This window comes from Falco peregrinus, chromosome 7 (genome assembly GCF_023634155.1).
Source record: "Falco peregrinus isolate bFalPer1 chromosome 7, bFalPer1.pri, whole genome shotgun sequence".
Classification (NCBI taxonomy): domain Eukaryota; kingdom Metazoa; phylum Chordata; class Aves; order Falconiformes; family Falconidae; genus Falco; species Falco peregrinus.
Genome location: NC_073727.1, coordinates 18,262,406 through 18,402,007, shown reverse-complemented (window position 1 = coordinate 18,402,007; position 139,602 = coordinate 18,262,406). Strand labels below are relative to the sequence as shown.

At 48.5% G+C, this 139,602-nt stretch overlaps 7 protein-coding genes, 1 long non-coding RNA gene and 5 other non-coding genes across 17 annotated transcripts; 6 read left to right on the top strand and 7 right to left on the bottom strand.

The window, feature by feature from the left end:
• Nucleotides 1-2,186: 2,186 nt before the first annotated feature.
• Nucleotides 2,187-37,121, bottom strand: SELENOI (selenoprotein I). 3 transcript variants are annotated; one of them, XM_055810437.1, is made up of 10 exons: nt 37,027-37,121; nt 18,365-18,433; nt 17,937-18,045; nt 16,024-16,098; nt 15,280-15,542; nt 13,659-13,767; nt 11,683-11,731; nt 11,052-11,232; nt 10,059-10,241; nt 2,187-7,926 (listed from the first exon to the last, which is right to left on the bottom strand). In XM_055810437.1, the coding sequence occupies exons 2-10, from the start codon at nt 18,392-18,394 to the stop codon at nt 7,810-7,812; spliced, it is 1,116 nt and encodes a 371-aa protein (XP_055666412.1). In that variant the 5' UTR covers nt 18,395-18,433; nt 37,027-37,121; the 3' UTR covers nt 2,187-7,809. The 3 variants fall into 3 exon arrangements, with proteins under 3 accessions (XP_055666412.1, XP_055666409.1, XP_055666410.1); XM_055810434.1 differs by lacking the exon at nt 37,027-37,121 and adding an exon at nt 31,725-31,787; XM_055810435.1 differs by lacking the exon at nt 37,027-37,121 and adding an exon at nt 31,725-31,787 and having other exon boundaries at nt 7,861-7,926.
• Nucleotides 37,122-40,223: 3,102 nt separating this feature from the next.
• Nucleotides 40,224-54,013, bottom strand: LOC101924167 (interferon-induced very large GTPase 1-like). Of its 2 annotated transcripts, XM_027785606.2 has the most exons (3): nt 53,812-54,013; nt 49,384-49,574; nt 40,224-48,244 (listed from the first exon to the last, which is right to left on the bottom strand). In XM_027785606.2, the coding sequence occupies exon 3, from the start codon at nt 48,240-48,242 to the stop codon at nt 40,923-40,925; it is 7,320 nt and encodes a 2,439-aa protein (XP_027641407.2). In that variant the 5' UTR covers nt 48,243-48,244; nt 49,384-49,574; nt 53,812-54,013; the 3' UTR covers nt 40,224-40,922. The 2 variants fall into 2 exon arrangements, with proteins under 2 accessions (XP_027641407.2, XP_055666391.1); XM_055810416.1 differs by lacking the exon at nt 49,384-49,574.
• A 12,974-nt stretch (nt 54,014-66,987) lies between these two features.
• LOC114011924 (gallinacin-8-like) lies at nt 66,988-73,265 on the top strand. Of its 2 annotated transcripts, none has more exons than XM_027785529.2 (5): nt 66,988-67,116; nt 68,222-68,329; nt 71,188-71,275; nt 71,608-71,741; nt 72,734-73,265. In XM_027785529.2, exons 1-5 carry the CDS (start codon nt 67,066-67,068, stop codon nt 72,740-72,742), a joined length of 390 nt encoding a protein of 129 aa, XP_027641330.1. In that variant the 5' UTR covers nt 66,988-67,065; the 3' UTR covers nt 72,743-73,265. The 2 variants fall into 2 exon arrangements, with proteins under 2 accessions (XP_027641330.1, XP_027641329.1); XM_027785528.1 differs by lacking the exon at nt 72,734-73,265 and adding an exon at nt 72,035-72,273.
• Nucleotides 73,266-74,203: 938 nt separating this feature from the next.
• On the bottom strand, nt 74,204-79,597 carry LOC129784940 (gallinacin-9). Its single transcript, XM_055811253.1, has 3 exons — nt 79,456-79,597; nt 75,781-75,910; nt 74,204-74,438 (listed from the first exon to the last, which is right to left on the bottom strand). The coding sequence occupies exons 1-3, from the start codon at nt 79,511-79,513 to the stop codon at nt 74,423-74,425; spliced, it is 204 nt and encodes a 67-aa protein (XP_055667228.1). The 5' UTR covers nt 79,514-79,597; the 3' UTR covers nt 74,204-74,422.
• A 1,058-nt stretch (nt 79,598-80,655) lies between these two features.
• LOC129784943 (uncharacterized) lies at nt 80,656-86,783 on the top strand. Its single transcript, XR_008748245.1, has 2 exons — nt 80,656-85,656; nt 85,984-86,783. It is a non-coding gene; the product is annotated as an uncharacterized LOC129784943 (long non-coding RNA).
• A 2,187-nt stretch (nt 86,784-88,970) lies between these two features.
• LOC114011926 (gallinacin-10-like) lies at nt 88,971-89,517 on the bottom strand. The gene is made up of 2 exons (XM_027785553.2): nt 89,376-89,517; nt 88,971-89,107 (listed from the first exon to the last, which is right to left on the bottom strand). Exons 1-2 carry the CDS (start codon nt 89,431-89,433, stop codon nt 88,971-88,973), a joined length of 195 nt encoding a protein of 64 aa, XP_027641354.1. The 5' UTR covers nt 89,434-89,517.
• Nucleotides 89,518-101,388: 11,871 nt separating this feature from the next.
• TRNAW-CCA (transfer RNA tryptophan (anticodon CCA)) lies at nt 101,389-101,460 on the bottom strand. Its single transcript has one exon. It is a non-coding gene; the product is annotated as a tRNA-Trp (tRNA).
• A 683-nt stretch (nt 101,461-102,143) lies between these two features.
• On the top strand, nt 102,144-102,215 carry TRNAW-CCA (transfer RNA tryptophan (anticodon CCA)). Its single transcript has one exon. It is a non-coding gene; the product is annotated as a tRNA-Trp (tRNA).
• Nucleotides 102,216-104,063: 1,848 nt separating this feature from the next.
• TRNAR-ACG (transfer RNA arginine (anticodon ACG)) lies at nt 104,064-104,136 on the top strand. Its single transcript has one exon. It is a non-coding gene; the product is annotated as a tRNA-Arg (tRNA).
• A 5,856-nt stretch (nt 104,137-109,992) lies between these two features.
• On the bottom strand, nt 109,993-110,065 carry TRNAR-ACG (transfer RNA arginine (anticodon ACG)). Its single transcript has one exon. It is a non-coding gene; the product is annotated as a tRNA-Arg (tRNA).
• An 880-nt stretch (nt 110,066-110,945) lies between these two features.
• On the bottom strand, nt 110,946-111,017 carry TRNAW-CCA (transfer RNA tryptophan (anticodon CCA)). Its single transcript has one exon. It is a non-coding gene; the product is annotated as a tRNA-Trp (tRNA).
• Nucleotides 111,018-121,417: 10,400 nt separating this feature from the next.
• On the top strand, nt 121,418-124,147 carry LOC101920420 (gallinacin-11-like). Its single transcript, XM_005236663.3, has 3 exons — nt 121,418-121,826; nt 122,773-122,901; nt 123,924-124,147. Exons 1-3 carry the CDS (start codon nt 121,772-121,774, stop codon nt 124,049-124,051), a joined length of 312 nt encoding a protein of 103 aa, XP_005236720.1. The 5' UTR covers nt 121,418-121,771; the 3' UTR covers nt 124,052-124,147.
• Nucleotides 124,148-131,886: 7,739 nt separating this feature from the next.
• Nucleotides 131,887-133,551, top strand: LOC129784939 (gallinacin-12-like). The gene is made up of 2 exons (XM_055811252.1): nt 131,887-132,481; nt 133,093-133,551. The coding sequence occupies exons 1-2, from the start codon at nt 132,349-132,351 to the stop codon at nt 133,239-133,241; spliced, it is 282 nt and encodes a 93-aa protein (XP_055667227.1). The 5' UTR covers nt 131,887-132,348; the 3' UTR covers nt 133,242-133,551.
• Nucleotides 133,552-139,602: the final 6,051 nt, after the last annotated feature.

Genomic DNA, 139,602 nt, shown 5'->3' with positions numbered 1-139,602 from the left:
GAAGGAGCAGCAGCGTAGGGACCCCCCTGCCACAGCACCCATGCCCCTGTGCACCAGTGGGGGAAGGCAGAGATTTCCCAACTGCAAAGAGGTCCTGGGTTTGATGGCATCAGTCCGAAGGGCACCGGGTGTGTGGTGCAAACGGCAGGAGGGTGGCACTGGGGCTGAAACTCCCGCTACTGCCAACCCTGTCCTCCTTTCTGCCAACAAAAGGGCACAGAGAGGGAACTTTGGGCATGGGATATGTATCCAGCACTTCTCAGCCAGTCTGCTGGGTCGCCCAGGAGCTTCTGGAGTAGAAGCATTACCTTCTGCCCTCAGATTGGCCCTGACTGAAGCTCCCACCAGTTCATGCCTCTCCATTTAGCCCTGTGCCGCCTGTGTGCCTTCCTGGGCATGCCTGGAGCTGCACACAGAGAGCAGCAACTCAGACCTCCAGGTCTGGCTGAATTTTGATGTGATTTGGTGGCCACAAACTAAGATGCCCTCCCTCCCAGCCCAAGGTGTGTGTTTGGAAGGAAGAAGGCAGTTCCTCTCCCTTCCCCTGCCGCAGCCTTCCCTGGCCACCCACCGGAGCAAGGACCATGTCCCTGGCCACTTCCACGTCCCAGCACAGTCCTCCTGATCTGACACTGGGTGACCCAGAAGGGCCATGACTCCACTCACCCCATAAGAAAGTCAGTCAGGGGCTCGAGAGGACATTCTTCCTAATTCCTGACCTCAGCTTCCTTGGCTTTATTGGGTATCTGTGGTCTCCTGTCCAGGGCACGCAGCCACCGACAGCAGCTTATTCCCCTGTGAGCAACCCCTGCCACGCTGACACAGGGATAAAGCAGGGATCACCCTGATTAGCACCGAAGACGACAGCATTAAGAGCTTGCTGTGATCACAGGTGGCTTTGCTGGGGCAGAGCTGAGTCCTGACTTGTTGGGGCAGCCACACTGATGCCAGGAAAACAGTGGTTTCCAGCAACACTCACCTCCTCCCTCTGCTGGGGCACCTTCCTGAGCCCATTTGGGGTGAGCACCACATCCATGAGCTGTGGTTGAAGCAAGCCATGACCCTGGCTTCAATGGGGCAGGAAAGGGTTGTCCGGCGAAACGCATCACCTCTGTCCATGTTTCGTGCCCTGCATTTTCGCAGCACCACAGGGTGGTGGGGATGGGCAGGGACCCCTGGGACCACCCAGCCCACCCCTGCTCAAGCAGCCGCACAGGGCCGCAGCCAGGCGGGCTCTGGACGTCCCCAGAGAAGGAGACTGCACAGCCTCTCTGGGCAGCCTGTCCCCGTGCTCCGGCACCCTCAAGGGAAAGAAGTTTTTCCTGCCCTCCCCACGGAGCTCCCTGTGCTGCAGTTTGTGCCCGTTGCCCCTTGTCCTGTCGCTGGGCACCGCTGACAAGAGCCCGGCCCCGGCCCCCTGACACTGGCCCTTAAGGTACCTGTGTGCATCGCTCAGGTCCCCTCTCAGCCTTCTCCTGCCCAGGCTGAACAGCCCCAGCTCCCACAGCCTTTCCTCCTAGGAGAGATGCTCCAGAGGCTTTGTCGCCTTCATGGCCCTTCCCTGAACTCTCTCCTGTCTGTCCATGTCTCTCTGGAACTGGGGAGCCCAGCACTGGACCCAGAGCTCCAGATGGGCCCCACCAGGGCAGAGCAGAGGGGGAGGACCACCTCCCTCGACCTGCTGGCCACATTCCTCCCAATGCACCCCAGGATCCCACTGGCCCTTTGACCATGAGGACACACTGCTGGCTCATGAAATAGCAGAGCAAAGGGAAGAAGCCTTTGGGATGTCAGAGTTTCAGCTAAAAGAGGATGCTGCACCTCTCCATGGACCCCCATATCCCTGTACCACAGCCCAAGGTCCCATTATCCCAGGAGAGTGCCATGGGGCAGGCACAGCCCAAGGCAATGCTGCCTTCTCCTTCCACATCTTCCCTGGTGCTGCAGCCAGCTCACTCCCTGCCCTGCAGCACCTTGCCAAGCACCACAGCTGCAGCCTGACACAGCAGGTGAATAAAACCCATCACTCCAAGCCGGAGTTTTTCCACCTCGGCTGCAACAAGCACAGCCACTCAAAGCAGGGCTGCAGCTCCAGCGTGGGCACTGCTGTGCCCAAACCTGCCCTGTGTGGTGGGCTGCCTGCTCAGCAGAAAGGAAGAAAGAAAGAAAAACAAAGGCAAACACCATTAAAAGGCTTGGAAAATTTTATTCTTTACTGAATAATAGTTTTTTGTTTGGTTTAAACACAATAAATATTTCAGTAATAGCATTTAACAGACTGGAATTCAAATCACTGCAGTACCTAAACTCCCAGAGACAGGACTCCGGGGATGTGATCAGGCTCCCTGGGAATGTGGCCAGGCTGCTTGATCTGATGTCTCTTTAGGGGTACCCCTGCGTCAAGGGACTGAGCTCGCTTGGCTCCGGTGAGGAGCCCGGCAGAGCACCCAGAGTCCCAGGGCAGCCAGGCTGCTGCTGTCAGTGTGACAGCGGCTCCTCTGAAAGGCTCAGGGGGGAATGGACAGAACCAAACCACCATAGCATCACAAGCACCAAACGCATCTTTCCCTGCATCATTTCACAGCCCCCCCAGTCCTGGGAACTGGGACAGCAGCCAGCAGCACTGCCTCTCCAGCCCCACTGCACAGAGGGTCGGTGGCAGAAGACGGAGCAGGAGGGCCCACTTTGTGCCTCCAACTTTGTTTCCAGAAGGACAAGGCAGCATCACTAACTCCTTTCCCACCCTGCCTAGGAAAAGTGAATAGCCACAGAAAGGTGCCTTTGAAGACGCTCTGAAGGGCTGCAGAGAAGGTCTCTGTCCTGCATTTATAGCAGAGGGCCGGAGAGCAGGGACTGTTTGCAAAACCACTCAAGAGGTAAGGGTTGAGTCTGAAATGCCCTGGGTCCACCCCGCTCCTGCAGGTTGGGTTTGACGCTGCTGCCTTGCTTTGCCTTTACGTGCAGGGTTACAGCTGTAGAAGAGAGCGATGCAGCACACTCTTAAAAGACCAGAGCCGAAACCAGCCTGGGACCCACCACCCTCCTTCCAGAGGGGCTGGTGCCAGCGCAACACGGACCACTGCTGAGATCAGCACCCGCTTCAACTAAGAGCTTGAGGGACAGAAGCAGGTCAGTCTCCCTGCTGGGAGGGAGGGAAGGCAGGGTAGACCACTGGAAGTGTTCAAGACCAGGCTGGATATGGCTTTGAGCAACCCAGTCTAGTGGAAAGCATTCATGGCCATGGCAGGGGGGTTGGATCTAGCTGATCTTTAAGGTCCCTTCCAACCCGAACTACTCTGTGGATGAGGTCTCCAGCCTGAAGCATAGCACCAGCTCCCACCAAATGGCCACCATGAATGCCACTGGCCAAGACGAACAGCACCTTACAAGGTGAGCAGCAAATTTCACCGAGAGCCTCTGCTCCAGGGCAGTGATGCCCTGACCGCCTCCTCAAGACCAGCCTAGCAGCCTCTCAAGCCTAGTCTGACCCCACTGCGTGGGCCAAAGGGTCTTCTACTAAGTAGCAGTGACCTCTTCTAAAAGCAAAGAGGTCAGCGTGGCACCCATTGTCACTATGTCCCACCAAGAACCGCCTCCACGTCACCTCAGCTGCTGCTTCAACACAGCATGGTGAGGTAGAACAGGTGGGCAAAAGCAGGAGGAGCCAAGGCAGCAGGCTGTGGATCTGCATTAGAAAAGCAAAAAAGTAAATAAGCTTTTAGCCGACCCAGCTTCATCCCCACCACTGGCCCATGGCACCACAGCAAGGCTGACACACTGCACTGGAAGATTTTGGGATGGGGGGTTGTAAGGGAACCCTGGTGCACTGAGGGACTCCTGCTTCTCAAGCAAGCCACGCATGCTAAGCAAAAAGGGACAACCGGAAACAAGACTGTTTCAGGGAAGCTCCTGCAGGTTTCAGGATACAGAAACCCCATGGACAGTTCAGCTATGGCCTAAGGCGACCAGAGCTCCACTCACGGCTGCACACAAATCAACTGTTCCCTTGGACCCGTGTATGAAAAAAAAAAATATCTGAGCCACTTTCTAAAAAAAACACTACTTCTCTAGAGACTTGCCAGGTCTATTGCAAGCAGCCACAGATGCTCTCAGAGGAGAATTGTTTAGAGGCCTTGCTAGAACTGACCCAACTGAGATCAAAGCCGCTCTCAGACCACACGCTGCAGGTACTCGACACACCCAGGAGGTAACATCAGACCAGCTCTATTTAAGGAGCTTAAATACATGTTTCCAGAGCCTCAGAAGCTCATGCTTACAACATGCTGCTCCCCTGGCTCTGGTAAAGCTGCCTGTTATCAGGTGATGGATGTTTACAAGTGGAGGGACTGCTGTCGAGCCCCTGCAGTGACCGGCTGCAAAAGAGACGTGTTAGCTGTGGCACAGACACACCGGAGGAAGGAACAAGCTGAAAACCACAGCACGTAGGTGCTTGTTTGTAGGCCCACAGCTCAGCTGCAGCATTTGTTCTTGTAAAATGTGGTCGTTGCACTAAAAACAACTTTTGGCCAAACCCCAGGAGATCCCAAAACCTGCACTTCACCCTCAGCCCCGGCTCTGCTTGTGAATTCCTGCTCTAGGTCCGTGGCGCGGTGCAGAGGCAGGAGCCCCAGCTCCTGAACCACAAGACCGAAACGAAAAAGGCCTGCAAGCAAAGCTGCCTCTGCCTTGGCTGTGCAAGTCCTGCGTCAACACATTGGTGTGTCCCAGGCTCCCACAAAAACCTGCCTCAGAGCAAAGGCTGACTGGACACAGCATGGCAAGGACCAGGAGGAGCTGGCAGTGCCACCACCTCTTCCCACAGCACAAAGTCCTGCCTGGATCCAGAGGCCAGGAGACAGACATCCCAGTGGGTCTCAAAAGACCACACACCTCCCTGAACAGTTTTTTTTTTCCTGGTAACACTCTGTATTGAGATAAAATGTGCAAAAGAGATTTAGGAAAGCTTAAGACAGTGCTGTTACCAACTCAGCAGGTCCATCAGTAATTAAGAAAATACGACTAACACTATCCCTGGAAGAAGAGGCAACATGGATCAGCCTTCAAATAGCAGGCAGGAGCTGAGGAGCAAGCACACATCCTACCCAGACCGTGCATGACCCTGTCCCACCCCAAAGAGCACATCCCAGCACAAGTGCAGAGTCTAGCCAACAAGGAAAGCAACCACCACCGTGACACAACCACCCTCAGATGCTGTTCACAAGGAATATATTTATTCTCAAGGCTTAAAACCGTTATTAATAATAAGTAGTTTCTCAGCATGCCGCATCCCACCACGGCACAATGGATTGGTCTTTCTGTGTGTTTCCATTCCCCTCCCAAAATGCGGGAGCAGAAATCACTTAATTTCTAACAGCCCAAGCAGAACCTCCTGCAGCTTTGCAGCAGCATGAGCTGGGAACAGAGCCATACGTGCACCGAGGTCAGACCCACTCTCCTCACTCCAGCACAAGCCTGGTAGTACTAGAGACAAGCAAGCCTGTTTACCAGCACTGATTCAAGGAGATATTTTTTCTAGTTTTAAGGTGCAATAAATTAAGGCACCAAAAATCCAGGACTCTCCAAAGATAAAGCCTGTCAGACATGAAGCGGTTCCAGTTTTTGAGACAGGTTTCTCCTACAGCATGACAAGCATTTGCAGGATTTTAGACAGGAAGTCCTGCTTCCATGTTTGTAACTTCACAAAGGGTTTTTTCAGGGTATATTACGTGCTGTAATACACACCAGCTCACAGCTAGGTGAGATGACAGACAAACAGCGTATTATGGAGACAAAGTGACATCCTAAGATTTAAGATCAGACAACTTCTCACAGCATTAGTACTGGTCCATCTGCTACTTGAACATGTCCCATAGATAAGTGTTGTGTCCCGTTTTAAGATTCCCTGTAGTTCTTGTGTGAGTGTGACTTAAATTTATCTCCCTTCATAACTGTATTTCATTAAATAGTAAGTAAAAAATTCAAGCACAGCCCAATTCATTTGTATGCTTAGGGTTTTTTTTTTTTTTCTGTACAATGTCAGTAAAATATATAGGAGTAAGCTACTTTATTTAATAAACTCTGAAAACCATTTGCCCCCTCTCCCAGATTAGGCACCCTTCCCAGACGCGCCATAGCCATACAGACACAGGAGCACGCAGACGTTCAGCCGAGCCCTCCCGCAATGTCAGCCCAGACGAACGCACCAGCGCGTTCCTCCCAGGGTGTACCGTGACTGAGCAACCCCAATGTCACACCCTGTGAATGCACGAGCTCGCCTCAGGATTTCAAGTCTCATACTCTGCATGACAATGACTCAAATTTACAAAAGAAAAAGCATTAAATACTAGTTACAGTTTGAAGGTTTCCTAAAGCAGGAGGAGTCTTCACCTGCAGAAGGAAAATGCTGTGACCAAGCTTCCATGAACCACGTTGCACAATAATCAATGTATAAGTGACTTTGTTCCCATGGTAAATTACATATGCACAACCTGCTGCGCTTGTTCGCTTCCGGATGCAGCCTTTCCAGAGCCTGGGTTTAAGCTACACTCTTCATTCAAGCACAGGTCTTCATTAAATAAAGTGAACAGAAAAGAAAATCAGCATTCAGTCTTCACCACCCCACTCTTAACTCAATTACAAAAACAAATTAAAAAAAAAAACAATCAATGCAAACGTCTTTTACAAATGGACAGTAAACAAATATATCTCTGGATGAGACATGCAGCCGCTGGGGACAACTGTTTTGAAAATGAAGTGATACTCGGAAAGGACTCCACCACACATACACCTGTGAGCTTTCTGAAACTGCACGCACAACCAACACAACACTTATTAACGTGCTTCTCTAAGTGGTGGATTTGCTGCTGTTGATGGTCTGGTGGGAAGGGCGATGTGCAAACCAAGACTGGCTGTGCTGCTACAAAGGAAGAGGCTCAGGCAGCATGCAATGACCCAGCACAGCCAACCTGAAACAGCAAGTTCATAGTGGTAGGAAGAGGGGGGGAGTCTGGCTCTGTGTTAGGCTGGTGTAAGCCTCTTCCTGCTGCTGACCAGAGCCCAGACCCCACACTCAGGCGGGGAACACACACAAACAGGAACACAGTCGAGATGTGGTCCCAGATATCCACAGCTCGAGCCAAGGAGGCAGAAGCTGCCTTCCTGCTTTTACAAGAAATTGAGCCCTGATGTTTTAAGGCCCCCAAGCAGAGTATTACTAGAAGTTTTGTGTGGTGTTTCTTTTTTTTTTTCCCCCTCTTGGGGGAAAAAAAAAAAGAAAAGAAAAGAAAAAAGGTGCAAGTATTTGCCCAAATAGCAAATAGGTGAATGCAGGAAGGCAGGACAGAATGTGGGAGAACTGTCACCATCTGCTCCCTAAGTCCCAGCCCAGGTCAAGGGCTGTCTAGCAGGAATAGGGGCAGACAAACTCCCCCAACCACCAGGATGTTCCCCTGACCTTTTAGAAATCAGCCATTATGTGGGTTTTGGTGACAGGCCAAGATGCTTTGCTCAGGTAAAACCACCTGCACTCTCAATCAGCTCCACCTGACCAAGAGACTCAGTCCGAGGTTTCACTGGGAACATTCAGCTGGTCTAATATACAGTAATAGTGACCTGAAAGGTTACCCTCCTCATCCAGTTTCACCCAAAACCGAAAGCTTACATTCATCAAACAGCAGCAGGGGCTGCCCCATGCCAGTCCTGCCCTGGCTGCACTAGATACCGTGCGTACTTTGCCCTGATGTCTTTCCAGAGGATAGGTTTAGATCTGTGGTGATGGTTGAAGTATTTACAGGTATTTCCAGCGGTTATTTACAGTACTTCTGCAGACCGCAAGCTGATTTTCTCTTCCTCCACTCCTAGTCAATCTGCTGTGGGCTTCTTTAGTGAGAAGGGCCGTATATTGAAGTGCCTGCTCAGCTGGCTCACCTGGGGACAAAGCAGACAACAGGACTAGGTTAGCAAGGCTCAGAGGGACAAGGAGGAATGTGGGCAGAGCACCAGACCCGTTCCCTGTAGCCAGCAAAGCCCCTGCCACTTTCCTGCACTCACTTTCCCTGCCATTGCCCACCCTACCTGCTCCCCATGGGCACAGCAGATCTGGACCACAGCCTCTCTTTTGTGCTATGGGGCCAACCAGGCTGCCCTGCTCAGGAGCCAAGCCCTGTCCCTGTCAGCTCGACACTGGGGCTGGCCAGGTGCGTGGCTCCACAGGCTGCAGTCTTGCTCCCTTCCCATACCTTCCCAAGTAACAGCCTGGGCTATCCAGGAGCGGACTCACCTCCATTTCCTGCCACCCTCAGGGGCAGGAGCCTGAAACACCTGCCCTGAGCCCAGGCACGCACCATTTTACCCTGCGGTTCTGCTCCCTCTCTGCCCCTCCCAGCGATATTTTTATTGTTTTGCTTAATCAATCTGATCACCGCAGCTATCTATATGAAAGATTGCTCCCTGAATCCACCTGCAAGTAAAACTGGGGGCTGGGTACTTCACATTAACCGTGCAGACACACACAGGAAGGTCACAAAAAGGAGAGGAACCCAACACCAGATTTTGTATCATTTTACACCAGCCTTTAGAAGAAGCTTTCACCACCTCTTTTGAGGACATGAGAAAACTACAGAGGGCCAAGAGCTGCACCAGGACACGAGCTTTCAGGCACGGTACGGAGAACTGCAGGCAGGAGGATAAAACGGATGGCGTGGCACTGGCACCTGCTGCCTGCAAAGTAACGGCCACTGCAGAACCAAGAGCAAGCAGAGCTGAGCAGCACCAGCGGCTGAGCTGGGCAGAGGGGTTTATTCCTCATCATTACTCCCAAACTCAGAGCAGTTTGGGATTACAGCCCACTCACAGAGCCTTAAAAGGCTCTTCAGCTCAAAGCTTCTTTTATCCTCACAGAGAAGACTGCACAGATGGGCCCTTGGAAAGCTGGTGGGGGGAAGGAGGGGAACACAAACTCAGGGGAGCAGAGCACTCAGAAGCTCACTGCAGGGGATGGACAAGCCTGGGAAGGATGGTTACACCATCCAGCCAGTCCCCCTCTCCAGCTATGATTCCAAGACCAAATTTATTTAAGCTTCTTAGCTATTCAAATCCTTCTTGCATAGAAGCCTCATTACACTAATTGGAAAGACAAGACAACCTGGCTATTACTTCTTTGCTGTAATTACAGTTCAAACTCGACTCCGGAGGCCCCACATTAGCGATGGGTTTCCCAAGGGACAGGGCTTCCCAAGGAGGGTGTATGCACGTGGCGGAGGCCAGCTCTGCGGGGGACATCAGGTCCCTCACCCTCCTTCCTCAGCAGCTTCTTGGGGCATTTCTAGTGAGACTCAGTCTCCCAGTTTTCTCTCTTAACCAAAACTCAGGGAGTCAGGCAGAGCTGGCACAGAGCAAGGGGAGCAAATTGGTCCCTGGATGTCTACACAGCCCTTGCAGCAGGGCCGAAGATGTTGCAGCTGCAGTGTCCCACTTCCCCTAGCAGGGACATCCCCCCTCCATCCTGGCTCTCCAAGAGACTCCAGCACAGGGCAGATCAGCAAGGTCGCAGATCAAACTCATCGACCAAAGTAACACCACCAGCAGTTTAACTTCTTATACAAAGACTCCCAAATTAAGCATTTCTGCCTGATGTGCAGACACAGCATCTGCTGCTCAGGGTATCTACTGGAGCCGCTGTTCCCACTCCCCAAGGGTGTGGGTCACCCACGCTGGCTTACACCCCACAAGCCGGTCACTAAGCTGCAACCACAGCCAGGATGAGTTAAACATGGCAGCAGAGGTGCAAGTATGCGTTTCAAACTAATCTCTGGTACAACAGCCCCTGTCACATTGCATGTTGCTTGCTTAAAACCCATGTGACAGCCTGCACAAGCCTCTTGCAAGAATGTCATCTCAGGTTTCATATGGTCACAGACAGCATGACACAGCACCATTCCCAATGACATTCCCATTTTTAAGCAGAGTATTCTCTGCCCCAAAGAGCAGTAGCTCCCAAGGAAAGCCCGCAGGCACAGCACAGCAGCCAAGCCCAAAGCCCATGTGCTGAGTCCACCTACCACGACCACTCCGTAGTGGATGTGCGCCAGGGTGAGGAAAGCAGTTAACATGTAGAGGAGAAGCGTTTCGCTGTTTGGTGCAAACCCGAACATCACCACGAACAGCACCACTGCTATGGGGAGCAGCATCCAGTTCAGAGGCTGGCAGCGCGTGCTGCTCATCTGACAGACGATCAGTTGGCACTGCAGGAAGAGAAAGCAGGAAGAGAGCTTACACCCAGTATCGACTCTGCAAGCTCAGAGCTGTCTGTCCACAGTGCAGAGAGGACTGTCACACATGTACCCATCGTCTACGCTTCGGACTGCCATCATGCAGTTTCCCCAAGTTTCTCACTCGGGATCTTTCTTTGCATTAGAATTCCTGTGGGACACAGAGCAAAACCTCATGGGACAGGAAGGTAATAGGGAAACAAGCATCAAGGGCATCTTTAAAAGAAAAAGGAGTTTCCTTGAGCTGACAGACTTACCGGCATTATCTGCACCATCAGCAGAAAACCCTGCCAAGCAGCAGCATGAGCTGCTGGACTCAGGGCATGGACACACAGCGCTGCTCACAGCTGAGGTGATGACCACAGGCGCCTTTGTTAAAAGTCTCAAGCAAGCACAGATGCAATAAGCAGCTAAATGAGATTTTGACAAAAGCTTCAGTCCCTCCCATTTTAAATGTATCCCAAAAAAGGAAGCAGGCACTCCTTTCATATTGGCAGTTTGCTATTCACAACACAGAGTGCATGAGTGTGTAAACACACTCACTTTAACTCATTCTCTAGTTTCTCAAGAGTGAAAACTGCAGCACAAAATTCACAGACCCCAAATCCTGTCTACTTTCCTGTTTGTTCTTTCAACCATAGCAAAACAGAAAAGCTGTTAAGTTAATCTTTACATCTGCCTTTTCACATTTGAGCTGGTCTTTTTCTTTCTGCCTCCCAAGTGTCCTGGCAGGCTTCATGCTCCCCAAGAGATAAACCAGAGCATAAAGCAAAAGCTGCTTACAGAAATGTTAGCAAAGGCTGTTCCAACCATGAAATAGAAGAGTCTCGGCTGGACCTCCAGGATGTCTGTCGGGGACACAAAGATCCATGTGGTGCAGAGCAGGAACAGCAACACTGGGGATACCAGCGGCAGCATGATTTCATACACAGAGTGGTGCTTCAAGGTGTTATTTTTATAGGCCCTGAAACACAAAGAAATGAAAATACATGGAACCACAGCTGAGAAATACCTGGTGCCTGCCTTCGGTAGAGGGCTGCAAAATCTCACTGGCCATCCCGCTACTCAAAACTGTTGGTACCAGTCACAACCAGTGTCAGACGAGGAAGATGCACATCTCCATTGTTAACCAAAAAACCTCCTGAATTACAGAAGCACCTGGTTGTCTGGCTCTCTGGATTACAGCCAACAGGACAAAAACTGGAAGCCCTCCTGCAAGTGCCTGCCAAGCAGGCTGCCAGCTCGCTCCTCCCAGTGCGCCCTGCAAACTCGGACCGTCTGGCGTGTCAGAGCCACTCTGCCACACTGAAGGCAGTCACCTGAAAACTACTAAGGAAACCAAGTTATAAAGGCTTTGGGGGCTCTTGCAAAGGTGCTAGTGTAGGGAGGGAGACTTGAGGATGGAGAAACTTACTTGTAGAAGTTATACAGGCTCATCGGCAGCGTCACAGTGAGTGCACAGGCTGGAAAAGAAAGAGCCATGTTACTGCCCCATGACAGAGGGAGACCATCACATGCACCTCATGAACGGGCAGGTGGTTGTGCTCTGGTTTAAGTTGCTTGCAACAAAAATAGCTCAGAGGTGCACCAAGAATAGCTCGGCATGTTTAAAAGTAGGTACTCCAAATTCTGGTCCAAGAGCTGTAATTACAAGTTACAGTCTGCTATAAATTAAAGACATTTCAGTTTTAAAAGGTTGCATAATACTGGGCTTATTAATGCTTTAAACAGTTACAAAGTTTAATCATAATACTGTCTTAAAAGGAGACACAAGGGGAGTTCAGACTCCACAAGTGACATGGCTGTGCACAACAGTTTTCAGTCTTCCTAATAAAACCTATTTGCTCTTTCTTCCACTGTGAGCAAGCATTTTCAGTTTCCACTGTGCAAAAAAGTTCTTGTCATTTAACCTGACAAATGACACAAAGAGTCTAAGTAACTTTGAAAAATCTAGACCTCAATAGGAAACATCATCCAACTACACACAAATCCTTGATAGTCTATCACAACTCCTTCCGTGTTCATCTAGCAGGAGGCATTTTAACAAAGCTGTAGATATTCCTGCTTTTAATAACCCAACTCCTATCCAAGTGCTCAAACCCAGCCAATGTAGGCATTGCGCTCTAGTTTTCATATAGAAAAAGTGCATTTATTATTCATGTTAAGTTACAGTTGCCAAAGGAAAGCTCAGAATATCCACCTGATTAAGTGCAAGCATTAGATTTAGCACAATTCAAGACATATTCATTTGAAATTAAGTAGTTACAATTAACAACTCCCTAAAGTTACAATTTAAAATTCCCTTAAGAAAGGGGCACAGACTAAGAAAAATTAAACTGAGCAAGGACTTTATGTCAAACTGCATTAAGCAAAGACAGCTCTCCCTCGCTAAGCTTCACCTGCATTACTCTCCCTTTTGCAGTGGCTTGTTCTGACTGACCACTGGAGAGAAAGGCTTTTATTCATTGTAGGGTTTTTTTCATTTAATTTTTAGATGGGTGGATGGAGGGCAGGATCCCCAAACAGCAGAGTGCTTTTCCACATGGCCGTGGCTGTAACCTGCCTCCTGCAGCAGCCCCAGGCTCCCAGACAGCATTTAGGCTCTGAGTCCTGCAGGGCGAGACAGAGCCCCAAGCCCACTCTGCAAAGAGCCCAAGCGCCAAGGGGTTCCCCCCTGGCTCCCAGCACCCACCTGCCCACCAGGCTCCAATTTATCCCCTAAAAACACCACAGCTCTCGCTGAAAACAAGCCGTGCTTCCCCTGGGCAACGTGAAGCACACAGCCCCAGCACTCGGGCAACACAGCTATGCAGAGGAGACATGTCTTCACACGCTCGCAGGTCCCAGGCACGAGGGAGGCTCCTGTTTAGCATCCAGGGGCCGGCGCTCAGCTCCAGCTGCCTCCCAGCACCCTGGCACACCCAGTTGTGAGCAACAGCTGCAACCCTCAGCCGCTCTCATCTGCCCTCTATACAGCTCCAGGCCAGGAACTGGCTTGTGCCTGTAGAAATCCCGAGCCCCAGGTAGGCAGCAGTGGGGCTGACCCCCCCCCCCCCCCCGCCCCGAGCAGCATCGTGCACCTGTACCCCCAAGACTGACACAAAATACATCTGAGGCATGAGCGCAGCGCTCAGCTTCCTTGCTCTTTGGGTCAACACAGGCCCAGGCAGGCCGGAGTTAACTTCTTGAAGGTAACCATGCAGAAGACAACACTGCTTTGAAATCCTGGGAAAAAGCAGGCTGCAAGAACACCCTCAATTAGTCATGTCAATAACAGCCTACAGGAGCTCTCGTTACAGCAAACAGAACAGCATTATCATATAATTCAGACACTGGGTTTCATTAAAAAGGTGGTGTTTAAAAGACAAGCTTCAACATGGAGCTTCTTACCAATAATCATTGCAGTGAATAGGTCTCTATATAAGAAATTAAACAGGAAAGGTGCATACCAGGCCTCAACTCCCACAATGGCTGTCACTATGTAGACAATTGAAATGGTCTGAAAGAAAACACAGGACAAGCAGGTGTGAGCAATTGCCTAGGCAAGTCTGGCAGCGCAACGCACATGCCAGGCAGCTTCAGGGAAAGGCAGCTCGAGAAGTACACTCAAAGCTAACATCGTTTGGTTCTCCCCACCAGCAGGAAGGAGAGAAACTTACAAAAACATATATATCCACAAACATCCCATGTTACCAGACCAGGTCTAGTAAGTATAGTAGCTGAGCTGCTGAGAATACAACTAGGAGCTGCTCCTCGCAGCAGGAGCAAAGATGCCCTCACACACTGTGAACTCGCAAGATGGATGCTTGAAGCACGAAAGAGAGGTCTTATACTACAAGCCGCCATGACCCTGGAGGGTTTGTGTGGGGACTCTTTTCTTATCCAGCAGCTGAAGCAATTACAGGGAAAGATATTTCAGTTTTAATAGTAACCCTGAAGCTGGGTGAAGCACACTGCAGGGTAGCTTAGCCCTCCACCCAGTGCCTTTATGCAATAGGCAGAGATCTGAAATCATTAGGGTTAAGCAATGCTTTTGGACAAAGGGGTCAGAGCATAGTCACAGGGGACCAGCTACAGTCTCCTTTTACTAGCAGAAATTATTATTGCAGTTAATGGAGCTGCATTAATTGAACTCTCTTCCAACTTGTTGCATTTCCCACCCAGTATCTGATAAACCAGGAGATAAAGGAGTACTGTGTGCTGCACGGTGCCATGGGACCGCACCCTGGCTAGCACCGCTGGCAGCAGTGAAGGTGAATTCTATCATCCAGAGCTTGCTCCCAGTTCCGATGGGCGCTTCAGAAAGAGCTTCCTGCAGAGAAGTCCTTAATGAGAGATGAACATGCCAACATACCAAAGGGTCCATCACTGTCAGTCTCTACACCAACTGGCCAGTTATTGTGGCACAGAGGGGCACCTCCCCAGGAGCCTCTGCTTCAGGCACAGTGATTAACACACCAGTTAGCTACTTCGCCACATTTTGGCACACATTCTGCTAGTGCCAAAAGACACCTCAAACTTCTAGACTTGAATTTACACATGCTACTATAATGTGGGACACTAATGACAGCAACAATTTAGGTGACCAGAACATGCATCTTAGGACAGCAGAAACTAGGTAGAGGAAACGCAAGGCAACATCCATTCTTCAAGCCTCGTATTTTTGTGGAGAGTTCATCTACAAAAGCTACTAGGAACAAAATAAAAATGACACCACACAAACCTCCTTGGATTTAATAGTTTTGAGCAGTCAAACTGTAGTGCCACATGACCCCAAGCTCTTAAAGCAATTATAGCTCGAAGTCATAAAAGCAGTCTCAGACAGCTCTCATCTGCCACAACACTTGGAGACAGGCTAAAGACACCCACCTCCAGAGAGCGTTGCAGTGACCAATTTACAAGGCTTTGGACACACAGCAGAGCTGCATGCATCCCTCGCACCCTCAGTAGGCATGCTAGCAGTTTATTGAGCTTCTGCTGAAGCGGAGCAGCGGTCACAGCATGTACTTACCACCTGGCTGATGTCATATCCCCAGGGCAGGAAGAGAATCCCTGTGTTATACTTCTCCCAGTGGGAGAGGATGAATGAAAACAAGACCACCCATAAGAGGAGGTAGAGAACAAAGACACTGACACCAGTGGAGCCCCGTCCAAAGGTGGAGTAAACTGTCACGACAAAGTACACGCAAGCCCAGCTGTCCAGGCCATGATCAAAGAGCTCTCCCAGGGGTGTGCTGGAGTTGGTCCGGCGAGCTTGTTTCCCATCAACGCCATCTGGGAAAAGAGGAAGGAGAAACGAGGAAACAAGGAGTTGTGCTGAATACCCCCACATAAAGCAACAGGCCGGTCTGCAGCTAACAAAGCACATGCAGCCAGCAAACAGCAGCTTTCACTACCTCCTGCTCGAAGGGGAAGTGTGCTGCCCACCCAGCTGCTCTATTTGAGACTGCAAAATGCAATAGTCTGACAAGACTGTATCTATTTAAAGTGGACCAAAGACAGAATTTCACAATTCACCTCCAAGTCAGTTCCAGCATCGGAACATCACATCAGCTGCTCTGGGACAACTTCTATCCACTTTGCAAAGCAGCAACCAGAAACTGCTCTAGCAGACCAAGTAGCAATTGGACTACTGCACGGCGGAAGGACAGAATCAAAAAATCTCTCATCCAGCTCAGAGATAAGACAACATGCAGCTGCAGCGCGAACAGAATGACAGACACAGCCCCCCACAATCAACTAGAAAAAGTCTTACCTAACGTATAAGCAATGAAGTTGAGGAGACCCACAACGACCCACACTCCATTTGGAACATGCTGGTGATCAGGAGCTGCAGAGATCAGAAGGATCCAAGTCAGTACAGCTCAGGGCATACTTTCAGTGGGTTTATTTTGGCACTAGAGGCACAGCAACAAGGACCGGCAGCTCACCAAGACAAAGCACCTATATAACTCAAACAGTGAAACTGAGATATTAGCTTTTCAGGACACGATGGCAGAGCTGTTCCACAACACCATGTGAAACTAGGTCACCAAGGACTTTGCTTTCCAGGACATATTTGTCCTCTGTCCCCAGCTCCCCAGAGTCACCAGATCTAAGAATTGGTGATGGCAGCTAGTAACTGTGGCCCAACTGCATGCCACAGAAGCGCATGCAGATTGGACTCTCCTCAACTACTTGTTCATAAAGCATTAAGTAGAGCCTCTTTGAGATGTGGTGACACTCTGCCTCTGTAGAAGCCTGTCAGCATCCCCCCCACCCAGTCTCCAGCTTGTGTCCTGCCAGTTGAAAAAGAGTTCCTTCTTAATCACATCTCCAGCACTGTTTCAGCAGGTAGCCAGCTTAGCTGTCTGCAAATCAGGGAGCCCAAAGGTGCATCTGAAAAACAGCAGGAAGAGGCACAGCTTCTTTGCAGCAGCCTCGAAGGAGGAGGGCCCATGGGGGTCTCCTAGGGGAAACAATGATTCCATGAAATGCCACCTCCTGTTTCCTTAAAGCAGCGTGGTGGTGCCTTTCCAGCAGTAAATGGAGAGCATCACTTCTACAAAACCACCCCCAAGGAGGCAAGGCACAAGCTTCTGGAGGTCTCACCAGCACAATGAAAAGTTCTCTTTACAAGCAGGACACATAAAACACGTGTGTAAAAGTGTCCCAAAGCATGACCTTCACCATCCTTTTGGCAGAGACCAAGTTTCTGGACATCTGCTGTCCTGGGGATTCTCACACTGAGCTTCCTTCCTTGAGCTACTGTCAGCTTTTCTTCCCATGGCTCACGAACAAAACCACAGTTCAAATTTTAGCTAACAGCACTGATGCCACCCAAGCTTTTGAAAGCCTGGCAGATCAAGAACAGTGCTTGTCTACCTACCAATAAAGGCAATCCCAAGAAACCAGCATTTTTCCTAATTAACTGTTTTGATAATTGGTCCAGTTTTAGAAGAACTGGATGAAACCTTCTGGACAACCTAAACCAAACCGGGCAAGGGCAAAGGGAGAGAAAAATAGAGAGGAAGCTATTGATAACTGAGAGCTATCATGCTGTATTGATCTTTCCCCTGGGAGACCCTCATGAGGAAGAGGACACAACTGAACCTTTGGATTCACGAACAGATGAACATAGGCACCGTCAAAAAGTTTAAAGCTGGGCATACCCTTGCCTTACACAGAACGGTGAAACCGAGAAAGAGGACTTTGCCTTTGTTAGTCTGAATGTGGTGCTGGCATGTTTTTGCAAGAAGGCAATTAACTGGGATGCAAAGAACAAGGTACTCTACAAGCTGACTTCAGGGAAGCAGTTTTCCCCTATTATCCCGTTAGATCTTAAAATAAAGAGTGTTGGCTGCTCTGTAGGCAGAGCCAATTCCTACTTGAGATGCTGGCTGTTTCCTCTTCCCTCGCCTGCACGCATGATGCCAGCCAGATGCACGTCTCTCCAGCAGCCAGAGGGAAGGTGCTGTATTCAGACAAGTCCTTGTCACTAAGGCCAGCGAGTTCAGCCTCTCAACTCTGTCCCTCCTCTGGCACAGTCACTTGCCTCTGGGAAGGCCCAGACTAAGAGGCCTTATCCACAAGCACCAGGAGTCACAGCAGAGGTGGTGAGAGTTTTCACCACTCTGATCAGTGCACCACTCCGATGCTTTGCATCCAGACAGGAACATGCAGCCTTACCAGAAGCATAAAAGTCAGGGTCGAAGTATGCCATGAGGAAGAAGTTGAAGACAAGCAGCAGGAAGCCAGAAAACGTTATCAAATTTGGGGCCAGCCAGGTAGGGAAGATCTATGGGAAAGCAGCAAAAGAACACATGAACTCATTAAAACGTGTAATAAGGACCACATGCTGCTCCGAGCCATGGCAGAGACCTGGTTACAATCATCTGGGCATCAGAGAGTAGTGTTTAGTCTCATCTGGCATACCACAGGGCGGCAGGAAGCTTTAGGCAGCAATGCAGTGAGCTCGGGGCAGGCTGCAAGGCAGCAACCTTTCGTAATTAGTTGCACCACAAATGAAGCAGGGCTTTTCAGTCGACAGTTTCACAGAGGAGACTTTGTGGTGACTGGAGCTTTGCTGTCCCACTCAGGGCAGGATGAAGTCTCACCTTCACTATCGTGTTCCAGAAGGGATGCATGACATACAGAGACAGGGGGTTACTGTCCACGGCACTATACTGTGAACGACAAGGGAAAAACAGAAAACAATAGTTAGGGCTCCACCAACATTTGCAAAAGGCCAGAATATTGAGCTTTCCATGAGGACACCTGCTACCTGAGTCTTGGCATTGCAAGAACACTTGGGTCAAGGATGGAGTCTCACCAGGGATGGCGCTAAACAGAACAACCTGAAAAGCACCCACCAGCTCCTGTGACACTGGCCATGGACCCAGAGAGGCAGCTCTCAGGTGCACATGTCATGCCTGCATCCAATGCCTCCCCTCTGGAGGGAAGGCCTCCATGGGAAGAGTGGGTAGCATGCTCACTGCAACCATTTTCAGAAGGCAGGAAGAGACTTAAAAGACGTGCAAACTCCTTCACAGCCAACACTCCCAGCAGAGCCCTGCACCCTTACGGCCACATGACCGTCCTGGCAGCACTCTTGACAAGTCAAAGAAGAAGTGACAGTCCCATGGCCCCAAGAACCCACTCCATGGGACTGACCTGCTGAGGACAGCTTGGCATGCTCTTACTTGAGCAACCCTGCAAAGTCCTGTCCCCTAAGGTGAGCAGGACCAGGGACCTTCTGGACTCGGCACCCATAGGTGCCACACAGAAGGGCAGAGGGAGACTTCCCCTCTAGCCATGAGAGCTGAGGCCACTCCTGCAGCCCTGCTGGTCTTCAGGCTCCTTAGCTTTCACACCCCAGCACCCCTTTTGCCACAGGCTACAGAAGGCCAGTGCCCCTGGTGGGGTCCCCAAAACAGGAGACTGTTCTCTGACAGGATACTAACAGAGAGCTCCAAGGGACACGTTCCTGTGCTGACAGCTCTGAGTGACCCAGAGACAACCAGTGACTGACCCCAGAGGTCCTGCACAAAAGCTGGTGTGCTTCAGTCAAGGACTAAGCCCATTGAGATAGCAGCTATCACTGTCTCACCCATCTCCAGTCACTTGGAAGAGACTTTCTCCTCCACAAAAGAGAGCAGGTATTTATGAGCAAGGTCTTCAACCCCTTCCTCCCTTGTCCTGCAGATACCAGAACACCCTGTACAACACCATGCATCCACAAGTATCTCTGGAGCCCGCACATCCCATCACAGTTTCAGGCATAAAGGGTCATTTGACACTGAAGAGAGGGGCAGAGGCACCCCAGCTTCCCAGTGCAGCCATGCAGGTGACCTCAGCGGGTTCATGGGCACCACAGCCCCACCACAGGAGGTGGGGACAGAGACTGGGGCCAGCAAGGGAGCAAAGTGATTGTAGTAGAACGGGTGACAGACTTCACTGTTTGGAGGCAAGACCCATGTCGGTTTTCCTTACTCAGGGCAGAGCTGTTTGAAGCAGTTGCCCACTGACCTGGTGAAGGATCAGCATCTTTGCTCCCTGTCTCCGTCCAGCTCAGTGAGCTGGAATTTGCATCTCCAGAGGGGTAAGACTCGTAGGTGAACAGGAGGAGGCCCGTGGGTAACCCCATGCAGGACAGGTCTCAGAAGGGCTCCTCCCTGTTAAGGAGCTGAGATTTCTGCAGAGGCAGCTGCAGCCCTTGGGAAATGGGGAGGAAGAGCTCTTACCCCCCATCCCACTGCCCTTAGATCATTTGAGGTGGCTGGGGTGTGTATGTAGGGGGGACAATAAGAACAGAAATAAAAGTCAAAGACCTAGACAAGCCACGAAACAGTTTCTAGAAAGTTAAAATTTGACATTGTTTGGCTCTCAAGAGCACCACAAGCTGTTATCTGCTCTCCAGGTCACAGCGCCCTCCTAGCAAAGATTACCCTGTCTAAAGTCCTCTTCCGCAAGTAACACTTTGATAAGAGCCCCAAGAAGAAATTAATAGCGTAGGGAACTCCTCGGCTCACGTGCTCAGTGCCAAGCAGGGCAGCTCCTGGCACCCACCCCACAGCTGTCCCCACGGTTGGGACAACACCCCTGCAGCTCCCCAGCATTGGCGCCTGCCACCACCCCACGTGAGTGTAACCTCAAGTTTATGAGCAGTGTTATGGGAAGCAACCAAAGCCTCTGCTGCCACGGATATAAGGGGAGTTTGGCTGGTAAAAGGAAACCCATGAGCAGAGAGCAGCTCCAGGTCCCCACCCACCCCATGGCCTTGAACTAGCACCACTTCTGCACCTATGGCTTCCTCCTCCCTCTGTGCTCCTCTCCTCAGCTGGAAACCCCATCTCCCCTGGAGGCAGGCTGTCTGTTCCAAAACTGGGCAATAAAGTGGTGGGAAAGGGCAAACCAACACCCCAGAAGACAGATGCCAGCTCGAGGAAGGGGCATCACTGGGCTCTAAGCGCACAGGCTACAAGCTTACAGCATTTGTTCCCAACTAGGTGAATCCCATCCTTGACAAGCATTTCTGTACCCCCGCCGAGCTCTTCCCCACCCTCCCCATGATCGATCAGTCCATCTCACTGGGGGTTAACCCCAGCGCTTGCATCCCCACGGCGGCAAGCCCGTAAGAGCCACAGAGCAAGCAGCAACAAAGCCCTGAAGTCCATGCCGTATGGACGCAAGGTTTAAGCCGCAAGGAATTTCCATCCTAGCTTAATGCAATTTCAGGAGACAGAATTCCAAATGCTTTACGAGGTAATAGGATTTGAACCACTGGTGAGGGGAGGAGGAGAGCTGGAGACCAATTAAATCTCATTATCCCCAAATCAGCCTGGAACAAGAAAACAGACAACGCTGGAAGCAAAGCAGGGGAAGCGCTCTGGAGTTTCTATGCTCGTGTTTGTAAGGTGCCTCAGGGAAGTCTCCCCAGGCCCACGTCCGAGGAAATTTTACCCTCTCCCCACAAAAGCTGGGGATAATAGTCAATAAGCAGCTTTTCCCCATGGTCCCACATGTTCCTACCTTGGTTGCAGAACTCAAAGACCTGGAATGACCTGTTTCTCAGGGGAGAGGGCAGGTGTTCTGGAGAGGTTTGCAGGTACAACCACCTCAGCTTCAACTGGTCTCCTGAAGGCATGCTTCTCTGCCTGCTGAGCAAGGCAGGTAGGGGCTCTGCCAGCTCAGAGGACACCAACAGACCGAAGGGACCGAGCTGGGGCTGGCTCTGGCGCCAGGCTGCCTGCCACCCTAAGGGACAGCGCTCCCAGCCAGCCAAGACAAGGCTGCCTGCCGAGAAGAGCTGCCTGCCAGAATACCAATGATCTGCCCAGGCATCTTCAGCAACAAAACTCAAAAACTGCCAGACCCAGCCTCTCAGCAACTGCTTTTCATCACCTGGCTTCTTTCCTACAAACATGACTACTTTTCTGCACTAGCATGAAGAGGGTCACAACCTGCACAGCACATGCTCCGCAGGGGACAGCAAGCTAGCAGTGCTGACAGGGATGCTGGTAGCAGGCAAAGGAGAAGGGACAGGCAAAGACAGGCAACATGGGCATGCTCATCACCTCCGCGGGCATGGGGCCTCTGTGTGGCCAGAGCTGAATGCAAAGCAAGCTGTGGAGACACTTCACTCGCAGCTCACTCCTCTGGCTGCTCACCTTCCAGCCCACACTGTGGGAAAACAACAGGTCACACCATCCCAGTGACAGAGGCAGCAGTCTGTCCTTGAAGGAAGCCCTCATCCAGGCTCCTCATTCCTGCGTCTGCCCCTCTGTGGCCAACATTTTTGGAGACCGACATTCCCTCTCTGGGAATGTGGGCTCAGGATACGTCTCCATCTGCCTGTTCATACATGTTCACGCCTCAGAACAAAGCTGAGGAAGGGGCCCGACAGCCCCCGAGCACACCAGGTTGAGGGAGGGGGCTTGTACTCCCCCAGAGCTCATCTCACACGCAGCTGCTGCAGCTGCTCTAAAGAAGCACTCTTGAGGCTACAGACACAGCAGTGTTTTAGCCCACCATGCACAGCACCCAGCTCTGTCATTCACCCACCTCATCCTCACTGCAGATTAGCATCATCTTTTCCATTATGGATCTCTACATATTGGTCTAGTGACTCACACATATCACCATTACCCTTCTCCAAGTCATTTTTCTATCACGACCAATGACTACCACCAGCTAGGACTCTGATTTCTCCCTCATTTTCAGGGAGAGGTCAAAGGAAAAGTGCAAGTGCACAGAAGGAATTTCATACACCCCAGAGCCTCCTTCTCAAAGCAGACAGGCATTTCTATCAGGCCCTGCTCTAAAATAGCACCATGTATGCAGGCACTGCTTCTCCTCACAATTGCAGGAAGGAGCCAATCCAGCCCAGACACTCTCCTCGGGATTTGGTTTTAAAACTCCTTAAGAAAAGACCAAAACCAGCTTCACAGCAATAATCTTATCACTCACGCCATGTGGCATCAGCCTCTCCTGCGCCCCATCCATGCCAGGACCACCACAGGGTCGCTCAGCCTCCCACTTCATCCAGGCACCGCAACAGCTGGCAGATGGTCCCGGCTGCCACAGTGCCATGAGCTGACTGGCATCGTTAAGGGATTCAGAGACACAAATGGCTCATACAGCTTAAAAACAGCATTAATCACGCAACCAGGATGTTTCTGAAAGATCCAATTACGTGTCCAAAAAGGGGAAAAAACACAGATTTGTAGTTCAGATTCTACTAATAGGCTTCCTGCCCACAAAAACAATTCCACTTTCAACTAATCTGGTTACCTGTAGCCAGCGGCAGACCAAACATTGTTGCATGGGTGCCCTGGGTGCACTAGTGTCAGGCATTCAAATGGATCCAGGGTGGGCAGGGGGAGGACAGCACTGGTGACACAGGCACCTGTGCTAGCAACAGCAAGCAAAGCTGGATTTGTACACCCCATTTTGCTCACAGGTGCTTCAGCAAGGTCCACAGCAGCCAGCACTGCCAGCCACAAGCCCGTGTTTCACTGCTTGCACTGATGGCAGGACCAGGGCAGAGGGAGCCTCAGAAGAGCAGCTCCAGCAAGTCCATAAGGCTGTTACCTACAAATCTCCTTAAGCGCAAAGAGGGCACAAGGCTTGAGATAAGCCAGAAGGCAGCAAACTCAACAAACCCCAGCAAATGTAACTGAGAAGAGCCATGCCAGCACGAACAAGTCACATTTGCGCCATGCTCACACTCCACTGATGCATGAGAAGTCACATCGTGCTTTAATGGTACTGATTAACTCGAGTCCTATTTATCATTTCTAAGGTCATTTCTCAGCTGGCATAAGAATGAAGAACATTGGCAGTGGTAAACCCACAATGACCACGTAAGCTGACAAGTTTGGCTCCCACCACGAGCAGCAGCAGCCCAGCAGGCAGAAAACAGCACGAAGGATTCCCGTCCGCCAGCTCTGAGGTAGAAGGGACTGCCCAAGCAGCCAGCAGACACTGCCCAGCAGCGCAAGCTTCAGTGCCAGCGTGGCTTCCCTCCTCCTGCCTGTTTTTCACCGTGCAGGTTTTAGACATCCAGCAATTCAAGATGCTCTGCACTGAGCAGAAGCCTCCTTCCTGCTCTCCAAGCCCTACAGGGTGTGCAAATTCATTGGGAAAACCAGATTTCCACCCTGCCAACACTCTCTCACCTTCAGAGCCTCAGCTCTCACCGGCAACAGCTGGGAGATTGTCCCCGACTTCTGCAAACACGGACATGGGACAACACCTCCAGCAAAGCTGATTGTGACTAGCATCAGGGAGAAACTTGTTCTTCCCCACAGCCCAGGGGGCAGAAAAGATGTTTATAATCACCAGCATGGTGGATGGGGAGCATGCAGCAATGGCCCCGCTCCAGCCAGAGGAACTAGCAACAGGAATAGCAATGCTCATGGGGGCAACAGCTCTGCCTCAGAGCAGAGGTACCGCAGAGGGACAGAACAAGCATGTCTGGATACAAAGCATCAGCAAGTGGCCCAGGCAGAGCTGACACACAGCACACTTCCACCCAGCCTAACCCAGGTCCCTCCACAGGCCAGACTCATAGAATGGCTTGGGTTGGAAGGGACCTTAAAGGTCATCTAATCCCAACCCCCACCACAGGCAAGGACCTCTTCCACCAGCCCAGGGTGCCCCCAGCCCCGTCCAGCCTGGCCTTGAGCACTGCCAGGGATGGGGCACCCACAGCTGCTCTGGGCAGCCTGGGCCAGCGCCTCGCCACCCTCATAGTGAAGACTCACTCTGCTCTCCATCACCGTGGCTCGCAAAAGGACCTGCCTGTGGTGTACCCCAGGAGCTCACCTTAAGACGACTCATCTGACTGGGAATCCACACTCAAATCAATCCTCGGCTACCTGAGCTCCAGCTAACTCGTACAGAGGGCTGGAGCTCTTGTGCTGGCACCATGGTCACCCTGCAGTGGGACTAAGCAGGCAGCCACCACCACCCTACCACAGAGTCCCGACCCCATCCCATCATCGTTCTGGTGAAGGGGGAAATCATTTCCCTGTGGATACGTAATGTGAAGCAAGACCTGATGTTGATGGCAGGCTTCAGTGAGCAGCCTGCCAATTTCGGCTGCATCCAGGAGCTCTCTCTGTTTGGAAGCATTAAATATCCATGAATATGGGTCATCACTTCTGCTACAGTTCGAGGTGATCAGCTGCAGAAAGGATGCACAGATGGTGAGCACTGGAGTGGGAAAGATGAACCTTCAGGGACCTAAGGCAAGGATGCAATTAGAGGAAGATCAGCCAGTGACAAACCTCTGGAGTGGGAATTGAAGGATCACAGCAGCCACTCTGGGAAGGAAAAACAGGGGGAAGGGAGAAAAGGCAGAAGCAAAAATGCACTAACAGGAAACCCATTACAATAACACTGACAGTGAAAAGACTTTGCTACTGATGCCATAGCTGTTTTGGACATGCATGAAGTACCTAAGTGTGTGTGTGTGTGTGTCAAACTAGTTTTGCAAGCCTGGTGCCCAAGGAGAACAGAAGGGACCAGTGCAACCTGGGCAAGGGGGTAGGGGAGAAGGCAGCAGCCACTTGCAATCCCCAGGCACACTTCAACATCCACCCTGTGCTCTCCTGAGGGCACTGGGTCCCAGCAGACTATCCCAAAACCCATTTCCTGCTGGGTCACTGAGATGAACTGGCCTCTCGAGGCTGGGCTGCCCCTCACAGAGGCCATGAGCCATCAGGGAGCCTCAGACACTTGCAAGACCGCAGCCCCAGTCTCCTTTCCAGAGGACAACAAGGCCAGGCAGACCTGGGCCAAATTCAGGAAAGAGCTGGGTTTGATGTCAGCCCACCAACCAGGAGAATACACAAGTCAGTGCAAGAAAAGAGAATTTGTTACAATCCCTAGAAAAAGAAACCAAGTTGAACTTTTAAGTATACCTATCAAAGCAAAACACAAGCCCACGCACATCAGGAGATGTTTACAGATGAAGCAAGGCACTTCAGGGAAGGAGGAGGAAGACTACCTTCGAGTTGCGACAGAGTATATGAAAGGCAGAAATTAAGTATTTTTTTTCCAAAGCACGCAACCCTCTATAGCAGATAACACCCTGCCTCTCTATATCCCTTGTCCCACCTCTCCAACAGGAGAAAATTCAGAATTATCAGAAAAATGATGTGTTACTTCCTAAGCCCCAACCATTCTGCTTTGTGCAAGACTTGAAGCACAGCAAGTGAGGCCAATTATACATGCCCTAATAACACAGGGCCATTTTCTGAGCCAGCTATGGGAAGTGATATTTTAACTTCCACAATGTGCTCCGGTTCTCTCCCAAACAGTCCTAACAGCCAAATACTTGCTGCTAATTAGCAGAGAGCGACTTTTGTGATGTTCATTGTAGCCAAGATTCAACACGCACCAATAAACATTGCAGTGAACTTCCAGTGCAATTAAAAAGACCCAAGATGGACTGACAAGCAGCCTACGCCATTTTTAAGTGACTGCTTTACACATCTTGCAACACTGGGCAAACACTCAAAGCAAGAGCTGCAACCCAGCTCTCCAGCACATGCTACCTGCCAGCCTGGCCCTGACAGAGCTGGGGAGGCTGCTCCAGCACATGGAAAAGGGTCAAACAGCCAAATACACCAGCAACACTTAGTGTCACCCACCTCAGCTACTCCTTCCTTTCCACATACCCGTGGTCACTCAGTTTGGGAACGGCTCTGTGCTGACACTGACAACAGGGACGGGGGAGCACAGCGGAGCTGGAGCACTCAGCCAGCTGCCTGCTCTGTGCAGAGACTGCAGGAGGTGCACACAACCAGCACAGAAGAGCCCAAGCTGGGCAGCAAAGGAGAAAGGTGCGTGTAAAAATCTATCAGGTATCCAAAGCAAAAATGCAGAGTAAATAACATTATTTTTTTCTTTTTGTTTTTAAAGGGAACCTGAGCAGCAAAAGGCTGCTGTGCGCTGCTTCCTACTCCTCCACTGCACTCACACCCACGAGAAAGGCACCTGGTTTTAGCAGAAGTCCCCCACCACAAGCTGGGGACAGCCATCTCCTGTTTCAGGTGGGGCAAAGCATGCAGAGGGATGCAGGCAGCAGTCAGCTGGGCAGAGCAGGAGTTCCATCCTTCACCTGCACAGCAAGAGAAGAGCCAGGAGGGCTCCTGCTGTGGGACAGGACAAGGACCCCACTACCTGCACCCGTCACACACAGGCTCCCCAACTCACACTTTTAAGGGTATGGACTGCAGTAAAAAAATCTACACAATCAGCAGCACGGAGCCAAAGACAGCTCCCCTCCCCAGAAGGAAGGGGTAGAGAGGCGGTTTGCAGCAACACAAGCCTCACCCCCTGAGCATCAACCAAAACAAGTTGTGACAGTTGTGCCAAGGCATGTGCTGTCTGGCAGCCAATACAGCCAAGCCACATGTCCCCAGGAGAGTCATCTTCTCATAAACCAACCCACAGAGGTTCAAAGTTCCTCCTACAGGACCCACTGTGGACTGAAGTAGCAGTAGGTCCCCGACCACAAAGGACTTCATCACTGCCACTGTGTGGCTAAAAACAGTCTGGGAATCCCTCACCAAAACATGATTCAGTATCATTAATAACCTGTAAAGGCACCACTTAGAAACCAGACCTGTGGCAGCAGCAAACAGCACCCCAAGCTGCCAGCAGCAATTTCAGGATTGTTCAAGATGAAGAGATGTAAACACATACAGACTAAGTCCCGGGAGCGGAACTAGCTCATCATTCATCAAAACCTTACAACGCATCAGAAGTGTCTCTAGAAAGCAAGAAAAATCCCTTACCCTCATCTCACTGCTTAGCTGAGCAAAAGCTCAGCCAAGGCTCATGAGCCAGATCATTTCCAGTTAACCTGTAAGTGCTGCTGCCGTCTCCTCCAACCATGGCAGCTGGGCAGTTTTCAGACCCCAAGAGCTGCAAGGGACACATCAAGCCAAGCAGAAGTTCAAAACCCTGAACTTTCCACAGAACAGGAGAAGAAAGAAGGAAAACACCTCTGACTTACAGCTACCTATCTTGGAAGTCATAGGGTCTAGGAGGACTTCCGGACTTCCTCACAGCATCCTCTGCAGCACAGCACAGCTGAGCAGCACCTTGGGAAGCTGCGTGCTGTTTAAAGACAGACACACACACGAACACAGAGTCTCAGAGCAATTAAAAGAGCCCTTGGGGAAGGAGTTAATTGATTCATGAGCAGAGCTCAAAGGCTTCCCCTCCTTCACACCCTTCCTGCTAAGGACAAGGCAAGCTGTTTGTGGGTGATGAAGACTGGCCTTTTAATCACCATGGGCTCAAGTCTCACATCCACATTGCTAGCATCAAAAAGCCTTCCCTTCTGCTGCTCTCACAACCAGTTTTGTTGTTGTTCCACTGGTCTGAACTGCCACTGGCATACGTTGGTGCCTCTGCTCAGCAGATGAAACCCTGCAGAGATCTCTTTAGGGCTTGTATTTCCAGAGCAGCCTATAAAAGCCTGCCAGGGACTGCTTCCAGCCATCTGGTTCCTACAGCGCAGCATCTGTAGCCCTGCTTTACACGGCACTTGGAAGTCTGAAGACAAGAGGATTTCTTGAGGCTGGTTGAGGGGAAAAGCGTCCTCTTCTTTAGAGAGGGCCCCACATGGGACCAGCAGTCCTGCTTCCTGCTGTTTGCTTAAGGGACCTATAGAAAGTGTTTAATCAAACAGCCAAAGTGTGATACACACACAACTCATGGATCTGCAGTGCCTGGCAGGTCTGCTGCTGGTGCTGGCTCAGGCTGGTGACAGCCCAGGAGATCAGAGGTTCCCACCTGGAAGAAGGGTGCGGAAAAGAGAGAAGAGCATCCAGGAGGAAAGTACTTTCCACAATAAAAAGAAATCCTTTATGCTAGATGCCTACAGCCCTTTGGTGCATTCAGTGCATGGGGTCTCCCAAGTCAAGGTCTCATCTGATACTGCAGGACAACCGTGCGTGACATACTGCAAACCCAACCCGTTGTAGTGACCCTGACCAGGAGACCTCTGTACACCCAAGAGTCAGTGACCCACATCGCAGTCAGCGTGAGTGTCCCCAGGCCTGCACTGTGCTGCACAGACCCCTCAGCGGCAGGATAAACTCAGCCATTTTGTGGCAGCAGAAGAGCCTGCGGGCACAGCATCAGTGACTGGGCCACCTGCATGTCCTTGCCTTTATCTAGGAGTGCAGCAAGAGGCTCTGTGAACACTCTCCATCTGGAAACTGAATCTGACTGATTCCACCTGACTCGGGAAATGAGGAATTGAGTTGTCTTCCTGTAAGAAAATTCTGTAGTAGCTCAAATGATTGAAATATGGGAAATATCTTCCATGGACAGGGTCTGCTCAGCACACTGCACATGGATTGGAGGCCCAATTGACACTACACCACCTGGGGGGTCCCGCCATCTAAAAGGAATGCAAAATTATCTATATTACTCTCTCCTTATAGTGTTAGCTCTAATAAACAGCATTTTAAATGGCACCTTACAGAGTTCAAATGACTTTCTTACTGGGATAACAGACCAGCACTACTGGTACAGTCTTTGCTAGGTATGAAACCACCACAGGGTTTCCATGCTCTCAGCCACACAGCTATGCTCAGTAACAGATGCCTTCAACACCAGGAACACGTGGCTGGAGAAGAGCCGTCCTTTCCCAAGACAAGAGATGTCACCCGCTGCTGCTGTAGCCATCCTGTAATGCCTGCTCTGGGCAGCTCTATGCTGGGTGCCTCAGTAAGAGTGCAAGGCTGGGACCTTCTGAGATAACTGCGCTCTGGGCTGGGAGAATGGAACCAGCTCACTGTATGTCACCAGCCAAACCCACAGCAAGGTGCAGGCTGCTACAAAGAGAAGCTGGGATGAGCAGCTAGTCGGGACACTTTTTCTAGCACGTGAGCACTGCTGGCTGCTCCCAAACCTCAGCCCAGCAAGCATGTGGCAGCAGACACCAAGAGGACTTCATTTTACTGCCCACACGGGTAACAGGACAAAGAACCTCTTCACAAGAGCCACCAGCAAGTGGGCTGCCACCAGCCTCCCCTGTGCCGCTGCCAGCTGTGTGTTACCCACAGGCTGCCGTTACCAGCTCCTCCTTGGCAGCAAGGGCACAGAAATGGAAGGATTTTAAGGTGCAGTAGTTTTGCTACAAAAAGACACTTCCCAAGCCCCAATTCACTTCCCTCTTACTGAACTCACACTTTCTCTCAAAGCTTCTGGGGTGAGGCACCCGTCTGTCCCACCTTTGGACCCAAACACGACACGTCATTGCTTTGCCTCTCATGTCCATGTGTAAGGAGCAGCACTTCCACATCCTCCTTTGCTGGTGTTTCCCCCAAACGATTAATCCTGAGGATAACATGCACCCTTAAGGAAAGCCCAAGGTCCAGACGGCATCACAACAGAGGCTCACACCTGCACTTCCACTCAGCTCACGTAGTGAGGAAAACACACTAGCAGAGATGACTTACACAGCCAGAGCCTCACACAGAGCACTCTTCACTCGAGTACTTTCCCTGCTCCTGTGTGAGCTGGATGAAATAGCTGCACAGCCACCACACATCAGACAGTAAGACATGCCCCAGGAATAGTCATCAGCAACTCCATCACACCAGAAGACACCAGTACAACGCAGGATCCCACAGGGTAGAGCTGAACACAACAGAATCACAAGCAGCTCAGACAACACTGGGCAAGGAAAGGCTACAGAAAATGCAGGGCACGTGACTGGAATACAGAAAGACAGCGACAAACCATCGAAGCCATCTGTAACTAACAGAATGCTGAAGTTGCAGTGCTTTCACTTTCCACAGCTGCTTTTAGCACTGTGGCAGCTGCCAATGCAGCCACCTGACCCGCTGAAATGAGCCATTAACAGTCACAACGCTACAGAAAGCAACATGAAGCTCATCAAGACACACAAGCAGAAGTACTACAAGTGCTGTACGCAAAGCATAAAGCCATCCTTCCCGTCTCCACTGCGCTGGCAATGCTGCAACTCACACGCTGCATCCAGCTCTGGGCTTCACATGCAGGAAAGGCAGAGACAACCTGCACAAGGGAGAGCTGTCTGGGTTTCTCTGTGAAAACAGGACTCAGAGGCAGTCTGGAGGGAAGAAAGGGCCAGGTCTTTCTCCTGGAGAAAGCAGAGTAGGAGCAGACACCTCTGTGAATGTTCCAGATGGTCTCATTTTCCCCCTCACTGTAAATTTATAGGAGGAGGTTTGCTCAGAAGCCTGCCAGAAAGCAATTTGCAGACAGGTTTTTAAGAAGCAGATCATGACCTCTGGCATCCAACTGCAAGGTTTACACACCAAAATAACAGTGCCCGGCTGCATCTTTCTTGGCAGAGGACATTCTATACTTAACAGTAACGGAGCATCTGGTTTTGGCAGAGGACACTCAACGCTAACAACAGCGGAGTGTCTGGTTTGTTTTTCTTCAGAAGACTGACACATGCATCCTGCTCTACAGCCTCAAAACAAACCTTTTATTTTTGATATCAAGACCTCCGCCCTGCTAGAAGCATCAATCATCTGCACTAGGCTGACAAGCCAGAGGAAGTGCTGGAGCAGGCACAGAATTTGTCCGGCTCTCCAACAGCCACGTAGAGCACCCCCTTGGGAAAAGCCTTGCACGCTGCTGCCAGGCAAGGCTGTAACACATTAAATACAAACGACGTTCTAGCAGAGAAACCTTTCCTTCCTATTTTAGGTTAACTTAACTTAAACTGTCTCCAAAGGTACACCCGCTACACCCAAATCACACAGTCTCCTATTGAAGAAGTGTTAGAGGTACAATTAAAAACTCTGAGAGCACTGCACTTTTCACTGCACAGCTTCCTCAGGTGGCGGAGCTCTTCGGTGCCCCTTCAAGAGCAGCTAAAGGATGGTTCCCCCTGCACCCCTACCACCCATGGCACCAAGCCAGGCTCTGACAGAAGGAGCATACACCTACCTCTCCCCCAGCCAGGAGAAATGTGCACGCTGCAAAAGCTAAAACCATCTGGACTCCTGACTCGCACTTCCATATGTGCTCCTGGCAGCAACGGGAGGAGCAAAACCAGCCAGGGCTACAGAAAGCTGTGGATCATCTTGCATGAAGCTCTTGCGCTCCTGCTGTATCAGCTCCAGGGACACCATCTCCTCTCCAAGGACATCTTCCTTCCCTTGGACACACATTGCCTCCTCCACACACACACACACCCCACCCCACATCTGTTTGCTCTTCTCCAAATCTATCATGCACAGGCTGCAGAGCTCTTCTGCCAGGCATAGCTTAAAGGCTGAAGCAAAGTCAAAGGCTGCAGAGCTGTTTGCAGTAGGAACTTGAAGAGTCTTCCTGCAGCAGGTTTGGTTCTGACCACACATCCCCCTTTATGGCTGGTCCTGCCTAAGAACAAATCGCTGGTCCTAGCTGCCTTCCAGCTATCCTGGCTTCAGGTACATATTCAAGTTACGTAACACAAGCCACCTTCTCAGATGACCTGCTGTGCTGCTGCGGCCACACACTGACCTCTTCACTAAGGTTAAAAACACAGGGCCCACTTTGGGGATGAGGCAGAGAAAACAGGTCAGCAACATCTAAATTACTCTCCCGTTATTTTTGCGTTGCCATACATACACATCCCACATGCTCCCTTCTTGCTCTGAATTTGGGATTGACAGTTTATGCTGCTATAGAAGTTTTCTGGGCAAAATCAGTTAGTCGAACCCAGAACAACCGGCTTTTCATCATCACAGAAGTGAGGGACCTAGAGTCGCACCCTCAAGGCAAGGAAAGGGGCAGAGCACAACAAGCCTCAATGCCTAAAGCAAGGCTGGAATATGTGACTCAGTATCAGAGATTTGTGCCTGGATCAGCCACTTTCTCAAGGCTAAAATAGCAAAGAAAAACAAGCTCCCCAAGCAAACAAGACATGTAGGGAAGGAGTGCTACAGGGAGACCTGACTCATTACCTCCTACAGAATTGTTTTTCCTCAAAACACCTTATTGCCATCCCCAGCAAAGCGCTTTCACCTGCAGGTGCTCACACTGCTAGTACCGCACAGCTCTGATGAGTACACAACGATGAGGCATCAGCAAAGGGGCAGAAATGATGCTCTTTGAGTGCCAGGTGAGAACCTGCCCACTCTTATCAAAGTCCATGTTGACGCAGTAAAACCACAATCTCTCAAGCAACGCTACTTCTGCCAGTAAGAACACACTCCTGACCTCGGGGCATATGCAGCTTTATTGGCCTCTGCCCTCTTGGTCAACTGTGCCAGGCTGGTACAGGGAGTGGGTACCTCTATCAGAGACCTGTTTACACAATTCAGCCCTATGCCATCTGAAACCAAGGCCAGTAAACACAACACCGAGTGTAACTGGTGACAGTAAGTGGCCAGTGCTGCTCACGCTGTGCTTTATGGGCTAGATGGGATCTACCTCTTCACCCTGCTCTGCATTCAGGATCCTGTTCGTAGATTTAACTGCAACATTTCCATCAGAAAGCACCTGCTACATAAACAAGAAGGTTGCTGCAGTCATCTGGACCCTTCAAAGTTCCAACTGCCAGCACCAACTGTAGAGGGTGGAGACCCCTTCTCACAGCACAGGTACTGAAAGGGGAAGGCAGCAATACCACAAACCCCTCCAGGCACTACTGGAAACAGGCTGAAGACACAAGCGTCTCCCTCTTTAGTCTCTTCCTCTTTTGCAGCAGAGGGTACAAAGGTGATTAGGGGACTGGAGCATCTCCCTGGTGAGGAAAGGCTGCGGGAGCTGGGGCTGTTCAGCCTGGGCAGGAGAAGGCTGAGAGGGGACCTGAGCGATGCACACAGGTACCTTAAGGGCCAGTGTCAGGGGGCCGGGGCCGGGCTCTTGTCAGCGGTGCCCCAGCGACAGGACAAGGGGCAACAGGCAGCAAACTGCAGGCACAGGTAGCTCCGTGGGGAGAGCAGGAAAAACTTCTTTCCCTTGACGGTGACGGGGCACGGGGACAGGCTGCCCAGTCTCCTTCTCTGGGGACATTCAAGAGCCCCACCTGGATGTGATCCTGTGCAGCTGCTGTAAGAGAGCCTGCTTGAGCAGGGGGTGGGCTCCAGGGGTCCCCTTCCAAACCCTGACCATTCTGTGATTCTTCAAGCAAATCATTGTCTTTGCACGAGTAAAATTATTCACTTTGGAAGGTTTGGCTCAAAGCTGAGTGCATTTCGCTTACCTTCTTCCAATACCCACACAAAACCGCTATCTTTCACTGCCTTTCTAAACACACTTAAAAGTTTACTGATGAATCCCCATATAATCAATCTTCCACAGGGAACCCCATACAACCGGTCACTTGGTCAAACTTGCTCTACCAAGTCCATTTAACTCCACCTCATAAGCTCTGAGAGTGTGCAAAAGGAAAGCATGAGCAAGCCCTGACCGCTCCTGCCCCCACAGACTGCTCCAGGAGAAGCTTTGCTCCCTCAATGCGTCAGACTTGTTGCAACTGTCCTGCATGCTTAAATGACACCCCATAAAATACCCTGGGTGGATGACTGCAACATGGCCCAATGCAATGGATCCTAGAACAAGAGCAAAGCAAAGAAGGCGGAAGTGAAACATTTTAGCTTCACGGTGTGGGAGAAGAAAAAATATGGCAAACACCCTCCCTTCCACATAAACATGCAATCCAGCGTTGCCCTGTGTTCAGGATGCCACATACTTTTGGCCCAAAATCAGTCCCTAGGGATTTAAAGCTGCCACAGCAGAGCCTGTTGGCATTTACAGCAGCTTCCTTCAAAGGCTTCCAGTGCTTTGAATGAGAGGCAGATTGGCACACTCACTACGAGGAGGACAGGGGATGAGGTCTGACACATTTCTGTGGGTCTGACACTGCAGAAAGCAGCCCACCCAGCAGGAGCAACATGGGTCCTGCCCTGGGGGAGCATGGGGGGTGGTCCTGTGCTCGCCCTGCTCCCACCGCAATGCTATCCACACACACACAGCGCTCCTTCCTGCACCCACACAGAGTGCCTGGCAATGCCCCTCACTTGCAGGAACAGACTGGGGGCACATGCACTGAATGTGGATCACACCGCACTCGGTAACATCGTACTGTGCTGTACTTACAACACAAAGGTGTGTCCCCATGCCAGGAGCGTGGCCTGAGGAGTACAGTCAGTGTGCGATGACACTGACACTGCCCCGTGCTCTGCTGTCCCCACGCTGGACCCCACTACACAGCACACAGCCTGCACACACACCCCCCGGGGGGCAAACAGCCTGGGGGTGCCCACCTGGCATGCTGACAGGCTCGCACTGCTGCTGGAACATCATACCCCGCAGCAATCGCACACGGCATCCTTGACCCCACTGGGGAAACAGGCCGCAGTGTCCAATTTGCGGGGCAAACACCCCTTGACTCACTGCAGGGTACACTACGGCCCCTCCTGTCCCCTCCTGTGAGAACAAGGTGCCACACCTTCACACAGTCACACTGTGATCGCAAGGGTCCCTCATGGCGTCCAAGCCTGCCCCCCCCCCCACCTCCGTGAAACAGCTTTGGGGGATGGAAGAGGGGAAAAGCATTTCATTACACCACACTGCACTGGCCCCCACCGCACAGCTCTCCGCACGGCCCACCTGGGGAACAGTGCGTGGGGCAGGCCCTGCACCCAGCACCCACCAGGCTGCCCCACATCTCACCGCAACCCCATGGTGGGGGACAGTGGTGGTGGGACACACACGCTTCATTAATAACCACCCTTCCATGCATAGGCACCCCCACCCCACGGAGCTCCGCGCTTGCGGGGCCAAGGGCCTGCTGCAGCCCCCCACCTCCCCACCCACGGCACACGGGCCTCCACTGGCAGCTTCCCCCCCCCCCCCCCAACCCCGTGTCTCACTGCAGCTCCCCTCCCCCCCCAACCCCCCAACCCCGGGTCTCACTGCAGCTGCCCCTCCCCCCCAAGCCCCCAACCCCGGGTCTCACTGCAGCTCCCCCTCCCCCCCCAACCCCCCAACCCCGGGTCTCACTGCAGCTCCCCTCCCCCCCCCCAACCCCCGCAACCCCGGGTCTCACTGCAAGCTCCCCTCCCCCCCCAACCCCCCAACCCCGGGTCTCACTGCAGCTCCCCTCCCCCCCCAACCCCCCAAACCCCGGGGTCTCACTGCAGCTCCCCTCCCCCCCCAACCCCCCAACCCCGGGTCTCACTGCAGCTCCCTCCCCCCCCAACCCCCCCAACCCCGGGTCTCACTGCAGCTCCCCTCCCCCCCCCAACACCCCCCAACCCCCGGGTCTCACTGCAGCTCCCCTCCCCCCCCCAACCCCCCAACCCCGGGTCTCACGTGCAGCTCCCCCTCCCACCCCCAACCCCCCAACCCCGGGTCTCACTGCAGCTCCCCTCCCCCCCCAACCCCCCAACCCCGGGTCTCACTGCAGCTCCCCTCCCCCCCCCAACCCCCCAACCCCGGGTCTCACTGCAGCTCCCCTCCCCCCCCCAACCCCCCAACCCCGGGTCTCACTGCAGCTCCCCTCCCCACCCCAACCCCCCAACCCCGGGTCTCACTGCAGCTCCCCTCCCCCCCCCAACCCCCCAACCCCGGGTCTCACTGCAGCTCCCCTCCCCCCCCAACCCCCCAACCCCCGGGTCTCACTGCAGCTCCCCTCCCCCCCCCCAACCCCCCAACCCCAGGGTCCTCACTGCAGCTCCCCCTCCCCCCCCAACCCCCCAACCCCGGGTCTCACTGCAGCTCCCCTCCCCCCCCAACCCCCCAACCCCGGGTCTCACTGCAGCTCCCCCTCCCCCCCCCCAACCCCCCAACCCCCGGGGTCTCACTGCAGCTCCCCTCCCCCCCAAACCCCCCAACCCCGGGTCTCACTGCAGCGCCCCTCCCCCCCAACCCCCCAACCCCGGGTCTCACTGCAGCTCCCTTCCCCAACCCCGGGTCTCACTGCAGCTCCCTTCCCCCTCCCCCCCCCAACCCCCGGGTCTCACTGCAGCTCCCCTCCCCCAGCCCAGGATCCCGCCGCCCCTTCCGCCCTCCAAACCCCGGGGTCCCGCAGCACCTCCCGCCCCCCCACGGCACCCGGGTCTCGCGGCACACCCACCCCCCGAGCACTGGGCCCCACCGCAGCCCCCCCACCCCCCCTCCCACCGGGCACCCCCGAGAGCCCCCGCCGGGCCCGGCGGCCCCCTCAGACAACCCCGGCCCGGAGCCAGGCCCCGCGGCGCGCTCCGAGCCCTTCGCCGCCGCCCCAACCCCCGCACCCCACTCGAGGCGCCGTTACCTTGTACTTGCCGAAACCCGCCAGCTGCTCGGCGGGTCACGTACTCCATGGCGGCCCCCGCTGCCCGGCTCTGCCGCCCGGTGGCCCGGTGCCGCCGCCCCGCCCAGGCCCCCGCCGGCCGCCGTAGCCCGCCTCCCGCCGCCGCAACGGGCCCACCCGGCGTGGTCGTGACGTCACGGCGCCCCGCCCACCAGCGCGTTGGGCGCGGGGCGGGCTGAGGGCGGGCGCTCCCTGCCGGGCGGGAGGGTGCCAGCTCTGAGCGGAGGCGGGCGGCCTGTGCTAAGGGGCCGGCTCTAAAAAGCGATTTGTTTTCTTTTGGCGGGGGGTATAAAGACCTGGGGGGGATCCCGTAGGGGTGGGCCCCGCCGCCAGCGCCGGAAGGGCGAGTCAGGCCTGTTTCGGGCGCCTTTGCGCGGCGGGAGGCCGTAGAGGAGGCCGGCCCTGCTCGGGGGAGGCGAGGGGGCTGTTCCCCCGCCCGGGTGAGGCCGGGGCCCGCGGCCGGCACGGCGGGCAGCCTGGCTGTGCCCGGGGGCTGCCCGCCTCTCCGTCCGACGGCTACGGGCCCGGACGAGGTGTCTGATTCAAAAGAAACCCCTCCTGGGGGGAAGGGGGCAGGGGCCTTGCCGAGGGGACGGGCGGCGGGCCCGTGGCAGTGCTGAGTTAACGGTGGGCCTCCGTGGTCTTAAAGGGTCTTTTCCAACCGAAATGATTCTATGGTTCATCTTCCCCCGTGCGCCTCGTCCCGCGTCGCAGTTCTATGGGAAATTCTGGGGTTTACGGGTTCCACCAAGTGGAGAGAAAAGCATTAACGTTTTCAGTTTCCCATCTCGCAGGAACATCTGCTCGGTCCCAGCCCTGCTTGTTCTGCTTGTGCGTTTTGCTGCACTTTTTTCGTTTTTCCTTTAAAGGAAAGTGAAAGAGAAAGGTGGACCCAGGGAACCAGAGCAGGGGTGCCTTCCCAATGCAGTTTGGATGGCAGGCATCCCAGGCCAGGACCAGCCAGAGAACCTCAGGAGCACGTAGGGCAGAGCTGGGGTGAGGGGAACCTATGGGCAGTGTGTATATTTGGGATCCCATGGGATGGGGGGGGGGGCACACACACAGGGAGGGGGATTGGGACGGATAAAGCAAGGAGGTGGAGAAGAATATAAAGCAAGGAAGGGGAGAAGAGAAAGTGAAAGCAAAGTTGGTGCACTCAGGCTTCCACATCTCCACTTTCAGCACTGTCCAGGCCTCTTCCCAGCCTGCCACCCCAGCCCCATCACCTGCCTTCTCCAGCCCCCATCTTTCCCACTGTATGCATCAGACAGACCCCCACTGGACAGCTCCTTGCCAGCTTTACGTTCACATCCCAACAGCATCAGGTCTTTTGCGTTCCCTAATGACTTCTTTTGAGCAAGTCAGTGTCACCAAGAACCTTAATTACAAACCTTGCATGCAGGGAGAGATCCTGCATCCCTGTGTCACTTTGAAGGCATGTTTGCATTCCTCCCCACAGCAATGTCTGCGAGGAAGGACAGCTCAGATGATCCTTCTGAGGGAGATGTGGGCCAGGATGGACTGGCAGAGACACTGGAAGGTGTGAGCCTCTGCATAGAGTACTGGCTCCCTGCACTGGCTGGAGGAGGAGCTGGGAGAAGATGAATCTTCATCTGAAAGGTGAAGATTACCTAAAGCTTGCAAGCAGTGCACAGCACACGTGGGAGAAAATGTGAATTCGCATGCACGCCCCCACACACATTTAGTGTGGGGGATACAGACACTCACTCCCTGCCCAGCAGCCAGGGAGCCAGCTGTGGGCTGCACCCCACAGACCTGCCTCAACTGCCAGTGCTCAGTCCTTCACTTACCTCATACCCACCAGTCCCCCCAGGTCATTTGCTTTCAGGACATACACACTATTCCCACCCCAGTGGCTGTAGGTTAAAGACTCCCACTTGTTCCAGTAGCTGGCATTGAGACCCTCACTCTCACTCCAGTAGCTGCACTGGGACCCCTCTCACTCCCATAGCTGACACCATGGGCCAGAGGTACCTATATCTCAGTCTGACCCCAGTAGCTGGCCCCAAATCCACTCACACAAACAGGTCTCACCAATAATGGGCACTGAGTCATTGCAGTGCATGCTCACACCAGTGAGGTTTGGTTCCTGTCATTATCTCCATGTCTGTTTTGTCAGGTCTGTGTCTTGGTATATTTTGGGTTTGATTCCCCTTTTTCCCTGTAATTTCCCAGCTGACCAACTCCCCGATCAGGTAACCTCACTGGCATAAACCTTCTTGTGCTCTCACTCATCAGTTAGTGTGACTGACCAGGCTTGGATCCTACCGCCGCCTCCTTTATCATTTGTCAGTCAGATTTGTTTAACTGGATGTTCTTGTTTATGGCTTCCTCCCCTTCTTATTATCCCTTGAGACACTGAAGAAGGTCCTTGACCAGACAGCCTGAAAGGAGCAGATGCTGGCCTTCCACACACCCTTCCACAGACCATCATGCAGTTGCCACCTGCCCACCTTCACAAGCACAAACACTGAAGTCACACACACCTGTGGCTCACCTGAAAATAAAGGACACAGAGACCAGTCCAACTTGACCAGTTTATTAGCAAAGACTACAAGGGATTAGACTGAATCACCACTTTAGCCAGCTGTCCAGGAGGGCCTTGTCCTTGGATGTCCAGAGGTGTATCAGGAACTGCTCAGCAAAAACCATGAACCCCCTCACTGGTGCAGACCCAGCTGGTTACATATTCTCCAGTCCACGGCCCCATTGCCACTGGCCTGTCTTGACAGCATGAACACTTAACATCACACACTGCCTATAGCTGCTGAGGGAGCTGCAAAGATACATAATTCTCGACATTGTTAATACAAAGGCTTTTGGATTAACAGCTAAGCAAATGGCAAGAGCATTTGTAATTGTGTCTAAGAGCTGGAGGAAAGTTCGCCAGGCCAGGCACCTGTGTAGGAATGGCTTAGCTAAATGTATGAGAATAAACCTCATAGACACAGAGTTAAACCACCACCTAAACCAGGGACCCTCAAACTTTTTAAACAGGGGGGCCGGCACGATGTGGGGTGAAGTGGCAGGCAGTCATCTGCGGCTGCTTGGTTTCCCCCCCCACCCCCCGTCGGGGGGGGGGGGGGGGGGGGAGGGGGCGGGGGAGTTCTGTAAAGGGGGGGGGGGGGGGGGGCGGGGGGGTTCTGTAAATACTGGGGGCCGGATTGAGGACCCTGGGGGCTGTATCCAGCCCGCGGGCTGTAGTTTGAGGACCCCTGACTGAAACCCACAGAGGCTGTTGTGTTCACTGCTTAAATAACATCAGAGACAGAACAGCAATGGGTCTGAGTGACGCACTCAGCTTATCAATAAGGAATCAATAAAGGAATGGTAATACTGAAAAGCAAAACAGCACAGCTTGCAGCCAATGTTGTGCTGCTTTCAGATCCTGCAGCCCTTTTTTTAAGTGTGACAAGTACTTTCTACATGAAAACTATTTTTTTTTTTGTCAGTCTCACTTATATTCTCATGGCAGCTGATAAAATTGGTGTTTTCTAATGCTGCCTTTGCCCTTGGCACTTGGTCTCTTGGTCTCAGTCTTGGCCATATGACTGCTCACTGCAGGAATATTTTTCTTTTTTGCTCTAAGACAAAGCACATGTAAATGTTTATGGCAAGAAGGGAAGAGGATTCTGACTTTATCGTGAAGCAGGGGAATTACTGAGCAGTGGCAGGAGTAGCACATCTTATTCCACCCAACTTTGTGAGCAATTAGATACCAATTCCTTCATGTGGCTTGAGTTCGTAGTCATTATAACAATATTTTGTGGATAGACTTGTACTACATTCTTATAAAATGCAAAGCAGCTGCCATTCTTCCTTCATATTGACTTGGCCTAAAACTTCTCCAGTTCAGCAAGTGCTTCCTGCTTTGTAATTTTCTGCCACGAATCAGGGATTTCTCCTTTGCCATGAAATTTCCCATTGTAATGCTTTTCTAGTTTTGTCTTGAAATGACACACAAACCATTTCCAGTATGCTTGCATGGATGGATCAGAAGAAATGTTCCAAGTGGAATAAGGAGGTCCAGCATCTCGGTATCTTTTGTAGGGCATCCAGGTCTCTTCACCAATCAAGAATGAACAGTCACTTGCAACACTAGTAGAACAAATATCAATGACCAGATTGTCTGTTTTATGCCACCTGTATCCCACCAAAACTTGTGGACGATGGAAGACAAGCTGATGGTCTCCATCATGATTCGGCATGGTGTTTGTGCAAACAGCCCCACAAAAGGGACACCTCACCCAGCACCCTTCAAACTGTTCAGCCAGGATTTTGTGAGGCTGCCTTTCAAATGTGCTCATATCAGCACTAGCAAACTCTTCCTTGAGACTATCCTTCAGGGGAGCCAGTGCTTCTGTCATGGCATTTTTCAGGAACTCTATGTCTGTTATCTCCTGATGTTCAATGTTCTTCAGTTCCCTTCTGGGCAAGCTTAGCACCTCTTCAAGTTCACTGCAAAATGCATCCAGCCAAAGAGAGATTTTGTCATTTCTGTCGTTTCTGTCTTTGACAAAGCTGGTTGATACAAAAACAGCTGACTGGATGCTTTCATAGAGGTGAGCAAGAGAGTCATCTAAAAACTTATCCAGCCTCCTGTTCTTATCTAAACAGTACTCCTTAACACGTGTCTCAATGTAACTCTCTAAAAATCTTTGTGGGCAACTAAGGTAATCCTTGAACTTCTCAAAATTTTCTTCTTCTGCCAGGTATCTCAGTATGCAGCCTTCCAGAGAGGATCTATTGCCATTGAAATCTCGGATTTTACCCTTCATGTCCCGAGCTATGGCAAGAGCTGTCCTCTCATAGACTGCCTGGTGAAGAGCTGGGGCAATCTTGTCACACAGGAAAACAGCAAATATTGTGATAGAAGTGGCTCCTTGGCAGGAAATCTGGAAACATTTAAAGAAATCTTCTCTCTTGCTCTCCAGGTAGATGGCTGGATCATTTGCTTTTCTGAACATTGCATGCATGGTTTTAAATCTTTCTGCTGCTGTTTTACACAGATACAGTGATAAATCTATCCTGTAATCCTTATTAAAACTATATTTTGCATTGCTAGGGACAGAATTCATACCTTTCTGTACTTCATTTAGTATTTCATGAATAAAACTTCGACTGTAATCCCTTTTCTCCTTTTCCTTCTTGTCAATGTTTTCCCTCACACGTGCTATGATGGTATCTGTAATGTGTTGTATGGTGCTCAGAGCAACATCATCAAAATTTGTACTCCAGATGTAATTCAGTAAATTTCTTTTCTTAGCAACATGTTTCTCCAAGTCAACAGAAAATACTCCATGTTTGGGAAATGTCTTGATTCGTGTGGGTAAGTTTGGCTCCTTAAAGTGTTCTAGAAGGACATCTTCTATTTCCACATCGATATCAACCTGTTCTGGAGGGGGACCAGCAGAGGAGACTTCAGCAACACAGCCTGCCCAGAGAGACATAAAGTTGTCTCTCAGTTCTCTTTCGGTTAGTTTCTTGCCTTTTAGACGCAGAGCCAACTGTCTACTCCTTTTCAGAAACTTGTCTTCATATTCTGACTTCTTTTCATCCAGTTTACACTGGTTCTTCTTTAGTTCAATAAGACGCTCACACTTCTTCCTAGTTTCAGAAAGAAGAGATTCTTTTAGTTCTTTCAGCTTCAGTTCTGTGCTGCTTTTCCACTGGACCAGTATCTCAGAATCTCTGTCTTCACTGAAATACTTTTCCATGTCTTTCATGATGGCATCGTTTGTCTCTTGCACTAGTTTTTCAAGGTATTCTGTGGTGACATTCTGCAAGTCCCCATTCCGAACTCTATTGTCCAGTTTCATTTGCAGGTCTAAGATGTGACTCCTCAGCTGCCAGGTCCACTGACTAAATGCGGTTTCCAGTTTCTTGTAGGCAGCAATCTCCACTGAATTCTTGAAGCTGAAAATGAAGTTTTCATTCAGCAAAGCATTCCAGAGGTCACTAATACGAATTTTCAAGCTTGAAAGCTTCAAAATGCTGCCCTGTGACTCCTTCTTGGCAGCTTGGAGAATTCTGCTCTTTAATTCCTGGACGTTTTGGCTGTAGGTGGGGTTGGGTGGTGCCATGGGGGGGTTTCCTTCCCACAGATGAGCAAAGTAATGAATGTGGGTGTTCACATCAAAGCGGATGACATCACTGAAGCAGGAGGCATCACAGAATTCCTGCTGGGCAGCTGTCACAGTCATTTCATCCAGCTTTTCCTGCAGACGTCTTTGTCCTTCCATGTTCTTTTCCTTGGCAGTTATTTCTCCCACATTTTGGTGTACAAACAGACAGCTTGGGGAAAGATTTACTTGCTTCATCCTCAGAAAAGCCTGCACAGCAATCTGAAGGACATCTTGCATTTCTGAAGGATTTTCTCCAAAGATATTGATCAGAGTCATGTTGCCAATGCCAATGACAAAGGTGGCCAGCTCGTTGTCATGATTAAGGGACTGTTTATTTGCCATCTCTATGGCACGAAGTCCCTCTGTGTCAACAACTAGCATGTAATCAAAGTCCAAATCTTGTTGCAGCTTCTTGTCCACTTTAATTAGCTGCATAAATGCTCCCCGAGTGCATCTCCCTGCACTGACACTAAACTGAAGACCAAACATGGCATTCAACAGGGTTGACTTCCCTGTGCTCTGGATGCCAAGCACTGAGAGAACAAATATTCGTTTGTCCCCTAGCTTCTCAATTAATCTGTCAAAGATTGCGCTGACCCATCGTAATGGTACGTAAGAAGCATCACCATCCATCAGCTCTACAGGATATCCTGAAACCATCAGATCAGCTGCAATTTCAGGTAGTTTGGCAAAACATATATCCTGTGAGTCCATTGATTCCAGAGCTTCATAAATCTGCCCTACCTCTCTCAAAATATGCTCAAGGCCAATGGACGAATCGTTGATTTCATTGGAGAGGTCATCTAACTGGCGCAGCAACACAGGTTTCAGATTGTTTTTCTCATTGCTTTTCTTTGTTGCCAGGATTTGAGACCATAATTGGTGATACTTTCCCTTCAGTTCATCAAGGTGACCAGAGGACAGGTCATCCATAAAGATCTTCATCCACTGCAGGAAGTATTTCTTGGTATCTGCTGGCTGTGACTGGAGAAAGCCAAGGACTGATTTCATCAGCTGATTGAGGGGGAAAGCTTTTGCTAGTTGCTTTCTTCTTATTGCTGACTTCTCTGTTTCAATTTGGCTCCGATGATGCTCTATGCTCTTGTTTCTCTTTTCCTGCAACCGAGTGAGTTCTTTGTCCTTTTTGCACCACATGTACCACAGCTTTCCTTGAAGAGGCAGAAGATGGGATTTGATCTCAGACAACTTCTCTTGCTTCAGAAGCTTCACCAGCTCCTTCGCCTTTTCTTTGGCTGTCACACACGCATCTGTATCTTGGTCGACTAAGAATCTGTACTTGCGAGCTTTGTCCAGGCAGGCATCAAGGCTGGAAAGCATGTTAGACCCTTCCAGGAGATCCCTGATTTTTTTTGTCAGCTCATCCATTAATTCTGCTTCGTTTCTGTTCTTGATACCTATTTTTATTTTTTGGCTAGATCGGCTAGCTGCAACGTTCTCTTTTTCAGTGAAAAGACAAACCAAAGGCGTTTGTGACTGCCACAGATCACGTAAAATCTTCACCCCTCTCTCATCGCTCTGATCAGACTCAGATACAAAAACCACATTCACAGCAGATATCTCCTGTAAAAACTGCAGCTGTTCTTTGTGATCCCTTGCATCTCCATGCAGGTTACAGAAAGCCACACAGCAGTCAAAGCTGTCATCACCACTGCCCCGGGGACAGTACCAGGAGATCTCCACAACACCTTTCATCAGCAAACAGTCTTTGGTGCTGCCTTTGCAATGTCGGTGGAAAAAGACGTCATGCTTCTGTTTGCTCAGCAGAGCATTCAGGATCTGAGACTTGGAAGAGGAGGGAGAGCTGCCAATCCGTATGAAGGACACAATGGGTGTTTCTGCCTGATACAACAGTTTGTTTTTGTAACTGTTCATTTTGGCCTCCTTTCCTGACTTCTCAGCCTCTTTCCAGCTTTTTTTTATTTGGCTGAGGGACCAGAGGGGGAACTCTATCTGTGAAGTGCATGGGTTGGGTACCAGGAGAGGTAGTGCAAACTGGCAGAAAGCAAGTTTTGTTGAAATGTACTGTCTCATGAAATCATCAGCACAATGAAATATTGCCATCTGGAGGTCCATAGGGTGCACACAATTTTCCTTGGTTGGAGATTTAGGGGCTTCTTCCTCCAAATCAGTGAAAAAGTCATCAAAGGAATCTGAGGGTTCATGCTCTTGCTCTGTGTTCTTTGGCACAGGTGTGAGTCCTGGGTTGCTCTCATCCTTGTAAGTCAGGTACCTCACCCGATAATCCACAGTTAACAGTTTTTGCAAGAAGTAAAATGGTAGTTCATTGTCCTTGCTAGGCTGGCTGTCATGTAAAGATGTGTTGTATATGATGTGGAAATCTTCCGTCCCCATTTTTCTTGGATAGTAACTTTCTAGTCCAAGGCGCTTAAGTAAGTGGAGGAACTCTTGATTTGCAATGACTTGATTTGCTTTGTATTTGCTGCCATCTGATTCGGATTTGGACTCACTGGAAGGCTGTATTCTTTGAAAAGTGTCTTCCATGTCTTTGATTATATTGTGTTTCTTCAGATCATCATGTGTGTCATCCAAGCGCCCATTGATGAAGGAAAGCAAGTCACTTTCCAGCATCTCCCAGTCTTTGAATGCACTGTGCTTTTCAAGAAGAGTTTTTATCTCTGTTGTCCATAGGTTTTTCATTTGATCTTCCATGAAAATGAAACGTTTATTCTTCTGCTCAGGGGGCACCTCTTTATGTTCAGAAGTTACAGTTAGACCCATCAGCAGCAGGAATGCCTGAGCTCTGTAAATGTCTTGCTCCTTCAGACCCAGATACTCCTTATGTCCCATTTCCATTTCATTTATCATGAAGTTAATTTCTGGATATCCAAGGAGGTACTGAAAAGTCCCCCTTTCCACCTGGTATCCTGTGCTGGTTGTAATTAAGATCACCAAGAGTTCTATGTCTTTCTGTGCCCTTTCCTGGAGAAACTGGAGTAAAGAATAAACAGCTAGGCTTGCAGTCAAGGTGGCTTTTATTTTTGCTTCATGAATGGCAGATGCAGAGGTTTCTGGTGCATAGGTGACTTCCTGGATGTACTCCTTCATTTGCAGGAGTGTCTTGGTGAGATCTTCAAGCTCAGCAACATGGGGAGTTTCGGGAACCATGTGCTCAGTATGGAAGATCCATTGCATAATGAAGGAAGACCTGGGGAAGTCCTTGACAGAATAGACATGAGGATCCAGGAGGCACTTCAACAGAGACTTGATATAGGTGGTATTTTCTGGAGGTGACTTCTTGCAAAACAGAACGGTATTCACCAGGAACTCCTGCAGTGCTTTGTCTGACAGGCATATGTTGATCCAGACACTATGGTTTTTGGTTTTTTCATTCAGATTCTGTTTGAAATCTATCAGTGTGAGCAGTTTCCTTTCATCACCTGTCACCGCCCAGGTCTTCACACAATCCACAAAAGCTTTGGCCTCTTCCACTGCACTGATCAATTCCTCTCCAAACATGGTGCCAACACAGCAATTCGTTAGTGCTTCATATGTTGCCCTGAGGCTGCTGCTTATTTGATAGACAGACTTAAAGTCACTGCTGTGATTAAACTGGATTATATCCCACACTGGGATCAGCTGAAAGCCTCGGTCAATAACACACCAGGTTGTGTTGTTAGTTACAAGCCCAAATTTCCACTGAGGAAGAGAACTTGTCTCTGATGGGCCCCCTGTGTTGGCCACGTAGACCTGAACTGCTGTGTAGGCACTTTTTCCATCTCTTCCCTGAGAAGAAGCCTGTAAGCTGGATTTTGAAATGTCCACGTTCACCCCTGCGCTGACACCAAAGTTGCTATAGCTGGCCCCGATGCAGCTGTTCAGTGCTTCAGATGCTTGTCGCTTCATCTCTTCCCGCTGTTCAGCTCTGAATCCTTCCGTAGATGCCTTCCACCAGAATATCCCCCCAAAGTGCAGGGGACCCTGGTTTACGTGGGACCCAAACCTGCTGAAGAAGCTCGCACACCTGCTCTTCAGCATGACAGGCCTGTCTGCTTCCTGGGTGATGTTCAAAAGATGCTCAATGTCTTGCAGCTCCCACAGGGCTGCATCTGAGAGGCGAAGCTGATGCTTTTGTAAGTAGCAGGAGGCCAAAGGGATGTACTGGTACTTGGTGGTGCAAATGTAGCTCTGTTCAGAGCGGGACTGGTGAACATCCTCCAGCTGCGAGGATCTGCTGTAATCTACATTAGCTTCAACATTAAACCCCCAGAAGCCGGCTTTGGCAGAAACGCTGATGCTGAACCCCAGCTGCTCCATGGACTTGGTGAAAGTGGCTTCTTCTGCAGAGGAGGAGAACTCCTTCCTCTCAAACAGCATCCCTTGCTCTGGACCGGTGAGCTTGAATCCATCGGGAATGCTGATGATCTGGTCTCGCTTTGCCAGCACATCTGCCAGGCTGCTGGTTCTGTAAATGCCCTGCAGGGCCAGTCCCCCCGACGCCCGCCTCAGGACCTCTGTGTCAGAGACGTTCTCACCCCTGCCCACTGATGACTCCTGCTGCTCCAGCTGCTTCTGGACGCTCTCCAGCACATCCAGCAGTGACTTCTCTGGTGGGATCCAGTACTCTTTGGGAATCTCCATGGCTTGCCACAGAGCTTCCTCTTTCTTTCTTATGGCATCCCTGCTATGGCTGTGAATGTTGTGCATGTCTTTCAGCTCCTGCAGGACTAGCTTGGCTGCTTCTTGTCTCTGCTTTATCTTCTCCAAGCGCTCTTTCTGCAGGTCCTCAGAAGTTGTTTTGTTGTCTGTTAGTTCCAGGAGTTTTTGGAGAGCCTTTGTTTCCCAGGGGTACCGTACTGCACACTCCAGCTTAAGGTAGTCTTCATATTGCATATGTTTCAGGGCTTCTTTGGACTTCACTCCCAGTAGCTCTGACAGTTTGGGGACCCAGTATTCATCATCCAGTCCTTCTTTCTCACATGCTTCTGCCAGCTGTATTTTAGCAGAATGTGCCTTTTGATCGGCCTCTAGTATGTCCTCCTGTGAACCCATGGCTATGGAAGAAGAAAACACTTTAAGGTATATTGTAAGAGGCCCCAGCCTCTTATAAGAGGGGTCTCCAGCAGCTCTGGCCCTGGGAATTCCTCCTACTCAGCTGCTGGAGCCCAGCCTGGGTGGCCTAAGGCCTGGGGGGTCTCCGTCTCGGGACAGTGGTTATGCCTGCTACTTTCCCATTTGCAGGTTCAACCCTGAAGCTGAGGGTTGAACCCTCACACACCCTGACTTGGCCACACAACTTGTCATGGACAAGGTGCTGCCTTCAACAACACCCATGTATAGCCAAAAGGATTCATAAATGCCTAAGTACAGACAGCTGTGGTCATTCCTGAATCCCTCGAGCACCAGCACAGCCCCTCTGTCCATCCAACACCCCTGCTGCATCGTGCACCCTCTTACCAGCCTTACTGCTCACTGGGTGGTCCAGCTTGGTGCTCACCAGCAGAGGCATGTGCTCACACACTCATCTTACAGGCACCACACACTCACCCTGAATACTCAGCACCACACCTACGGGCTGTGACCTGTGGTCCTGCTCCAGCTGCCAGCACGGAGCCCCACACTCATGCCCATTCCCCCTAGGAGCTGCTTCTCGGGACACACATCATTCCCACCCCAATGGATAGGAAAAAGCTATGTTATCCCTGCCCAGAGTTTTGCCTGGAGCATCCTGTTGGCCCATCATTAGTGACTGGAGACTTTGGGTCTTTGGCATTGTGTCCAGGAACACCTGTCTATCCAGTTTGTGTACCTGTGTGGTTTTGTTTATCGTTTACCCCTTCACTTATTCCATATGCACTGGAAAGGTCCTTGACTGCTAACCTTAACGGAGCTGGTGCTCTCACTGTCCACATGCTTTTACACCTTTTTTTACACTGTCATATAAACCTGATTATTGTCTGTGTCTCAATTCAGTAAGATACTGAAGAGATTTATGCAGTGCACAAAACCTTCCTGTGCTTTCAGCTCTCGTCCCACCAACAGCGCAAGACTCTTGCCAACACAGGCATTGATCTGAGATGCTTGTGACTGGACTTTGGAACCTTTTCAGAGCCTTTAAGTGTCAGCTTTTCCTTTAAAGTCAGTGAACCTTTAGGGAATATGCTCAGTGAATGTGGGGTCTGGTTCATCTCACCTCACGGTAGATGATCCTTTTGGTCAGATGCTTGATTTTCCAGAGGACACAGGCAGCCAAGGTCCCCAGCTCAGCCAAGAGAGCACACGGTCACATGGCAGGCCTGGTAGACAAGGCTGGGATGTAAGATGAAGATATGGACCACCTCAAGAATTCAAGAGGAAGAATACCAGGAAGGAAGGCCCAAAATCCTAAAAGAGAAGACCAGACAGGAGATGGCAACCCATCAACGTGAAGGATTCATTCCAGGGAGAAGTGGAGGCCATCCCTTCTCCACCAGTGATGATTGCCCAGCCAACAAAGGTTAATCAGGGCCTTTTTGGGGTGGTGACCAAACTAGGGTTTCACCTGGGACCTAAACCCACATACAAGAAAGACCTTGAGAGGCTTGAAAGGTGGGCCCATGCAAACCTCATGAGGTTCAACAAGGCCAAGTGCAATCTCCTGCACCTGGGTTGGGGCAATCCCAAGCACAAATACAGTCTGGGCAGAGAATGGACTGAGAGTAGCCCTGAGGAGAAAGGCTTGGGGGTGCTGGTGGATGAAAAACTGAACGTGACTCAGCATTGTGTGCTCACAGTACCTTGGGCTGCATCACCAGCATCATGGCCAGCAGGTCAAGAAAGGTGATTCTCCCCCTCTAGTCCATGCTCATGAGACCCCCCCTGCAGCACTGCGTCCGGCTCTGGGGTCCCCAGCACAGGAGAGACACGGAGCTGCTGGAGCGGGGCCAGAGGAGGCCAGGGAGATGCTCAGGGGCTGGAGCAGCTCTGCTGTGGGGACAGGCTGGGAGAGCTGGGGTGGCTCAGCCTGGGGAGGAGAAGGCTGCGGGGAGACCTTAGAGCACCTGCCGGTGCCTAAAGGGGCCGGCAAGAAAGCTGGGGAGGGGCTTTGGGCAAGGGCAGGTGGCGATGGCACACGGGGGAATGGCTTTACATGAGAGAGGGGAGATGGAGATGAGAGATGAGGAAGAAACTCTTCCCTGTGAGGGCGGCGAGGCGCTGGCCCAGGCTGCCCAGAGCAGCTGTGGGTGCCCCATCCCTGGCAGTGCTCAAGGCCGGGCTGGACGGGGCTGGGGGCAGCCTGGGCTGGGGGGAGGGGTCCTTGCCCATGGCAGGGGGGGTGGGAACTGGATGGTCTTTAAGGTCCCTTCCCACCCAAACCATTCTGTGATTCAATGATTCTACACCATTGTGGACATCAGCCTAGTGAAGTTTGCAAAGTATGTATCTCCTGCTTTAAGAGTCTCTTCTGCACACAACAAAAGGTGGCCAGAAGGTGCCTCAGGGGACAGGACTGTAATGCCTGTACACCATAACAACATCAAGCTTGAAAGAACAAGCCTGGCCATGCAGTCAAAGTTCAATCTGACTATAATTTAAAAAGGATCCCCCAGCACAGGGATCATTCCCCCAGTACCCAACTACCTGCTGACCTCTCAAATATTTGCCTTCCTGCCACCACCCAGAAGGCACCAGCAAGGGAGGGTGTGGGGCTCACACCAGATTTATTTGGGGGAGAAGATGTGGAACGATGGAGAGCACAGGCTGAATGATGGAGAATAGGCTGGTCCATGAGAGCAAAGAAAGAATCACTGCACCACAGGGCAGTGGGGCTGGGCAGGGACCCCTGGGACCACCCAGCCCACCCCCTGCTCAAGCAGGCTCTCCTACAGCAGCTGCACAGGATCGTGTCCAGGTGGGCTCTGGACATCCCCAGAGAAGGAGACTGCACAGCCTCTCTGGGCAGCCTGTCCCCGTGCTCCGGCACCCTCAAGGGAAAGAAGTTTTTCCTGCTCTCCCCACGGAGCTCCCTGTGCTGCAGTTTGTGCCCGTTGCCCCTTGTCCTGTCACTGGGCACCGCTGACAAGAGCCCGGCCCCGGCCCCCTGACACTGGCCCTTAAGGTACCTGTGTGCATCGCTCAGGTCCCCTCTCAGCCTTCTCCTGCCCAGGCTGAACAGCCCCAGCTCCCGCAGCCTTTCCTCCTAGGAGAGATGCTCCAGAGGCTTTGTCGCCTTCATGGCCCTTCCCTGAACTCTCTCCTATCTGTCCATGTCTCTCTGGAACTGGGGAGCCCAGCACTGGACCCAGAGCTCCAGATGGGCCCCACCAGGGCAGAGCAGAGGGGGAGGACCACCTCCCTCGACCTGCTGGCCACATTCCTCCCAATGCACCCCAGAATCCCACTGGCCCCTTAGCTATAAGAGCACACTGCTGGCCCATGGGCAACTTGCTGCCCACCAGCACTGCCAGCTTCACACCAGTGACTGCCCTCCAGCAGGTCAGCCCCAGCCTGTGCTGGTATGTGGGGTTGTTCCTCCCTCAGTGCAGGACCTTAAGCCTGGAGACCTGCAGAAAAGTCCCAGCTCTGGATACACGGGCAGTCCCGTCAACATCTGTGCTCTCCTGTCAGGCTCAGCCAGCCTCATGACAAAGTCTGGATGTGGCAGAGCCCAGCGGAACAGCAGTGACAATGCAGGAGCACATGCCCTATCCCACCATTGGCCAGACCATGCATCTGCTGCTGTGTGTGAAGCTCAAGCCCCCCAAAAGAGGAGGAAAAACATCGTGGGGGTCGGCTTCCGCCAGCAACTAAACCCCCACCAGCATCTCATGCCCACCTGCCAGCAGGATGGGGAGGAAAATGGAAGCAGAAAAGCAAAAGCAAGAAAATCTGCTGGGTCAAGACAGGAGTTTAGCAACTGAAGGAAAGCTGTGCATGCTCTAAAGCAAAGCAAGATGTTTATTCCCTAATTTGCATCAGCGGGCAGATGTCCAGCTGCTCCCTGGAAAGCAAAACCTCAGCTGTTTGGGAAGACAAATGCCCTGCCACCAGCATCTCCCCTTACTCCTTCTTCCCCCTAGCTGTGATTGCTGTGCAGCATGGTCCACTCCGGCCACCTGTCCCAGCTCTGTCCCCTCCCAACTACTAACCCGTTGGCCTGTTACCTGTGCTGTTCCAGTCTCAGATGCCCAAAAGAGCACTGCACGGCTGTGGTGGAGATTAACACCAGCCCTGCCGGACCCTGAACTATCTGTCACCCCTGTGCACTTTGAAGTCCCAGCATGGTTTCATATTTCTTCAAGAACAAGGAAAAAACTCACATGCAATTGTGTTAGTGCATGCGAAGGACCACTAAAGCGTATTTATGGAATAACATGGGATTGCTTTCTTCCTTGGAAGCAAATGAGGGAAGCAGCAAGGCTGGCAGTATGACCTGCCATGGGACTGCGTGCACCCCATTTCATGGGAACAGCCCCCTTGAGGGTGTTTTCCCCAGCCCTGCATCAGGAGAAGCAGGCTCTGGAAGCACTTGTGCCTTTGAGGGGCTGCACCAGGCACCACAGCACTTTGGGTGGTGAAGTATAGACTGTAGGAGAGGCTGGGACAGGTGAGTCCAACCATCACTCCATAGGGAGGAATAGGAAAAAATCTCCCCCTAGGCTTGGGGACAGAGCAGGGTGTCCCACAAATGCCACTTATCGCCCCAGTGCTGCTACGCTTTCTAACGAGTGTCACGGGAGGCAGGCACTGCCACCCAAGCTGCTGGCACCGCCAGCCCGAGGACTGTGCCCAGCACCCACTTGCTTCTGCACCCTCTTAATGCTGACAGAGAGCATACCACGGAAAAAGTCATTATCAGTGACCATAAAATCATGGTATCATTTAGATTGGAAAAGACTTTTAAGATCATCAAGTCCAACCTTTAACCCAGCACTGCCAAGCCCACCACTAACCTATGGCCCTGAGCACCACATCTGCGCATCTTTTAAACACCCCCAGGGACGGTGCAACCCCCCCCCTCCCTGGGCAGCCTGTCCCAGTGCTGGACACCCTTTTGGTGAAGAAATGTTTCCCAGTCTCCAACCTAAACCTGCCCTGGTGCAGCCTGAGGCCGTTCCCCCTTGCCCTGTCGCTTGTGACCTGGGAGCAGAGACCGACCCCCCTGGCTGCAGCCCCCTCCCAGGCAGCTGTAGGGAGCGATCGGGTCCCCCCTGAGCCCCCTCCTCTCCAGGCTGACCCCCCAGCCCCCCCCATCAGACTGGTGCCCCAGCCCCTGCCCCAGCCCCCTGCCCGGCTCTGGACACGCTCCGGACCCCCAAGCTCTGTCTGGGAGTGAGGGGCCAGAACGGACCCCAGGGCTCGAGGGGCGGCCGCACCGGTGCCCAGCGCAGGGGGACGGTCACTATAGACGCCTGCACAGCTCTGCAGCCGCCATGTCACCCAGCCCACTGCCTGGCACGGCTGTCGAGGGCACGCAGCCTGACCCTCCCGGGGCTGGGTCATGCCTGGAACAGGCAGGGTTAACCCTGGAAGCACACACAGGTCCTCAGAGCTCCCTCAGACAGACGAGCAAAGCCTGTTTGCTCCATCCCACACTCAGAGCAGAGACCATTCGCCCACTGCCTTAAAACCCCTTTCTTACCTTCCCTGGTATCTCTCAACTGATGGGAAAACACAAGAAATAAGAAGATGACAAGACCCCTGCTCTCTGCTGATCCCCAGCTCCCAGCCACACAGATCCTCAGCAGAGTCCTACTGTCTCAGTCTGGTCCTCAGCAGCTCCTGAGCTGGTGTCAGCCCAGCCCAGCTCTTCATACAGACCTGCCTCAGAGGCTGGCTTCCGCTTGTTTTATGTGTAGAGGCAAGGAGGAAATGTTCTGCTTTCCTGTAAATCAAACCATTCCCAGAAACAGAATGTGAAAGTAATGTGGCAGCTGGAGCTGAGCCAAGCAGCTCAGAAAGCTGCAGCAGCCCCAGACACCCACACCAGGTCCCCCAAACCATGTCCTGGACCCTGCACAGGGTGCTGGGTGTGCCCATCCGGCCATGGCAAAGCTGGGGCCTGCAGCTGGGGTGAAAGGCAGCAGGGGCTGGGCAGTGCTTGGGGCTCTCAGCTGGAAACCTCCCCGACCTGCTCCTCTTGCCCCAAATCATCAAATCATAGACTGGTTTGGATTGGAAGGGACCTTAAAGACCATCTAGTCCCACCCCACACACCCCCCGCCACGGGCAGGGACCCCTTCCACCAACCCAGGCTGCCCCCAGCCCCATCCAGCCTGGCCTTCAGCACTGCCAGGGATGGGGCACCCACAGCTGCTCTGGGCAATCAGTTTTTCATCCATCAGCACCCCCAAGTCAATCTTGGCAGGGCTGCTCTCCATCCTCTCATCCCCCAGCCCACATTGATACCAGGGGTTACCCTGATCCAGGTGCAGGAGATTGCACTTGGCCTTGTTGAACCTCACGAGGTTCACCCAGACCTGCTTCTCAAGCCTGCCCAGGTCCCTCTGGATGGTATCCCACCCCTCAGATGTGTCAGCCACACCACTAAGCTTGGTGTCATCTGCAAGTCTTCTGAGGGTGCACTCAATCCCATTGTCTGTGTCATTGATGAAGATATTAAACAGTCCTTCCTTCAGTACGGACCCTCGAGAGACACCACTCATCAGTGTTCTCTGTCCAGACATTGAGCTGTTGACCACTGCTCTCTAGATGCAACCATCCAGCCAGTTCTTCATCCACTAAATAGTCCATCCATCCAATCCACCTTGAATCCTCCTTTCCCCAGCCCTGCATCAGTTGTTGAAAGGGCAAACTGTACCCTGAAGGATTATCTTCAGAGACAGAAAGTATCACAGGACATAGATGTAACTAAACAGTTGACTAAGGTGTTGTTTACCTTAAACTCTCTCTCCCTTACAGAGGATAGAGAGGGACCACCTGTTATACATCACCAAACAGCGCGAGGGAACCAAACAACTACAGTTCCTGGTTTGAATGTTTTGTATAAAAATATGGCTTCAGGTGTATAGGAAGAGCCTAATCCAGTGTTATTTATTGGCAGAGGTTATTTTTGTATCTCCACAGATAAAGGACCTATATGGGTCCCTAGCAAGTTTGTGCGACCTGTATGTCAAGATCAGAAGATGGAAGAGAAGACTCAGAGCGAGCAGACAGAATAAACTGTCTATGTTGTAAGAGATGTAACCCACGGGTATTGTGCCAATGTATGCTATGTGGGGTAAAACAGTTCTGTAAGCCAAAGTTTAAATGTAAATTGTGTAAAGAGTTATGTGTTTTATTAGTAACCAGGCATGAAGCCAGAGAAAGCATACGACTAGTGTAATACCATGCTGATTGGAGACAATATACATCATCAGAATCTGTGAAACCACAGATTTGTGGGGTGAAATGTAAAAAAAAAAAAAAAAAAAAAAAAGTGTAAATTGCAGGAGTACACGTTTGAGTGGTGGACTTGGTTTACGGTCTTGATGAATTTTTTACCCATTGGCCTAAGTATTTTTGACATCTTGCCTAGGACAAACATATGGGTGACATGGGCCAATATCACGGGAGTAATAGACTTTTGTTTAAGTCTGCAACAAGCAGACAACCCCTTTAGAACTTCTTTAACTGGTATTCCCCTGCAAGAGAATGAAACAAATTTTGATGGTTTTTGGAATGTTAAAACAGTGGATCTGACTTCCAATCAGAATGGTACATGTATGAGTCCGAATGGGCAATTTGTTTGGCCTTCTATGCATAATGCAGCATGGCAGAAGACAGTATTTGAGAATTTAAATCAGCCACATCATTTACCTTTGCAGGAGTTAGACCTATTGGCTAGCGTTGTACCTGTTGAATATGTTAATGTTACTGCAACTGATATGGCAGACTGTACCCACATGTTATCACCGCTTCAACCCATGAATGGCACTGGAGTAATTTGGTTTGGTGACCCGTGGCAGTTATGGCTAACACGTCAACGGGGTTTTATACAGTGTTTCAAGATCTAACCAGTTCACCTATTTGGGGTGAATTGAAAACTGGGGGTTTCCATATAGATGTATCAGGGGGTTATCAGTTGCCACCAGGAGTCTTTTTGATATGTGGGGACAGAGCATGGCCAGGGATTCCTGTGTATCCTCTCGGTGGACCATGTTATTTAGGGCGCTTGACTTTGCTCCAAATATGAAAGACTTATTAAAAATAACTCAATAATATTATAGATCACGGAGGACACTGCGCACCTTTGATGAAACATGTAATGACCGAGTCGATCTGCATTCTGTAACAGCAAATATCCTAGCCTCCATATTTATGCCGGGGGCAATGGCAGCATTAAATGCTAAGAATATACGAAGGTTAGCATGCTGGGGAGAAAAACAATTTAATCTTACATCGCAGATTTTAAGTTTGTTATTGCTTGATGTAGATAATGTTAGGCAGGCTATGTTACAAAATAGAGCTGCAATAGATTTTTTGTTATTAGCACATGGACACAGTTGTGAGGATTTTGAAGGGATGTGTTGTATGAACCTTTCCGATCATTCCATATCGATGCACAAGAAGTTGTTACAACTGCAGGGAAACATGAAGCATATTCTTGCTGATGATAATCTCTTCGATGAATGGTTGAGAGGATTGGGGATAACAGGTTGTTTAAAGATGTTGTTGATGGAAGGAATATGCTTTGTTATAATCATTGTTGTAATGTTTTTAGGTTTTAACTGTTTATTTTCTTGTGTGAAGAAAGGTTTAACATCTATTGTGAAACAGACATGGGTTGTCCAAAAAGAAAAAGGGGATATGTAGAGGGATTTTTAAAGGACCGATGACATATGTTACCATTGTCCGGGTTGGACAACCCAGGCCTGTTAGTTGAAGCTGCAGAGCAACTTTAAATCGTCCTTGAAACAAGGAGTGTGAGAAAGAAGACAAGCTATGCACAAACAAGAAGCCAGGTGCAGAGCAAGTCCTGGGAACTGCGAAATCAACACACTCTCAGCGGCACACTCTGATCAGGCACCTGCAGCATGCTCACCGATCAGCGACACGGACGCCCAAGTGACCAGCAACCTTTATCCAATCACCTGTGTGTAAAGTCGTGTGAGCGGTTGGTTTAAGTTACAAATATGACCTGTTTGTTTAATAAAGTGAGCACGGCATGTAGCCATATTGGTGTGGTTGTCGTGACTTGGCCGACTCTCCACGGGGGACTCTTTTCTAGTGGGAACGCATGAAGGCCAGCAGAACCCCATGAAAGCTGGCAGTGGGATGAGTTGTGCCACCTGGGGCCTGGTAGCCACCTCTACCTGCTGGCACCAGCCAGGTTTGAGCTTCTCTGGAGGGGGACATGGTGACATCTCCTCATGACTCCAGCACCTCTCCTGCATTGGGTGCTCAGTTCCAGCTGCTGCTTTGTTCTCCCATGGCATCATCTCTCCTCCCACAGGCCCCAGGGCATCCACAGGGACATCATCTTCACTCTGGAGAGAAAGGTGATGGTGACCACCACCCACCTGGCGGGACCAGCCCACGCACCCCATGGCATTATCACAGCCCCAGCATGGGCAATGCTGACCCCCAGTGATGCTCAGCAGCTCCTTGAGCTCCTGCTGCAGTTTCAGCTGCAGCAGCTCCCACATCAGCTCCCGGCGCTGGCTCCATGGGGCCACCCCCATGTGCCGCAGGGTCCCCTCTGTCAGCCGCAGCAGGACCCGTCCTGAGATGGCATGCTTGTGTGCCAGCTTGGCCAGCTCCCTGGCCCTGCTCCGTGCAGCCAGCTACACACCCACCTCTGCCACTGTCCACTGCCCCAATGGGCGCTGCTCCCACCAGGCCCCCTCTGACACCTGTGAAAATATTCCACACGGCATTAGCTTACGGAATCACAGCACCACAGGGCGGTGGGGTTGGAGGGACCCCTGGGACCACCCAGCCCACCCCCTGCTCAAGCAGGCTCTCCTACAGCAGCTGCACAGGATCACATCCAGGCGGGCTCTGGACGTCCCCAGAGAAGGAGACTGCACAGCCTCTCTGGGCAGCCTGTCCCCGTGCTCCGGCACCCTCAAGGGAAAGAAGTTTTTCCTGCTCTCCCCACGGAGCTCCCTGTGCTGCAGTTTGTGCCCGTTGCCCCTTGTCCTGTCGCTGGGCACCGCTGACAAGAGCCTGGCCCCGGCCCCCTGACACTGGCCCTTAAGGTACCTGTGTGCATCGCTCAGGTCCCCTCTCAGCCTTCTCCTGCCCAGGCTGAACAGCCCCAGCTCCTGCAGCCTTTCCTCCTAGAAGAGATGCTCCAGAGGCTTTGTCACCTTCATGGCCCTTCCCTGAACTCTCTCCTGTCTGTCCATGTCTCTCTGGAACTGGGGAGCCCAGCACTGGACCCAGAGCTCCAGGTGTGACCTCACCAGGACAGAGCAGAAGGGAAGGCTCCCCTCCTGCGACCTGTTGGGCTTGTTCCTCCCAAAGTGCAGGACTTGGCGCTTGGCCCTGTTGGGTTTCATGCAGTTCCTGTCAGCCCATTTCTGCCACCTGCCAGAGTCTCTCGGGACTGGCGTACCAGCCAGTACTCAGTGGTAGCCAAACCATTGCGCTCTCAGCAGCGCTCCAGCTACAACTCCAGGGCACGGCACTATATGGGCTGCCAGGAGGAAAGCTGACTTCATCCCAGCCAGAGGCAGCACGGAATTTGATCGCCAAGGCGGGTTCGGGACCGGGATTAGGTCTGGGGTGGGCAACTGGAATGAGACCCCATCCTGAGCTGGCTCAACAGCTTCACAGGTCCGAGGTCCAGACCTGCTGGAGCCCAGTCACACAGAACCAAAGTGAAGCAAGGGGGGAAGATCAGGAGATGACAGGCTGCTGCAGCCAGCAGCCCAGACCGGGAGGAAAGAGCAAGCCCACGTTTTTCGGTAGCCCACCCTGACCCCAGGTGGCCTGCCCAGGGGGTGGGAAGGAGGGATCATGCCAAGTGGAGCTTCCTCGTTCTCCAAAGCTGCAGGTGCACGGCCAAAGCACAAGTGACTTCTCAGCAGAAGACAGCCCTGCATCCATGCCATCAGCAGGACGACGTCAGCAAGTTGCAGAGTCTCTCCTCAGCCGTTCCTCCCGCTGTGAACCCCATGCCCAGCAGCCTTACTGTGCCAGGCACGTCTCCACTCTGCCAGGATCCCCACAGGCCCTGGGTGCCAGTCCCCAGAAAAGCCCAGGAGGGCCCCATTGCTGGTGGGGAGCACTTGGACTGGGGAAAGGGGGGTGCCCTGTGCGCCCTGCCTTTCTTCTCCTTGCAGCTCTTTGGCAGCCTCAAGGGACTTGGCAGACTCAAGCCTCGCTGCTGCTGCTGCTGCTGCTGCTGCTGCTGCTCTTTTGCATGCCTCATCTGTGGGTCTCCGTTGCAGCTTTAGTCCCGGAGAAATGGGCTGGAGGATGGTGTCGATGCCGAGGCTGTGCATCCCTCACCGGGGCCGGCAGAGGTGCCCAGCCGGCTACTGCGGGACTGCCCAGGCTGGCAGTCTGAGAGCCCTGTGCCCACTGGGGCCATGGGCAGTGCCCTGGTGGGGAGCTCAGCCCCTGGCCCCAGGGGAAGGGGAAGGACAACTGGGGCTGCATGGCTGGAGCTACAGGAGTGCTCCCAAAAGGCTCCTTGGAGGGACAGTCTGAAACGAGGATGAAGCAAGGACCTGGTATGAAGCTGGTGGGGACAGCTGGGGACATGCCAGCCTCCCCCATGGTGGGGACGAGGCACAGAGCTGCCTCAATGCCTGTTCCTACTGCCAGCACTGTCGCTGTCACCCTCGTAGCCCTGGAGGTCACTGCCCCCCCCCTCCCATTCATTCAAGACATGAAGAGCTCTCGCGGACGTTTTAAGGACGCTGCTGCTTTATTCAAATAAAAGCTTAGTTTCACAGCCGACCTCTCTGCCAAGGTGTCGCGTTCCTGGGGAAAGTGCTCACGGCTGCTCTTTGGGCTTCTCTGCTGCTGGAGGCCTCCAGAGATGACAGGATGATCTTTGCTCCATCCCAGCAGAGCACAAGGCGCTTGAGGGCCTCTCTTATCCTTGGTCCCCCGATGGCTGCTTTACCTTCCCCTCTGGGCAGGACAGCAGCAGGCAGGCAGGCAGCAATGACCTGGGGACAGCATGGAATGTGAGGAGCAGCTGCTGGGCAGGGAAGCCCCAGGTACTTCTCTCCATCATCTGCCACCTGCACTGGGTGGGTGCCCAGCGGGCCGTCTCCTCTTGCCCACACCAAGCATCGGTGAAAGGCCATCGCAGCTCTCACCGCCATCCCAACGCTCCCAGACCACAGTATCTTGTCCTACAGAAACACCTCCCGAACGACACAGCTGTGAGAGCTGCACAAGGCAGCCCAGACCATCCCCATCCTCCCGTGCAGCGCTTGCTCTGCCAACGCTTCTCCCATCCCACCTTTTCTTGCCGGTGCTCCTCAATCCTCCAAATCCGCAGCGTGGAAGAGTGTGTCGACCTTAGACAAGAGGTTGAATGTCAGCCTCTGCTTGCCTTCCGTGGTGCTGCTGGGTTCCGGGCTCTCTGGCTCCAACAGCTCATCCACCTTATCCCCGATGTTCCTCTGCATGCTGGCCTTCAGCATTTGCCAGGACTGCACGACGCGCTGCACAGCAGACCTCTGCCGCAGGTCCCTCTGATCCGTGTGGGGCAGGGCCTGCTTCTCAACACTCTGCGTCCCCTCCAGGACTGCAGAGGACAGGGATGGAGGCGATGTAGATGTGGGGACCGGCTCCAGGACCGCAAAAGACACAGACGGGGCAGACGTGGGGACTGGCTCCAGGTCTGCTGAGGACAGGAACAGGGCATTCGTGGGGACCGGCTCCAGGACTGCAGAGGACAGGGATGGGGCAGACGTGGGGACCACGGTGGGGAGAGGGTCCTCCTGGCCATCCGGATGCAGGTCCGTGCTGCTGGTGTCACTGCGTTCTGCCCGCTCAGGAGCCCTTGCGTCCTGCCTGTCCCGTCTCCTCTGTCCCTTCTGTGTTCTCCGGGGCCTGAGGACGGGGTCTGATGCCTGCGAGCTCCGTCTGTCCCCAGGGCTCCTGGGCAGAGGCGCGTTGCAGTTCTTGCAGCACCTCTCAGGGGCTATTTCGGGGAGCCGCTGGGTGGTGTCCCACACGTAGGGCGGCTCCCCATCGACGGCCAGCTCAAAGCGCAGCCGCAGGTCCAGCTGCAGGTCCTCCTCGTGCACCAGGATGTCCGTGTTGTGGAGGGTGATGACCAGCATGGGCAGGTCCTGTCCTGCCGCGGGCTTGCTGTGGTGCGGGCAGGTGCTGATGAGGCATCGACAGCACTGCAGGCAGACGCGATATTCTTCCTGAAAGGTTTGAGGTGGGATTGAAGTGCTGCTGTGCCGCATTTTCTTCAGCTCTTCCAGCAGGTTGCGGCAGATTTTGGTGATGTCCAGGGATGCCATCAGGGATCTGGCGAGCTCCTGCATGTTGCCGATGGAGGGCCAGTTCCTGAGGTGCTCTGAGCTGGTGTCAACACTGAGAGGCCCGCCTTGAGCCATGCCTCCCGCCTCCTCGGGGAGCTCCCTTGCAGAGGCTCCTTCCTCGCTGCTGCTGCTTTCTCCCCGCTTTTCCTCCAAGGACCATCATCCGCCTGTGGGGGAAGGTACCAGCTGGACCTTGGGCCCTGCCAGTGAGAGGGCTGGAGGGGCAGGGGAAATCAGGAGGGGACACAGCCAGGACAGGTGACCCAAGCTAGTCAAAGAGGTATTCCATACCATATGACATCATGCTGGGTATATAAACTGGGGGAAGAAGAAGGAAGGGCGGGACATTTGGCATTATGGTGTTTGTCTTTGCGAGTAACCGTTACGCGTGATGGAGCCCTGCTTCCCCGGGGATGGCCGAGCACCTGCCTGCCCGTGGGAAGTGGTGAATGAATTCCCTGCTTTGCGGTGCTTGCGTGCACAGCTTTTGCTTTACCCTTTTTCCCCACCTTTGCATTTTCTTCTTATTATTATTATTATATATTATTGTTCTTCTTACCTCTTTATTCTGTTTAAATTATTAAATTGATCTTATCTCACCCCTTGACTTTTACATTCCTTTCCAGTTCTCCTGCCCATCCCTCTGAGTGAGGGGCAGTGAGTGAGCGGCTGCGTGGTGCTTGGTTGCTGGCCAGGGTTAAACCACGACAGCTTCGCACCAGCCAGGGACACCAGGGTGTCTCTCTTGCACCAGGGATCCCAGCCTGGCCCCGGGACAGCACGGCCTATTGAAGTGCCCCTGCCTCCACAAAGAAGACAAACAGGAGATGGTAAAGGAACCTCATGACCACAGGTGGGATGTGAATTCCTTACCTGCAATTAGCAGAGGCAAGACTGAAAGACACTGAACGAGGAATTGCTTAAAACATGCCCTCACCAACCAAAGACAAATTTTACAAAATCTACAGAGTCAAACAAAGAACAAAGCATAAACTGCATCCTTGGAGATATGAAAACTTTCAGTGAATATACCTCAAAGCAACCTGACCTAAATAGCCTAGCTTTGAGCATGGATTCAGACTAGAAACTCCTAGACTACCTTCAACCTAATTTATTCTGGGATCCTATGGTGTTTTGGTGTTGTGTTTTGGTGTTTTTTTAATATTGGTCTTATTGCATTGAAAATGTTATTCCAGATCTGTTCAACACCAGGCAGCTACTCTTGTACCAGTACACCCCCATGAATTATTCACCTTCAACCTACTGTAGTTCACAAAGTGTTTAGAGACCAAGTCAACCATCGTCCATAGGAAAGTGTAAAAAAGACACCTGTATCTCTTGAACATCAATTAAGGTGACCACTTGTGCAAAGTGTTACTGGAATTCAGGCAAGATATGTAGTTCAAAATGCAACTCTGAACGGCGGTGATGGCTGGGTGCCTGTTTCCATAGGAAGCGAGACACTTCTTAACCAACCAGCCCTCTGTCTCTGATGCCTTGAGTGAAGGTTTCTGGGTCTCTGATCACTCCTCTTGGAGGTCAACAAAACACAATTTCCTCCTGCAAGCCCTGCAAGCCACCAACCCATGGTTCTGTAGAACACATACAAACTGGATGCACTCATTGGGGTAAAGCAAGAAGGAAGGCATTAATGAAAGCAGAATACTCATTAGACTTGAGATTAAGAAAAGGAAAAGAAATGTTAGGGTGCCTGTCCAGAACCAGGCAGAGTGTTACCAGCAAAGGAGGTGGAAGATCACCACTGCTGTCTGCCTCTTCTCTGGTGAATGCACCAGACACAAACATACCTCTTTATATATTTTGGGATGCTGACAGTGCAGTCATGGGCCAATGAAAAAAGCCTTTTCCACCCAAATTTGTCATGTACTATGGTTTCTTCCATTGAGAAAGGAGGGTCTGCTTTGAGACTTCTTTCACCAGAAAGCCCCTGATCTGTGTGCAACCCATCCTAGACCATCCAAGTTTGTGTAAGATATGTTAGGCCACAGGGTTATGTAAAATACCTAGGAACATAAAATGACTGCTCCTTTTGATCCTGCAGGATCCTTATTCTGCTTTTAGCACGCAGTTTCATGGTCTAATTTGCAGCTGTAGCATGGTTATTTATTCCCTTCATAACATTTTGTCCTTTACATTTAACCTTCCGGTTGTCTTTTCTCCATGTGAGCCAAAGAATAAGCATTGCCTGCTTTGCTTTTCAGCTTATTAATTACAAAGGCGACAGTTTAGTGCATAATGAAATTATAAGGTATGAAATTAAAATACAACCTTTCACATAAAATGTTCTAGCAGATCACATTTTCATTTCTACTACTCCCTCTCTGGATTACTTTGGGTTTTTTTTCCTGTTGGTTCAGTGTTCTTCCTGATACCAGCTTTTACTCAATCTTTCTCAGGCTGCCTGGCCTCTGGCAGGATAACCAGCACAACTGCCAACCTCATACATATTTCTCAAATTATCTATAAAAGATAGACAGAGAAGAAATTTCATTTCAGCTCCAGCTGAATCGCAGTCAGAAGTCACACATTGTCTCTAAATACATGTATATGTGTGTCTGTATACACACACATTATACATGGATTATGTATATACCTGTATTGAAGCACCAAATATTTAATTCAAAGATTGTGAAGATTTTACAGTTTCTGACCCATAAGCATGTTTGCTGTTACTATCCCTAAGTCCTTTCTGGGACACAAGCAGCATTCCTGTTTCTGAAGTGCTTCTGCTCTAAGTCTAAACTGCCTGAAGAGCCCCAGCCTCTGTCAGGACATCTTACTCTATTCTGTATAATCCCGGTGACTTCATCAAATACTCCTGGGTAGGGAATGTGGAGCCTGGTTATAAAGCACTGCTGAGGCTCTGTCTCTTCCAGAACAGCGACTGATGTAGCTGCCCATGTGGCTTTAAACCTGCGACAGTCCACCGAGTCAGCCATGGCATGAAGGAGGAATTTGCTGCATTGTTTTTCACAGGGAACGGATTAAAAAAAGTCTTAGAAGCTCCAATGTTGATTTTAATGGAGAACAAACTCAAGTGATATTTTTGGCATGCAGATCTCCCTGTTGCCTGTGTCTACCAGTGAGCAAATCTTTCCTCCAGTCTTACTGTGAGTCTGGGAGATTAATGTGGTTTTCTGGTTATTATAAACTCTCATTCTGCAACAGCAAGAAATTTTCTTTCCACCTTTCCTTATACCCATCCTGATAAGATGCCTGGTCCCTCTTCCTCTGGGATCTGCCCACTCTCCTGTGCTACCCTATCTCTGCATGTGTCTTTACCTGTTCCCACTCTCTGCTCCAGAAGTCTTACACACACCCCCAACCCAAATATCAACAAATAATTGTCCATAAGCCAACAATTTAAAGTCAAGCCATGCTCTGCAGTAGTGGATTTGTTAACCCATGACATGGGGAGTTGGAGGATGGCAAGAAGGCCCAGATGCACACAGCTGCTGTCAGCTTGGCCATCAGACACTTCTCTGTGCCGTGTCCCACCAGACAGGAGGTCTGGATCTGTGGTGCCCTCATCTGGAGGTTGCTGCCTGGCAGCTGAGCTGTGCGATGCTTGTGCACCTGGTGCTATAGAGGGGAGAAGTGCGTGGGAGCTGTGGATGCACAGTGGTCCCCAGAGGTTTGACAGCACGTGAAATGAGTCATCAGTGCCACCCTGGCTGTGTGGTGCCTTGTGTTTAGGTAAATGCCACATCTTCAAGTGTGCAAAGGGAGGATTAACACAGAGGTTAATTTATTATGGCTTTTAAAACCACCTTGCTCTGTTCCTCAGCATCCTGGGCATCACTGTGTGGCTGGGCTGGAGCAGAGCTGAACGCTGGGGTCGTTGAGACCTGAAACCTGGGCTGTGGCAGGAGATTACAGAGGGATTTATGGAGAGGCAGAAGTAAAAGCTGTAGGAAAATAACACTGGCTTATTTCCTTCTTTCTTCCCTGTACCACAGTGCTTAGTTTTACACCAGATATATAGCTATTTTTTTTCAAGCAACAAGCTGCAGCCTTCAAAAGATGGTCCCTGCTTAGTTTCACAGCATGACCTGAAGCAGAAACTCCCATCTCCCTCCTGGCACCTTTATTCCTTTTCATTCCAGTTGCTTTCCCTATTGACAGGTGCACAGCTGTGTCTACCCTGTTCCCTTTGGGAAAGCATGCCGCTTGAAAAAGCAAAATGGACTTGCAGGGGAAATACACAGCGCAGAAGGGTAATTTTCTGGGTAGGGCTGGTGCCTACCCAAGGAGGTAGATGGGATCTGAGTGGTACCAGGTTTCATGGACATTAATTGCACTGGTGATGTTGAACCGGAGCAAGAGTGCCCAGGGACTGCCTGGTTATGGCTTCTTTATGTGAAAAACCTCAGTTTTCCTTAAAAGATTTTGGGGCTATTCCTGATTCAGGCAACCCAATACTGCAGTAGCCCAAAACTTGCATGAGTCATTACTCTTCTTAAATTGGGCCACATGTGCAAAAATGCTTAAAACCACCTTGGACTAAAGGAACAGAAAGAACCTAAAAGTTCTATGAAGTTCTGGAGGCCTGAATTTGCCCTTTGAACAACAGTGTCCATCACATGATGTCCCACGGTAGTAAAAATAATATGTGTTGCTGGCAGTGTCGCCAACTTCCCCTGGTGACTGCTGCAGCGCTTTGTAGATCTCCTGGACCATGTATCCAGAAGGACCAGAAACCTCGCTGCCCAGGAGAGATGCCACACTTTGGTGAGGAAGGGGACTGGAATAGGCTGTTTCTCTCGGCAGGACTCTATGTGGATGATTTTAAGAAATCTCAGTGCTGGGAATATCTTCCTCAAGACCAGCTATCAGCTTTGGAGTTGCTTGAGTGCCCTGAATGGAAAGGCAGCTCAGATGCCCACCCTCAGGTTACCTAAATCTGTGTTTTGGCCCCAGCTGGGTAAACTCCCCATATGGCATAAAGCCTGGCTTTGCAATACAGTCGGTGAAGCACAGATAAAAATTACTGTTGCTCTGTAGACATAATGCTGGATTTCTGCTCTCTGGTTCCCCAAGCAGCACATTTGTGCTCATGTTTCCAGGTCTTTGGAAGCAGCTGACAAGCCCTCTGTTTGCTTGTGTCTTCTCTGAGCTCAGGGGTCTCTGTGGCTGGCAGCTCACTCTACCCCAGCTGCACAAAACACTGGGCAGCAGCTGGGATTTCCAGGCAGGTTTGGGCCAAGTCAGGTCTGGGCAGGTTTCCACGAGGCTGGCCAAGGCCACTGAAGGGACAGCAGGGATGTTCCCTGGCTGGATTTCATGCCGTTTTTTGCAAACTGTGGACGTGCTGCAAGGACAAGTGTTGGGCAATTTTACCAAAGGTCTGTCATCCCTTCCTGTCTTTTGCACAGTGGACACTAGAGGAAGAGAATGGCAAAGAGAAGATGAAGGATCCCTATGGCTTCAAGTTGGCTGAGGACATCCCATCATTAGAGGTAAGCTGCAGCATGATAGAGGCATTTATAGACAGACAGGGTTTAACCCAGCTGCCTTCACACCAGCAATGTGTGGTGCTCTGGACTATCTGAGGTCTCCCACCACCTGGGACTGGTGGACAAGGGACAGGAGAGAGGAGACCAAGCAAGCCTTGCTGGAGCAGCTGGGGAGCCCTGGTGGGACACAGGGGCATCTCAGGCAGCATTTGCCTAAGTGTGAACAAAGGAATCAAGACCTGGATATTCACAGAGGGCAGGATCCTGTGCCATGCTGAGTGATAAAAAGCCAGCTGGGATTTAGAAGAGTCATAGAATAGAATCATAGAATCATTTAAGTTAGAAAAGACCTTTAAGATGATAAAGTTCATCTTAACAACATTTTATACATATATATATATACATATATATATGTTAGTGTGGATTTGCTAGGACTGTAGAGAAATGGGAGAGTAAGAAATGCCACCATTATAGAATATGTGTAACTTTAAGCAAACAATCACCTAAATTAATGTCCTGACTATTCCTGAGTAAATTGCAGATCAAAATATCTGGATTATTCTTTTCTATTTGTATGTTCTCCAGCTAAGATAAAATATAAAGCAATTCTGAAAATTCAGCCTTTATTTCTCTCATAATATTTATAGATTACAAGTATATACATACATATACATAGACATACATATATACACGCATACATACATATGTGTTTGCATATATTCTCTGTATAAAAGGACATGATTCTTAGGGCTCCACACAATAGCCTTTGCAGTACTGCAGAGAAAGGAAATTGAATAAGACGTTTAGCTGTTAAAATGCTTTCAGTATTAATTGATAAGCAATTATTATTCTTTTATTAGACATGTTTAATTGCCAAGAAACACGTTAGGGAAATGTATTATTTTTGTAAGCCTGAATAGCAAAACCAATGTTTAGAGTCAATAATAGCATTTTATTGTTAAAACAGCATAGTTTAATTATGATATTTAAGAAATTTAAAGTACATTTACCACCAAGTGTAACAACAGATATAATTAATTGGTTGAAGACCTTACCCCAGTCTTGATTCATATTTGAGCTTTGTTCTGTTTTGTATCATTTTGGGCAGGTGGCACAGGCACAAAGCGGGAAACAGGAGGAAAGAGCCATTTTATCCTATTTTGAAGTCGTTTTCTGGAGGTCACTGACTGTCAGATCACAAAAGCTCAGTTCAGAGGTCTGTGGAACACATTTATGGATTTAATATTGACAGTATTTATTTCTGCCTCTTTAAATTTCATCATTTGATTAAGTACTATTTTTTAAAAAAGAAAAAAAACCAAACAAAAAACCCCAAACAACTGAAACAAATGCTCCTGCCTACTGTAAAGCACATACATACGTTCCATTGATTAAATTATACAGAAATGGGATTTAAAATAGCTGTCTCTTTCTGGGTGGTCAAAGCACCTGTTTTGAGTTTTCCTATCATATCACTAGGGCCTAAATAAACAGGATTTTGGGCACCTGTGACACAGAGACTGATGATTCCTAAAGGAAGCAAATGTGTCCGAGCTCCCCCAGGTGCTGGCTTCAGCTGCCAAGGCAAAAAACATCCCACATTCCTTTTCCCTGGACCTCCTTCTGTTACCTGTTAGGTTCAATATGATTTTCAGAGCAAGGACTGGCTTCTTGTCCACTGCAGGAGTCCACGGCAGATAGCAAACACTGATGGCTTTGAGGCTGGACTCTCAGAGAACGTAATTCGCTAATATAGCAACACTGGGATTCAGAAGGCATCAGTATAATGAAGAAGAAAACCCATAAAACCCTGCTGTCAGCATATTTTACGTACTCTTGACTGAAGAAGGATGTTGGAGAGAAATTTCAGTATTAGCTCTCCACTGCCTTCTCTTGGGAGGCAGGTGACCTGGCTAGGTGGGTGCTGTTTGGATGGCTGTTCCAGTACAAGGATGTTGAGATTTTTTTCTAGACTCTTAGTGGTATGACAATCGAAACACAGCATCTTTGTTCTGGGCTTACCTAGGTGCCTTCAGGGCCCAGGAGATACCAGTGCTGCCATGAGCATCTCTGGTCCAAGTCCTCTGAGGGGACATGGTTGACCGAAACATGTTTTGTGGAAGTTGTTTCCTTTGGCCACTTAGCAAGGGGGTGTATGGAAGTAGAGGCCTCCCCAAAAATTTTATTGTTCAAACAATAGTTATTTCCTCTGCGAAGAGTGGAATATAAACATGGTAAATGCATGAAAATGAAAATATTCTGGGTGCACAGATAAGTGTGCTCTTCTGTGTGATTGCACTACTGCAAAACGATTGCTCCCAACTGGGCTGGGTGCTCAAGTCAACTCCTCTCTGCTCTCAAGATATTGTCTACAGCCCACAAGACCTATCAGGAGTTTTTTGGGGGTTTTTTTGCAAGTCTTACGTAAAAACCAAGCTTCCCTAATGTAGCTGTTTGGATGCTTGGGTAGGTACCTCCAGGCTTCAGAGAGGACCCTTCTGCAGTCAGCACTAGGCACTGTGGCCATGGGACAAGCCTGTAGAATGAGGGTGCTGCTGGATCCAAATCAACAGCTTTCAGTATATGTCCCAGGATGTTTTTTTCACAGCCTACGATGGATCAATGTGTTGTACACAAACCAGGTTGGTGTAAGGGGCTTTTCCAAAGAGCCAGCTCATGTGCCAGAGAAAGGGGAGGGAGTTCACAAGCAGTCACCGTTTCTCATCAGCTGCTGGGAAGTGGCATTTGAGCTGCTGGGAATTGCTGTGAAAAGCCCATGTCCTTGGCCAGCTGGTCTGTGGCAGCTCGGTCATCAACAGGAACGTATAAAGACAGTTGTGTTGGGGCAAGATAGCACTCTGTGAAGGTGCCCCTGGAGAGGAAACAGCTGGGACAGGCTGGCCACCGTGACTCCTCTCCTGAAGTCCTCTAGGGTGAGCTGAAGGTGCAGTTTCTACACCACTTTCAACAGATAAGGAGAAAAATACGTATCTTTTTGATGATATTTTTTGCTTCTCTAAAAAGAAATTCATTGTTCTGAGACGTATAATTTTGCAGCTTAATTAAATTCTCATAAACAACTGAAACGTACAATGCTTGGTATTTCAGTAATGCATTTGGCTGATAATTATAGTCAATCATAGCAATTCTGAATGATTATAGTAGTTTGCATTATTTTCAAAAGTTAATTGCAATCTGCAGCAACAAATGATGGTGTGGAGATACACAGGCTTTGAGCTGGCACACGTTATGGAGGTGCTGTGGAGAGGAGGGATAGGTGGTTACTAGGCTTTTTCTTAAAGGCAGTTTCAAGGACTACTGGTTTGTAAGCTACAAAAATGGCTATTTGAATAATTAAAGTTGCTGAGTGTTAATTATCCAGAGAAATTGGAATGGCTTAAGGCTTAAGTCATTATCTACACATATCTGAATTAAAATATGCGATCGTCAAATAAAATGAACATTTCAGTCATTAAGCAACTTGGTACAAACATGAAGCACTGCACCATATGGGCTGCCATGAAGAAAGTTAACTCCATCCCAGCCAGACTCAGTATGATTGTTCAAAAAAAAAAAAAAAAAAGGAAAAAACTCTAAATGGAAGTACTGTTGAGTTTGTGCATGTAGCAGCATGACCTATAAGTTATAAAAGGGATCTCTAAGAAAAGCTGGCTTATATTATGACTTCGATAAAATTTAGAGGAAACTAATTACATTTCTTACTTTTTAAAAAAAGTTATAACATCCAGGATGTATGGGACTTAAATACAGGGGTCTTCACTGGAGCTGGTGTAGGTTACCTTTGCAGATGATGGAAAGAAAACCACAGTATTAATCAAATTCTTTTAAATTTCATAGGCATAAATACATTTTCTTGATCTTATGCAATGTTCTTTCAAATATCTTTCCTCAAAAAGTGTTATTTCAATAGATTTATTCTACAACATTTACTCTACTGCATAAACGACAATTTTTATCAACAAATTGCAGCTTATATGTCATAAATAGTGTTTGTACTGAGTAATGACAAATGCAGGTTAAATGTATGACCTCTTTCTGTTATTTTCTTAGTAGCTGTTGTATTTGGTGGCACTGAATTTGGACATGAAGATCTTTTCCCTTTTCCTTGCTGTTCTTCTCTTAATGCTCCAAGGCTCTTCAGGTAAGAGTTACATAAAATCAAAGGAAATGCACAGGGAAAATTGTGAGTAGGGAGTGCATAAAATAGAAATAGAAATTAAATGAGTTTTAGTCCCTTTTGTCCAAGGCAAACTAGTGCTGCCAGCATGCTGGGCACACTTTGGCAGTGAACCCACACCAGCTGGGTCCAATGGATACACCGAACCCTCCTGCTTTGGAAAATAAGGGAATTTAATGGTATGGATGGGGCTGGTCTACATGCAGCCTAGAATACTGCTGTCATGCTATAACCCTAACTTCTTCTTCATCTTGTTTGGGAAGGAAAATCAAGACTCTGGTATTTTTTTGGTGCAGGTTTCATGCGTGCACCTAATAACCATGTGCAATGCAAACAGGCTGGGGGTACCTGTTCTGCTGACCACTGTCCTCTACCCAATACGAGATTCTTTGGACGTTGCCAGCAAGGAGTCCCTTGCTGTCGGACTGTGGTGAGTGATGGATTTGATGAAGATCAGGTGTTTCTTGGGAGAGTGGCTTTATTATTCACTTCCACACATCCACTCTGCTTCTTAGATGAGAAACTCCTCCAATGTGAGCTGGCAAGGGAGTAGGGACTTTGTATATTCATATATAGGATTTCCCAAGGATTTCCTAACGAGTTCTCTCTGTAGTGTTCATGATGTAGCTCAGGTGCCTCATGGGAAATATCACTGTCAAATCTCTTTGGCAGAGATAAGTAACTAGCTAGAAATGAACTCTTTTTTTCTGATGTTCCCATTAGCTGGTTCAAACTGGTCATGATGAGTAATACTGGCTTCAAAGGGCACACTGTCAAGAAACCCAGGACGTTCAGGTCAGGTTCATCAGAAACCTGTGTGCTCCAGAATGCAAAGCCTAGCAGGTCTCACAGTCAGAAAAGCAACCTGAAAGTCACGTTGTTCTGTTAGATGTTTACTCCAGTTCTGTAATTTTCCCTTTTTACACAAAACCAAAACATGAAATCACATTTTTTTTCTTGAATTCCTTACTGGAATCCTAAAGTTCAGCCTGTATCTTTAGTCCAGTATGAGACCTTAGAAACACATACCCATGCAAATTTACACTTTGCCTCCACTGATTCTAATACTTCATTTTCTGTTTCTTTTTGCTGTAAGATGCTGGATCTAGTCTTAATTTTGGAGGCTGTGACTTAAACTTTGTTCAATATTACTAGCAGAGATTTTAAAAACAAAGCCTGAGCAGCAGAAATTCCTCTCTGTGACAGAGATTTCAGGATGAGTAGGAAGCTTCAGGTGTGGAGACCAGGCAATTCATTATTAAGTAAAACAGAAAGGCAATTCATGATTAAACTCCAGCAGCAACTGATGAGTTATCCAGGAATATCAGCTCTTGGTGCTCATTCCACCCCTTCTCTGCTTTTTATTCAAGTACTTTCCTAGTTATAAGTACAACATCTGAAAGTTTCTTTCCTTTTTTGCAGTATGATTAGTTGGTATCTCAGTTGGGCTAAGGAGAGCTTTTGGCAGCTTAAGAGATGCATCATACCATCAGAAAATCTGGAATTTTGAGCTGAAAATACCCATTTAACACACACGTGCACACACAAAAACATGAACAACAACAGAAAGAAAACTAACTCCTCCACAAACAAAATTAATGACCTGAAGAAATTCCAAAGCAATTCTTGAACCAACCAGGAAAGACCAACATTTCTCATTTTTCTAAAATGTTTTTTTCTGTTAAAACTGTGGCCACCAACATCTGTCCCAGAGAGAGGATTACCAACATGCAGAAGTCTGTTGCCATGAGAGGAAGCAAAACAGGTTCTTCCTTTGCCCCTCAGAACAGATACTCATTATTTTCTTTCCTTTTTTTGATTTAGTAGTAATGTGAATAATGCTAGCAGACAAAGTCTCCAGGGAACATCAAATGTTCAGCTGGAGTGTTCATATTTCATAACCTACATATCTCAATAAATGTTAATAAACTTGCTCCAGAAGGATTGCATTTGATTTTTCTACCTGTGAGGTGTGCGTTTTTGCTGGAGGATCTGGCTCTCATCTTACCTGGGGTCAACGTGAGATGTGCCCTGTGATAAACTTATCCCAGAGAAAAAGACACCAAACCCACTTACGTCAGAAATGCCACCTGGTCCTATTCATCATGAAGCTGAGCAGTAACAGTCAAGGGCAACTTCTCCAAGACCGCTGTGATTAGGCTACTAGAAAGCTTGGCACAAACTGGTTGTGTTCCGCACCCATGGCAGTCCTGAAACCATCTATGGCAGCTCATGGCATGAAGAGCATGGACACTTTTAGTCCTCCCTTATCTTGGATCCTTTTGCCCTTTCATTAGCACTCTGGGCTGTTAGGTGTGGGGAAAGGAAGCAGGGGATGCATCTATACCTTGTAACAGCAGGTGCTGAAACTCCAGGCTGATGGGGACACCACTCACTGCCTCCAGACAGCATAGTGCAGTGATAAATAGTTTGACTAGTTTGGGATCCAAAGAAGGAAAATTCCATTAACATGATGCTGGTCTAGACTAAATAAAGGCAGCAGGAGCAGAATGACATGAATGTGGTGAGGCAGTTTCAAGATCTAAAGAAGCTGGTCTTCTGCCACCCTGGGGTTTCTCTGCATCACCATTCCCAGCACCTCAGATGCAGCCCTGCAGAGGTGCAGAGGACTGAGCCTGCCTCCTGAACCCCAGCCTGTTGCTCTGCACTGGGATGGCAGAGGGAATGGACCCTACTGCTTTTTGATTTATTAATATATACTTTGCCACACAAATCACTGCAACACACCCTGCAGGACGATTTAACAGGACTTAATGACACATGAACTTATATTAACTTGATTTAGTTAAATAAAATTCATATACAGATTGATTATTATAGACAATAAGAACAGCAAACCCCATCCTGACATACATGAGCAAATATCAGTAATGCGGTTTCACAGTGACTTGCTTTTATTAGAACTGAAGCTGCAAATCTCTTTATTGGGGTACAAGAACTCCTCCTCAGATCTTGTGCCCCTGAGTGTCTTCATCCCCATGGGAAGGGCTCTCCAGGCTTGCACAAAGGTTGCAATCCATTGATGTCAAAAGATGAGAGATGTCTCCGATGCCCAGAGCTCTTGTCTCTGTGGTCAGTGGGGTGTCAGTTCTAGGAACTGGGTGTCCTGCAAGGAAAAGTCAGGTGCTTAGATAGGCCACCAAAGAAGTAGATTATACCTTGCCATCTCAGACTACTGTAGATGTAAGGTAACACATAAGCTTAAAGACTCCTGGAGATCCTTGCAATCTGGACTGCTGACTCGTGCTTCTGGCCATGAGATAACCCAGATAAAGTGGAGGATGTGGATGGCACCACTTCGCACACACCACAGCTATCCAGCTGCAGCTGCTGATGACCCAGAATACCTGCCAGGGTAGAGTCTAAGCATAAAACTAGTTTAGGAAGAGCTACACTGGAGAAAGTGGCTCATCTCACTTTCCTCCATGCTTTCCATGTCCTTTTTCTATGAGAAAGGCTGACAAGTCTTCTCCCTTTTTTTTGCATTCTTTAGCATGATGTTTCACAGAAACCCAACTAGATTAAATAGAAATGCAAATAAGAATAATTTTTAAAGTATGAGATGTATGCAGAGCTAGACCATGGTATATTACAGCATCACTCTGCAGGGCATACCTCCTATAAATGCGGATGCTTTCTTGCTAGTACTGATGAAATATGCTAGAGGGTGTTCACCTACAGGGTGAAAATGTCCTGTGGCACTTTGGTTTAACATCTGGCACTTTGCACCAGATCAGATAGCCCAGATGGAGAACTGCATCCCTGCTATGAGTCCTGACTTGCTTAATGGTTATTCTGTGCTGATAAGCTGGGGGTTTTTTGTTTGTTTTTTGGGTGGTGGTGGTTTTGGATCGGGGGGGGGGGGGGGGGGGGGGGGGGGGGGGGGGGGGGGCGGTTGGTGTTGCAAAGCTCCATGCTGCTGCCTGTGTGGATTGAGAAGGAGTCCTCAGAGATGTCTCAGGTCAGTTGTGTTCACCCTGCTTAGTAAAGGCAGAATCTGAGAATGAGCTGGTTCTGCCCTGGTACGAGACCCATGCTGGAAGAAGTTATTGGTGCTATGTAACTTGTTATTAGCTATATTACTTGTTACTAGTGATGTAAAGATTCAAAGAGTGTGAGCTCAAACCTACATTAGTGTCACAGCTGAGGTACAGTCTTAGCAAGCTTATGGAGAAGACATCTCCCTTGCAAAGACAGGCAGCCCTGGCTCCTTCATCTGCAAATGCCATCTCCCTCCATGTGTTTTTTCAGAGAAAGCAGCCTGGCATTTCTGGCACCACAAGGCTCTGCCTTTTTGATACCAGGCACAAACCCCAGCAATTCAAGAGTTTTTTTGGAGGGTGTAGGGGGCTGAAGAAGGTGGCCTCTTTCATGCCAAAAGAGGGAAAAGCCCAGTATGTTTATTTGGCTTTGGTGCGGCAGCATTTCTCTGGAGGAATTCATCTTACCATTTGCAGCATTTCAGCTTCCCAGCACGGCAGGTCCCAATGTCAACCAGAGGAGCAGAGCATGCAACAAACGAACAGGAGCCCCGGTTTTGCCGGCATGCTAAGGTGTCAGCAGCTTCTTGGCTGTAAGCTAAAATAAAAATTGAAATATAAAAAAATTCATCTTAATTTGCCAAGGCAGAGGATTGGAGAGTTGTGGCATCAGATTTACCTGGTGTGGTGTGTGGTTTCTTACCACAGTGCCTGGTTTGTGATTGGGGTAACCTGATCACACCTTCTCAAGGTCTCTGCATCGATATGACATGCTAACTAACCAGACAGCAGGCTGTAATGCTGGCGTCCCTCCATTACAGCCTGGAGAGGCACTCTGCCTGATTAATAGTGACCTGAAGATGACTATCTGCTTCCTTAGCATCTCTCCTGGAGACTAAGCTTGTCGAGTAACTGCTTGTCATTCCAGTTACACACAGAAATACTATGTTGTATGAAAAAGCCATAGGAAACACAGGAATTTATTTTTAACATTAATCTCACATTACTCTCAGAAACGAAAGTGATGATATTCAAATAAAAATGTCCTAAGTGAGTTTCTTCAAGCTTTCAGTTCAAGTTACAGTGAACATGAAGCATATTTATGACTCATAATCTTTGCCTGCTACTTCGAGTATCTTCCTTGCAGGAAGCATTGAACACTGTGAGTATCAGTGGCAAGTTCACAGGAAACCTGTGCACAGTGTTTCCATGTAAAATGTGGTATGATTAACACAGATGGCATAAAACTTCAGAAAAGATGAATTTTAATCACAGCCAAACCAATGGGACTAATATTTGCCCAACCAAAATGTTTTATACACTAAAATATATACCACAAAACAAAGTCATCAGCTGTTGTCACTTTATATGGTACTGTATATGGTTTAGCTGGATGCTATGCTGGTTTTACCATGCTGGTATGTTCAGAACTGAAGGGCTAAGTGTTTGGGTTGGTGGCAAAGGCTTCAGCTCCATCATCATTAGGGGATCTGCCCAGGCTTATCTCAGCTGAAAAGCCAGCCCCAAGTTTGGGTTCAGACTATTTCCAGGCTAAACGTTGCTTGCTCCCACTGGGATGTTCAGCTTGAGATTCAAATTTTGTAATTTTTGTATGATTTAAATGGATCTCATACCAACTGGAGCCTTGCATATCTGTGCATTTAGAAGGCAGAAGAGGCCCTTAACAGCTGTCCCAAATTCTTGCTAAGCACAAACCAAATCATCTCACCTAGTACTTTCTGTGCCTAGATCAATACACACCTGTCATCAAATTGGACTCTATCCTTAATTTGAAAGGCACGTAAGCTTTATTATAAATTATATCTACCATACTTCAGTCAATTTGTCCTAGTGGTTCTCAAATTTTTTCTCTTAATCACATATTATTCAAGGATAGTGCATTGTTAATCCCACTCAGCTGATTTTTAAGACATCATTAGACTTTGGCTTCTCTTGTATCCTAAATTAAAAAACCCTATAGTGTTAGGGGTCTTTTCTGTGTGTAAATCTTTATGAAGAGATATAAAATAACTTGATGCCCTTTCCCAGAGGCTCTACTGGAATTGCAGCAGTCCTGCAGCCATCTCAGGGGTCACAGTTTGTTTTGAAATAGAGAATACTTTTTGTGATGCATAAAGAAGTCCAAGAAAGCAATCCAGAGGCATGTAGTACAGGCTTTGTCTAAAGCTCCTACAAGTGCCTGCTTGTGGCCTAAGTGGTTCTAAATTTCTTCTTTGAGTAGACAGACATTGGCTGGTCTAGGAACGTAGGTACAGATTGAGTGTACTGCAAACCAAAACAAGGGTGGAGATAGCTTAAACTTATCCAAAGAACTCCAAACATCCTGGAATGGTGTATGTGCTCTAAATCCACCTGATGCACATGGACAGTATAGAGTTCAGGTGAAGACCCACAGTCACAACTACATTTTTTCCAGAACTATAGGAGGTCTACTAATCTAGAATATGCAGTCAGAAATGGGGGGTGTGAATGTGAGAAGAGGAAGTTCCCACTTCCTCTTAAGAGCTGCGTCTTAAGTACCAACCTAAGACTTGCCTCAGTAGAATCATCAAAAAATCATAGAAACATTTAGGCTGGAGGAGACCTTTTAGATCATTGAGTCTGACCATTAACCCAGCACTTCCAAGTCCACTGCTAAACCATGTCCCTAAGTCTTCACGTCTTAAATAACTCCATGTGACTCAACCACCTCCCTGGGCAGCCTGTTCCAATGCTTGACAACCCTTTCAGTGAAGACATTTGTCCTAATACCCAATCTAAACCTCTCCTGGTGCAACTTGAGGCTGTTCCCTCTTGTCCTGTCACTTGTTATCTGGGAGAAAAGACCAACCTCAACCTTGCTACAACCTCCTGTCAGGCAGTTGTAGAGAACAAGAAGGTCTCCCTGAGCCTCCTTCTCTTCAGGCTAAACAACCCCAGTTCCCTCAGTCGTTTCTCATCAGACTGGTGCTCCAGACCCTTCCCCAGCCCTGTTGCCCATCTCTGGACACGCTCCAGCACCTCAGTGTCTTTCCTGCAGTGAGGGGCCCAACACTGAACACAAGGTTCCAGGTGCGGCCTCACCAGTGCCAAGTACAGGGGGACGGTCACTGCCCTGGTCCTGCTGGCCATTTCTGATACAGGCCAGGATGCTCTTGGCTTTCTTGGCCGCCTGGACATACTGCCAGCTCATATTCACCTGGCTGTTGACCAGCACCCCCAGGCCCTTTCCCACCAGGCAGCTTTCCAGAGACTCTGCCCCAGCCTGTAGCGCTGCCTGGAGTTGGTGTGACCCAGGTGCAGGACTTGGCACTGAGCCTTGTTGAACTTCATGCAATCAGCCTCGGCCCATTGATCCAGTCTGCCCAGATCCCTCTGCAGAGCCTGCCTGCCCTACAGCGGGTCAACACTCCCCCACAACTTGGTGTCATCTGCAAACTGACTGAGGGTGCACTCAATTCCCTCGTCCAGATCATTCATGAAGATATTAATCAGAACTGTCCCCAGTGCTGAGCCCTGGTGAACACCGCTTGTAATCAGCTGCCAGATGGATATAACTTCATTCACCACACTGGGCTCAGCCAACCACCCAATTTTTTACCCAGTAAATAGCACACCTGTCCAAGCCATGAGTAGCCAGTTTCTCCAGGAGAGTGCTGTGGGAGAGGGTGTCAAAGGGTTTACTAAAGTCTAGGTAGACAACATTAACAGCCTTTTCCTCCTCCACACAGCAGGTCACTTTTTCATAGAAGGAGATCAGGTTTGTCAAGCAGGGTCTGCCTTTCATAAACCCATGCTGGCTGGGCCTGATCCCCTGGTTGTCCTGTATGTGCCACATGGTGGCACTCAGGATGATCTGCTCCATAACCTTCCCTGGCACTGAGGTCAATACACAGTGGCATCTTTTTTTTTCCTTCATTTCATCATGTGACTGGAATGCAAGATGCTAGAAAGCGACCATCAGGAAGACTATCAAGGACCTTGACTCAACAGCTTAAAGGTTAAGACTATGACTAGAGAAGGGGACTTCTAATATGGAAGTCATGGAATCCAAGAGCACAGAGGTAATCTGAACCTCATCACTGGTTTCTAATGGGTTCTCCACACCCTTTTAGCTTCCATCTTATCTATTTTCAGTCTTACCTGGAGCAGTCTGGAAGAGGAAGACGAGAACAGCAATGAGGAAGAAAAGGATTCTCATGATTGCCGGCTGGTAGTAGGATTGCCTTTGCTGATATGAAGATACTCAAAGATGGACAGAGCTAATGTTCTAGGCAGAAGATGGTTAGCCCCTCTACTTATAAAGGCTCTGGGAGGTAGCAGTGCAGAGAGCTAGGGGGGTGGAGGAGCGGTTGTCTGAAGAACAGCGAGTTCATTGCCCTATTACTGTAGAGACTGGTGATGTATGAAGATGTTGCAACATAACACATTCAAAGATGCCTGACCTGAGCAATGATCAAATCAAGCTAGCTGACCCGAGCGCCCAAATCACTCTGTGCTTGCATGCCCTGTGCCAGCTGGTGGGCTGCACCTGGGGAGGACACAGGATTGGAGGAGGAGAGAGGTGGGTTCCTGTCATCCGCAATACTGTAAACCACACAGATCTGCTGATGCTCCATGGCTCCTGGCCATGGTCTTGTGACAGCCTGTCCTCCGCCCAGCCACCAGGCACAGTGAGCGCAGCAAAGGCAGGGCAGCTGGCCTGCAAGGTTGTGTGAAATGAGAAGGCAACAGACTCTCCTCCTTGAATGCAGGAAAGGATCAGAGCTTCAGTCCTTGCTTGGATCAGAGTTGTAGGGTGTCATGGTTTAACGCCAGCCAGCAGCTCAGCCCCACACAGCCACTCCCTCACTCCCTCCTGGTGGGATAGGGGAGAGGATTGGAAGAGTAAAAGTGAGAAAACTTGTGGGTTGAGATAAAGACAGTTTAATAGGTAAAGCAAAAGCCATGCACGCAAGCAAAGCAAAACTAGGCATTTGTTCACTATTTCCCATTGGCAGGCAGGCATTCAGCCATCCCCAGGAAAGCCAGGCTCCATCATGCATAATAGTTACTTGGGAAGGCAAAGGCAAACACCATCACGCCGAACATCCTGCCCTTCCTTCTTCCCACAGCTTATATACTCAGCATGATGCTCTACGGTACGGACTATCCCTTTGGCCAGCTGGGGTCAGCTGTCCTGGCTGTGTGCCCTCCCAATTCCTTGTACTCCTCCAAGTCTTCTTGCTGGCAAAGCCTAAGAAAAGTCCTTGACTTAGTGTGAATATTACTTAGCAACAACTAAAAACATCAGTATTTTATCAACATTACTCTCACACCAAATCCAAAACACAGCACTGCACCTGCTACTAAGAAGAAAATGAACCCTATCTCAGCTGACACCAGAATATAGGGCTGAAGCTGAAGAAGGCAGGGTAGGGGTGAAAGAGCTGTTGATATTCCCCCTCCTGTTGATGAAATCAGCAGACACAGTAGCATCTCCAGTCTCCCAGATGTTCTTCTAACGTGGTTCAGAGCTCAGTTACTCTCTGCATTTTGTATTTATGACTATAGCCATAATTTGTACCAAACATAGAAGAAGAAGTAGTCATTAGACAGAAAGGACTTGAAGGGACACCACTGCCTATTGCACCATGCTAGCATGTAGAGGAATTATAGAGGAATGAAGGCAGGTTAATTAACATTGATAATATACAGCTGTGGGCTGGCTTCAGGGGCAGTGGGTTGGCTTATGTGGATAATGTGTAGCTGTGGCTTGTTCCTGCTAAGTAGTTAAATAGCTCTAAGGGGTATGGAGGAGGAGTACTGTGTGAAGAGGAGGACTGAAAGAAGAGAAAGATCTAGATGAAGAGAGACCTGGAGAAAACAGAAGGAGGAGAGAGAGTGCACCCCAGATGTAGGAGAGACAAGGAGAGGCCCTGGGAGAAGGGGGCCTAGATGAGAAGAGGCTGGCTGGACAAAGAGCCTGGAGAAGGAAGACTCTGGATGCAGAAGTAAGAAGCAGGGTGGACTGGCCTGTAAAGGATGAAGAAACAGCATTGACAATAGATGAACTTTTGAAATCTTGTGGGGGATTGGTGGCTGTGCTGGGACAAGGTGCGGAAACTACTTATTGAAGCCTTGTTGTAGCTGGCTAGTTTGGATAGTGCTGTGACACTATCATAGAAGGCTTCATCCCAATTCCCTTTCAGCTATCACCTAAGTTTTCTCCTGAAAATGATGAGATTGTGTTGCTCGCTGCTGCTTCAGGCACTGGATTTCCATACCCTGCTCTGACAACTGGAACATTTTTCCAAAGTCTAGCCTTTGTGGAGAGTCTAAACTTATGCATTCTTGGCCCAAAATGTCTGGTTTAATAACATTTCCCCTTGCTGGTAGTCACCTTCTTGATGTGGTTATGAAGAGACTCATGTCCCTCTTTCTGATTCCGTAGATTCAACATACCAAGTCTACCTGTGTGTGATGCCTCCTTTTTCTGTATCTGAAAATTTTTTTCATGTGTGTGAAGGACAAGCCATATATAGGATGGACAAGAGGAAGTGTCACCAGAGATTTGTACAGCACTCTTAATGTTTGTGCTTGTCTCCAAGAAATACCACTCTTGAGACATATGAGAACTGTAGGTGTGGTGGTTTTGGTTTCAGACAAACAGTACAGGCCAAGAATCATTAATAAAATCAAGTCATGAGGGTGCTTAATTTTTTACTCCTTTAATGAGAACAGCAGACTGAAGCAATGGAGAGTGATGGCAGGAGGTGAGCTATGTCTGCACACTGTGAGCAGAGCATTCTGTGTCTGGTAAACTAGCTGCTACAGATGGGGTGGAGGGCATGAAGCGGGTGCTTCAGTTTGTGGAAAAAAACCCCCACATTATCTTGCTATGTGGGGACTAGGATTTCAGAAACAAGCAAAAAATCTTCTTTACAGTAGAGTGCAGATGAGGAGTTTGAGGTGGGGCAGGAGGACACAGGTGGCAAAGTGGACAAATTCCCCTCTATGCTTCATGAACATTTGTCCCTGCTCAGCAAGTTGGGCAACTATGTGATGCTGGCAGGATGGGTAGGACCCGTGAGGTCCAAGAGAAGGAGGGGAAGCCTCATATCTGTCTATCTCATGTGATGGGCACAACACTGAGAAGACACTTAGAGGTATCAAGCCCACACCTCTCTCTCTGCACCTCCCAGATTACCCATGGCAGGCTGCTGTGATGAGGTTCTTGAGGAACATGATGGGAAAATGGATCTTCAGACCTCTGCCAGGGAGCTGTGAGAAGTGTGGTGGGAAGTGGTGGTCTAGGGAAAGGCTATGTATTTTCATACACATTGTTGAGGTGGAGGCACAGGTTCTTAAATGGGCTGTTGCCTTTACAGTTGGTGCCTTCACCAACCCCGTCCGTGGGGATGAGGGATACAGAATGTGAAATCATTTGTACCTTGTTGTGTTCTGTACTGTGTTGCCTCCTTCTTTTGCTTCAGGTAGGGGATGAAGAAGAAATTGTTTGAGATGAGGAAGTCCTCTTGGAACTCCTCTCTCTTCTGCTTTCCTCTTGAACACGGGAGAAGAATTTTTGAGGAGACAGTCTTTTATACTAAAACATGCCGTCTGTGTGTGTGCTGGAAAATTATTTTAAGCAAGCCATAGGGAACATGGAGCAGATATCTGATTTCTGATCTGTGAGCTAGGACATAGAGGCAACCCCACAATCCAAACCATGCTGTGTACCTGCTCAGGGTTTCAGATGGGAACCCCATCCACATGCATCCTTGGCTTCATTTCTTAAAACAGAGCATGGCCAAAAAGAAGGAAAGAAAGAGGCAGGCCGTGATCACAAAACATGGCCAACCAGAAGTAAACCATCAAGGTGAAGTTTGTTTGCAAAAATAATAGGATTTAATGGAGAAGGAAAATGTGCTTTTCTACGCCTTGCATAATTCTCATTCTGCCTCTCCCAGGCAGCATGAAGGGCAGGAGTGTTTGTTTTGGGGAGTGAGGCTGCTGAGCAAACCCTGCTGGGGTCAGCTCACACTGTCACATGTTGTTCAATGCTCTTTGGAACCAAACAACGTCAGAGAGAGGGAAGGAAAGGGGGAACAGCTCCATCCTCCTCGCCTCCCTCCCCCAGCTCCAGCTAGACAGCCACAGAAATGCTTGTCCCAGGTCCAGGCTTCCCCCATGGAAAGGTAAATACAACCCGGGGTGTTAACAGCCCCCTTGCAGACTGGTTGGCACTGAGGAAAGTGATCCTGGGCAAGTTGCCCCACTTCTTCCTTCTCCATGAGCACCAGGAGAAGACACTGGCAAACAGTCACCAGTGTGCAGAGGAAGCAGTAAGGCTGTTACTGATGGGAAGCTGTTATCTTGGGATGTCTGTCTGAGTTAATTTTTGACCTGGTAGCAAAGGAGTGGGTTGGGGATTTTGTATGGGACCTGTCCTTGTGAAGAAATGGCACTTCATCACCCAGAAAGTGTAACTTCATCTCTTTGGCTCACTGTTCCTTCAGGGGGCTTGTTGGTTTGTTCTTTGCCTTTTAGAACATTGCCACTTGAGGTCTGTTTTTTGGGATGTGAGGCGCAGAATGCAAATGTCTTTGGACCTGAAGGAGAGTTCCTGCTTTTAATTACTACTGATGGGCAATTAATCTGCCAGAACAGAAGTGGAGAATTAATGTAGTGAAAATCTCCTCTGGTCTACTAGTAAATCAACAAGTGGTAGCAAGCAGTGGTGTTGAGTTCCTCTGACCCAAAGTTAGGTGCAAGGAAAAAATAAGAGAGAAGCACTGATGTTTACAGACACAGTGAAGATGACAATGAGCAGAAGGTACATGATGTTTGTTCATTCCCCTTGGTGGAGCACTTAATAGAGGTTGCTCATGCTAGTCACTGAAGTGCCTGTCCAAAATTAGTCATGGGACCATCTCCAACCTGGGTCCCTGCCATGGAAGAGAGCTGTGACGGGAAGAAGTTGCTGATCAGCAAATTTTTGGAAAGTCCGTATCCTGATCACCTTTTTCCAAACTGATCCGTTTTTCAGGTGGTCAAGGAGGAGGTTTTCCGAGGTCCTGCGTTAGCCTTGGAAAGTGTACAAGAATCAAGAGATCTCTTTTCTCCCATAGCTTGAGCTGTGTGATCAAAAAGTTTCATTCCAGCTGCCTTCATGCCAATCCTCCAAGGGAAAAAACAGTGGTGTGCTAGGAGGGAAGTTCTCAATAGACATGGGATGAGGAACTTCTTGGGAAGAACTCTCAGTGGTCAGTGCATGAGAGAGGCCAGGAAACTGGTATGGGAGGAGCAGGTCCCTGTAGGGCCATTGACACAGCAGAGCTCTGTGAGCCATCCCATGTGATGCTGACCCCAGGCTCCACTCAGTGGATGTGGGGAGTGCAGAGGTGAGATAGAGACTCAAGGGACTCCATAGAAGTTAGGCTCATTGTAGCATTTTAGCCCAAAGCTACCTGCCCACGTATGGCAGTGAGGGTGGCTGCTGGGGTGAAACAAAAGACCTTGATGGACACGAGGTGCAGCATCTAGAGACAGAAGTGGAGACAACCCTATTTGGAGTAACACTTCTATGACTTACACACTAGAGATGCGCTTTGTTGGAACAAGAGGGAAATCTGAGGCTCAGCCTGTTCTGAATTTATCCAAACTTAATACCAGAGACTTTGTTTCAGGAGAAACTTGAGGGGTGGAGAACAGATCATTCACGTCTGTAGTAGTAAGTTGAACAGGACCAGGTTATGAGCAGTGAGATGGGCTTGCTAAATGGTTAGCGTGTTGTTTTGATGTTATCAGGGTCTTTGGTGTAGCTTAGGCTACCGGGTGGGTCAGGTAGCCATCTCCTGAACAAACCTTGGGCATAGTTCAGGGGTTAGCATAGACCAGGAACAGTTCTTGGTACACATCATGAGCGCAACAGTCTTATTTTGGAGACCAAGAAATCTGGTGAGTGGCCTTCTATTTCATCAGAAAACTGTTCCAGGACTCACTGGTTCCTGACATAAATGTAAGACTATTAAAGGTGGCTTCAGACATGGGTTACTGCTATATCCTCAGGCCTTTTCTGTCTAAGAAGCCACAGAAGTAGGTGGAACATGTGGCCCTTTTGTATCATTTAACACTTACAGTGTATAGTCCTGTTGTAGATGTTGATTCAGAAAAAAACTGATCTAGCCTCATTTAACAAATCCAAATCTCCAGAATTTTTTTCCTTGCACAAAAAAAGCTTATAAGAACCTTGTGGGGGATATTTCCAAAAGAACAGGGAAGATCTAGACAGGATCATTTTCACGCTTTTAATGGGGAAATTGAGATAGGAAGAAGGAAATAAAATGCTGCAGAGTCTCTGTGTTAATTTGACCTTTTTGATTTCTGCATTTTCTTCATGGTTTTGATTTGGGTTCTTTTATACTCTCTCTCTATATATAGCTACAGTTGTGGAGAAGGAGCATCTCTTTCTTTGGCTTGATACAGCTTTAAATTCAGATACATGGGCATCAATTAAATTGCTTAAAAATAGGCTCCAGTGCCATGGGGAAACTCCTTGGGTTTTTTTCTAATGCACTTGGATGAAATCAGCCCTGCATTGCCCTAACAACTTTTCAAGATAATGTGGAAAATGGGCTCCAAAGAAAGGACTTTTTGCCTCCATGACTAGTTGTGATGGAAGGAAAGAAATTAATTGTGCATCTGTAACTGTTGGAGGAAACAATAAAAATAGCCTTGGTTTTGAACTTTTAGCGCTATGGAGCTCATGACTGCATCTGTACTACAGGACATTTAATTTACTTTTATGGCTGCTACTGAACACAGATCTGATGTTTTCAAAAACAGTCTATATATCACCCCACATCTTGTTTCTAGGTAGAGATAGTTCATACATATATATATGTGTGTATAAAGTTTATTGATCACCATTTTGTCATCCAATCACTTGCTATCAAGAGCTGCTTGTACCGTTCTTCACACTCAGTTTTCAGTCTTGATTACTTCAGTACCATCAGCAACACTGGTTGCTGTTTTAGTTATTCTGTTTTCTAAATCACTTGGGAATATGTGAGACTGCACAGACTTACTTGTTTAAAAAGATTGTATGACTCAATGAGCCTTGAGTCAAAACCACAGAGAAAATTACTGTTAGTAACAATAAAAGATCACAATTACTGGTTTAAGACATTTATTTCTCTATGTGAATAAAATAATAATACATATATTGCTTCACATCCTCCAAGAGCTGTATGAACCTGAACGGATTGAAGATCCAAACATCTCCGTGAGGTAGGCTGGAATAGGTGGCTGAGGTGCCAAAGTGGCTTGTGTATTTGAAGTGAAAAAGGGAGTGACTTCAGCGAGGAAAAACCTGGGTCTCCAGAAGCAGTGTGCTAAAGGGACATGCCCTCTGGAAGCTTCTTGTAATGCTTATTTGTAGGAGGGTTTAGACAGAGGAGAAATCCATCAAAATCACCTACTCAAGGCAGTGGAAATGTTGCTGGTACAAGGGCACTGACCCAGGAAAGCCTTATATTCTTACTCTGCCAAGATCCTGTAAGGATACAAAGGGTCTTGTTATTTTGCTGAAGTGTAATCTCAACTCAATCTCTAAAAAACTTAGTGACTGCTAATTACCTTTCAGAATAAATGCACGTCATGGGTGCAGCCTGCAGGTTTATAAACCTACATTTAGATGCCTCCACAGATGGGGTCTCGGTGTGTGCTGGGTGTCTAGGTCTGCAGGCATCCAGCCCGCAAGAACTATGGTCACTGGCAAACTATTTATATTACCACTAGTAATAAAATTTTGATTCACCTCACCTCAAAGTGAAGATTGGGGATTTGGTTTAATTGCACAAGCCTAGTGCCTTTTGAAGGGCTCTGAGGTATCTGCTTGGCCTCTAGCCATCTCTTCTGAAAAGCAATGTTTTCCTGTATGTCATTAGCCATCTCAGCCAGACAGGTATATATGGTTTAAATACTCCAAGACACCTCAGGTACCACTAAACATTTCAGTGTAGCTTACTGAATCAAACTTTTTGTGTCCAATTTCATAGATTTCTTTTCAAGCAACTCAGTAGGTTGAATCCTGAGCTGGAAAAAAAATTGATATTGTACCTCAAAATACCCTGTTGGTTTCAACTTCTAGTGCTGTATCCATCAACGCAGCTAAAAATCTAAGACCCCATTAGGAAGAGTTTTCATCCTGAGCATTAGCATCCATCAATATTACATATAGGTACATTCTTCCAAGAAAGAGTATTTCTGTAGAAAAACTACACTTGGAACCAAACTCAAGAGCTCTCATGCTTTTCCCAGCCCAAATTCTCCTTTGATCAGGCCTAACAGATGTATCTTACAGAAATTTGATGTTGGAGATGTGTCATCTGCTCCTAACCAGTCTATTTGCTATCAGCAGAAATTGCTTCCTAAAGAGAATGATTGTTCACAGAGACTGAGGGATCACATAATTTGTTTGTAAAATCAGCTAACTGTAGGTTGCTTCTGCACTATTTACTTTCCTGAGTTCCTAAGTGGGTGCTTTTGTAGCATCTTAATCTCCTGACAATAAACATGTCCTATTTTTGGTATGACTTGGGTTTCCTGAAACCACTGTCTGACTGAGGATACCCCTATGCTGGACAAATGCTACAAGATCTCTTCCCTAGAGCCATCTCATCATACTTTCTTCAGTTTCTGGAAACTTTCAAACCTGGAAATTCTACAAATAACAGAATAAGGACTTCTAGAAAATTCAGAAAACAAGGATCTGAGCTCTCCTTTTATTTTGAACCAGGCTCTGTCCAGTCACATCAATGGCTGAGGCTCTGCCTGAACATCTCTTGCTGGGATGAGTTGTAAAATCAGACCTCTCAGTTTCACCAAAAGATACAGGAATGTCTCCTAATCTACCACCGAATGCAATGTCTGTGATAGTCACTGCAGCTGGCAGTGATCATCATGTGGCCATTGGTGGAACAAAAGAAGTGTAGGAAGTAAATGCCCAAAGAATATGCTTTGTCCTAAGCTAAAGTGCATTCCCCAAAAGCACATTTGAAACCTTAAGGAAAGAAAAAAAGCTTGCTGTCAGGGAACGTCCAGACATTATTAAAAATTGGACTTCAAAGTCAAAAGTGGAATGCACAACCAGTTGCCTCCAGTCACTAACAAATTCACCCTCCTTCACCTGCCTAAGAGCTGCACAGTGGTGGGAAGAAGGAGAGATGGGAAGAGAACAAGAAGCAGAGTTCTGTGAACATATTTTGCCCTTTAAAATTCAATTTTCTAGGTCATTTTGAAAATAAAAAGAACAGAGGGAAGATACATTGGTTCCCTTGATGGTTGAAAATACTGTGAAATATTTTCCTAATAATTTTTTGAAAAATCTACTTCTCCCCCACCCCCACCAAAATCTAAAATAAAGTGAAAAATACTGAATTTTGCCCCCACCCCACCCCCGCCCCAAACTTTTACTCTCATACATAACTTCCATCAAAATGAATTGTCTCCTTAAACACACATCAGAGAATTGCACGTGTACATCCTTTATCTGTACTTTCTCACAAACGGCTGCCCTGCAAGCCCTATGGAGTTGTGCATATAATTCAAAGAAGTAGTTGATAAACCAGCAGGACAAAAAGGTCCTCTGATGCCCTTCAGTCCTGCAGTACTTACTTTGAACAACATTTCAGCAGCCCCCCGTGGCACGACCCGGAGGCAGTGAAGGTGGGTGGGCATGCCCCAGCACGGCAGAAATTTCCCTGGCTCCTGCATTCTGCGGTGTCAGCAAAAATAGGATCTGCAGAACCTGCGGGAAGTGAAAAATGTCAGAATCTCCGTTTTCAGTCTGAAATGATGAAGGAGATATATATACATATATATGCAATAAATAATGTGTTGGGTTTTTAGGAAGAGTGCCATCATGAGTACTGATGTTCTTGATCCCATCCACTGCATAGGCCCATCCTGACAGCATCAGATTCTGCCTGTCAGTTGATGGCTGCTTTTTTCCTCATATGCACACACTTCTGCTTACAAGCCCTTTCGTTCTTTGTAGGATTCACTTTGCTTCTCACCTGAAACAGCCTGGAGGAGGAGGAAGAGAACAGCAAACAGCACATAGAGGATCCTCATGGCTGCCAGTAGTTTGTGAGCTGTGTGCTCCTGCAAAAAGCCTGACAGACTGATGGAGGATGAGGTTAGTTTGAGGAAGGGACTAGGAAAGCCACCTGGTATTTATAGGGCCTGTGGGATTGTGCAAGTTTGACGGCTGAGTGCTTTGTCAATAAGTAACTGCAACGAACCTTCTGGAAAGCAGACTAGTTATCCCCCTTATCGCAGGTTGCAATGAAACGTGCAGCGAAGATGTTGCAATCCCCAAGGGTGAATTTCCACTGACCGTGTCCATTGTATAATGTGACCATCAGCCAAGCCCCACTGAGCTGCACTGATTTGCATGGCTTTTGCAGACCTGCTTCCAACATGGGCATGGGGATGGAGCAGGCAGAGGGCTTGGGAGTCAGCCACTGTCACAGTCTGGTCCCAGTGTTGACCCTGGATCCATCACTTACTGACACATGACATTTTGCCTTCATCTCCCCATCCCTGTCACCAGGCAGATGATGTCAAAGGCAGAGGAAAGCATTGGGAAAGATTTGCGACACTGCAACTTTGCTTTGTCACTTTTTAAACAGGTTTCAGAACATCCTCACCCACTGCAAAGGGCTGACACAAAGCTGTCTCCCTCATTTAATTCTCACTTATGTGCCACTCTGAGTGCTTTGCATTTTTACCAACTTTTGACATCCCCTTTTGTTTCCCCTCACAGTGCCCCAAGGGGTGAGGAGAATGGGCTGGTTCCACTAAGAGTCTTGGCAGGCATAAAGCCTTGAGGTGCAACATTTTCTGAGCTTCACTTCAGAGCACGATCCCCATGGCTGTAAATTTTCTGAGAAGCATTGGTTAGGGGATCAAAGCACTGAAGGGTCTTCCTCATAAAATCTTGGGCTTGTAGATGTCAAATGACTGCAACAGCTTTGCCCCCATGGGAATCCTGCCTTTGCCCAAGTACCATCACACGTCATGAACAGGTTAATCTCTGTCAAAGCCCAGGCATTTCTGCAGTTCCTAGCTCTGACATTCTGGTTCAGTGGTTTGTTTCCTTATTACCTCGTTTATTATATTTAACTCGGAGTTAATGGTATTTTTGTTCTAAGAATTATTCATAGGATGAAAACGTTACTGATGTTTATGTTTAAGCTACATACTTAAGCTTAAGCAGCTGAGAAAGTAGCAACAAGGTGAGTTACTTGTTTATGCAGTCAATAACAGTAAGATGAACACTGGTTTTTGTCTTCCACCCATAAAATCTAATTAACCAGCAAATGCCAAGTGCTCCAGAATGTCCTTTTTTGTACCCTTGCCTTAGAAATTATCTCTTTTTTTGCCAGGAACTCTCCATTTCTAAAGGAGAGGAGAGCTGATTTGTCACTCCTCTCTTTTCTCTTTCAACAAGCTGTCAGTGGGGCACCTCGAGAAAGAGACCTGACCTGCAACATGAATGTGAAAAAAACAGGAAACAAACCCCTTTCAATTTTATGAAAACCCATTGAAATGTGAATTTCCCCCGCCTATCTTTTACATAGGCAGGATGACAGTGTTGTGCTATTTTGCAAAAGGAAGAGTGCTTTTTGAGCACTCATTGCTCCCTAAGGAAATTCATGGTCAGGAGGAGCATTGTTTTCCCCAAATAACATCAGAATGTAGCATTGGGGAAGGTGGTGATGACTCTTTGCTGTCACACACGGTATGTGAACAAGCCCCGCTCGCTTTCAGGGCTGTACTGTTCCCACCTGTGGAACAGAATAAATCTATTATCAGAGTCAAATTGTTTAAGTTTCAGTGATGCAAATGGCTGTAGCGATTATAGATTTTGCTGAACAACCTTATTTCTTGCAGAAGGAAAACAGCCTTCTAGGAAAGTGAGCAACATATTAAGCCCTGCTAGGACAGGCAGCCTAAAAATGTCATTCAGAGCAATAGGAAAATTCCATTACTTTGGTGCCTAGTAAAACCAGACAAGTCCAAGCTGGTTGCTTAAAACCAGGCCAAACTTGTCTAAAACACCTCAAGAGCAGAACAATTTGTGCAGCGCAGCAGTGGCCTGGGGCTGGAACATGACAGTGTGTGCATGGAGCTGTGTCCCACGGCAGTCAGGGCCAGGCAGAAGTCCTGGAGATCTCTGTTGAATATTAACTTCCAGACATGAGCTGGGGACTGAAGGAGTTGTAGGTACCTACCCCAGAGAAATCAAGCTCTCTAAGCAGACAGGTGGTGGAGGGACTTCACTTAATAAAACCTTATACAAGAATATTGCAATGCAAGTAAGACATAAAAGATTCCATGAGGATATTGGTAGCAAAAGAGAGAAAGGGAAGACACACGTGACACTCAGCAGACCTTTAATTTTGCCTTTGAGATCAGGAAGGGATGTGCAGCCTATAATAGTCAAAGCTCCCTTACCTGTGCTCCAGCATCTGAGTGCTGGACTTGGTACAACAGGACTTGGTACAACAGCAAATCTGTGGATGGTCATGAAGGATGCAATATCTCAGAATGGTGTCCACTTTATTTCTTCCCATTTACTAACAGGAAATTTCGTAAACCTGTAAGGTATGAATAGGTATTTATGCTTTTATGTTTGCAATCCTATTTTGCTGAATTTCGCCCTAGCAGCACACCTTCCCAAAGGTGATATTGCAAGCAAAATCTGAAATGTTGAGTGGGACCAGCCCTGGCAAACATCACTTCATGTTGCTAAAGAAGCGTGCAATGACTGAGTAGATTTCTCTGTCTTCTTCAAGGCAGGTGTTTTTCTTCTCTTCTTCCCTTCTTGGTTGACAAACCACCTCCCATAATAGTTCACAACGAGCACCATACAGCTTAACAATTGCTTTTTGCCTCAACACTTTCTCAAAGGTGTTGTCTTAAGCACAACTTAACAGCTAATGGCTAATAAAATATTTTTTAGAGTCTAAGAACTATTATACTTTTGAGAATGGTTATTTATAATGGGGTACATGTATTTGGACACTGGTAGGGCTTGATTTTGCCATTTTAATTATAAGTATACCTTTAAAACCACAATGCATGTTTTTTTAGGAAAGCATATGCTTACATCCCATTAAAACCAAGCTCATGTTAGCATATACCTCAGTATTCTCCTGGCTTTCATAATTATGCCAGAAATCCTTATAATACGTGCAGAGTGACTTCTGTTTGCAGTGCTTCATTTTCCATTAGTCACCAGTAAGTTAATTAATTATGTTAATAGTATGTTCTTCAATTGTGCCCTTTGTCCAATGCTTCCAAGACTTATCAAACAAGATAAAAGAACAAAGACTGAAATTCCACATTCATTTTATCATTATCACCATGTACACACAGGGCAATTTCAACTAACACTTTTGGGTTTTCCCACTTTTGGAGACGGCTAGTCTTCTTGTACGGTTTTCTGTGTGGGAAATCAATGACAATTAAATTTACAGCCCTTTCCTTTGCAATGTAAGTGCTGGCTTGTTTCTCTTCCACAGCTGACTGCAGATACATGGTGATAAGAGTTGTGTACTCTTTGCACCTCTGCCTGGATAGCCACAGGTGAAGGTGGCATGCAACCTGCTTCTCTATTGCACCTTACATCTCTTGAGACCTAGGCATAACTTTCATAGTTCAGGGAAGGAGCAGCTCAGACCTGCTGTCAGTCTGCAAATCCATGTGTTTTCTTGACCACTGCCATGTCCATTCAGTAACTTGTCATCCCATGGGATAGCCTTTGGCATCGTCTCACGAAGGGCACAATGAGAATGGGAACATGAGAGCTGATGTTGCTTCAACCATGGAAATTTTCACTTAGTGGAAATCCTATAATTGCTCTTGTGCAAAATATTCCCACATATAACTTTGTCAGTAGGGTGGTTTATGCTATTTCACATGAGCTAACTGGGTGCACAAAGCTCCAAGCAAAGACCACCAGGCACATTTGACATCTTCCATCAGTCCTCACTGTGCTTGTGATAGCTACAATGGTCCTCTATTAGAGAAACTTCTTAAACTTCTTAGAGGAAGAGAAGTCCAGCAGAGCAGTTAATCAATCCTGATGTGTGAGAGACTTCCTAGTATCACTGGGAAGGCACAAGAGGAGGCTGGAGAGCCCCTGTGTACATGATGTTCAGGGATGCTGCAATGCTGAGGTCTGGGAACCTGGTCAATTATTACCTGCCTTTGGTTGCTTTGATCCCAATTGCATGCGTCCTCATGTTGCAATCCATACAGAGAGTCAACATTAAACAGACCTTTACATGACAATGCTGAAAATCAGCATTGAGAATGTAGTGTCCTCTGTGCCTCTAAAGCCCATTCAAAAGGAAGATTCCTCTGTAGAGATGAGGGCAAAAGGGAATACTAATCAGTGTTTGAGAGGAAGGCTGGGAGGCAGAATCTCCTGTATGTTATGGAGAGAAGTACTTCTCTGGTCCTGTGTCCTGGTTTCGGCTGGGATAGAGTTACTTTTCTTCTTAGTAGCTGGTACAATGCTGTGTTTTGGATTTAGTGTGAGAATAATATTGATAATACACCAATGCTTTAGTTCTTGCTAGGTAGTGCTTACTCTAGATCAAGGACTTTCAGTTCTCCCTGCTCTGGCAGTGCTCTGCTGTTGTTGCTGTATTTTACTGTATTTCAATTATTAAGTAGTTATTATATCAACCCATGAGTTATACTTTTTTCCAGTTCTCCTCCCCACCCCACCTGGGGGGGTATGGGGGAATGAGCAAGTGGCTGTGTGCTGCTCAGTTGCTGGCTGGGGTTAAACCACAACATCCTTCATGATGAATTTCCTGATCTGCCACACAGCACTAATGCTGCTGCAGTGATGCTTTTCCTGGAAGGGGCTGAGGCTTTTATGTGGCTGGTATATGAAATAGCACAGAAGCTTTACTTTTTAGGGAATTATTGTGCCATTCATGAAAAACTAAAACACCAGAAGTGTTTTCATTAGACAGTGGACAGTGTCTAAATGCTTTTTTCTGTGCAGCACCAAAATGTCAACTCCTATGACAAGACAGAGAGGGACTTTTTACAAAGGCATATAGCGATAGGAAAAGGGCTAATGCTTTCAAACTAAAAAAGGGTAGATTTAGTCTAGATATTAGGAAGAAATTCTTCCCTGTGAGGGCGGCAAGGCGCTGGCCCAGGCTGCCCAGAGCAGCTGTGGGTGCCCCATCCCTGGCAGTGCTCAAGGCCAGGCTGGACGGGGCTGGGAGCAGCCTGGGCTGGGGGGAGGGGTCCCTGCCCGTGGCAGGGGGTGGAACTGGGTGGTCTTTAAGGTCCCTTCCAACCCAAACCGTTCTGTGATTCTGTGATGTATCAGGTAGATTTCTGTTGACTTTGGCACTATTATCAACAAAAAATAAAACCACTGAAGCTCCGTTGGCTTTTGTCAGGTAGGAAGCTGCTAATGCTGCAGCCACAAGAATTATAATAAATACCTAGTTAATTCAATTTACTTAGTTACTTCATTTCTAGCCCTCTGGAACACAGCTCACATCTTCTGAAGTCAGTATCACAGGCAAACCCCAGTTACATAAACCATGACATCATCATGTACGTGATCAGTTTCCAATGAACTGGTCAGTGCATTGTGTAATGCACGTAGGGGCCGGAGCTGTATGCAGGATTTGCTTCCTACCACCCGATGACCTATGTCTGCTGGGGATGGGAAGAGAAGGGCCAGTGCCTGGCTGGGCCCTAAGAGCTCTTTCCTTGTACCTTCATTCCAAAAATGTTTGCTTGCCAATTTTTAATTTTTTTATTTTTTTCAAGACAAGTTTCAATTAATTTTCTTGCTGGAGCTGCACCCTTTGTGGGTTGAAAACACCTCAGTATATGACTATACCATTTCCTAGTGGTTAAAGACAGGAGTTTAAGGGTCTCCTTGATGTCTGCTATTTCTGTCCCTTAAATATTTCCTTAAGATAAACATCTATCAGTGAGCCTCTGGGAGCACCATGAAAATCTGCTGTCTCTCCTACTTTCATCTCCCCATCCACAGATGGTGTTTCCCCACCACTCTGGTCCCCATGCTGGGGGATGAGGCTTGGCCCAGTCTTAGCTGGGGGCAGGACTGATACTGCAGCACCTGCACAGGCCAGCCTGAAAGAGTCCCTCAGAAGGAAAGGGAAGCCACTGAACTGTTAATTTTTGAACTCCCTTGTTCACAGACACACCAATAGGGTGTAAACCAATCTGATTTTCACCTGCTGAAGTTGACAAAACCTTCAAGGCCATTTGCAGGGACCCAACCCCACAGCAGCTAAGAGGGTCACTTCCAGCATAAAGGTCTTCACAGAGCCACCCACAGCTAATAGCTCCTGCTCCCTGGTGCATGACTTTGCTAGGAAACCATGCCTTTCATAGCAGTACCTCAACCCCGCCTCCAAAGATGGGATTCCTCCAGGGTAATGAGCCAGACACTGCCAAGAAAATGACCTTTGGAAAGGCCAAGACTGGCTAGCAGCATTAAGAGCTGTGTTTTTCAAGAGTCCTCTGCACACTTTTCATGGCCACGTGTTTGCTGGGGGTGTAAAGTGTAAAAGATGGTTTTGCTCACCCTTCATCCTCATCGCCAGCCCTTCAGAGGGGCACCATGTATGGTTTTGTGGGTGTTGGTGCAGAGACCATGTGTAAAGGTTTTGTCTTGGTAAGGAATTATAAAAATACAGCAAAAAGCCTAACTCCTTTTCAATGTAAAAATGTATCACCTCTTCACAGCAAGCCCCATGGATCACAGCTCTTCAGGCAGGACCTGCAAGGCAGAACCTCTGGGCTGCCTAGTCATGTCATCTGAAGCTAATTTGGAAGAGGTACATATTGTAAGGCTAATTTATTTTTTTTTTTTGGGGGGGGGGGCGTGTGTTTCTGTTTAACTCCTTCCATTTGGTTGGCCCAGAAGGATAGATGATGAACAGGAAAATTATGATATGCCAGAAGTTATTTTGGCATACCTTCCTGTGCACTGATGGAGTCTGGTTATGGATGACAGTGGGGCCAGTCCAACAGTGGGTGGAAGGAGGTTGCCAGAGGAAGGATGGGAAGGCGAGTTGTGTCAACGATGCAACTAAACAGGATGGGGACCATTCCTAAGGCAACTAAGATGACTGGTCGCATCTATGCTGTTAAATCCTTTCACCCTCCAGAACAAGGTGGCTGAATTAAAAGTACCTATTGGGAATGGTTCCTGGCCCATGCCAATCCCCATCTGTGCCCAGGGATAATTTGGGTCAGTGCTCAATGGCCTGGGCCCAAACTGTGCCCAGATTAGCTGGTATTACACAGCCATGATCCTGTACCTCTGCCCCTAGGCTAGTTTACTTGCTTTTTACTAGTTTACTAGTTTACATGATGCTGCTTGAGGGAATTTTGTTATAGATGTTCTCACAGGAGCGAGTAGATAGAGCCTTTCTCTCTCCTTTCCCTGCACTCAACTCCTGCCCCAAAACACTCATCAGGTGTGCTGGTATCCTATTTGGACCAAAGCTGTTGCAATCACACCACAAATAAATAAAATCTCTGGCTTTTCCCCTACAAATTGATTGGCCCTTTTGATTACAACAGTTCTTTATTTGATCAGCCATTTCACTAGTATAAAGAACACACATCTTATGTAGTGATTTAGTCGTAAGAACAGTTTTGAGCACAGGAATATGATTTAAAATCTCAGAAACATAAAGGAAGGAAGGAAGCAAGCAAGCAGTGGGACCAAATCCCATTTGGCAGACAGCTCCTGTTCTTACGTAAGTGACAAAATCTCAGGGAAAAGTTCATAGAAAGGAAAGAAAATTTCGTTGATTTTCCATACACAAAAGACTAAGAAGCAGTTGTTCATGTTCCACTGGCATGAACCTTGTGAAAAGGCTGTGCTGAGAGAACAGCATGGTCATGACATCAGACACCCATGACAAGTGTATTGATAATAGCAAGGTGAGAAGGTCTGCCAGGTCTCCCAGCTCTTTCAGATGGGGGAATTCATGTTACACAGATACACTGCAACTGCATGGCTTTCCCCCTGCCTTTCTTCAGCTGTATAATGTAGGGACATCACCCTGCTGGGGAAATGGATAAACAGTGGATTTTCCCCTTTTTCCCAATGTAAACATGTAAATAAATGGACTGAGACTGCAACAGCGAAATTTTATAGACAGCTCTCCATGCCCTGTTAATCATGCTTTCCCTTGCGCTAGAATTTGGTAGTCCCTGTTGTACCCCACCTCATACCCAGGAAAGCCCTTCTCTAGTGGGAAGTCACCAATGGGACAGGGAAATAGAGGCACAGAAAGAAGCAAGCAGAGGAGGGGACAGCAGCCAAGAATCTGCTGAATCTTAGGGTATTGCATGTGACCCAGCGGCAGCTGAATTTGCCTTGCTGGGTAATTGTGCAACTAATTGATACTTAGAGCAAATTTAAATTATTTGGGAAAGCAATAGAAGTGGTAGCTGAGCTACTCTGGCACCAGCATCTGTGTGTCTTTTTGTTTCCCGATCAATGAGGAAAATTTGCTCACAATCCTTTTTCTGGCAGTTTGCATATTTGAAAATGATCTGGCAAATTCCCAGGAATACACCCTGAAAAGGTGGTAAACACACAAACCCATCTCATTTCTGCACTAAGGCAGGGGTGAGCCTTAAATCAAAATAGGGGTAGGGATGAGAGCCACCAGAGACAGGCTTGATCAGAGAAGATGATAGACACAAACCTTGCAGTTCAGATTTTAATAGACTCCTCCATCACTTCTCCAGCAGCCACTTCATCAGTGATTCAGATACTGAGGGGAAAAGAGGCTGAAGACCTTGCTATTGACACCAGTGCCTAGGAGTTAGCCTCTCTCCACAAACAGGAGGATCTTTATCCTTAAAAAGGTCCAGCAGAACAAAAATGACCACACCTTGATCACTAACAGGGAGATGTGACTTTGCCCTCAACTTAGACACTAAGCCCTGAGTCAACAGTGTGGAGAGAAATGAAAACAAAACTTCAGCTTCTAGGGCAGTCATGGGATTGTGCTAGAAGTGAGCATGGCCCAGGGACACAAGAGTGGCACAGACACTTATACAGCCAGAAGAACATCCTCATTGCCTGATTAAATACATTTCAAGTTTCTGTAATCATTTTCACCAGAGACAGAAAATCCAGAGTGGGACCCTACCTGGTGCTGTGAGCAGGAGTCCCAATTCAGGAGGGTTGGGCTGGTGCTCACAACCTTCATGTCCTCTTCTGGCCTAGCTAGGTGTATGTCAATATTTAGAGTAAACTGCTTTGTAAAACGGATCTCAATAGAGTGATTGCAATTTTCCAAGAACTGAATTTTCATTGGAAAACAGTTATATATGAGACAGCATTTTTTACAAGGATTTACAATCTTATGGAACATTTTTAAACCTTTCTCCCTGATACTTGCCAGTCTGATATGGCCTCAAAGATTTCTTTGTTTGTGTAGGATAGAGTGTTTTAACTAGAAAAACTCAGAGACACTCAAGATTGAGAAATAATTTGTTTATTAAATAGCCTACGACAATTTCCCTTGCATGGGAAACTTCAAGTTGTACTGCCTGGTAAACTGTCCCTTTGATTAAACCTCATCCCCAACCAGCTTTTGCTTATATTGCGACTCAAGTCACGCTTCTTTTTTTTTTTAAAAAAAACACTTTAAAAAGTCTTAAAAGTTCAGCCCATTGAAGAGTGAGAATCATTTTAGCATTTTTTATGAAATGTAAAACCTGTTCTCATTGGCTGCAGTGAAAATAATACTTCTAACCAGGAGTATACCAGGATGATACTTCTTACCAGTTAGCATTCTTTCGACAGTGTGCTAGCACTCCCAGCAAAAGCATCTGGCAACCTGTACTATACTGTTTGGGGTTGGTTTTTTTAGCTGTGGAAGATCTGCAAAAGGAAATAGGTGGGTTTCTTTCCATTCAGAGAAGTCAAAGGGGCAGAAAATCACATTACAGAGACAAAGAGGTGGTATAAATCTTGCCCCTGGTTCAGCAGTGGTCGCAGCTGAGTGGATGCACTCAGCACATACAGGGGTTGGCATGTTTTTCCCATCTTACAGCTCTGTGCATGTGGTTCACGGTCAAGAGACATCTCCCCTCTGCCTTCGGGTGCTCTCCTTATTTGTTTTTAGAAGAGCCAAGAACATCAAACAACGGTGAGGTAGCGACATCTGGAGGGCAGCCACCGATTAAATCTGCTCATTCAACCTACCGGTGACATACCAGGGGTTTTGGGACATGGGACAGGGGCCCCCAGGTCTATGTTCATCAGATAAGTGAGAACGGGAATCACAGAAGGAGCCACGTTTAGTTTTTTGGCACAGGGTTGGGAACAGTGGAAGCACCCTGAGGACCTTGCCCTCCTTGGTTTGTCAGATTCTTCGGCCTTCTGTCTGTAGCTGTGATTCCCAGGCAATGTCAGGATTAGGCCATCCCCAGGGCTCCCTAGAGCTATGATGCCCAGCTGTGGGTTGGTCTGAGCCTAGAGGTTGTATGTTTTTCCCTCTGTTTCCATCACCCAAGACACCTGTGGATGGTGTCAGGCAAGCTATGGGCAGAAAGGGGGTCTTCCAGGGCTGGGCAGTTGGACAGGACAGCCTGTCTCCAGGCAGAATAAGCTCTCGGCCCTCTCAAGCCAGCAGTATTGCCAAAGCCCACATGCAATCCCACCACCCACGAATCCATGGAAATTATACTCCATCTACCAGATACCCTTAGCTGATCTTCCTCACTGGCTAAACTGCTACATGAGCTTCCGAAGATGTCGGTCCAGTACTGTGTTCAGATGTCACCATTCAGGTGTTGTCCAAAATATCAGGAATGCTTGAATTCGAGGTGTGAGCTCAAGGCTGCCTTGTTAGAAGAGTCCCTGGATTTCTGGGTCAATGCCCTCCTCTGTGTGTAGGATGCAGAACCGTGGGACTTTACTTCCTCCTAAATCCCTGATCCTGGCACAGGCATAGCAGCCTGGACCTGCTGCGGGAGGGTGCACCCCTGATGTGGGTACAGCTGGAGAAATTACTTTCTTTCCCTCGGCTCTTTTCTTGCCTTTCTCATTGTTTCATTGCCTCTTTTCATTATGCCCACTGTTTACGTCTTTTAAAATTCACCTTTAAAGAGCTCTTAAAAGAGTTCAACTAGTTTTAAAGAAGTACAACTCATATAAGGTCTTTCCCACAGTTTCTTTTTCCTTTTTCCCCAGCCCTCTATACCCTCTGTCCATCTCTTCAGAAGATGCATAGGGAACCAGGAAAAGAATAAGTAGAGAGTTAAAGATCCTGACGGCTAGTCCTGACAGCTTGGTTCTGGTTCCCCACAGCTAAGTGTTTCAACAGACTCAACAAAAAACACTGACATAGTGAAGCAAGTCCACTGAGAGCCACCAAGGTGGTGGGAGATGTGGGTTCTTGAGATGTGAGGGGAGTTGGAAAGAATTGTGTTTATTCACCCTGAGGAAGAACATGCAAAGGGATTTTACCCCAACCTTCAACCACCTAACAGCAGGGCATAGAGCAGATGGACCTGGACTTTTCTCAGAGTGCACAGAGATAAGATGGAAGGCAAAAAACCCACAAATAGCAGCAAGAGAATATGTTGCCACGGGCTTGCAAGGGTCACCACTGCAACGGATAATGTTCCCTGCTATGGATCAGGAGGCTACAGGCTGGGCTTTTTGTGGAAGTCCTTAGCTGTAGTCAGCTGTCTTTGCCTTTCTGGAGAGGAACTGGGACCAAAAGTGGTACCCAGATGTGGAGCCACAGCTGGAATGTCCACTAATCCTGTCATCATTACAGACATAGGATGAGGGAAGTCTGAAGCTATCCAGATACTTCTCAAGACTGGTCCAGCAACGAAAGACCACTCTGCCATGGTTCCTTTACTGCCCTTCTTCAGTGCTATGGGGTACAGAGTGGGAGGGCAAAAACAAGTGCCTGTGAGACAGGCCACCTCACAGTGCTACCCAACGGACATAGGACATCCTGACCCCGGTGTGACTTGAACACACAGCCTTCTGATCTGGAGTCAGATGCGCTACCATTGCGCCACAAGGTCAGGGCTAGGAAGTATCTTTCCCACATGTCATCCTGGATTTTAAGGCCATGGGCTGTTCTTTGAGAGAAGGGAATTTTTGATTTGTCTGACAAAGGAGGGGGAACACCTCTGTCAGTTGCCTTGTAAGCCTGAAAGGAGGGCTCTAAATGAGGTACTTCAGAGGAGGGAGGCCAAAACATGACCAATGCCCAGAGCAGCCCTGCAGGGCCTCTCCTAGGAGAAACAGGTTTTTGAGCGTGGTGTCTCTGGAGGGGCAGGAGGGATGGTGTCCCGCTACCTCCCCTGGGGAGAGAGGCCTGGTTCACCTGGGAGATGCACGGCACCCACCTCAAGTCCTGTGGCAGGAGGGATCCTTATGCCTTTTGCACAGCCTGGGCAAGGCCACCTCCCCCCCAACAGGAGGATGGAGTGTGCTTTGAGTTCAACTGCCCCACATATCCCGGACCCATGCTGTTATCTCTGCACCTCTGTTCCACCCATCCCTGGACTTTCACCCTCCAGCCAGGTCACTGCACTACCGGCACAACTTGGCTGGCCTCTCCTCAGTGGGTGATCCTGTCTTCTCTGCCTCCCATAGTCCTTCTCTTGGGGTTGCTCAGACACACCTGGGGTGGTCCCCATGGAGAAGACTTCCCCACCACCCAGGCTGGTGTTCCCGGTGGGGAGCTGCATCCTTCCACCCTGACCTCGTGGCGCAAGGGCAGCGCGTCTGACTCCAGATCAGAAGGTTGTGTGTTCAAATCACACCGGGGTCAGCCCTGGGGCACCACTGGCCGCCCTCTGTATTGCCCCTACTTTTCTGGGGGGCTGCCCTGCCTGAGCAAGGTATTGGCCTACTATAGGGGGCACCTTGGGAATGGACTGTGGGGGAAACATGACACCCAGAGCCTTCCTTTCAGCCAGTTGGAGTGGGTCCAGTTGAGTGATTATGGGTCATGACCAGAGTAGAGACCAGTGCAGGGGCATGTTGACCAGAGTGGAGACCAGTGCAGGGGCATGTTGTGGTAAATATCTGCCACACTTTCATAGAATCATTTGGGTTGGGAAAGGCCTTCAAGATCAAGTGCAACTGTTAACCCAGCACTGCAAAGGTGACCGCTAAACCATGGCCCTAAGAACTGCATCTATGTGTTTTTTAAGCACTTCTGGGGATGGTGATTCCACCACCTCCCTGGGCAGCCTGATCCAATGCTTGACAACCCTTTCAGTGAAGACATTTGTCCTAATACCCAATCTAAACCTCCCCTGGTGCAACTTGAGGTTGCTTCCTCTTGTCCTGTCGCTTGTTATCTGGGAGAAGAGACTGACACCCCCCCACCCCGCTGCAGTCTCCTTTTAGGCAGTTGTAGAGAGCAAGGTCCCCCCGAGCCTCCTTTTCTCCAAGCTAAACAACCCCAGTTCCCTCAGTTGTTCCTCAACACACTGGTGCTCCAGATCCTTCCCCAGCTCCGTTGCCTGTCTCTGGACACGCTCCAGCACCTCAAGGTCTTTCTTGCAGTGAGGGGCCCAAAACTAAACCCAGGATTTGAGATGCAGCCTCACCAGTGCCGAGTGCAGGGAGATGGTCGCTGCCCTGGTCCTGCTGGCCATGCTATTTCTGATACAGGCCTTCTGGGCCACCTAGGCATACTGCCAGCTCATATTCAGCTGGCTGTTAACCAGCACCCCCATGTCCTTTCCCGTCAGGCAGCTTTCCAGCTGCCCTTCCCCAGCCTGCAGCACTGCGTGGAGCTGGTGTGACCCAAGTGCAGGACCCGACACTGAGCCTGGTTGAACCTCATACAATTGGCCTTGGCCCATCGGTCCAGCCTGCCCAGATCCCTCTGTAGAAACCTTGCTACCCTTGAGCAGATCAAGACTCCTGCCAAGTTTGGTGTCATCTGCAAACTTACTGAGGGCGCCACATCAAGAAGCAGAAAGAAGAGTTCCCTAGGAAACTGCAAGAAGCTTCATAACTGCATGCTTAGTCATTCCTGGGGGTCTTGGACTTGTCCTCAGGCAACACTTGCCCAGGAGGCTAACATGAGGTGGTACAGTCAGTCCAGGGGATTTCTGGAGGGGGTCAGGGGCAATTACTCAATGAAAGACCATGGCAACAGGGAGACTTTCTGAAGAATAACATGAGAGGTTTTTTCAAGAAGATTAAGAAGGAGTGTCTAGGGACCTCTAATCTGGTCAGCATCAGTTCAGAGCCCACATGAAGGCAGTGGAAGAAATATTCCTGAAAGCCATGCCCAAATGGAGGAGGGACATGAAAATGACTGGAAACAGGGATCATGGATTTACCAACACCAGACCACTTTTTGCCAGCACGATAGGTTTCTTTGAAGAGATCATTTCCTCAGTGGTCAAGAGGAGACCAAGGAACACCATCTATCTTGAGTACGATTTGATCTCTGACAGGGCCTCCCAGACCTATCACTGTAGCAGGTCACAAAGAGCCTAAGCTGAATCGCAGGGCGGCTGGATTGTCCAGCTGATGTTCGTCACTGCTTGATGTTGCTTCGGATGTTCTTTGGTGTCCTTGTGATGGGTTCAGGGGAAGTTCTCCAGAATGAAGGACACAGGAAGCCTGCCAGGACCACAGGGGTGGTGAGGGGCCAGGGCCAGTGGCGCAATGGACAACGCGCCTGACTACGGATCAGGAGATTGCAGGTTCGACTCCTGCCTGGCTCGACACTTTTAGCTTGGGGAGGTTCCTCCTGCTCTCCCACCTCAAGGGCCTTCCTCCTCCTGGCTATTGTCCCATCTCGGTGCCTTCTGCTGATCCCACGGCAGAGTGAAGATGCCTCCTGAACTGCTGCCCTGTAGCCTGGACAGACCCAGCACTCTCAGGCTGTCCTGGCATGTTATGTACTCTGAGGCTCACATTGGTCTTGCTGCTGACTGTCAGTGTCTCACAAAGTTCTGTGTGCACCATCAGTGAGCCCCATGGAAAGCACAGAGGCCACCTGCCTGCAGGGCTGATCCAAGCCTGGCCTCTGTGTGATTCAGACACCCAGCCTTGTGATCCGGGTGCAGACACGCTGCCCGTGGGTCAGGGTGGAGGGATGCAGCAGCCAGGCATCTCAGACCCCTCACTGCTACGACTTGGCAGCCTTCTTTTAGAAATAAGGATTGCTGTTGCAGTTAAATCCCAGATAGTAATAAAGCGCCACACAGCCGCTTGCTTGCTTCCTCTCACCCAGAGGGATGGGGAGGAGAATCGTAAAAGAATGCAAAACTCAGGGCTGAGATAAAACAAATTAATAGTTGAAATAAAAGAACAGTAAGAACAAGAAGGGTTATAATGAAAAGGAGACAGAGGGGGAGGGGAATGAAATCCAAAGGGAAGGGAGGAAAGAAAATAGGTGATGCACAACGCAACTGCTTGCCAGCTGCTGACCAATGCCCAGCCAGTCCCTGAGCAACCATCCCCAGGCCCTGGCCAACCCCTGCCAGTTTATATACCGAGTATGACATCCCATGGTATGGAATACCTCTTTGGCCAGTTGGGGTCAGATGTCCTGGCTGTGTCTCCTCCCAATTTCTTGTGCTCCTCCAGCCTTCTTGCTGGCAGGGCCCAAGAAACCAAAAAGCCCTTGACTTAGTATAAACATCACCCAGCAACAACTAAAAACATCAGTGCGTTATCAACATTGTTCTAATATCAGAGCCAAAACATAGCATTGCACCAGCTAATAAGAAGAAAATTAACTCTATCCCAGCTGAAACCAGTCGCTCAGGAGAATACATGGTATGTCAGACAGAATGAGGCAAAAGCACGCCTGCCAGCAGGCTTTAAAAAACACTAAGTACGGGAAAAGCTCAAAGAGGTGTGGAAAAGTATAGAAAAGGACATAGCTGGAGTTGCTGCATGTTGTCAGTGTCTTGTTTGTACTGAGGAGCTCAGTCTTAGACACAGTCCCCCAATCATGGTCTCAGAAGCGCTGGATGCTGGGCAATAATCCCTCCTTTTGAGCTGGTGACTTCACGAAGGCAGCCCAGCATGCACTTGGCCTTCATGGGTGCAAGGGCACACAGCTGACTCTTGTTCAAGTTGTTATTCTCCAGGACCCTCTGTGCCTTTTTCTGCACTGCTGTTTTCTTGACCGTCACCCCCAGTCTGTAGTGCTGCATGGGGTTATCCCATCCCAGATGCAGGATGTTCTGTTTGCCTTTGCTGAACTTCCTTCACCCTGTCCAGGTCACTCTGAATTAGTCATCCCTGCTAGTGTCACCTGCTCCCCTCCACACTGGTGTCATCCACGAACTCACGTAGGATTAATCCTACCCCATTACTGAGTCTGTCAGTGAAGGTGTCCAATAGTATCAGTGTCCGCATTGACCCCTGAGGAGCTCTGGGAGCAATTAACCACCATTAGCACTTCCAGCCTCTGACCACAACCCTTCAAGCCCAATGTCCCAGACCATTTTCCACCCACTCCTTACCCACAGTTAATGGTGAGGCTTCAGGTAGCTTTCACTCAGTGATGCTAAGGAAGACAGAGAGGAGTTCTGCACAGGGCTTATGAAGAAAACATACTTGGAGACCTCAGGAGCAATCTTGCTGCCCAGCAGTCTAGCAAGTCACTAGGCTGGGCTGAGAAAGGACTTAAGGCATCATAGCCTTTGAAGCAGGTGGCATGCTTGCAGCTTTGATGATCCTGTGATGCTGATGCCAGAGACATGGACAAAAATCCTGGAAGGACCTCATGAGGGCAGCTGTCCCTCGTCACCTCCACAAGAGTCAGGCAGGAGTCAAACCTGCAGTCTCCTGATCCATCGTCAAGCACATTGTCTATTGCACCACTGGCCCAAGCCCCTGGTCCCACTTGGTGCCCGCCCCCCATGGTTTATGTATCACCTGGATGTGTTGCTGGTCAAAGGGAAGTAGCAAGACCACACCTAGCTTCCTCCTGCCCCATCCATGACAGCCCCCATCTATGTCAGCCTTGCCTTCTCTCTACGGGGGAGAGGTCAGTATTGCTCCTACTGGTCCCAGCACCCAGGAGAAGTGGTTCCTGTGCTGAGTCCCCCCACAAGGAGGCCAGGCAGCAAAGGCAGATGGTGGTCTACAGCCCTCAGCTGCTCTGATGGGTTGGAGGAGAAGTCTTGCCTGCCCCATGAGAAGTGTGGCTACAGTTCCCAGCTAATGCAGGGCTTGGAGCAGCTCATGACTCTCTGGAGCAGCTCATGACTCTCTGGAGCTGTTGTGCCCACCTGAGGGGTGAGTTCAGCTGAAGACCACCTGTTTTGTCCTCCACTTACTCTTGCCTGCTGACAGAGGGCCGAGTGGGTGAGCTGTGGGTAGTGAGATCTTGCTTGATGTCCAATTGGTCTGGGATAATCTGTCCATGGGCATCTTTCTCTCCATAGCTACAGCCTTGCTGGGGGGGTTGCCCAGACACCCCTGGGGTGGTTCCTATGGAGAGGACTTCCCACCACCCAGGCTGGTGTCCCTGGTGGGGAGCAAAAGAGTATGGGAACAGGAACTTCATATTGAATAATAGAGTGATTCAGGTTGGAAATGACATGTGGAGGTCTCTAGTCCAAATTTCTGCTTGACTTAAGGCATTCATATCAGTGCCTTGACTGCTTGAACCCTGAAGAGCTCCAAGGATGTAGAGTCCACAGCCTCTCTGGGCCCCTCTCTCAGTGATTTACCATCCTGATGGTGAAATTTTTTTGCCAGTATATCCAGTCAGAGCCTCCCCTGATGGCAAGGGAGGGTTTTGCTGTGCAGTAGGCCCAGCAAGAAGGGAGAAACACCAGACAAAGGCAGGCCACCATGGAGAAAGAGGTCCCCTGTCACCATCAGTATTAAGGCCAGGAAAATGGTGAGCCAGGCAGGAGTCAAACCTACAATCTCCTGATCCGTAGTCAGACACATTGTCCATTGCACTACTGGCCCTGGCCCTCCTGGAGCTCTGGGGGCTTCCCATCGCTGGATGGGCTTTGTGAAAGGAGCAGGGGGTTGTGCAAGAGGTTTTAGTTAAATGTAGAAAAAATTAGACTTTTACAAGATCCCTGGAAAGGAGGTGATCTTATCCCCTGCACAGAGCACAGAAGTCTTTGACATTCGGTCATTTTGTTAGTCGAGCTTTGAATGTCTCCAAGGACGGGAACTCCAAAAGCTTTCTGGGACCCTGTCCTAATGTATGACCTCTGATGTATGACATTTTTTTTCCTATCTCCTAACAGACACTTTTTTTGATGTAATCTGTTTTTGTTGAGTTCCTCGATACCCACAAGAAAAGCTTGGCTCCACTTTCTCTGTAGGTACACATAGTATGAAACAAGATTATAATCCTTGACCTCTTCTTCTCTGTATTATAGAAACCTAGGCCACTCCTTATCAGGGACTCCACAACCTTCTAATCTGGATGACCATCTCCCGGACTTACTGCAGTCTGTAAATGTCCTGGAGATCCCAAAATGGTATGAAGACTCCAGATGTGGTCCCACAAGCATCAAACAGGGTGATAACCATTCCCCCAATCTGATGGTTAGACTTCGGTGCTGACACAGGAAAACCAAAGCTCATCTGGAGCTGAGATTGGTAGGGATGTGGAAGGTCAACTACATGGCTTTTAGAATCACATTAGCAGCAAATGAAAAATTAAGGAAAATATGGGACCCCTTCTGAGTGAGGGAAGGAGGGAAATAGCAACAGATGTGGAGCAGGCTTGAGGTACCGAATGCCTTCTCTTCTTGTCTTTACAGATGAAGTCTGCTCTCAATTTTATGTCCCTTTCCCTTCTGACAGAGCTTATGGCAGTGGATTATTCATGGCAGAGGATGACCAAATCAGGAATCACTTGAGCAAAATGGACACATGAAGGACACAAGAGTAGTTGCAAACTTCCAGCATAGATTTACTATGGTCCTACCTGATCTACCCAACTGCCTGCCTTGATGGAACCTGGGAAGGAAACACTTCTTTATCTTGACTTAAGTGAGGCTTTAAATAAAATCTCCAAGAGTCTCCTTGTAGCCAGATTGAGAATATATGGTCTGAAGGAGAGGTTAAGAAGGTGGGTGAAAAGCCATCTGGACTACAAGACCTGAAGTGTTGGGATCACCAGTTGGAAATGTATCAAGCGTCTTGTTAATTATAGTGTTTGCAGGTGTTGATACTGATACCAACACGCTTAAACACCTTCATTAACAACCTGCATGATAGGATGGGCCTTTTAATACTGAAATGAGGCTTATAAGAACGATGGGGGCAGACTTTTTAGTAGGGCCTGTAGCAATAGGACAAGGGTTAATGGTTTTAAACTAAAAGAGGGTAGATTCAGACTAGATATAAGGAAGAAATTCCTTATTAGGGTGGTGAAACACTGGACCAGGTTGCCCAGGGAGGTGGTAGATGCCCCTAGAAACATTCAAGGTCAGGTTGGACAGGGGTCTGAGCAACCTGATTCAGTTAAAGACGTTCCTGCTCATTGCAGGAGGGGTTAGACTAGACATCCTTTAAAAGTCCCTTCCAACACAAACCATTCTGTGATTCTATGATTCTGTGATCAGAGAGGACAAAAGCAAAGTTCCGCCACGTGGGGAGGAAGCACCCCAGCAGTACCCTGCAGAAATAGGGAATCTTTACCCTGGCGTGATTCAACCACACAACCGCCTGATCTGGAGTAAGATGTGCTGCCCTTTTGCTACAAGATGGACATGGAGGGATGCAGCCCCCAGGCATGGACCCAACCTGGGTGGTGGGGATGTGCTCCTCATGGGGACTACCCCAAAGCTGGCCACTACAGCTCCCAGGAGATCCAGGCCTGACCCCGACCCTTATAAGCCAGGCATTGCTGCTGAGTCTTTTGCTAGGCAGGTGAGATGTCTCCCCTACCTCAGTCACTGTCCCTGGCACCCACCAGGCCCCTTTTGAACCAGCTGAAAACTTACCTGCTTACCCCCTCTCCTCATGCCTTGGTTGCAGCCCCCTCCCTTCCTCACTCCCTCCTTTTATCCCTCTCTCTTTCCCAACTTCATCAATGACACAAAATTTGGGAAAACACCCTTCCCTCATATTTGGCCAGAACCTCCCATTTATACCTATTGCCTTTCATCCTCTCATCATAAAACACTGTGAGGCACCTGGCTTGAGGACCTCCTCATAGATACAGGAGAGTTGCTACCAGGTCCTCATTGAAAACTCTTCTTCCCCAGGACAAATAAACCCAGTTCCCATGGCTTCTCCTCATATAGCAAGTGCTCCCACACCATACCATTTTGATCGCTCTCAACTGGCCTTGTTCCAGTTGATCACTGTCCTTATACTGGGAGGCCCAAAGCTGCATGCAGTATTCTAGTACAGAACAAGAGTCAGCAGCAGAAATAGAAGGGTGTCAGTAAGGAAAGCAGGAGAGTGATGAGACAAGGTGCCCAGCTCCACCATAAGGTCTGGAGGAACTCTTTCCTTCCTGCAGGGCAAGAGGACACCTCAGCAGTTTTGCCTAGCAGAAGGCCCCAAGGATGGATGATGGCCAGCAAGAAGGCAACCTTCGTGGAGAGAGAGAAGGAACCTCCCCAGGCTAAAAGTGTCGAGCCAGGCAGGAGTCGAACCTGCAATCTCCTGATCCGTAGTCAGGCGCGTTGTCCATTGCGCCACTGGCCCTGGCCCCTCACCACCCCTGTGGTCCTGGCAGGCTTCCTGTGTCCTTCATTCTGGAGAACTTCCCCTGAACCCATCACAAGGACACCAAAGAACATCCGAAGCAACATCAAGCAGTGACGAACATCAGCTGGACAATCCAGCCGCCCTGCGATTCAGCTTAGGCTCTTTGTGACCTGCTACAGTGATAGGTCTGGGAGGCCCTGTCAGAGATCAAATCGTACTCAAGATAGATGGTGTTCCTTGGTCTCCTCTTGACCACTGAGGAAATGATCTCTTCAAAAAAACCTATCGTGCTGGCAAAAAGTGGTCTGGTGTTGGTAAATCCATGATCCCTGTTTCCAGTCATTTTCATGTCCCTCCTCCATTTGGGCATGGCTTTCAGGAATATTTCTTCCACCGCCTTCATGTGGGCTCTGAACTGATGCTGACCAGATTAGAGGTCCCTAGACACTCCTTCTTAATCTTCTTGAAAAAACCTCTCATGTTATTCTTCAGAAAGTCTCCCTGTTGCCATGGTCTTTCATTGAGTAATTGCCCCTGACCCCCTCCAGAAATCCCCTGGACTGACTGTACCACCTCATGTTAGCCTCCTGGGCAAGTGTTGCCTGAGGACAAGTCCAGGTTCTCCAGGAGCACTTCAGAGAGGAAGACTTCTCTTCTTTCTGCTTGTTGATGAGGTCACCTGCTGTGGATACCCACCACGACAAGCCCCTGAACTGGAGCTGAAAGGAAAACTCTGGGCATCACATTTCCCCCTCCCCTCAGCCACCCCTGAGGTGCCCCCTTATAGCTGGGCTGGCCGATGTCTTGCAGATACAGGCAGGGCAGCCCCCCAGAAAAGTAGGGGCAATACAGAGGGCAGCCAGTGGTGCCCCAGGGCTGACCCCGGTGTGATTTGAACACACAACCTTCTGATCTGGAGTCAGACGCGCTGCCCTTGCGCCACGAGGTCAGGGTGGAAGGATGCAGCTCCCCACCGGGAACACCAGCCTGGGTGGTGGGGAAGTCTTCTCCTTGGGGACCACCCCAGGTGTGTCTGAGCAACCCCCTCAGCAAGGCTGTAGCTATGGAGAGAAAGGGGCAACCTGAGGAGAGGGTGGCCAAGGCCTGGCTGCAGAGAGGAGTCCAGGCTGCAGGATGAATATGCAGGGTGGGGTGGGGTGAGCCGCAGCGTCAGTGTGAGCGGGAGCCAGGCTCAGGGATGCTGTGAGGGAGAATGGCAGCCCACGGCAGAACACAGGGAAGGGACCAGGTCCCCTCCTGCAGCACAGCCAGAGATGGGGTTTGGGTATGTACCCAGAAATGGTGGTGGACAGTGTCAAGAGCAGGCAGCCCATGGGCTCAGTTCAGTCACAGCTGGCACTACAGCTCCTGAAGTCCTTCCCCAGCCACAAGCCTGTATTGGCTGATAATGGCAGCTAGACCTTCTGCAAGGAAGGCACGACATCCCTCCAGTGCAGGCAAGGTCCACCACCAGCTCTGGGTGCCCAGTCCTTTCCTCACTGGTAGTTAGCACAAGGTTGTCATGGACAAGGGTGTCAGAGAGGAGGTGAAACCTTCCTTCTTCCTCTTCAACTCCATGCCCACCCCAGCCAGCATGCTGGAGGAAGACTGAGGCAGGGAAATGGTGTGGGCACAATAAGAGCAGGGGGCTGGGGCTAGCAGGGCAATGGACAAACCACCAGGAGACTCCTGTCTGGCTCAACCTACTCTTGCCCACAGGCTGGCCGTGGTGGAGGGATGGGGATCAGGCTGTCCTGGTGTCCTTCTGGAAGTGGTGGATAATGCGCCATGGGTTTTGCCCTGGCTCTGGCTTATCACCTTTCTCTGACATGTATTCTGCCAGCAATAACACATTTTTCTATCAGAAATCCATCAGGCATTTTTCCCAAAAACAGTTGTTGTTACACCTCATTCGTGAATGTCTCATTTCATCTGGCACTCCTGCAGACTGGATAGAGGCAGAGTGGCTGTGCCTCCGTTTGCCCCATTCCCTTTCTCTTTCTGAGCATGTTTTCTTCTGCTCAACCCATCTCTGCTTTGCTCCACCTCCAATTCATCCCACATTGTTCTCCACTGCCCCTGCCTTTGGCCTTGTGTCACAGATTCTGACACCTTTAAACTCCGTTCCTGTTTGCCTCAGAGCTCATATTAAAAACCTTATAGCTAGAGCTCTGACACCGTTACTAATATGTCTCTTTCCTTTTAAAGAAACTATTTAAGTGCACCAATTTGTGATGCAATGCTGAATTTATTGTTGCCATTAACAATGATCCATTTCAGAAAAATTCTTTAGAAATTAGGACAAAAATCAAGAAAATGGTTTATAAATGTAAATAAAAATTAGAGCACCCAAATAAGGAATGGCATAATTGATAGTTTAATGGATGCATTTATTTTCTGCAGTGGATGTAGTTAACTATCTATGCTTAAGGCATTTTGCTTGAATTGCCCAGCTAATGAGCTACTTGTCCACCATCTGTATGTACTGTGTACAAGTACATGAGAAGATATACAGTATTCATTTGGAAGGAAAGACTGTGATGATCTTTATTAGATTTCTACTTGTGGATAACTGTTTGGGAGCAAGCAGCAACACTCTCACCTGGGCTAGCAGTAGGGTACAGTTTTACATGGAAAGGTTCTTCTCGTGTGCAAAAAGAAAGCACAAGACTCTCTGAAATCCTGCATTTTCAAGCTTTTGAAAATTAGTTTTATTTAAAAATAAATAAATAAATGACATCGTGTGGTTACTGCTTTCTGACTGTATGAGGCAGCATTGATTAGCAAGGCATGAAGCACTGGGGGAAGGTCTCCTGCGGTGGGATGCTGCTTTAGAAACTTGAATGTGTCTCGAGGGAAGATGCTTACCTGTGCACTAGGCAGCAGAGCTCCCGTTATTACTATAGTTACAAAGTTTTTTTAAAGTTATATAAATGATGTAACATCATAAGTTAGCTTTGTTAGTTATACACCCATCCTGAACGTGAGCAGCTCGCTCCGGTCCCTACAATCCAATCTCAGACACCAAAACCCGTCCCTGCGCTCCAAATGTATTAACAAACAACAAGCATTTACTACGTGAATGGTCGATGCTGAAGATGAGCGAAGAAGCAGGCACCTACCTTTCCCCCCGAGCAAACCCTGCCCCACCAGAAGGGCCTTGCTGTCCCTTCCTCCGCAGCAAGTCGTCCCGCAAGAGGGAGCCATGGACCGGCTCACGGGCTCCGCAAGCTGCAAAGCCGGACCGGAGGGGCGTTCTGCTCGGTGAAGGATGCTCCGTCCCTAGGCTGCGCTGGAAATTCAGCTGGTTTCCTTCCTGGAAAGACGGTTCTTTCTCCACAGCCCATATTAGATTTTGGTTTTTCAGTCCCACTGGTCTCTGTTAAACTTTCCCCCCATCAGCCCAGGGTTTTCTAGAAGTGAAGCCTCAGATGTGGCCACAGGCTTCACCTGATGCCTGCTCCCTGCTGACCACCTCACAGTGGCACCTCTCCCAATTTATCCCACACTGGAGACACTCAGCTGCCTAAATTCAGATATCTAGTGTTGTGTTATGGGATATGCTGCCTGGTCTCTATTTGCCCCTTTGGAAACACTGAGTATCCCACACATTTCTGTCCCATGCTAATATCTTGGATGCTTCAGGACATCTGTAGTGATATTGTGTCCAGGCAGCTGAATCCTGCCTGAGGGTGGGAGTGAGCTCAAAGATTCGAACATTTAAAGTAGGTGTCTCCACACAGGGGCGTGTAGTCGTGTGTTAGATAGTTGATACAATATTAGGGCCATAAAATATCTTGAAGAGATTCAGGAGATACTTCTGGACACTTGGCTTTGCTGTGTCTATTTGTAAACAGAATATATTGAAGTCTATATGGTATCAGTTGATAGAACACTGAAATTTTCAAATTTCTCAGCAGAACACTCCATTTCCCCCGCCCCCCTTATATTGTTATAAATAAGGTCAGGTTTTCAGCTAGCTCAAGGAGCACTAAACCCCAACTGCAATCAAATTCTGCTGATTTATATTGCCATTGCAAATCTGTGCAAGTGCTTGGGGGAAGCAGATTTATCTCTGTGCCCTAGATGAAACAGAAACAGCCATCTGTTTCAAGGTTGTTGATTCAAGGCCAGATTGGATGGAGCTTTGGGCAACCTGGTCTAGTGGAAGGTGTCCCTGCCCATGGCAGGGGCATTGGAACTAGATGGTCTTTAAGGTCTCTTCCAACCCATACCTTAGATAGGGTTGAAGTCTTCCTGTATCTCCATTGACCCTGAGGGAAAACTAGAAGATGGGGATAGATTAGACAGCTGGAATGGATTTCATCCCATCTCTTTTGGAGGCTGACAGTAGAGATCCCTCCATCTGAACTAGTCTTCTGCATTCCTTTTATAGTCAATGGAGAGAAGCAAGCACTGGATGAGCCTGCCAGAATATCACACTGTAGAAAGGACACTTGGCTACCTGAGTGGCTCCAATGCAGGCTCTAAATTGTAAACATCTTAAGCAGGATGAAGGGACCCCCACTTGTAATTTGGATTTATCTAATGTAAGACATACTCCACCAAAAGCCACAAAATTGAAGATCCCAAATCATGGGTGATTCATCTTAATAATGCTAATGACTAAAATAGTGATAAAAATGACCTAGCTCAGACTTTGGCAGTTGTTGGCATTTTCACACCCTGCATGGAAATGCATGAAAAAATCTCCAGCAGTCCTGTCTGCTGGTAAACTGGATGAACTGGAAACAGGCCTTTCCTGTGACCATTGCAACACTGAGCATGAGGAAGCAGTGACTTTATGGAGGGTTGGTGACTTTCTCCAGCCCCAGATGCAGCTCATTAGGCAAGGTGCAGAGCTTTCCCCATGTGTAAGTATTTCTTCTGTGATCTGTGTAAACTATGTCTTACGCCTGGAATAACCTGGGAGAGGAGGAGGAGAACAAAAAAGAGCAAGTGAAGTGCTGAGGCATCAAGGTAGAATGAGATGGCACTCCAAATTGGAAGACTTTTCCTGGGATAAAATTTCTGATCATAATTTGAAGGGGACTGTGACTGTGTAATCATGTATAGTCTAATACTGAGGACATTAATCCCTAATGGCTAGAAATTATAGGGAAGGATTTTGAATGTAAGATAACTCAACAAGCACTCCTCTTCTACCAGGTTATTAACACACTCGAGATTTTGCATTTGTCCTTCATTTCCCTTGGAAAAAAAAAAAAAAAGGCACAAACATTTCGAGCCCATCATTGCACAGAACAGGACCATTTTTTGAAATTTTAAAAATAACACAGTGCTGGATCCTATCTGAGAGCTGAGATACTTCCTTGGCTTCAGTGGGAACTTGAGCCAGCTGAAGGTTTCTTGTCAAGGTCTTTGTTTCATCTATTTCCCTGGAGTGCCTGAAAATGGGTATAAATAGTTCTCCTGCCACATGGCTGCCCGTGACACTCAACCACACCTGTAGATTTGAAATTAAAAGCTAGCAAAGAAACCAGGAAGGCAGAGAACAATGCACATTGGATAAGGGGAAGGTTTGTATTGTTGGTATCAAGGCCACTGGGTCAGAACAACATCAATAAATATCATGTATAGAATCAGGCTCAAGGAAGTGACACTGGTTTCTTCTGCTCTGACGGAGAACCTGTGCTGTCAGCTACCGTTTGTTTCACTATGACTGTTGGCAGTGCAGTTCACTGTACAGGCAGATCCTTATGAAAACTGTATCATTAATCTCACTTGTTCTGTGCTCTTTGCACACCTGCAAAACTGAGGGTGATGCTCGTGGCACCTGCAAACTGATAATCTGCACCTCAGGTATGACCCTGCTGTATGTCCTGTGATACAACAATGGTTCCCAAGAGAAAGCAATAAGGAGTAATGGGCATCCCATCCATAAACATACCAAATAATTTTATTCTGTTCCTTGAGGAAAAAAAGAAAATCCTTTTTGTTTGTCAAACTATCCTTGAAAAGCCAGAAAAGTGAAAAAGCATTCTCTCAGGGCTCCCTGGAGAAGAGAGAGCACAAGCACTCATTTCTAGTTTATGGACCTCCCTAAAGCATTTGATCCTGTTTAAGAGAACTGCATGAGCACCTGGGAGTAAAACAATGGCTTTAGGCAACAGGTACAGGATCCTGCAGCACTGACCACTTTTAAGATGGTAAGAAATTACTTTTTAAGTAGAAAAATGGCATTTCTAATAATACAACAGAATTTCTGTGGAAATGAAGTCCTGGCAGCCCGAGCACAAATCAAGATGGTTAATTCCAGACTGCTGTAATGCCTTGTTCTTGGAGTATGGCACTAGCATTTGAGGAACTGAAGTGTGGCAGAGCAGTGGAATGTACACAACCCTGGGGAGACTTTCTGGCAATTTCCACATACTTTTATTTAAATGCATTATGAAACCAAATGCAATCTCTGCAGAAGTGCAGTCATGCATTCTTACTGACACATTTTCCAGAACACCCACTCAAACTGAAACCATGTGAGAAGAACCTTAATTAATCTGCACAGCTTTCTTAATAACTTGCTGCTTTACCTCTAAGGTGTAAGTTCTTACTTCTTTAATATTCAGATGTTTGCTCTGCATGATGTAAGAGTGGAGATGGGAGATGACTCATGGTCTGTGCTGGCTTGACCAGGATGGGTTAACTAGCCATCTGAATATTTGCCAAAGTGTTTGAAAGCAAAATGAGCAAGTGCAGCATCCTGGAGACATGGTTCCTAGCCACTGAGAAGATCTGTACTTTCCAGTGCAGCCTGGAGACCAGGGTCCAAGGCAGATTTGGCTTTCAAGGTAGGAAGCATGTGGCATAGTAGGTGGGGAGAAATGGGGGTAGAGGAGGTATGGGGCACAGGATTTTGCCTGTCTTTCTGATGGTGTAGGGAATGAGTTAAAAGGATGGTAGATTTGGGTTCAGGAGGTCAAGGGTGAACTAAAAAAAGGAAGAGCTGACGGAAAGCAAAGCCAAATCCCCAGAAGAAGAGTAGGGAGGTGAAAACCATTTTTCCTTGCTCCCATACATCCCAGGGTGTGCATGCAGTTGCTTTCAATATCCCCCTACATCTCCACAAGATCATGCTTTTGTGACACCCCTATCATAAAATCACAGAATGGTTTGGGTTGGAAGACACCTTCAAAGGTCATCTAGTTCCAACCCCCTTGCCATGGGCAAGGACACCTTCCACCTTGTAAGAAACTCCTCCTCAGCTTTCTTGCCGGCTCCTTTAGGTACTGGAAGGTGCTATAAGGTCTCCTTTCTCTTCTCCAGGCTGAATAACCCCAAGTCTCTCACGCTGTCCCATAGGGGAGGTGCTCCAGCTCCCTGATCATCTTCTTGGCCCTCCTCTGGTCTCAATCCAATAGGTCCATGTCCTTCTTATGTTGGAGACCCCAGAGCTGTACACAAGCACTGCAGGAGGGATTCCACAAGAGCAGAGTAGAGGGGCAGAATCACCTCCCTCGACCTGCTGGCCATGCTGCTGGTGATGCAGCCCAGGATATGATTGGCTTTCTGGGCTGTGAGCATGCATTGCAGGGGCTTGCTGAGCTTCTCACCAACCAACACCCCCAAGTCTTTCTCCACAGGACTGCTCTCAATCCAGTCTCTGCCCAGCCTGTATATGTGCTTGGGATTGCCCAAGTGTGCAGGTCTTTGTACTTGGCCTTGTTGATCCTCATGAAGTTCGCATGAGCCCAGCTTTCAAGCCTGTCAAGGTCCCTGTGGATGGCATCCCTCCTGTCCAGCATGTTGACCACACCACACAGCTTGGTGTCATCAGCAAACTTGCTGAGGTGCACCTGATCCCACTGTCCATGTTGCCAACAAAGATGTTAAACAGCACCAGTCCCAGGACCAGCCCCTGAGGAACACCAGTCATCACTGGTCTCCACTTGGACATAAAGTCTTCGCAATAATGCAATAATGCAATAATTTGAGTGTGACCATCCAGCCTGGGGTCTATCCGTGAAATACATGTCTCTCCAGTTTAGAGACAAAGATGTCATGCAAGACAGTGTCAAATGCTTTGCACAAGTCCAGGTAGATGACAGCAGTTGCTCTTATCCACCAGTGTGGTAACGCCATCATAGAAGGCCACCAAATTTCTCAGGCACCATTCACCCTTAGTGAAGCCATGTTGGCTGTCACAAATCGCCTCCTTATTTTTCATGTGCCTTAGTATAGTTTTGAGGAGGATCTTCTCCATGATCTTGCTGGGCAGAGTTGGGACTGACTGGCCTGTAGTTCCCTGGGTCTTCCTTTTTTCCCTCTTCAAAAATGGGGGTTACATTTCCCCTTTTCCAGCCAGTGGGAATTCATATCTCAGATATGATGGATGGTAGCTTAGTCACTCAGATGCCTAGCTCACATGGAGACAGCATGACTACGTGGTTGAAACCCACTTCAGTTTTCTAAGTCATGCCCTGCACTTTAATGCAGAAGAAACAGCAGGAGACATCATAAGACTTGCTCCAGAAGAGCCTGTTGGCTAAGGCAATGCCAAAAACCAACAGGAGAGAGTTTTGGACCTGTCTGTCTTGTCCCCTGAGGATTAATCACCTCACGTGATTAACCATCCCAGAGTAGAGCAAGGATCCTTTCTTAGTAAAAAAAATAATAACTTGATGTTTGTATCATTTGCAGCAGTTTGGACTTGAAGCTTTGAGGGGATCTGCAAATGGATTGCAGGTATTGGTTACGTTTATTAAATCATTCTGGAGAGAAAACAGCATGAGTTTCAGTTGGAGATGCTGGCTGTTCCTCAGCTATTTTCTACAGACGAAAGACAGGCTGGGGTTTGGTTCCTTCTGCTGATTAAAAGTCTGAATAAAACTAAAGCAGCACCACTTCATGGGCGGGGTTGTAAAGACCCAACTCTTACTTCCTTTGTGTCTCACACCTGCACAGCACAAAAAGTTTCATTTCACTACGAATGGAAATGTTCACATTAAGTGAAATAATGTATTTTATTTTCTAATGGTAATTTCATAGCAGTAACCTGGCGAAGTCTCAGCTCACTTCAGTCCAAATCAAACCCCTTTCTGTTTTCCAGCTTGATGCATCACTCAGAAGTTTACCTATGCATACAACATGTAGATTACTCGCAGGCAATGCAACCAGAAGCCCATTGATCTTGTATTTTGTGCCTATCCTTTTTCATCAGAGTACAAAATGTTTTCTGTGTACAGGCGTCAGGACCTGGGATGTCTTGGACAACTTCTGATGTGGTTTAAGAGGGAGCTGCAGAGTTTACTGCCACATAAATGAATATCTGATTGCAAGCTGCTTCTATAACAAATAAAGATGCTGTATGAAATACCCAGGAATATTCCCAAAGCATAAAGAAAAAGGAGGCGTGTTCTTAGCTTCAAAAATATTTCTGCTCTTTAACTTACACTTATTCGTGATCCTTTGATAAAAGGATTTTTCTTCTGTTTTTGATGTTGAGTGTATGTTTTTCCTGTTTTTCTTATGGAGTTAACTTCTCACACTGCTAGATGCAACAAATTGGTTTAAGGGGACAAATTCCTATTTTATGCACTATAGATATAACAAATTAGACATGTCATTCTGACAATGCACCAGATTTCTGTACCTCACACAAAGGAGGAAGTTTTGTATTTTATTAAGACTATATTTTATATGTTAACTAATATTTTACTAAGCTTCTGCTGTAACTCATATTTGTTGTAATGACTGAGACAAAAGTACATACATATAATTAATGATATATTCCCAGTTTCTCTGAAGACAATTATGTGGATGGTTTAACAATTTTGATTAATGTGTAAGATGAAGAGTTTGGAAAAAAAATCTTCTATACTTCACTTTATCAGAAGTTTCAATGGAGTTTTTCAGGTAAATCTCTCAAGAGGGAAAATAACTATGCCAGCTGGATATCTCAGTCCATACATATTCAGATGCACAAGACTAGATATCCAAGCATGAAAATTAGTGGAAGGCTTGCTCTTCAAAATAAATTTGGATTTTGTTACACCAAGGCAAGTCGTAGATGCAGCTTGCATTCACTGCAACAATTCATATGGAAGAAAGGCTTTCCAGGGCTATTCCATACAACACTGCTGGATAAGAGGACATCACTACTTTTTTTGTCTGACAGCTTCATAGCTAGCTCCAGTTGTTTTTCCCTGGGCTACTTAAAATTTTGTGTTAAACCTTTTAAAACATTTTAAAACTTAAATCCTTTATTGCTCCTTTTCAGACTATCAAGTACTGAAGAAAAGTGTTCAATTTACCTTCTTTACCCTGTTGTATGGGGTATAAAAAAAAAAAAACAACCATACATCTAGTGGAGAGGAACAGTACCCTGGGTCTCCTGCTTTACACAAGGCTAGCTGACACTGTGCTATTTTGTGCCAGGATCCCTTGCTACTAGAGGTGCTTTATTTTGTATTAAAGCTTTTGTTCATTGCATCACAAATGATTCTATAATCTCTTTTTTTTCTTTTTTTTTTTTTCCTTCTACACAATGGTCACAAACAGAAGTTCACCACTGAGAAGAACATTTAGGAACTGACCCAGTTGCCCACTTGCCCACACATAGAAACTAGAGACATTTGAGAGGCCCCATGACTTTAGAAATGTCGCTGTCTGCCTGGGGCTGGTAGATATCATGCAGGAGCTATGGGGGATCTGCACCCTCATGGAGCAGCAGCTGGAGGCCAGATGGGATCCCTGAAGCATCTTTAATGACAATAGATGCCCTTAGCTCTGGACTTGGCCAGCTAAGTACAATTATGTTCAGTGCATTTGTGTGGGCTCCTAAGGTCCCACTATAGCTAAACAGGTGATTTGAGACCTAGAGCCACTAATTAAACACCTCATTCCCACACAGCCACATCCATTTTAGATGCCTACATCTCAGTGTGTGAGTGTAGCACTGATCACTGCCGTTGAGTGGTCAGTTGACCACACATGAGTGTCCAGTGCCATTGTAAATAAATGAGACCACACACATGGCCATCCATTTGCCCCTGTATTCGTATGCAGATTGTCTCAGAGATCCTGTGTCTGACCAGGTAGCCCCATGAGTTAAGGCCCCTAACTCTTTGGGCACCCCGCAGGAGTTAGGCCTGTATGTGTGGGCAACTGAATCGAGTCCATAATGTCAACCAACTAATGTTTTCAGAAAGAAAACTAGTTGTTTAGTTGGTTCAAATTTCATTATTCAGTTAGAAAAATTATGCAAAAAGTAGGTTCTTTGCATCGATGAATGGAGACTGCAAACATTGCAGCAGCTCCTTGCACCCTCTGCTATTCTCAGAATCATCAACAGTCTTCTGATATTCCAGGTGCCTTCCCTCCCACCAAAACAATGCCTAATTTTCTCTGGGTGGTCCATTACCAAGCATGTTGATCTTTGAAGTTAACAAGTAACAAAGATGCTCTCCATGTGAGTCAGTATTAAGAAGCAGCCTTCCCAGCGGCCAAGCAGGGAGGTGTAGTTACTTCTCTGCTTGCTTTTGTGATCTTCTGCCATTGTTCAGGTTTAGCCATGTGCAGCGGTCAAGCTGAACTCATTGCCTTCTGTACCCACCACTGCCAAGGTCCCCTGGACAGCCAGATCTGCTCCCACAGCCCTATAAATGCAAGAGTGCTCCCTCCTCCCCTGCTCAAAGGCCCTGGTGTTGTGGCCCTGGCTCCGCGCTGCAGCTGAGACCTTCCACCATGAAGTTCTCCTGCCTCATGGCTCTTCTCCTTTTCCTCCTCCAGTCTGTTCCAGGTAAGAGGCAAGACCCGTGCTGGGGTTTGCCTGTGTAGGAGATACAAGTAGCTTGTGCATTGGTGCAGAATGTACTCCTCCATGTTCTTCAGCTCCTTTCATTAGACCTATTCCCTATTTCTTAGTCTAGAAGCAGAAGTGAAAAATTAACGTATTGGTGGCCCGATGTCAAACCAGAACGTCCCCACAGAAGCCACTACCAGGTGTTGGCTCCTTACGACTTTTTGAAGTCTCTTTATGCCATTTTGTGGCACTATTGGAAGTTGGTACCATGGAAAACACTGCCTCTTCTTACCCCAGGGTCATAACTTGTCTCCTTTCTGTACAGTAAAAGAGTGGCAGAGGCATTCTCTTGTATTACTCAAGTTGAACTTCACCAGTGAAGTTTATTTAAGATCTCTGAATATGCTGTTTCCCCTTCCTCAGCCCTTCTGCTGCACTGACTCCTTTACTGACTCTGCTTTTAGCCTAGCTTTTCTTCATGCTTAATGAAACTCCCCATCCTGGAGTAAGGCTTTCAGAGAAGGAAAGAACTGGGCAAACGACTTGTCCCTATTAACTGGGACATATCCCAGCTTTTGATTTTTATTTTTGTAAGTCATAGGTACATCCCAGGGCGTACGAGCACCATGCTGCCCCTTGCACGAGCAGCCTGCAGCATTGCAGGCCCAGAACTTGGAAGCATCCAAAGGCTGGGATGTCCCTATTCACTACAGCATGCCTGCCCAGGATATGTTCAGAAATTTGCCATCAACAGCTACGTTTTTCTCTAGTTGTACAAAAGCCTTTCTTGGAGGCTGTTAGGTCCCACGAGGCTTGTCAAATCTTTCGGAAAAGCCGCCTTGGCCTTTGCGCGTATTTGTATCAGACCCCAAACCGGGGTCCATGAGGTTTCAGCAGGAGGAAGACCATGAGAAATGGTCTGGGAATCCCATTCTTCCCATAGGTCTCAGCTTGCCCAAAGACACCTTACGTTGTGTTGGATACCACGGTTTCTGCTTCCATTCAAAATCCTGCCCAGAGCCATTTGCTGCATTTGGAACTTGCTCTCGGCGTCAGAAAACCTGCTGCATAGGTATGTGTGGAAACCCTGCCAGGCAGGCAATGTCTGGAGAGGAGATGACAGAAGTTAGCAAAGCACACTCTTACTGTCCTTGTCTCCAAATGGCCCAAGCCATCTCCCCCCACCTACAAAGACGGACCTGTCTGTTCCTCCACTAATGTCAGCATGGAGTACAGGAACAGAATGGCCATTTTGGGCCAAATACCATGTAGCCCAGTGTCCCATCTCCAACAGAACAGATGACCATGGAAATACAATAAAAATTATGGCACCCACAAGTCCTCCTTCCTTGATATATATTCCTATAATCATGTTAGAGGGCTGCTGACTGCATCCTCATGGCTATGTTTAATAGGTGCCGGCTGACCTCTTCCCTATAAATGTATCTAATCCTTGTCAGATTTCCTTATCTTTGGAGCCCCTCAATAGTCAATGTATATAATTAATCAACACATGCTTTATAGCCAACTTTACTTATCAGGCTAAGGTTCATCTGATTCAGCATCCTGTATCTGTCCGTGGCCAGAAGTGGAAGTTTCTGTACAGTTACTCTGTGTATGTAAAGTGACTATTAACGAACACCACAACCATATAGTTACACTTCTTTATATATTCTCCTGGATTTCATGAATTTGCAGCTCAAGATTTTTAGATTTAGGCATCTTTGTGTTTAAAAGTCCTTACTGGATTTTCCACCTTTAAATTAGGAAATCCTTCTGTTCATTTTATAACCTCTTCCCTCATAATTTTATTTAGTGCCACCTACTTATGTACTGCAAATGTAGTGTAGTCATTCTGCATCCATCTTCTTCATACCTTTACAATAGCTTTCCTCCAGCCATTTCTTTTTCAGGTTGGTGGGTCACAAATTCCTATTTACAGAAGTGCTCTGACAAGCCCCATATCCTCTGATAAGCCTTTGTCTTTGCTTTTGGAGACACAGTAACCAGAACTTCATGACACTTCCCATGCACGAGTTCTTTCAGATGGCGGTGTAATGTTTTCTGGTTTGACTTAAACCTTTTTCATTGCAGACACGACATCAAACTTCCACACTTGTCAAGATGAGGGGGGTCATTGTGTACCTCCACAAATCAAATGTCTGCAAGAACAGGTGGGACTTTGCCCTCACAGAGATTGGAAGTGCTGCACAGAAGTGTGATAAAGACCTCACGGAACTGCAGAAAACCACAGAAATGCATGGACAATCTCTCTTCCTAGTGTTGTAGAGAAGAGGTGTGGTGTTCTTATCATGCAAAGTGTATAGTTAACCAGACTTGACATGTTTCTTTACATAACAAAGGTAATAAATACTAAATGAACAGGTATAACAGTCAAATACATAAGGAAAGAGGCAGAATGTCTCTCTATTACACTCACACACAGAAATCCACAGAAATTTTGCTGTAACATCCTTGGAAAATACATTCCCTTGTAATCCAAAATTCTCTCCCCCTCTTCTGTCTCCTTTCCTTTCCTTTCCTTTCCTTTCCTTTCCTTTCCTTTCCTTTCCTTTCCTTTCCTTTCCTTTCCTTTCCTTTCCTTTCCTTTCCTTTCCTTTCCTTTCCTTTCCTTTCCTTTCCCTTTCCCTTTCCCTTTCCCTTTCCCTTTCCTATAGAGGGCAATGTCTTCTCCTATTAAAGTGATAGAAACAAGGAGTGTCCAACTGGCATGGCCAGGCCATATGTACACTACTCAACTCCCATTCTCCCAAGCAGGATGTCAGTCAACTGCCCTTCCCCACCTCCCTCTTTCCACCAATAAACTGCACCCATTTGAGCCCAGGTACCACCTATGGGAAGTCTTCATGTGTGACTGGGCAAATCTATCTAAATTCATTTTATGTGGTTTGTGCTTCCCTCTGTGGTAAGTTTGAATTTATTAACTGTAGAAGTTTCATTCAGAATGCAGACAAAGAAGTGTTTGCTTCTGAGCATCATCTTCATGTGCTCAGCAGCTCCCAATCATGACTGCTGGCTTTCTAATTTCTCTAGTTGAAGGCGGAGTAGCCGGACATCTTTGCAAAGGAACACAAGGAGGGGTGGCATTCATCTCACAAGCTGTGGCACCTACCTTGGATGGGAGGCAGCAAACGTCCATTATTCTGTATCTCAACAGCTGAGACATCCTTTCCTCTGGCCTGAACTAATGCAAATGGCTTGTTCACGTCCCCACCACACACTTCAGAAAAGTCATTCTCTAGATCAGCATTTTAAACATCACCCTAGTCATCCTAGGCTGCTCTTCTGGTTTACAAAGAGGAACAGATCCACTGGCAACATCATCACACTCATCCCTCACTGACCAAAGAGTGACCCCACTTTTTGTCAGCCAATATTTAGACAGCTGAGATGACCTTTGTGAAACACTTTTTTCCTCCATTCTTAAGATGTATAAAATGCTACTGACCTCTGCCAATGTGAAAACTGTTTCAGTAACAGCATCATCTCTCCATAGGAAAGTCTAGGTAACCAAGCAAGAGCCTAACAGGGCTTCTTAGTAACTGGACCTGAACCCTCTTCAGATGAGATTTCCAATCAGTTGTTCAAACTAATTTAGTTAATTTTCTCCTAGAAGTATTCATGCTGCAAGAAATTCTTTGCACTCTCTTAAAATCCCTGAGGGTGTTTTCTGCCATGTCTATTGCTGATAGTTCAGGGACTATTTTAGGATTCTAGGTAGGTGTTCCCTGAGTTTGTATCACAAATCAGGCAGGTATGTGTGGCTTGGAGCTGTTAACAGCAGCACCTTTCTGAAGCCTTTTTTTTTTTTTTTTTTTTTTTTACCTAAGATGGAGTACTAAAGGGGAATAAAGGTTTAGAAATTATCTGAGAATTTTTTTAAGCATTTTGGCTTTGACTGCTGTCTGCCCTTTGTATTTTTGGCTAAAGAGGGAAGGCAATTTATACAACTACATGCAGGGGAAAAAAGCCTCAAGAAAGGAAAAAAACCTACAAATATATAAGCATTATGTAGCAGATGCCAGCTCAGGCCTATGGTCTGCCTACACCAGTTAATCTGTGTTATTTTAGGAGTTTTAAATGTCAGCAGCTCTTCCTGGAGGAGTCTTGGCAGGATGAGCAAGAACAGAAAGACATGGAAAGAGAAGCAATGCTGTAAATGGCTTGTCTGCTTCAGAAGCCAGTAGAGGCAGCCAATTTTCTCTCATTTCTTAAGAAACTGAGTTTTCCTGAGAAAACTGTGACAGTGACTATGTTTGTAGGAAGCCGCTGCCCCTGGCACTCTGCCTCACCCCAATACTAAACATCGTGCACTGGGGGGAGTCATCAAAAGGAAACATCTACTTGCAGAGCTATCTCTCTGTTACAGTCTTCTTGATTAGCCTTATCTTACCTACCAGCATCATGCTGTTGTTATACTTGGTTGCTTTACAGGACTGAGGACAATTAAGCATTTTTTATTGAAGGAAACAGCTAATGAAGTGAAGCACAGAAAGAATTTGCAGGTGAGAGGCTGCTCTCAGGTTACTCCCCATTCCATTATGGCTCTGAGGGTTGAATGACATGAGCAGACCAAGATCTATACACAGAGAAAGCCAGCTGCCACAGCTGGAAAAGCTGGACAGGTTTGAGCACAAACCTGAAACAAAAGTGGCTCTTCCAAAGCTCAATGTATGTTGACGAAAATGCTTTGTTGATCTATCCTTGACGGTGTGTGGAAAGCAGAATGTTTAATGAGCCAAGGACCACCTCTTCACTGACTCAGGCATTCAGATACCCAGGTGTCCCTTATCAAACACCATGCCAAGCACCAACACTGCCTGCTCCTCCCCATGAGCTATGCGGGTTTTGCGGGGCAGGAGGATTTAGGTGATACTTAATTCATCATCAGTAGTGGTGGCTCTGAGTGCCCTGCTGAGCTGTTTACAGGTCGTGCCCCCAACCAGGACAGCTGCTTTAGCAGCCTCAGGAGCAGTTGCTATTACAGGGAAGATGAGCTCGCCACTGGTTATCAACAGGCATTACCATGCTGCAGACAGAGAGATATTCAGAGTTGGCAAAGGAGTCACCCATTGGAGAGTCATCCCAAGACTTCAGTTTGGCCTTGAAACACATGGTAGTTCTGCTTTCATTAAAATAAATTCCTGCTAGAAGGATTTTAGGGTACAAAGCTCCTTCTGCTTTGCTTCTCTGATCCCCTCCCATCCACCTCTCCCTAGTGCCATTGCAAGTTATTTTCCAGGAAGAATTTATTTTAAAATCTTAATAGCCTAGTTGCTTCTGTCTGGCCACCCACTGCTCAGCATCTGCACATATCACTGTCTTTCAGACAGAAAGACTCTCAGTGTGCCTAGGAGTACCAGCAACACTGACTCCCCCTTGGGACCCCCCATATCTACATCCATGGTGGCCTTTACCCAGCACAAATCTAACTCAAAATCTAGACATGCAAAGCATCAGACAAGCCTTTGAGATATGTCAAGGTTGAAGTCCTGATGTGAATTGCACCACCCAGGCGCTTTACTGAAGTGTGGACAAAATCAAATGTTGGGCTGTCTCTGGAGCTGTGCTGTGCTTGTAAAATACACAAGCCCAGGCTATGGTGCTGCAGCTGGATGGTCTATGGCAGTACATTGTCAGTGTGGTCTTTGACATGGTTTTGGCCGTCTTCTTCCTTTTTTGGGAGTGGGGAAAGGTGTTTCAGAGGGATGGGGATTGATCATCATGTTTAGATCGGACAAAAGATGGGAGGGAAGGTAGCAATGGAATGATTTGCAAATCAAACCCAGATGCAGGAACAGCCAGAGGACAGGTGTCCCCTTTCCCTAATGACTCCAAAGCCCAAGAACATACTGCCAATCTGTGCAAGCTGGGGACAGAACCCAGGTCTTCCCCAGCCCTTATATCTTCTAAACTGGCAACTCACTCTTAGAAAACTCAGTACATTTTCATGCCAATTCATTATTTGAATTGCTAAAAATGTTCTAGTAAACTGAGCAATCTCAGGGGCTCTTGTCTAGCCCTGAAGCCAAATATCATAATCCAGCCACGTCCATCCTCTCCTCTAGAAACAGATGGCTGCATCCAGACTGCTTGATGGAAGCAATCCCTGATCCCAGACACACTTAGAAATTGTTTGAGAGAGAAATACTTAGCCTGGACAAAAACCTTTCCAGGAATATGCTAAGCATTTCACAGTTTGGTTGACCAAATCCCAGTGCTTGTATCCTGCCCTGTTTTATTTACTAGTAAGGATGTATTGAAGGAGTTCAAGCTTTGATAAAGTGAAAATGTAGGAGAGGAGATTAATACATCCTTTTTCTAATGGGATTTTTTTTTAAATGAAATCCCCATGAACTACTGAAATCAAGTGAAGTCAATAAATTGGCTTCAGTTTCTGTTCTCACTGAGTCTTCCCACATGTAAATACACCCCCAGTACCACACCAGAGTCAGCCTCTCCTACCTGGTCCCCAGACACATGGCTGGTGCCTCTGTAGCCTGTTTGCCACCTCCCTGAGTCTGAGTAGTGGTGTGCCCATGCAGGACTCAGTCTGCTCTTGGGTGCCTGGTGAGAGGTGGGAGATGTCAACACTGGTTGTGGTCCTGTGCAACAACAGGTAAGGACTGGTCAATGTTACACCATGCTCTGCTGCTGGTATATATGAGGAACTTAGAAAATGTGGCGTCCTGAAAGGTCCCATTCCAGCACATATGGCAGCTGTGGGAGCCTCAGATCTTCCTCAATAAATGCTCCCTTGTCCATAATCAACATAATGACAGTGAAAGTGAAATTGTTTTCTTACTTTGGCATGTCTTCCTTGCTTCTCATTCATTTCTAAGGGACATTTTTTCATCTGAGACCTGGAGGTGAATTGATGTTGCTTAAAGCTGAGCATGAAGGTACTTTCAGAGCTAATGTGAAGACACTGTCCTCACACTGGTCCAGGACACTGGTGAACCAGGACACTGATGAACCAGGATGCTAATTCCAGAGGACAGTACAGAGGCATCCAGAAAGTTTAGATCAGATGTAGGACCTAAGACTTCCGATGTCTTACATATGGGCTCTCACCACTAAGCCTTACTTTCATTTTCTTTCTTCTCACTTTCTTTCCATTAGTTTTAGCTGATTTCGGTTGGGTGGTAACAGTTTGTAGTTTGTAGTTGCTTTGCTCATTTATTCAAGAACTCAGCTTCCTTGAATCATGAAGGAGGGCAACGCTCAACTTTAGCATGGGGGGGTGGGGTGGGGAAGAGGCACTGTAACTAGCAAGTTAATGGCTTGCTAGAAAGTTTCACTGAGCTGCTATCAGATATGAGTCAAAAGACTAAAGAACCTGCTATTCGCCCCAGATTGGGGCCTGTGTGCACATAGAGCACACAGAAAAGAGTATGGTCTGCACAGCTCCCAAGAAAACTCATCGAGGGACTCACCAAAGTCACCACAACCACGGATGAAAACCTTGCCATGAAAGCCATTCACCCACTCGCAAAGGCATGTTGCAAACCCAAAACACGGAAGGATCTGGGGGTGTGAAAGAGACGCATGGCTCAGCAGCCACGGAGACTGGTGGAGGACAAGACCCCAGCAGCTGCAGCTGCCCAGTCAAGTGTTCATCGTTTCTCAGAAGATGCTGGGTCAATGCCAAATGGAAAGGACAGCACTCAGATTTGCAGATGGTGTGCATCCAACTGACTGCTATGTCATGAGGTGATTTTAAAGCTAGCACCATGTTCCTCCAGCCTTCCTAAGACACACACAGCCGCTATCCATGGACCAGGGCTATCTGGGGGAAGGAGGAGGGGCTCGTTGAGGTATATACCCCAACTCTGCCAAAGAGGTGTAAAGGTTCTTGCTTATCCATGTAAGTAAAGGCTTACTGCCCTCAAAACCCCGGCACTGAGTATTTTGCCTTTGTTACCCCTGATTTCATTAAGAAATGTTTCTCCCCAGTCCAGCTACAAAATTTAGCATTAGTAGCCCCTGGAATTAACACAACAGTATATTTGGACATTCACCCACCCCTTTGGCATGGAGATATTGGGCACTGGATTGTCTATACTGTATTCTTAACCATTTCCACCCCATTTCCACTCTGGAGAGAGCCAACTATGTACCTGAGTATGGAAAGCCACACGCAGAATCACACATGGCGAGGATGGGCCTGTCCACAACACTTGGCCCAGGGAACACAGAGAAGATGCTATTAACAGTGATAGTACTTAGATATCCACAGGTGTATAGTGTATATACAGTGCACTCGATATGGTAGATCGATAGCGTACATGTCCGAGGGAGATTTTAAGATGGCCATGCTTTAGGCTTGGGATGGACTGCAGAAGTCCCCTCAGACCTGATTTTTAACTGATTCTAGCAAGCTGCACGAATGGTGTGCTATCAGTGGGACAAGTCCCTTTTGGGAACAGCTGTCTCAAAAAGCAAAGAATTATTTCACACAGGCAAAAAGCAAAGAGGTGAGGTGTTCATGTTTTACAAGACTGCAACATGTCTTGCCCCTTCCATGCAAGCTCTTGTCCCACATCCAGACACAAAAGATGTCCAGATGTGCACCCACAAAAGACCCTCCAGAGACTCTTTGCAAGGCTGACCTGATCCACACTGTCATGGGCCACTGGCAGGAAAGATCTTTCTTTCCTGCTCTATATGCAGAGCTGTTACATTTCCCTGCATCCTTACTGAGTGGACCAGCACACAGGGCAGCAAGCAAAGGGTCCTGCCCTACCATGCACCTTCCAGTCTCAGAGACAGTAAGGAGCAGCAAGCAGTCCTACAGCCCCTTCAACAGAAGGTACATCTCACCCTCACACAAGGGAGACAAAGATACAGCACACAGTGAGGCATGGGACCAGCCACGCTTTGTCATCAGTTATAAGGCATGAAGAGGATGAGGAGAGGGGAGCAATGTTGCTTGGGAGGGGGCCTCAGGGGATAAAATCCAGCCTACACCCCTCTGTTGGAGTGGAAACGCACTGAAAAAGCAACACATCAAAAAAATGGCCTGGGGAGAGGAGGTAGAAAAACTCTGTCCTTTGCAAAACCTGAGCAGGCCAACTGGCAACTGTTATCACAGTGCAGCAGGCAGTCTGCTGACTTGGCTGTTCCTTCAAGATCAGAATCTATCTGGCATGAAATGGTCCACAGCTTCCAGCTCTTTTGCCAGACCTGCCTTGCAGGTTTGCCCACCACACAGCCCAGAGGGGCAAATCCAAACACCACAGTGCTCAAACAGTTGTGCAAAGGTCCCAACCAGTTCCTTGCTTTAAACCCAAGGGAACAGTCCCACTCCCAAGGGGCTAGTTCTCACTCCAAGAGGGTGGTTGGACCTATTTCTGGTCCAGCAGGTGACCATGGAGTGAAGAGGTAATCAGAATATTAAGTGGACAATGAAAATGGAGGGTTTGCCAGCACTTGGCTGCCCTAGATCAGGCTGACTGGTCAACCTTTGAGCAAGATGCTTTAACCCAATTGAGCCTAGAGAAAGATGAAATCTGTCTTTTGTCCTTCTTGGCCTCAGGGCCCTGCTCAGTTGCCCACAGCTGGATATTGGTGCCACTGGAGATGACTCCAGGTATCTGGTTTTCCAGAATGTCTTGTCTGCAACTAACACTCATGCAGAAATCCACACTATCTAGGCATCGCAAGTGACATAAATCAAGCTCCTCATGCCTACTGATCCAGGACAGCAAACTTCGACTCTATCAGTCAAGTACATCTGAACTGCAGGTTTTTTAGAGAGAAGGGAATTTTTTAATTTGAAAGAACCTTGATCTTTCAACTACTCAGGTTAGCATGCATTCACACAAACAGTTATATTAACACAGCTGAAGGGACAGCAGGACCAGGCAGGGACAGCAGCTGGGCAAAGATAGCTGGACTATCACAGGCTGATTTTACAGCAAGAGCTGTGTATCTGTCACATAATTACCACCAAGTGGTGCATTGCTGAGCTAGCCAGCTCCCTCCTCCACCAGTGCTGTGTGCTCAATCACCCTTAGGAATGAAGCCTCCTAAATTCCACAGAAGCCAAAGCTGGAATGGCTTTTTTGGCAGGAAAAAAATCACACCCAGGTTTCAGCTAGAGAAAATATTCACATGAGCTCAGATTTAAAAAAATTAATCACTCCTAGCCTGCACCGTTCTCTTCCTTGCAGCTCCTCAGGAGTCTCTCTTTGCTGGACGCCACCTTCCCACCCATCGGCTCCCTGGGGACTTTGCTCCTGCAGGTGAAGGGCAGAGGATCCCCCTGAGCCTCTTTTTTCCACCAAGCTGCCTGCAGCTGGCAATCTACCAGTCCAAAATGCTAGCTGCCGGGGAGAGGAACCGGGGAAGTCGATAACCAGCAAACGTGAAGCAAGTCAACATTGTTTGGAGCCGCAGCACTGGGTCAGAACGACACGGAAGGTTTCTCAGCAGCAAGTGTTACTCCCGAGACTGGAATATAATTAACTCCTGCCTACTCCCTCCCTCTTCCCGGATGCCATCCAGCATGCCAGCAGCACACAGAAGCTTCTGCAAAATCTCACACTCAGCCTTGCAATTTTCCAGCAGAACCAAAGCAATGGAAATCCTTTGTTTCATTTTAATCTTCATCTCCTTGACCGGTCACGGTAAGACCAGGAAGGCCGAGGGTGGTAAACAGAGGTATCTGGGAACAGGAAAAATATTTCCTCACTGTGTAATCAAATCAAAACATTGTAGGTACTGAGGAAAGGTGTCCTGAGGTTTCTGGATGAGATAGAGGGTGAGGTACTTTGGCAAAATGCATGTTTTAATTCCTCAGGGTAATGCAAAAATAAGCAGGGAAGCAGCTGTGAAAATGGGGGACTTGGCTGCCTTTGTAGGAGCAAACTGGTTGGAGAAGCGCTAGACGAGACATCCTGTGCTCTGGGAAAATGTTTCTGCCTTTTCCCAGGCTGTAGTTGCCTCCTTGGTGAGGCAAGAACAACTGCTCCAACCTCCTATGCGCAGCCTTTGCCAACATCCTGAAAAAACAACTGCATGATAAAATGTTCCTTGAGTGAGGTTGGCTCTGCATCTTGGGATTTTTAATACAGGTGTCCAAAGCTGTCCTTTGGCACGGGGATCCTGGGTGTGCTCCATGCAGCCACGCATGCCCGGGCTCCACGCACACTTGCACCGTTGGCTTGGCTGGCCAGGGACGTGGTGCCCGAGGAAGCCTCCTGCATTTTACTAACTAATTTGCTCCTTCTTTGTACAGGAGATGCGCATGGACCAGACAACTGTAACCATGAAGGGGGCTTGTGCCGAGTCGGAAACTGTGTTTCTGGTGAATATCTGGCCAGTTACTGCTTTGAACCCATCATTCTCTGTTGCAAAAGTTTGTCACCCACTACTGCAAAAAGCTGAAGATTTCCAAAGGAGCAAACCGCAATATGTGGAGAGCTGCAGGCTCCACTGACAAGGAATGACCTGCTGTTGCAAAGGAAATGTTGTGCCTTTCTGTGACTGTTGCTCTCCTGGAAGAACATGGCTGTGGATTCACTTGTTAACTTCCAAACACATTGCTTTTTGCTATTGCTGTGACTTTGTCGGAAACACTGTGACAAGAAATTGGGGCCACCCAAACTATTTGGCATCTGGTTGTTACCTGTCACGCACAGATGAGAAATTGCCTTTCTCCTTACCTGAAAGCAATAAACCTAAAAGTTTAACACAACAGCAAGTGGCCGTCTGTGACTCCTGCTGACACTCAGCAAAGCTGCTGGCGGTGGGATGCACTCTCTCCCACCAACCAGGAGTGAACACCGCAGCCCACACCTTCCCAGCAGAGCAGGGTGATGCTGTCTCCTATGTTTCACTTCCCAGTGAACACAGTTGCAATGGGGACAGACTGTTTCCCCATCACTTTCGATGCAAAAGCTACCTGGTTTGACATAAAGTCAACTGTGGTCTGTGTTTCTCAGGCAAGCCCCCTCCCATATCTACTCTTCCTTTCCAGGCTGGGCCAGATTCTTACAGGCAATGGAAGGGGCTGGCCAGAGAAATAAGACACAGAAAAGGAGCAGGGATCCCCCTCGTGCATATAGACCCCTTTGCCCATGGGATTCACAGCAGGAATGTGCTGTCCACCAGCCAACACCTAGACCAGAAAATACAAAATGAGCAGGGCTGTCTCAGGTACGTCTCTCTTCCACAACACAGCAAGACCAAGGGAAAGCCCAAGCTGGCTTGTTTTAAACATGGTGGGAAAGGGATCTGAAAGTTGTGTGCCATTGCCTTTGACAGGCTCTCCTCATCCATGGACTGCATTTCTGGTGCTCCTCTGTAATCACCCAGCAATAATCCCAAAGCAATTAGCCTGTTTGCACCTAGCAGCTTTCTGCCTAAGAGTTGCATCAGCCTAAATCCATTAGCTCTCCAGATCCAGCCTCAGCCCTTCTGTGTTTTTTCAGCATGAAGTTTTGACACTCCCCTGCCTTTGTCAGTTAGCTCTTGGTCTCCCTTTCCAGGTAAAATATTTCTCTCTGGGTCAATCATTTCTGTGAAAGCCAGAAAACAATGATGTAATGAGAGAGCTATGCCAATTAGCAGAGGCGTTGGTCAGAGCCAGGGAAAAGTCCTCCCTGGGAGACAAAATTCTTCCTCTGATGAATCAAACGGGAAAATTCCCATTGACCTTACCCGGGTCAGGACCTGTTGCCAGAGGTCCAACAATTAATTCATCCAAGCGACTCCATTCTCCTGTGAGCAGCCCAGCTATTCTCCTCAGGTCATCATAACACAACCCAGGACACCAACACACATAGGGAGAGGCCAGCGCTCCCCTGGAGGTCTGCTGCAGTTGGATGAACTGGGTTACCCAGAGCTGGCTGTTGGCTTGGGAACCGATACTGAAAACAGAGACGAGGGCTGAGCCCAGAGCCAAATTCCTCCCCAGATCCAGCCCATCTCTCCAACACATGCTGATGTACAAGTAGAGCACAGGCAGGCTTTCATATCAAGGCACCTCTCCAAAAAAAACAGTTTATTTCTCACATTCATCCACAAAGCTCATGATTCCTGCCTTTTGAGGGATGCTTAGCCACCAAATGTATAGCCTGGTTTCCTCAGAAAGTTAAATTTATGGGCTCAAGTATCTCACCTTGTAACTCTCCCCACCTGTGGCTGGACCTTCTGCCCCTCTACATTTTGGACCTGTTGGCCAGCCAGATTTCAATCAGGGAAGGTGGGAATGCTCTGACAGTTTGTAGGCAACATTGCCTCTCTGGAAGTAATGTAAATGCAAGCTGCTGCTACAAGGCACGGTCCCACTCTCCCCCCAGTGTCTGTTCTCCCGCTTGCTGATCTGGCTGGAAATAAATAAATAAATAAATAAATAAATAAATAAACCCCAACAACAACAAAAAAAAAGAGCAACAAAACCCCATCATCATTTCTGTCTGATGAATAAGATGAACTGACTTTCCTTTCAGCTACCTGGCCTAACACAGAGGGGAGGAGAGAGAAAGCACTAAGGACGTGGTGGAGGGTGGAGAACAGCACCCTCCAGTCCATCAACGCTACACAGCTGCTCCTTGATGTGGTTTCTTGACCCATTAACTCACCTGGGGCAGAGAACCCAGCCACCAGCACAGCTCATGAGGAGCTGCTTAAACAGCATAAACAGTACAAGATGCTTTGATAAGGAATGCTGCTCAAATTAATTATGCCCAGGTTGGCGTACACTGTAACCCCAGGGAGGAGGACGCACTAAACTCCTCTGGCTGAGGGACCATGTTCACCCACTCAGCACAGAGCTGTTCAGCTGCATGTTTTCATTCACCATGAAACCACACCCCTACAGCCCTCAAACACCATTTTCCAACCCTTTATATCCAAATATCCCCCAAATATTCATTGTTTGAGGCACTCAGTAAAAGTCACCTCCCCAGTGTGACCCTTTGCCAGAGAACTTCCACCCATGACCAACAGTCCTGCCAAACTGGGACTGTTTCCCAGAGCAAAGACCCACAAGTGGAGTTCATCTGAATCCAACCTTTTACCTGCGGGATTGCATGCAGGAGTAGAAAGGACAGTCAGGCAAGCTAAGGGGGAAGCCAGAATGGCAGAATTAAGGAGAAGGTGAAGTCTACCATCCCTTAAAAGATACAGGCTGGTGAGAATTTAAATCAGGCTAGTGGTTCACTCTGAAGTCTCCCATGCCTTTATAGGAGAAAGACAAATGAGGAAGAGGATTTTTGTGGGAAAGGCTTGGTTAAGCCTTTAACTCCAGCTACCTGTACATGACAGAGCTCAGAAGGCTACAAAACAGGGGTTCTTCAGTACTACCCTAGCAGACCTATACCAGCTCCTAAGAGAGACACAAACCATCCAGACATCTTGGGAGGTATATTTGGCATCTTAGCAGCTATACGGACAGCCACGGCACAGCCCTACCCTCATTCCCATCTGTCAACCAGCACAAGCTTCATGAATAACTGGAGACATTAGTTCCCCAAAGTGTGGCGTGAACATCCCCCTCGCTGGAGTTTGTTTGCTGTTCCCAGGCAACAGGACAGTGTTTGTCTGGCAGAGAGACAGGTGGAGATGAAACCTTCCGCTTCTGCCCTAAAAATGCCATTGTAAACAGAGTTGGTAATCAGGAGCAGGACACTGGTGGGATGGGCTCCTGCTTGGGGAATGTGAGATCTCACAGCCTTGGGCAAGCCACCTAGATCCAGGTTGTCTCTTATAGCTGCAGCAATCCCATGCAAACCTGCAGTCACCTGCATGCCTGGCCCTTCCTTCACCCCCATGTGAAGATATCATCACCCTACCACAGCCCAGCTCCAGGGGCATGCTAGGAAGATAAAATGGATCTGGATTCAGAGGCTGAATCCATGCTTCTGAATTACACAAGTAAATCGAATTGCATGAGGTTCAGTCTCAGGAATTACCAGGTACCCACACATGCTGTCAGCAAACTAGCACTTTGCCAAACTGTTTCTTGGCAGAATTTGGAGACAGGCACATGCCAGGGACCACCCATTATAGACACGTGGATGAGGCCATGCAGCTGGCAGGGAAAGCTTAGCTGTGCAGACACAAGGTATACTGTGCCTATTTGCTGTGGGGCAAAGAACAGCATTTTGAAAAAAAAAATAGGGAGAAAGGAGGGATTTGCAGATTCAGACCACATAAAGTGAAATATTATTCCACTCAGACAGCAAATAATCTGCAATATGTTGCGAGACCAGGAGCATAGGAGATTTCACAGGTGGAGTAGAGCATGATACCGGCTGAGGCCAGTATGAAGTGTGGAAGCCAAGGTAATCAGTGTGATGTGGCTCACACAGCAGGTACCAGATGTGTTTGAGATGTCCAGGGTATCAGCCCTGACCTCCAGCTGCCACAGCAGAAGGGCACATAGATCTGGTGTCACACCTTCCAGTCCAGTGTGGGTGTCTTGGTTACCCCAGGGCATCCAAATGCTAACAGATGCCTGTTTAGGTGTCTGACATGAGTGCTGGATCTCCATGAATTTTAGCAAGCACTTAGATGTCTTAAGGGCCTGAAGACCTATGTGTTTTCAGGGATATGTATGACCCACCAGACACCTGCAGTCCTGAACATGCGTAGGGTTTTGTGCTTATCTCCAAACATCTCCCCTGGGCTGACAGGGGACCTGGGGAGCAGGCAGGAGGCACAACAGAGCCTGCTGGACAGAGGCTGAGTCCAGAAGCATCTCTTGCAAAGCAGGACTGGTGTTGGGTGGTTTTGGTGGGATATGGCAGAAGTCTAAAGGATCAGAAAAGTGCTGAAACGTCTGGAGGATAAATGGGGTCTGAGCGTTCATAGTCTCATCATGCACAAGAACTACTGGGAAACTGGTGAGAGACACATTTAAAAAAAAGAAACAAAATTATTCCTTTATGTAACTGGTTGCAGTCCTATGAAACTCGCCGTCAAAGAATATTAGTGTGGAAGACTTCACTCTTCAGACCAGAAAATAGCCTGAGAGCAGAAAAAAGGTTGAGATAAATATCACAGACATACTGTGCTTACTCTAATTCAGACCTACCCATGTGGCCACTGTTATGGGCAGGAGGTGGATGGTCCCATGGACTGGGTGAAGCTGATTGTGTTGCAGTCTATAACGAAAGCCTGCCTAAGGTCATGGGAGGGGTGTCTGGGCCAGGGCTGAGCCCACAGATGAGCCCACGGTCAGTTCTTTATGGGCTGAACTTCAGGGCTGCATGAGTGCTTGCTGGGCTCTAGATTTGGTAAAAAGCCACCAGGGGGATGGGGAGGCAGAGGTGGCATTGCGAGCTGGCAAGGGTTCAATCACCAAAGCATTTGCTCCCGCTGGCACAATTTATCCCAGGCTGCATTTAAAATTCAGACTGCTCAGGTCCCGACCCAAAGGCAGATGAAGTCAGTGGAGACATCCTTCCCATATGGGGCCACGGGGTAGATGCAGATTGACTTGACTCCTCCTCCACCTCAAAACCTCTAAGGCACCCAGGAGCTAATTTCTGTGCCAAGTGCCGCTGAGCACAGATCAGCCTTTGTGCATGGTGGGCTCTGAAAAAAAATCCGGTGGCATGTTGGGGAGTGGGGAAGGGTGGGAGGCTGCCGGGCCAGCCCCAGTAGGCTCACCAGAGGCTGAGGCCAACATGGCATAGGGACCATGCCAGAAGGAGGAAGCCCAGCTGTTGTTTGAGCAATTACCCAGGGGACAGAGACTTCCATCCCCTGATTTCTGGGGAAATCTGCTTTATGTTGGCACTGGCTGGTTTTGGCTTTCTTTCCCAAGACACATTCTGCAGCTTGGCCCATGCACCACAGCTGCAGAGCAGGGGCTTGTGGTGGTGTGGAGGTTGCATCCTGGCCACTTTTTTGCCTGCCCCTGTGGAGCCTGCAGCATTCAAACAGCTCCAGACACAGCTCATCCTCTGAGATGGTGCTGCTCCCACCAAGGGAGAGCAGCTGAGCTAGAGATAAAACATGGCGTTTTGCCATCAGTCATCAGGAACACCATGGCCATGTGGTACTTTGGCTCTGTGCTAAACTTCCTGCATACACATGTTCAGACACGTCAGGTCACATACTCAGAGCAGGACACTGATATGAGCATCCACACGCTCCTCCCTGCTTGGGCTGTAGCTCAAGAGCTGCAATCTCATCTCTACTAGAGAAACTCTGCCCCAGCCCCATTGCACCATCTCTCTCGTTGGAGAGACATGGTGGGGTTATGGTCTTCCACCACCACACCAAGCAGTACCACCAAATCTGCAAAGCACCCAACACTTGTAAAGAGGCTCTGCACATGCCCGTGCTAACAACCCCGCTACAGATGGGGTTACAGACTCATTTTCATTCCCTGCATTTGGTGTGGCTAGTTTGCACGACACCCTGTTCAAACAGTGTCCCGTGATCCAAAGTCCAGCTGGTGAAGGGCCCCTTATCTGCACTGTTTGATGAAGGTGATCCTTGTTCTGTTCAAGCAGCCTGAAGGCCGTTGGGTTTACCTGGCATCCAGCCTCCAAATAAAAAGCCATCAAGGTGACTTATTAAGGAAAAATGGAAGACTTAGTGATGCCCTCTGCTGTGTCATTGCTGTAAAAAGAAACCTTTATAAAGTTTTTATTTCCTCTTCCTCTATTTGTTATTGTTAGGGGAGATTTCTGCTTGTTATTTGCTGTGTGTTATTTTCCAAAGCTGAAAGTCAGGTCCCACCTCTACTGATTTCCTGGAACTGACCTGGAGAACTAGTACAGACCAGAAA

What these genes read in the sequence shown, in the direction of transcription:
- LOC129784940 (XM_055811253.1), bottom strand. Translation starts at nt 79,513, where the DNA reads ATGAGAATCCTTTTCTTCCTCATTGCTGTTCTCGTCTTCCTCTTCCAG. An exon ending in CCTCTTCCAGACTGCTCCAG is followed by an intron (nt 75,911 to 79,455) that starts GTAAGACTGAAA and finishes TTTTTATTTTAG; the next exon opens with CTTACAGCCAAGAAGCTGCT.
- LOC129784939 (XM_055811252.1), top strand. Translation starts at nt 132,349, where the DNA reads ATGCCATCCAGCATGCCAGCAGCACACAGAAGCTTCTGCAAAATCTCA. An exon ending in CATCTCCTTGACCGGTCACG is followed by an intron (nt 132,482 to 133,092) that starts GTAAGACCAGGA and finishes TTCTTTGTACAG; the next exon opens with GAGATGCGCATGGACCAGAC.
- LOC101924167 (XM_027785606.2), bottom strand. Translation starts at nt 48,242, where the DNA reads ATGGGTTCACAGGAGGACATACTAGAGGCCGATCAAAAGGCACATTCT.
- LOC114011926 (XM_027785553.2), bottom strand. Translation starts at nt 89,433, where the DNA reads ATGAGGATCCTCTATGTGCTGTTTGCTGTTCTCTTCCTCCTCCTCCAG. An exon ending in CCTCCTCCAGGCTGTTTCAG is followed by an intron (nt 89,108 to 89,375) that starts GTGAGAAGCAAA and finishes CACTTCCCGCAG; the next exon opens with GTTCTGCAGATCCTATTTTT.
- SELENOI (XM_055810435.1), bottom strand. Translation starts at nt 31,772, where the DNA reads ATGGTTTTAGCTTTTGCAGCGTGCACATTTCTCCTGGCTGGGGGAGAG. An exon ending in TTCTCCTGGCTGGGGGAGAG is followed by an intron (nt 18,434 to 31,724) that starts GTAGGTGTATGC and finishes TGTCGTTCACAG; the next exon opens with TATAGTGCCGTGGACAGTAA. An exon ending in TCTGGAACACGATAGTGAAG is followed by an intron (nt 18,046 to 18,364) that starts GTGAGACTTCAT and finishes GCTTTCCCATAG; the next exon opens with ATCTTCCCTACCTGGCTGGC.
- LOC101920420 (XM_005236663.3), top strand. Translation starts at nt 121,772, where the DNA reads ATGAAGTTCTCCTGCCTCATGGCTCTTCTCCTTTTCCTCCTCCAGTCT. An exon ending in CCTCCTCCAGTCTGTTCCAG is followed by an intron (nt 121,827 to 122,772) that starts GTAAGAGGCAAG and finishes TTCTTCCCATAG; the next exon opens with GTCTCAGCTTGCCCAAAGAC. An exon ending in TCAGAAAACCTGCTGCATAG is followed by an intron (nt 122,902 to 123,923) that starts GTATGTGTGGAA and finishes TTTTCATTGCAG; the next exon opens with ACACGACATCAAACTTCCAC.
- LOC114011924 (XM_027785528.1), top strand. Translation starts at nt 67,066, where the DNA reads ATGAAGGATCCCTATGGCTTCAAGTTGGCTGAGGACATCCCATCATTA. An exon ending in AGGACATCCCATCATTAGAG is followed by an intron (nt 67,117 to 68,221) that starts GTAAGCTGCAGC and finishes CATTTTGGGCAG; the next exon opens with GTGGCACAGGCACAAAGCGG. An exon ending in CACAAAAGCTCAGTTCAGAG is followed by an intron (nt 68,330 to 71,187) that starts GTCTGTGGAACA and finishes TTTTCTTAGTAG; the next exon opens with CTGTTGTATTTGGTGGCACT.